We start from the raw sequence: 121,896 nt of genomic DNA on the forward strand, positions 1-121,896 counted from the left end.
TTGCACTCTTTAAAAATTAGATACTGGGAATGGCAGGGAGTGTCAGGAAATAAGTGGTCATTGCTCCATCCACAGTTACAGTTAAAGATGCAGCTCCTTTGCAGTTCCTCAGATGCCATCAGAAATGCTTCTTTCCAACATTTAAGATGCTCTGATGATGGTAAATCTTTACTCGTTCCTGCAAGGTCTAGACCTCAGGTGTCCTGTGTGTTTCTCATTTTGTGACACAAGCCAGTCAGCCACAGTCAGAAGCAGACACTTAGAGAAAAAGCAGCAGGAACTGGAGGTGGAGAGGAGAAAACTATGATGATAATTTAACTCATTGTTCTCCAGCAGCCTTCATGCTGAAAGATATGCTCCTACTCAATTTGACAGCCAAGCATGAAAAATATCATGCCAAAGAGAATCCCACTAGCTGAATTTTTCATAACAATAAAGGATGCCCTCTCAGATCCTATGAAACGGATAAGCTACTTGAAAATGATCAAGGAATGGCCAGCTACACACAGCACAATCTGTGCATACATTACACCCACATCACAGGAACTACGACTCCAAAATGGTTGAGGTCAGGAAGGCAATCAAGAAAACCCTCAGGCAAAGCAGATTTCTTGGAGAATCAGCTGACTACATTACAAAGCAATCACCAACCAACAAAAAAACCAAAGCATAAATATTTTAAAATGATCATGCATTCAGCCCTGTGTCTTCTGGGTTGAATTTAAAAGAAATGTACAGAAGCTATATTAGTTTTACGTTCATATGTGTCCAGCTTTTTTGATTGATTTGTTTCCTCACTTTTCACAAGTTAAAAGTTTCTCTTTTTTTATGCTTATTTCTCTATGCTTATTAAAGACTATAAAGCAAAGGAAGAAGAGTATCTACCTCTTTGCAACCCTTCTTTAAATCTCCTCTGGTTCTGGTGTTTAGACTGAGTAGGAATTTCTAAGCCCCATCGAGTTTCAGAGTTACACAGCTCCAAAGAAACTAAAACATGCTGGTCTACCTTACCATCCAATGTTATTCCCTGATTCATCTGGGCATCACTTACAAAACACTTCAAACTTCATCTGCAAAGAAGCACGTCTGCCTTCAAAGTCATTACATCTTAAAAATCAGAGGAAAGTTCTTCCAAGTGTGTTTGTTTAATCCAAAACATTAACATGCTGACAGCTGTTGAGCTGCTTCATTTAGCTGTCACAACAGACCATAAAGCACCATAGCGAAATGGACACTTCTGTGTATGACATCTGCCACTCTTCTATTAACTGCTGCTTCACCACAAACATTTTACCGAATAATTAATTTGGCTAGGTGTATGCAACAGAGTATTTTTTTTAATGCATTAAAACATCTGGGTTTTCTCACTGCAAGGTTCTGCCTAATGTAATGAAGTCCAAATAGAAGATTTTAAACCCTCATTTTTGGCTATGACACAAAAAGGATTCCTGCAGAGAGATAACATGCCTCATCTACTCAGGCAAGCATACCTTCTGTAACATAAGTTGAAAAGCTTTACTAAAAATATGAACATTGTAAGCTTTAATAGAAATAAAAATTCTTAGGAAAGCTTCATCTCTACAGGGCTGTTCTTGAATCCAAAGTATCTGCACCTCAGTGGGAAACACAGGTTATATGAAAGCAATTTATAATGTGCTGCAGCAGAAGCAGAAAAGGGTAGCCCTAATATCAAGGGGAAAAGAAAGATCACAGTAGACACCTTTGCAAAATTTAATCCTGAGAAACACAGAGTACTCAGGACTCTCAGAAGAGTCTGTAAGAATGTCTGAGAACCAGCAGTTCTCAAAACCAGGTTGAAAGTCAGGAATTCTTCTACTCAAAAAAATCTAGAGTCTTGGTTTGGAACTGACTAAAGCTCAAATGATAAAGTCTCCCCGAATCAAACTTCCTGAAATTGCAAGCTAAATCACAGAATGCCACCAAGATACTCACAAGTAGTACCTGTAAACCATAAGACTGCATATCAAGAAACAACTTTTCTCTTTCACCTGAAGATGACAAAGAACTGGTTCTAGAATATGTATTTTCTCAGCTTTGTAGGAAGTATAATATTTGTCTCCCCAGATTTAATTGAGTATCTGAAACTATAGTGTTGCCTTTTAAAGACTAAAATAAAATAGGTTGAAGGAATACATTTAAAATCTAAGTTCTCTGTTATTGCCATCTGTCTGATCCAATGGACACACTTGAAGTATTGCTTTTGGCTTTTTCCAAATGCCTGTCATTGGTGTCCAAGATAACTACCTTGCTCGGAAACAGAAATGAAACACAGAAAACTTACAGCTCTGCTCTATACCTTTATACATTTTACAGAGATGTTTAAATCCAAAATGAAATTAAAAACACAACGAAAAGCATTCTTTCCCAAGAAAGCAAAACATTCTTCACTGGCAGTGCCTTTGGAGGTCATCCCTCAAACACTGCTACATGACACCCCAGAGGTGCACAGCTGAAACTACTGGAATTGTATCCTTTGGGAGTCTGCAATCAGCTCAGAGGGTAATTCCAAAATGGGAACTCAACAGAAGCTGATTTACTATCATAAGATGGAAAGAAAAAAGCGATAAAAAAAAATTAAGATTGGTATTGCTGCCTTCTACATCCCACACACAACAACTTTTCTGGGTCATTCTGATGATGTTCAACACTCCACTGGACCTGAGCATCTCATCTAACTTTGAAGTCAGTCCTGCTCTGGGCAGGATGTTAGGCTAGATGACCTCCAGAGCTCCCTTCGGGGGAGCATATCACAACAGGTACCAAAGATGGAGGTCTCCAAACAGGGAAGTCATTTTAGTTACAATAATTCCTAAGCCTTATCAAAGTGCTGCTTTTAGATCTAGAGTCACACATTCTTTTGAATCATTTAAGAGAAATATGCAAAGCAATACTGGCATCAGTGTACTCCTGCATATAAGCAGGTGGGACTAATTGCTTGATTACTAACAGCTTCCCATTACAATAAGATTCTTTTCACCCATTTTTAATAGGCTGAGATCATTGCCTATGTTTCCTCTAGTATCACTGGAGAAGAACAAGTACTTTCACAGGACAATTCATCAACATCCTAAGACAGATGGGATAACTTGCTTTTTCCAGTTGTCCCTTACTCTCTGATGACTACAGAAGGCAGAAATTACTACTTCAGTCTAGAAGCCTAGCTTTTAGACAGACTAAATTCCATGACAGAAATCCTATTATAGTTACTGGCCAGGGAGGAACCAGTAGCTTCTCACCGGAATAAGGTTCTCCATCCCTCCCATTTACACAGCTCTGAAGGTGGCAGAGAAACATAAACACCATCTAAGAGCCACATGTAGTATCTTCATTATTCAGAGGTAGAAGGAAGAAACATGGCTGTTGTGTCTTTAATTCCTGAAGTGTTAACAATGAGCACACTATAAGGCCAAACTATTCCTAACTACAATACGCACATCTTCCTTGTCTACCCTGAAAATAATTTTCAGGGTTAAACTCACCAATGATACAAGTAGAAGCAACCCCAAGTGCACCCTTAAAATCTCCTTTGACTATTAGTCCTTGTTATTACTTAATTTCAGTTTTCCTCAGTGGAATTACAGCAGGGATATGTTTGGTGCATTATGCCTATCAACTATATTATTACTGAAATACTTTATGCTAACAATTTAATGGAAAACTGAATGATAGTGACTTAGAATGTACTTTGAAAATGCTCCTAAGCAATTTATAGGGTGAAGCTCCACGAAAAAAAATATTTTGGTTAGGCTTGTTTCTAAATTTACTTTGGTGCTTTTGAAAAAACGACAAAGGCAGTGCAGGTGTTGCACAAATGTCTGCATCTACCAATCTAAGTGAAGACCTTATTTTGGCATACTTATACCCTCTGCTTTACCACAGTCTTGCCACACTGGTTACTGCCACTGAGGGACAGATACAGCCCCAGTTTAAAGGGATAGTGCCAGGCTGTCTGATGCTAATTGTACAGCGTAGCCTTCTTAGTCCTCCTCTTCCCCATAAATCCATGCCTATTTCAATGAACAAAAGCACTATTTCACTTGCATTGATGCAAACTGTTCAACAGTCATCACAGAAGTAATTCTAGGTTTATACTGGCACACAGTAGAGTAGAATCTGCTCCAATGTTTTTCAATGAAGATCGACAGGGCTGAAGCTCTGCATTCATACATCTTCAAGGCTCTTGCTAGAGCGTGGGCTTTCAGCAGCTGCACAGTGCTGCAAGTTGGCATAAGCTCTTGTTATACTGCCACGGGCTAAATTCAAAATCCTGGTTTAACATTGATGGCAAACTACAATTAGTACTGTTCCTACACTAAAGAAAATAATCCATGAAATCCATCATTTTCATAGCCACATAAAAATCTACCATGAAAATGTTCAGCCTTGTTGACTTCTGTTCACTCCTGCCAATTTCTTTCTTTGGATTTCATATGAATGGCTATTGTTTATGAAAGGAAAAAAAACAGCCAGAAAACCAACTTTGTGTAAAATTTTAGACTGGGACAAAACTTCTGTGATTTCCAATTCCTCTACAGATTTGTGAAAATATCAACCAAAATATACAGACTGTCATTCCAGATGATAACTAACATTCATCTAATTAAATATTCTTGTTTGAACACAAGCTAGCATCAGACATTCAGAGGAGGAGACAACAAACCTATACGTTGCAAACATATGTTTTAGTTGTTTGTGTCATGGTTTAACCCCAGTCAGCAACTAAGCACCACACAGCCGCTTGCTCACCCTCCTCCTCCTGGTGGAATGGGGGAGAGAATCGGAAAAAAAATAAAACCCCTAGGCTGAGATAAAGGCAGTTTAATAGGACAGAAAAGGAAGAAAAAGTAATGATAATAATAATAATGATAAAAGAATATACAAAACAAGTGATGCACAATGCAATTGCTCACCACCCACTGACTGATGCCCAGCCCGTCCCCAAGCAGCAATCGCTGCCCCCTGGCCCACTCCCCCCAGTTTATATACTGGGCATGACGTCATATGGTATGGAATAGCCCTTTGGCCAGTTTGGGCCAGCTGTCCTAGCTGTGCCCCCTCCCAGCTTCTTGTGCTACTGGCAGAGCATGAGAAGCTGAAAAAGTCCTTGACTAGTGTAAGCACTACTTAGCAACAGCTAAACCATCAGTGTGTTATCAGCATTATTGGCATACTAAATCCAAACCACAGCACTATACCAGCTACTAGGAAGAAAATGAACTCTATCGCAGCTGAATCCAGGACATCCTGACACAAGAAAAGGAATTTATCCAGTGCAAATGTTCCCATTATTCCTACAACAACATAATACGCTTTTGACCCCTGCTTCAATATCTTCCTGCAATGAGTTACACCACTAATATAAATATTTTTAAAAAAAAAAAATCACAGCAGTAGAATATTTTATCTTATTTTTCCAAATTTGCCTCTGATTATCTTGAGTACTCTCTAAAATCCTTGATAATTTACCAAATAATCTTGCACTCCTTCACAACAGTGAAGCCAAACTGTTTTCAACAAGGAAAGAGTTTGTACAGTAAAAGCCTTTTAAGTGTTGCTGTTGCTTGAGTGTCTTGTAATAGATAATTGAGGTAAAGTTCCTTATCATATAATCCAGTTCTAGGTCTAAATACGTTCTCCTAGGCCTAGCAGTTCTCTTCCAAGATTATAAATGACTATTCAGAACATAATAGTCTAATTATACGTAATTTTAAATAGGAGTCTTCTCTTCTATGTCCTTCACGAATACAGTCGGATCTCATCTTCTATTCCACTTTCTTTCTTCTTGAAAATACAAACAGGTAGGGTTCACTATAAAAGGGCTGTGTATTTAGAGATAGAGAAGATGGGAAATTCACTAGTTTGCAACTAACACTAACTTACTACTTCTTTCCATAGCTGGATCTATTTTTGCAATAAATAGAAGAAATTCCTGAGGGGATATAAAGAGCAGTCAGTAAAGGTTCTAATACACAGAAGACCAACGAGGACAAACAGTACCTCCATAGCCACCTGTTTGTTCTGTGTCTACCTGCAGCTGTGAGCCATGCCCAGTTAGGAATCTGAATACCTTGGCCATAGTTCTGAACTGTACCTGACAGAAGAGACACCTACATTTGTGTTCCACCAAACGCTGGGAAGGAGATGTCTGATTCAATGATGCCTGCCAGTATAAACTTTTAGGAAGCAAGTAGGAGAGCTAAAAGATATGGTCAGAGATACATCTGTGATCAGGACGATGCCAAAAGATAGAAAGGTCACTATAACAGACCACTTGGACAGCTATACAGAACAGGAGCCAGGAGTAAAGAATAACCTGGCAAATGCACAGGGAAGAAGCTAGTTGCTAGTATTACCTAAGGGCACACAATGTTGCAACCAGAAGCCATGAGATTAAGAGGAAATACTCTATTCTTGAGAAAGTTGGGACTGAACCCTATGGATGTATCTCACCTTTCGTCCTTGAAATCATGCATTACTGCCATTCTCAATGCACAAAAAAACAGTAAAACAGAGTTGGCTGCACGGGAGAGAACTAAGGGAGGACACAAATTCTGCCCATCTCCATGTAAAAGGACAGAAATGTTGTAAGAGACTAGCCTTACTAAAACATGACTTCCTCATTGACCTCAAATGCAGGAAAGAAGCTTACCAACTAGGTCAGATGACTAAAGAAGAGCATAGAAGAATGGCAGAAACAGCTGGAGCACAAGCAAAAAGGTCAAGACACAAAACATGACCATAAGAAACAAAGAAACCCTATGATCACAGCTGAGCAGAGACTAGGTCAGGCACACTTCTGACGTGGATCTGCCCATAACCTGCCCTTAAAGTGAGTGCTCCAAAAAACCAAAGTGTTTGCAATATCTAAACATGAAGTAGAACAATGTAATTTTTTTAAATAGGAAAGTCTCAGACTAGTCAAATAAGAAAGATATAAAAAGCTTCGAAAATGAAGCTCCTTTCTCCCTACCACATCCTCACAGACAGTTTTTCCTCTTCAGTCTTGCTTTAATCCAGCAGCCACTATGCCCTTCCTAGGTGTATAAATACTCCAGCCTCCTCCTGGCCCCTGTGTGCCTGTTACCTGCCTGCCTCATAAGTCTCTCGCTCTCCTCGTTTGTTCTGTTTCAAAGCCTAGCTGCCACAGTCTACCTTCCAGAAATGTGTCCCTCCTGACCATGCTCTCAGGAAAGGAGCAATCTCTGTCTCCAGAGATTTCCAAACAATTCCAAATTCAGTCAGCCACAAGAAGGGAACCATGCAAGCTATTAAACACAACATAAAGTATCTATGCAGTAAGCTGTAAACAAATATATAAAGAGATAACAGCCTTTACAACTAGAAAGACTACATTAGCCAACTATTCAGAGAGAATGTAGAGATGAAGCAGAGAAAGCCAGAGGGTTTAATGACTTTTTGCATTAGTCTTCATGAAGGACATCTATTGGTGTCAAGCAGAATTAACAGCAATAACAGTCAGAGCTCAACTGAGAACAGAGATTATCAATTACATTTTTCAAATTTAGTTGGACTGACAAATATCAGTGAATGTATATAAAAAAACAGTTGAACCGACATGAGAACTGATAGGAGCTCTGTGATGTCTCATGGAAGATGGGTGAAAGGGCAAGCGTATTGCCTGTGCTTCAAACAGGAAGAAAGAGGAGCGGAGAAACCACAGACAACTCAAGCTGAACTTCAGATTCAAGAACATTTCTGGATAAAGCAAACCATTGTGTGCAGCTATATGATTACATAGACATAAGTAGCAATCAATATAGATTTGTTAAGAACAAACTGACAGAACAATCCAATTTCTTCCTGTGTGTGGCTAATAGGTCTTTTTAGTAGGAGTAATTGTCACACACCTTGACTTCAGTAAGTTGTGATGAAATTTGAAAACAGAAATTAGATAACTGTACCAATGAAGAACCAGTGTTTCACTGTCAAACAGAAAGGTGTATTGAGTGGTTCTTCAAAGGGTCTGTCCATGGTCCAGTCCTTTTTAACATTTCTCCTAACAACCTAGATGGTAGATAAAAGAAAATATTCCTGACAGTAAGAGGGATTGCAAGTATGTTGGAGGACTGGAAAAGGATTCAAATAGGTTTTAACAAGCTGGAGAAACAGTGATTACTCAATCACAAATACAAGATAAGGAAAAGCTAGTTAGTAACAGTTCTGTTAAAAAAAATTAAAAAAAAAAAAAAAAAAAGGAGGAGGGGTTGTCACCTGAGGGCTATTTCCAATCTATGAATCACAAGCATAACACTGCACAATGATTTTGGATATTCAAGAAAGATGTGAACAAACAGGGGACATTCAAAAAAAGAGCAACAAGAACTATCAGAGCTGGAAAACCTGAGCCACAAAACAGGAAAAAAAGGAAGAAAATAATCTGTTCTCTATGTCAGTGATGGAGAGAATAAGTAGTAATGGGCTCGCTCAAATGCCAACCAGAAAGATCCAGGATAGACTTTAGGAAAACCACTCCATTGAGAATAATAATGAAGCACTGGAATAGATTGTCAAGGGAAGCTATGGGTTTTCCATCACTGATGATCTACAAAATAGAAATGACAATCTGATCCTACTTAGGGCACAACAATGGCTTCTCCAAGTCTCTTCCAAGGCAGTATTCCAAAACAATAAACTGCCTCCTCTCTTAAGGGCTTCCTTACATGTACATTTCCGCTGTATAAACAAAACCTGCTGTACAATGGACATTGATTTACCATTTTTTATTCTAAAAGAGTGGGTTTATGGATGTGGTAGTCCCAAATACCAGCAAACACTGTTTTCATCTTTGAAAGCCAAAGTGTGTGTGTGGGAAACCCACTCAAAAATCTGAATATAGAGAAGAGAGACACATTTCAATTTTGCCCTTTTAGCAGAATGAAACTTATGCCCCATTCCTTTTTTCCCTTTCTAATAACGCATTTTCTAGTAAGGGTTTGGTTCTAATGGCTAAGTATGAATCTCCAATTCAGAGTTTCCAGCCTTAAGATGGGAATCATTAGTAGACTTTACCCCAGAATTTTCCCTGATGATGACCTGTTGCTATGGAAGTCAACCTCCAGAGCATAACTGGAAGGAAGAAGTACTATACCATTAATCACATCATTAATACAGCCCTAGTAAGCTGAGGTTCATAACCCCTGGATGCTGATGAATTGGAGTCAGATGAACCTGCTCTGCCCAATGTTTTAATCAACTGCAATGTTTGCTGAAGGCCATGGTAGCATAGCTTATAAATATATAGATGCTTATTCACTTTACAAGTAAAAACACAAACTAAGAACTGAACAGACTCAACAGAGAAACTGTTAACTTCAATCCTTGGAATGTATCAAAGCCAAAGGAGTTTGCAGACAAAGATAAGATGCTCCAGCAAAGCTTTCTCATTTCATTAAAATTGTTCTGAAATAATTTCCAAGTATCAGGGAGATACAATACCATTCTTTGTTAAGCCTCAAGACTTCTGTCCCCAAAAATTCGAGGTAGATGTCCAATTAAATTAATTTGGTTGAGATTTGGCACACCGTTCTGTACTGTGGCATCCATACTGAGTACATCACAAGCAAGCAATACCATGGCAGCTCAAATTAACGTGAGATAAGAAGAGAAAGGAAAGGAGAAAATGAGTTACAGAGAAGACATGACAGGTGGAGTCTAACCTCCAGACAGAGGTTCCCAAAATAATTACACTCAATTATTCACCCATCACCAAAAGTTACTACTGAATAGCATGAGAGTCCTAAGGTAAAAGAATTGCTACTCGACATTTTCTTTATGTATCAGACTAGAACATGCTCTCACAAACGCACAGACATTCTCATACTAGTTTTTATCTCTCACCACTGGTCTGAGTAGCAAGATGCCTTCTGAAAACCACATCATTAGGCACCAAGTTTTTTTGCTTTATATTTTGCTGATGACAACTGAATTCTCTCTGGTTAGTCTCCATTTTGGTTTAAAACAGAGGACAACTGGGCTTTCATACGTAGTCAAAGTCATAATTAAAAACCCTCTTATTCAATTTATTTAAATAGAGAAGTGGTTATAACACATCTTTGGTCCCAAAAACCATTTAATTCACAACAACTGTCAGCTTCAGTGAATGTCATGTATTATTGACAATCCTGAAAACTCTTAAGATACAGTTTTGCTCCAGCAAACAACTACAAAAAAAACCCCAAAACCTCATCCAACAGGCTACATTTTCATACCGCAAGATTTCTTTCTCAATTATCCCTAGCCCCACAAAGTAATCTGGAAATCAGCCTTTGATACAGATGTGTTAGGAATAACAAAGATGATGTGATCATAGAGTGGTTTATAAACAGTTAATAAATGACCATGAAACTATTTCTCCTAGTCATTTTCCAGAGTAAAATTGCCATTTAATTGCTACCAGAATTGTAATGAAACAAAAACATACATTAGAAAGAGTCCAGCTCTTTCCCATAGCTATATAAATCTAGCACAATTGAAAATGGCATAAAAAACCCGCTATTGAGCTAAACAAGCGTAAGCCTAGACACACAACAAACAAAAGGAACAAGTCTAGAAACAGAGCTGTATGAGGCCTCTTTGAACAAGAGGTGTACTCTAAAACGTTGAGTAATTCCAAAATGTAGCTATACAGCTTTTCCATAATACTTTTTGTTTATTAAGCGTGCCTGTTTACAGAACTAGAGATTTTCTTTTAAATCCCTCTCTCCTATTTGAATCTATTTTTGGACTTAGATGCTGTTAATTGAAATTCCTAACACTGAAAGCAATAGAGGTCTTCTATGAGCCTCCCTCTGAGACCAAGGAATGGATGTCTTTAAGTTCAGTTGATTTACTGGATTCTGATCATAGGACAGAGGTAACCTCAGTTCCTCAACTATCCTGTCTGGTAAAAAACAGGGCCAAGAGGGAAAGATGTTATATATTCACATTGGCAAATCTCCCCACATTTACTCCTACTAATATCCCTGGCTGCATTTAGGGTCAGAAGGAGGAAGCAAACTAAAGATGTCAAGTGTTGTAGCTCTAACCCCCAAGCAGCCAAGGAGAACTTTGCTGTGCTGAATATACTCTCTCCAGGTCTTGCAGCAATATTAAACTGATCAAAGAGCACAAGCAGTCTAACTATTCAACTTATTTTGTATTCAGGGTACACTCTCCTAATTGTTTCCAATTACTGTGCTTTTTTTCTGCAAACAGATAGTGCTTGTCTGTACTTGGAACCTATTAACATTGCTGCCTCAGTCACTGGAAAGATAGTGGCTACATTCTGTGCATGTATCTGTGGATGCAAGACCTGATTGCATTGAAAATGTGCTTGACTTGCCTGAAACTTGCAGTTTCACTCCCCTCAATGAACGGACCCGGCTCATTTTTCCAAACAATGAAGAATCACCCTCTCCCACTCTCCAATAGCATCATGCAGCTTTTCTCAAAAGAAGCTGGTGGATTTTTTGAGTTTGCTAATCAAGTCTTTTCTATCTAGCCAAATATTTTTATGTGCTCGTGACAGTGGCATCTAAGTGCATTTTCCAGATGTTAGTTACTTACATATTCATCATTCTCCTAAAACAGTTATTCCTACTCTGCGTGTTAAAACATACCTGTGGAATAAGTAACTTAAATCAACACAGTATGAGAAGAATATGGGTTCGGTCTTCAAACTACTGTCTATAACTTCACTCATCATCATTCAGAGATGTGATTAGGAGATGTGATATTATGCTTATGTTTATATTATTTATGTCATATTTATATGATGGTATACCTTTCTTAGTTGGATGTATTGGAATGATCTTTTGAGTATATTGTGCTGCTCAGTAGAGAAAGATTGTTTATTCAGTTTAGAAGATCTGATTGATGCCTTAAAGTGGGTATTAGAGATACCTGGTTATAAAAAGTTTCTCTCATTTTGTTCATTTTGTATTTGCTCATTTTGTATCTGTTGGGTAAACTCAGTCAAGGTCTGCTTGGGACTTCTGGAGAAACCTTTACTCCCACATATGGCTTTGATTCCCTTAAGTTTGTCCGTATAAACAACACAAATTTGCTAAGCAAAAGAAGCCTGCACAATTCTGACAACAGATAATGGGTTTATTTTTTCTACAGTTAAATTTTCACAATATATTATCTCTTTGAAAGAACTGTATCTCAACTGACAAAGAGCACTGTCTCACAGGCAAATTTTAATATATTTGCATAAAAAGGAGACCACCAATATTAGACAACCCTTCACGAGGGGATGAAATTACTTTATAGAGTACTTTAAGAACCTCTGTGAGGAAAAGCATCACTTACATGAAGATAACTAGTAACTTAAACACACATTTGATTTTGTATGTAAGTACATTTATCAAAACCTTTCCTCTAATGTAAAGAGCAGAATCTACCAAATTCTTTTCTGAACAGATTTCCAAAAGCATATCCAGTGGCTAATGTAACACAATGTCCTAGTTTCGGCTGGGGTAGAGTTAATTTTCTTCCTAGTAGCTGGCATAGTGCTGTGGTTTGGATTTAGTATGAGAATAATGCTGATAACACACTGATGGTTTAGTTGTTGCCAAGTAGTGCTTACACTAGTCAAGGACTTTTCAGCTTCTCATGCTCTACTGACTGAGAAGGGTGGAGGTGCACAAGAAGCCGGGAGGGGGCACAGCCAGGACAGCCAACCCAAACTGGCCAAAGGGATATTCCATACCATATGATGTCATGCCTAGCACATAAATGAGGGGAAAGCTGCCCGTGGGGGCTGCTGCTTGGGGACTGGCTGGATATCAGTCAGTTGGTGGTGAGAAATTGTTTTTCATTTGAATCACTTGTCTTGAGTTTTATTTCTCTCTTTTTTTTTTTTGTTATTTTCCTTTTCATTGCTTTATTATATTTTATTTCAATTATTAAACTGTTCTTATCTCAACCCACAAGTTTTCTCACTTCTACTCTTCCAATTCCGTCCCCCATCCCGCTGTGGCGGGGAGCAAGCAGCTGGGTGGTGCTTAGTTACTGACTGGGGTTAAACAACAACAGCCATTTTTGGTGCCCAGCATGGGGGACGAAGGGTTGAGATAACGACAGATGTGACCAGCGCATGTTAAAACAAAATTATCATAAGCATTTATTATATTAGTTTAATAGTCACTGGTCACAATGTTGATTTATTTGCTCTCAGAGTTGTTGTGCTTGTTCTCAGAGCTGTGCTATGTAACACCTTACTTGCTATAGGCACTCCCTATGGTGCTGTTTATCACCTCTGGGAGTTGGATTAAAGTTATTGCTTTGCTGTACTGTGTAACACTGGCTTATGGTATGATAAAATTATTGGTCATTAGACTGTACTCAGCACTGCTGTCATCCCCGTACTTTGGGAGCCATCTCTCGGAAACTATTAATAACGACACTTTTTACCTCTTCTCCTTGGAGAGCTAATCTATGAGGGAGACACCTTCCTTCACCTTCCCATTCTCCTCCAGGCTAGTTGCAACAGCTCTTAAGAATTTTGAATATCCTTGGGATGTTCAAACCAGCATAATCCTATTGCTATGCCTCCTGAATGTGGTTCAGGTCTTGTTTAGGGTTAAACTACTATTTCAGAATACCATCTAGAGATCTACCCTGGCAACAGGCACTGTGGTTGAACCAGAGAACTGACCCGTGCCAGTATTGGTCACCACCATACACAAGAATAAATCTTGGAAGCTAAAGTCAGCTCGTTCAGAAAGGGATGAAGAAGCTCCTCCTAAGAGGGAGTAGGAGGAAGAAGCATACTGCTCTGCCAGTGAGGAGGCAGACTACTCTAAAGCAGGACCATCACGAGAACAGGAGAAGGAAGAATGTCCTGCTTCCCCCCAAGGAAGAACTCAGCAGGAGAGTTCCTTCTCTTCTTTGGAGGGAGAGAACAACTCATAAACGAGACAGTAACCACCTGATCTCTACCCCTGAGTGAGCTGCAATATATGTGAAAGGATTTCAGCCATCATCCGGGTGAGCACATTGTCACCTGGCTGCTCTGATGCTGGGATAATGGGGTCAGTAGCCTGGAACTAGAGGGTAGGGAAGCCAAGCAGCTGGGATCCCTTTCTAGGGAAGGGGGCATTGACAAAGCAATTGGAAAAGGGGCACAAGCCCTCAGCCTCTAGAAGCGACTCCTGTTCATGTGTGAAGTAAAGTATCCCTTCAAGGAAGATGTTATATGTCACCCAGGCAAGTGGCCCACTATGGAGAGAGGTATCCAGTACCTGAGGGAATTACCCATGCTGGAGGTGATCTATGACGACCTCGACAACAAGCAGTTATCCAAAGATCCAGATGAAGTCAAGCGCACGTGACCCATATGGCGGAAGTTTGTACAGAGTGCGCCATTGTCATAAACCAACTCATTGGCAGTAATGACCTGGAAAGACGGAGAGGGACAAATGGTGGGTGAATTGGGTGGCCAACTCCAGCAATACAAAGAAAGTCTCTTAATGAAGGGACTTTCAATTCACGTTTACAAGAAGTGAGTAACTAATACTGTGAGCAGGATTAGAGGGGCCCTGCCTCCAGCCAGGTGGAGGAAAGGGACAATCGGGTTTACTGGACTGTGTGGATTCGATGGCCTGGCACATCAGACCCACAGGAGTATAAGGCTCTAGTGGACACTGGTGCACAGTGTACCCTAATGCCATCAGGCTATACAGGGGCAGAACCCATCTGTATTTCTGGAGTGACAGAGGGATCCCAACAGCTCACTGTACTGGAGGCCGACGTGAGCCTAACTGGGAATGAGTGGCAGAAGCACCCCACTGTGACTAGCCCAGAGGGTCCGTGCATCCTTGGCATAGATTACCTCAGGAGAGGATATTTTAAGGACCCAAAAGGGTACCAGTGAGCTTTTGGTATAGCTGCCTGTCAGATGGAGGAAAATTAACAGTTGTCCACCTTGCCCGGTCTCTTGGAGGACTTCTCTGTTGTGGGGCTGCTGAGGGTTGAAGAACAACAGGTGCCAATCACTACCACAACAGTGCACCGATGGCAATGTTGCACCAACTGAGACTCCCTGATTCCCATCCATAAGCCGATTCATCAATGAGAGAGCCAAGGAGTGATCAGCGAGACTTGCTCACCCTTTAACAGTCCCATATGGCCAGTGCAAAAGTCAAATGGAGAGTGGAGACTAACAGTGGACTATCGTGGCCTGAACAAAGCCATGCCACTACTGAGTGCTGCCATGCTGGACATGCTAGAACTTCAAAACAAATGAAGCCAGAGTGCCTGCTTAGGCCACTAGCATCAGGGGAGATCATTCTGAATTCAATATGAATTGGAGTCAAAGGCAGCTAAGTGGTATGCCAAAACTGATATCGCTAATGCGTTCTTCTCAATCCCTTTGGCAGAAGAGTGCAGGCCACAGTTTGCTTTCACTTGGAGGGGTATCCAGTACACCTGGAATTGACACCCCAGGGGTGGAAACACAGCCCTACCATTTGCCACGGACTGATCCACACTGCACGGGAACAGGGTGAAGCTCCTGAACACCTGCAATACACTGATGACATCATCATAGGGGGCAACAGAGCAGAAGAAGTTTTTGAGAAAGGGAAGAAAATAGTCCAAAACCTGCTGAAGGCCGGTTTTGCCATAAACCAAAGTAAGGCCAAGGGACCTGCACAGGAGATGCACTTTTTAGGAATAAAATGGCAAGATGGACATCATCAGATTCCAACAGATGTGATCATCAAAATACCAGGTGTGTCCCCACCAACTAGCAAAAAGGAAACCCAAGCTTTCTTGGGCACTGTGGGTTTTTGGAGAATGCATATTCTAAGCCTGAGCTGAGCCTGAGCACCTCTCCTACGAGGACATACTGAGAGAGTTAGGGTTGTTCAGCCTGGAGAAGAGAAGGCTGCAGGGAGACCTTATTGCGGCCTTCCAGTACTTAAAGGGGGCCTACAGGAAGGATGGGGGCAATCTCTTTAGCAAGGCCTGTTGTGACAGGACAAGGGGTAATGGTTTTAAGCTAAAGGAGGGTAGATTTAGACTGGATGTAAGGAAGAAATTTTTTTACAATGAGGGTGGTGAAGCACTGGAACAGGTTGCCCAGAGAGGCAGTGGAGGCCCCATCCCTAGAAACATTCAAGGTCAGGTTGGACGGGGCTCTGAGCAACCTGATCTAGTTAAAGTGTCCCTGCTCACTGCAGGGGGGTTGGGCTAGATGATCTCTAAAGGTCCCTTCAGACTCAAAGCATTCTATGATACTCCAAATTATAGTCTGATTGTAAGCCCTCCCTTATCAAGTGACTTGGAAGAAGAACTATTTGAAATGGGGCCCTGAGCAACAACAAGCCTTTGAACAAATTAAACAGGAAACAGTTCATGCAGTAGTCCTTGGGCCAGTCCAGGCAGGACAAGATGTAGAAAGCGTGCTCTACACTGCAGCTGAGGAGAATGGCCCTACCTGGAGCCTCTGGCGGAAAGCACCAGGGGAACCTCAAGTTGACCCCTAGGGTTTTGGAGTTGGGGATACAGAGGATCCGAGGCCCACTATACTCCAAAAGAGAGAGAGATGTTGGCAGCATATGAAGGGGTTTGAGCTGCTTTGGAAGTGGCTGGTACTGAAGCACAGCTCCTGCTGGCACCCCGACTGCTGGTGCTGGGCTGGCTGTTCAAAGGGAGGGTCCCCGCTACACACCATGCAACTGATGCTACGTGGAGTAAGTGGGTTGTGCTGATCACACAACAGGCTTGAATAGGAAACCCCAGTCGCCCAGGAATCTTGGAAGCGATCATGGAATGGCCAGAAGGCAAAGATTTTGGAATATAACCAGAGGAGGAGGTGGTGAAGAGGCCCCACTGTATAATAAACTACCAGAAAATGAGTTGGACAAACAGGACTCATTTCCGAAACAACCTCATAGACCCCTGGGCCAAAGAGCACGGCATTGAGTGGGTATATCACATCCCCTGTCATGCACCAGACTCTGGGAAAACCGAGCGATACAATGGGCTGTTAAAGACAACCCTGAGAGCAATGGGTGCTGGGATGTTTAAACATTGGGATACTCTTTTAGCAAAAGCCACCTGGTTAGTCAACACTAGGAGATCTGCCAATCGAGCTGGCCCTGCCCAGTCAAAACTTTTATGTACTGTAGAAGGGGATAAAGTCCCTGTAGTGCATGTAAATAATATGCTGGGGAAGGCAGTCTGGGCTATTCCTGCCTCGGGCAAAGGCAAACCCATTTGTGGGACTGCTTTTGCTCAAGGACCTGGGTGCACTTGGTGGGTAATGCAAAAGGATGGGGAAGTCCGATGTGTAGCTCAAGGGGATTTGATTTTGGGTGAGAATAGCCACTGAATTAAACTGTATTATGTTAATTGCTATATAATACTGTATGTCATCATTACTCTGGTCACTATACGCCATATCAACGGTATTACAGTAAAAATCACCCAGATTAATGAAGAATGAATTTTGATGAAAACCGAGAAAAATGCAGCAATGATAGGACCAGACAAGTGCAGCAGTGATGGAATCAGAACTGGCTTCAGCATGCAACAATCCAACACCACATACCATCTGTCCTGCTATTTTTTTTTATCCTCACAGTTAATTTATGTAGGGGAAAAAAGGATAATTTGAGACATTTAAAACTGCTGACCTTCTTCAAAGCAGGAGGACAGTAGTTCAAGTATACTGTTTTAATGTTATTACTTGCGAATATTGCTGATTTCTGTAAGACATCAGCCTAGAACTACTTGTGTACAAGTAACTAAAATCCCTTTTTCCTAAGAAAGAGGATTGTCTTATAACTAGAGTCAGCCAACTGAATCTGACTTTTGATTAATACTACTCACTGTTAGTACAAAACACTGAGCTGTACTATTTTGTTCCATTTTCTCTGATTAGCACTTTTTAAGAAATAAAAAGTTCTCTTTTTTAGTGTCTTCTGATGAGAACTTCAGGTATGTACCTTCCTATGAAAAGCTGTAGTCTTTAGCAAAATGTACTGCTTGCTAAGAGATCTGGATGCATCAACAAAGAATTGTGACCAGTGCCTTGCTTTCCCATCTAAAACTGATGCATCTATATTAAACAACTCATTTTAGCATCAAGACCGATTTATGGTGATTTAAAACAGAAGTTAAAAATATTTTAAAATTAATTTCAAGACATTTAAAACAATAATAAAAAAAGAATGCCTCATCAATATTCCTGGTTTAACATGCCTCAGATGATTAAGTACAGGGGCTAAACTCACTATACAGAAGCCATAAAAAAATGCCACTTGTAAACCACAAGACCTTTGGCTTCTCCTGCACTGTCAGACATGCCAGGTAGCTTTCACATACATATGCTGCAGCAAGGTTGAAAAATAGATTACGATGACGGAGTAGTACAAATCACCATAGAGCAGCACAGTGGTCAGAACAGTAATAAATGTGCAATTGCTTCCACTGTAACTTTGATCGCCAAGAGAGCAGAGGCTGGGGAAGGAAAAGGGGAAAAGTCTCTATTATCTAGCTGAAGACAGGCTCAGCTTGCTAAACAAGGAAATGTTACTTCTTTGTCTTGCTTTGCCCAGTGTGGTACCTCAATATATTCTTACACCTTCACTAAAAAAACCCAAATGAAGCCAGAGTGCCTGCTTAGACAACTAGCATCAGGGGAGCTCATTCTGAATTCCCACACTTTCTAATGTATAAATTCAGCATCTACTCATTTACTACTGAGAATTATATATTGACAAACAAGCAACCAGTGCTCTGAAGCCTGAGTGCTGTCTAATGGGCAGGGAGCTCTGTGCCTCAGTAACGCAGCATGTGCCAATATGCCATACAATCCACTCTTTACTACTACTGTTCTTTCACCGTCTCTGGCAAATAGTTGCACTTTAACACTAGCAGGAGTCACTGCCTCACAGAGGCAAGACACAGCTGCTCAGCAGATTTCTGAAAAAACAGCAGCTCCCACACCTCACGTCCCTGTCCAGGAGGAGCAGCTGCCTCATATAGAAGAGAGCTAGGACATTGTTTTTGCATGAGAAAGTATCTCCTCAATGTGACACCACAGCTCTTTCTTTTCCACCTCTTCAGCACTGGTTCCATCTTTATCATGTACTAGATCACACATTGACTTCTGCAGGAGCAAAACCAACATACTGAACAGAATATGAAGTTCTTATTCCAGTGAGTTTCTGTTTATAAGCTTTTATTACTCAAAATGCATGGCTTCCTGCTCATCTGACCCCAGTTCACAATGAAAACCACTACAGTTATCCATGGGCTGCCACTTCTTCGAGATATTCTCCAGATTCTTCTCAGAATGTCTTAGAATCATAGAATGCTTTGGGTTGGAAGGGACCTTTAGAGGTCATCTAGCCCAACCCCCCTGCAGTGAGCAGGGACAGCTTTAACTAGAGCAGGTTGCTCAGAGCCCCGTCCAACCTGACCTTGAATGTTTCTGGGGATGGGGCCTCCACTGCCTCTCTGGGCAACCTGTTCCAATGCTTCACCACCCTCATTGTAAAAAATTTCTTCCTTATATCCAGTCTAAATCTACCCTCCTTTAGCTTAAAACCATTACCCCTTGTCCTGTCACAACAGGCCTTGCTAAAGAGATTGCCCCCATCCTTCCTGTAGGCCCCCTTTAAGTACTGGAAGGCCGCAATAAGGTCTCCCTGCAGCCTTCTCTTCTCCAGGCTGAACAACCCCAACTCTCTCAGTATGTCCTCGTAGGAGAGGTGCTCCAGCCCTCAGATCATTTTTGTGGCCCTCCTCTGGACCCCCTCCAACAGGTCCATGTCCTTCTTGTCCTTCTTCTGTACTCTTTACCTCCCACTTTCACAGCTGGATAGTTCACATCCCAGGCAAGACCTTAGAAAGATTCCTCACTTAAATTTCTTAGTTTCATATTACATCTTAGGTACATATTAAAGACTTCTTCAAACACAGTGTTCTTCATTTATTGGTGCTGGCAGTTTAAGTGGGGCAGAGTTTTATTTCCAACATATGGCCAAGTGCTTCTATATTCCAAAAGAGTGCTTATCATATTTAGGTGATATTCTGTCTCTCCTGTGTTAACTGTTAGTATTTTCTTTAATTGTTTAGTATATACAACTAAAAGAAAACAACGGCTATTCCTCATTGCATGAGAATTTACCTAGCTGCACATAACACTGTTACTGTACAATCACTGCTCACACAACTTTATATTCCTCAAGTAATGTCAGCTGGGGCAAAAAACTAAATATGAAAATACAATGGTAACATTATTTATCTAATCAAAGTAAGAAAGTTTTTATGGGCATCCAAAGAAAAAGGTCTTCTACTGATACATCCATATTTTACCACACAGCCTGGATTCCACATCAAACCAACTGTTAAAATTGCATCTTCTCTTGAAATATAAAACTACTATCTACAGCAAAAGTACTCCCTAGTAATTCTCCCAGTCTCCAAAGACAGACTTTTTTGTGCATTCTAAAGTAATAGGAAAACCAATGATAGCCCCCAGAACTGGGAATTGTACAAGGAGAAATCCTAACAGAAATTCAACCCCTTGACATGAGGAATGCATATATAAGACAATGTAAACTCTTAAATGAGGGTTATATTTTTTTAATGGAGGTACAATATGCAGAAAAATATAAGCCAGATTGTTTTTACATACTGGCATGATGGAAATTGACCTGTGTTGTTTTAACAAATACAGGTTTGAGGTTTGATTTCAACTCTTTCATTCCATTTTGAAAGTTCTAAACTTTAGGTTTTACAGAAAACCTGAAAAATGAAACCACTTGCTTTCATTGACCAAAATTTTTTAGTTCAGCACAGTATTATGGAAAAAATATTAGTATGATGATATGGATCAGAATTTTCCCACATGCTCTTTTGCAAAGTAGAGGCAAGATTGAAACAATCTTACAAAGAAATCAAATTTAAGCAGCCCTTTTTTAACAGAAAACTTTCCTATGCATTGTCTCATAAGCAAATTCACAGCTGGTGAGTAAACCTCTCCTTTAAGACCAAGAGCTGTTGGCTTGGTACATCCCAGTTTGACCTGGATGATCTGGGCTTCAGCTTGTTTGCTGGGTATTGGAACCAGAATTACTCACACCATTAAATGTTCAGGCATGTAACATAACTCACATCTAAGATGGGACATGTCAGCCTGTTTTGTATTTCCATCCCTAGTTGGTGTCCTTTTGAACCTGTTTGGGAAATGGTACTCCCTTGCTGTAGACTTGGCTCTGCCTCCCACAGCAACACCTTCACAGCAGGAGTAGACTGGGGCAGAGCAGGACCAATACTGCAAATGCAGGGCAGTGAGTACGCGGATCAGGGTAAATCAGGAATCTGCAGAGGTCACCAGTGTAGGAAGAACAGAGTTCTGCCTCCCAAGCCTGAGGTGCTGGTTACTGATGGCTTCTGCTGTGAGGAAAGAAGGAGGGGAGAATGAAGAGCTAACTGCAAAGAGGACCGAAAGCCCTAAAGAGTCAGGCTTGTTGCTCTGCTTCCCACTGGAAGGAGGAGGGGTGCAGGCCAATGACTCTACTTTGGGCAACATCAGCCTCTCTCCTCTTACTGATAACAGCCTTGCCTCAACTCAGCTTCTGCTACCGAGAGGAGATACACAGCAAATCTGGCTTTCTGGGACCCTGGACTACACAAAGCTGTCAGCCCCCCTAAGCTGTTTTTCCACCTGCAGCAAACATCTGTCCCAGACATGGCCTCAACACCTAACGTGCCTAGAGCCAAGCCTCAGGTCAGGGTCTCAGGGAAGTGCCAGAGTTCAGATTTCAGCAGCCGCATGCTGGAAGACCAAACAAAAGGCTACATCCAAAAGGATTACCTCGCAGTAGTCAGCTACAGCCTCCATGAACTTTTAAAGCTGGAACTGGAAGAGTGTCTAATGTGAGCTAGCGTGAATCCTTCATCCCAGCTATGGTATAATTATATCATTCTGCTTGACAATGTGACATAGAGGGGGCAATAAAATATCCATTTCACAGTGAGGCTGGTATGACATGGCTACTATGGATGGTTAGGCTACTTAATTTATGTTTCAGAACTCATCTGAATTCATTAAGCATTTCCTACTATATTCAGCCTTGCTATAGATAGCTGCTTATAAAGGTTATAAGAAATAAACACTTTAGGCATGGGAAATTTATTTCTTCCTTCAACCTGACTATCTTTTGTGAAATTGTGTGCTATAGAGCAATAACTACAATATCTAATTTATAGAAAGCATGAAAACTGAAGACTTCAAACTGTTGCAGAATGGTAGAGACTTGCAAATATGCTAGAGGAAGAATGAAAACAAACAAACAAACAAAAAGAAAATGCTTATGGCACCAAAGATGCCCCAAACAGTGAAGATTAATGTTTTACATTGTTTATATATTTTTTAAGAATGCTTTCAAGAAAGCCACTTACCACTTTCTGTGCTTTTTGCATTTGAAAAATAATTAACCACGGGGTAGGATTTTTAAAGAAGACAACAAGGCAAATATTTCCTGAATTCTTACAAAGCAAGAAGGTAAATATGTGGACTCGACTAGAACAAAATGGAATCCCTCAACTCCGAGCGCATTGTTTGCTGTCGTTTAAAAACAGGCTAACCCAGTGTGCAGTTCATTAGTATTCTAATTGTCAAGTAGTGCTCAGTGGTTGTCTCAGGCTGTCTGATTAAAAATTAAACAAAATTAATTTTTTTTCCATTGCCAGATGCATTGAAGTTTTTTGTTGGGTTTTTTTTAATTAAACTCCCTTCGCAACACTTAAGATCACATGCCATCATAGCGGAGCAGCAACTGACCATCTTTGTAAGAGTAGATCGTGAAAGACTATTTCATTCTGAATTACAGTGCAGAGGTTTTATTCTTACAATGCATTGCTGTTCTTATGTTCATTTCAGCTGATCTTTGCGTTCTCCAAGGGTGAAAGAAAAACTGATGGGACTGTGATCATAGAGCATGGCAAACAGCTCCATGACCTACAAGCAGCTATCGAGCACACAAGACAGCTTGTTTCCATCTCTAAATAGACATTGTGCTTTGGTAAGGATGTTCTTGTGGACATGATCTTGGCTGCTGAACTGAGTCAGACATTTAAAAGTAACATCTGGGCACTAACCATCTAACTACTCTCTTCCAATTATACATTTATCTAACATAAAACTGTACCAACAGGTGTTTCCCTGAATCATGATGCTATTAATAAATATCAATGGAATGTAATGTTCCTATAATGCTTAAAAGGATGACCTAAAACATGAATTTCTGGACAGAATCTCAAGACCCCAGGGTACATTTTCAGGCACATCCACAGACATCTTCTGTTCGATTTACCTGAGCAAATCACTTAAACCACCTTGTGCCTTTGTTTCCTGTTATTACAATGGGGATCCTTCTTTCTCTGTTACACTTGCATATTATGCAAATAAAATTAATCATGTTATGTGTACAAACACTGTAGTTGTAGAGGACAAAACAGAGTCTATATTCAGAATACCAAGATTAACAGGACCCAGAGCATTCCCAAGATACAAGAAAAATATACAATTATCATTTTAAGCCACGGCCAACTAGAATAACATGCCAATCAGTTTGATCAAGGACAAGAGAAGAGTCATGTTAGACTCTGGGTTTGCTGAAGATTAGACCATGCCCTCTTGTTTTATTTGTGTTAAGTATGCTGTCAGTGACACTAACTATGGCATTTGTAAAACAATCTTAAAAGATAGCAGCAAAAGGAAAAGTAGTGAACATGCTAAGGTTGCATTAACAAAAACGTCAGAAAAAATACTGAATGAACCTATACCAGTCTCTAGCAAGACAGAACTACTCTTCTGTTTGTAACCAGGCTCTCTCATGCTGGGAACAACGTACAAAGGCAAATACAAACTACGCCAATAACGTGACTGAGGTAGTTCTTTTTACATTTTGGAATTGTCATGGTTAAAAATGATTGGTGGCAGCAAACCAGAGCTGAAGAATCACAGAAATTTTTTAATACAAATCAGTTTATGCTTTCCTCCAGAAATTTTTGAGAGTTGTCAAGTACTGCTATGATATTCAACTTTCTTGCAATATTTCCATGTGGCTTCTTCACTCTCTTAAGCAGTTGCAGGTACACAGCCAGAGACACTAGAGTTGAGTTCACTATAATTTTTTGGGCGAGACTCAACTGAATTCTTCTTACCCCATGGAAATGTTGGTCTCATTTGCAAGATTATGCGTAAAAAAGACAAAGACTAGGAAATTAAATTAAACCCCAAATTTGTTCCCTTGGAACAGAGGCCATATTTTTATGAGAAGTGAACATGTTATCTGCAGTGGTGGACTGGAGCACATGGAAGGGAAAGCAAGAGAAAGAATTAAAAAAGACAGGGCATCTCATTGAAAGTCATTGAATCTATACATATTTACATCAGATGGGGCCATGAGCCTGGGTTAGCATGTATTTTCTCAAAACCAATTTATTATCCTTTTAAAGCTGATCTGAAAACTGTCAGACCTTTCATATTTTATACTTGATTGTCAGAGTCCTTCCTGTTTTAACACAGAAAGCGTTCAATGCTCAAACGCTTCAATGATAGCCCACACAATCTAGAAAAGAACAGGACCAATAATATGATGTGGTAATAAAAGTTTCTCCCACTTTAGACTAGAAAAGAATAACACTAATAATGCTGTTGCTGATTAGTAAAAAAAAGCTTCTTCCCTCTTCCCCTGCTCCCACCCCAAGTGTGAACAATCTTGGTTGAGCTGGTTTTGAATTCAGAGTAATGGAATCTCGTGGCTCTGCACCAAAAGGAGTACTTGTAGCTCCCATGCTGTAGAAGTTTCCTGCTTTATACTAAAAAAATTAAAAAGTAATTTTAAAAAAAAAATCTTAAACCAAGTTCAGATTTTTTTTTTAACAGAAGTCAACAAAGAAATTGAATACTGAGAAAGACTGCCTTTTGGAGTGTGGGATATTTAAGAATAATTTTCTAAATTTTGGCAAGATGCAACGTTAATATTTTTGTTACGAAACATGCAGAAATACAGGAAAAAATTAAGTACTCTCTCTCTTGCTATTAATATTTGGTTAGGTATTCTTTTTATTTAAACAGGCAATGCTAATGATGATTCTCCAAAGACTTAAACACAAGCCTACCTAGTTTCATGGATTCATCGACTCGACAAGTGCAAAGCTCAGCTCAGCTTGTACTCCTTGGTAGAAGAGACATAACTATTTCACAAATATTGTAACTAACCTAACAACTACTGCAGCCACAGCAAAGGTTTTGTCATCATCAATGAGCTTTGTATCAGGCTCACCTTCCCCTGGTTGTACTTAAAAAGTGATGGTAGTTTTCATACGTGCCCCAGACAGGATTATATAGTGTCATGATCCAAATGCACACACATTTAATAAGTCTATCAAAAAATATTATCTAAAATGTGGAGAAGATCATAACTCTAAGTAAGGAAATGGTTATTTATGGAGGTCAGATTGCAATCCTAGGGAAGACAGAGAATTGCCGCACTACATCATATCAAAGCCATCTAACCCGTACCCTACCTCCACGACAGGCCAGTAGAAATGCTTCAAGAGCATGAAAGAACACGGCCAGTTCAGCAGCATCACCTGTTCAGTTCCCAGCAATCCAGAGTACAGGCTTTAGAGGCAAAAGTTGCGCCAGGACTAGCTGCTATGATAGCCACCCTTGAAACTATTGTCCATGAACATGCCTAAGCCTTTTTTAATTCCTTTTTTCCTTTAGTTTTCACTCCACCAGTGGTAAGTTCCACCATGAAAATTATCTGCTATGAGAAAAAGTATTTTTTGTTTTAAACATGCTACCTTGTATTTTCACTGGACACCTTGTGAGAAACAGAGAAAGGTTCCTTCCTGTTCATTTTACTCCTCAGCATTTATTTCTCTTAGAATAATTCTATTTTATGAGCTGCATCTCACAGTTGCAGAGAAAGTTAATATACATCTGGTGATATTGCTAAGGTTGAAAAAGTTTTCTGTGTGTAGAGAGGATTAAAGTTTGTCTTATCTGTTCATCCATCTACTCCACCTTCTCCCAAATTTTCAAATTCTTCTCAAAAATTACAATAATTTGGAAACAAGAATCTACAAACACCACCAATCCGCGACCTAAATTACAATTTTTAGCAATTAAAAAAATCTGACTGAAATGTTCTGCCTCCTGTTCAAGTGTGGATGCCTCAGGTGAGCCATGATTGGAATATAAACCATGAAGAGTTTAACACAGCAGCTGTGGACTTCAGAAGTGATTCAGTGACCATGGATGCTTGCGGATCAGGTGCTTACAAGGCCTGATGGGTAAGTGCCCACACATTTTTTAAAGATTGCCATCTGAGATCCTTTAGTAGCATTTAAATAGGTGATGTATCAGGCTCAAAGTCGATATAGTATTTAAACATAATTGAAAGGGATCTTATTATGGAACTATTAACAGCAATTCACACAGGATATTTAGTGGCAGTTAATACTTGTACTCTTACAAAATGTCTTAAGTATGAATAGTTGTACTAAGGTAAATGTCTTAGTGTTTGGAGCTAAACTTAGCTCTACGAGTTTTCATGTCTAAATGTAAAGTATCTGCTATGACAAAAATATTGCGTTTTTTAAACTAAAAGCATTCTTTTCTGGAATGAAATAATCTTGGCACCTTAAAAAAATAAATTCAGCAGCTTTAAACTTCCCCAATATCACCTACTATGCTTAAAATTGTATAATCAACAGCTGAGTAATCCAAAAAAGCAGAATCCAACCATGCCAAAACCTAAAACTTCACCCAGCTGTGACTTCATTCCCCAGGCTGTGACTTTGCAAATTCTTTTTCAGGAGGTGAACTAAAGCGAACAGTGCTGGATTTGTAGTAAAGGGCACCTCTCTAGCATTACCATTTTTCACCAGAAACACCTACAGCTTCCCATCCCACCTATAAAGGAAACTGCCTACACTGCGGAGGAAGAACCAAGAAATATTGGCCTGCCCTGATGTTAAATCATTATGGCTACGACAGGCATTCCTACACATGATGCATGTGCAGCTGCAAGTAAGGTCACCGTGTTGTTCTCCTTGGCAGTTAACACTATGTGCTGAACATCTCTGCTTCCATTTTAAATTTACACTAGCTTCACTCCCTTAAAAATTAGATGAAAAATTTGCAAAGTAATTAGATTTCTATGTCTAATTAGCAAAGACTTAATTCACTACTGATATATTTCACCTTTCTGTGAGCTACTTTAGCAATGACTTTCACATATTCAGAGCTTTTCCGTACCGCTGAGCTCCAAACTAATTTCCAGACTTTGGATATTATTATGTACCGTGACAGTAAATAATAGAATCCCCAGATTTAGAGGTATGTTAGATCCAGGCTTCCCTTAAAACATCCACAACATTTTCAGATAAAAATCAGAGCTACTGGGCTTACCACAGTCACGGTGTATGCTCAAACCACGTCAACACTGTATGTGCAGTCAGTCCCATGCACATGGGCTGCATCAACAGCCTGGCACAGATAATGTCCAAGTGCTTCCTAGCCATTATAATTACCGTGAAAGCACAGAACACCTGGCAATGTATACACACACATTTCTGTCATCAGTTAGAGTACATCAGTATGGCACTGATAAAAGTCAATAGCAATGAGCTTATTTAAAACAGATAGGGACCTGGTCTTGAAGAACCTACCTCTGCCAATGACATGAATTCATTTTAGCAAAGCAGTGCTGTACTTTCTAAAAGAATCTTGTTAGTACTAGCTTAGCATTAGCTTGGCTACATTTCGAAAATCAGAATTCAATTCACTTGCTATTGCAGCAGTATGGCCTAGCAAAGACAGGATTCACTAAGAAGCACTGTTGAAGACAGCTTAGTGAGAATGTACTGATAAAAAATATTATTTAAATAATCTCACTACAAGACAGCATCTCTCATCATGGATGCTGGCCAAGTGCTTTGAATATTTTGTGAGTTAGTGCAGCCAGAGGCAAAAACAAACCCAACAGCCACCAGAAGGATTTGTGGGGCTTCCCCTGGTAGCTTCCCATCCAAGTACAATGCGTGCTTTGTGAGATCTGATACTACATGTGGCAGGGCTGCTGCTGAGAGGGTCACCATGGGATTATTTTAATGTTCACTGAAATGGAAGCAATTTATTACATACTGCAGTAGCATCGCTTTCATTCCAATTATAAGAGGTTGCAAGTAGCCTTTTAAATCTGCTTTGCCTTTCCCTCCAGTACCAGCTTACCTTCAAGCTTCTTGGAAAGATGATGCTCTATGAAGCAGAGGTTATACTAAGAACAGAGCACTCAGTAAGTACCCTGTTGACCTCCCAGAGCGTGCAGGGTTGGAAACATACATCTGCATGTGTAAATTGGGTTTCCCCAATGGCCTAAGACTGGGATGCATCTGCGGAACAAGTTTTGCACTTACTTGAATATTATCATAAAACATTTACATGATTTAATTAGATTATGTAAATGCTTTACTCCAATTTGAAGCTTTGAAAATCATAATGTCATGCTCTAAATTATGCAAGTATTGAAAATGCTTTTCACAGCAGTAGAAGCAAAAACACAAGTGAGACAGTCCTGCCACATACCCTTCTGCTGTTCTCTACTCACCAAAGACCACACAGAATGCATTACTATAACTGACTTTTTCTATTAACATTTTCTGCACAGAGTGTGGTTATTTTGTGCCCTAATTTTATGCTAAGCCCCAATCCAAATTTGATTCGGAAAACGTTTTGTGGTTTACATCCACATCCTGACTAAGCAGCAGATTTTTCACAACGTCCTCCCCACCATTCCCTGACACAGTGTGCACTTCATGGCAAGGGGATCTCAGCAAGGAGATTCAGTAAGAGTTATTCATGGAAGCATCTTCCTAACTGCTGAGTAGTGAAAAAGGAAAGTAGGTAAAACCTTAGCAAAGGTTTTTCTCTTAACTTACTGCTGCTATACTTCTGGATAGGATAGTGCTGCCACAGTACTGAGCACATGTCACTAAGATCCTGCACCCCATAGGACGTTCTTTAAACTAGCATATACGATCTACTGAAATAAGTTACAGCAGGCAGGGATGGTACCAAATTATCTGGAGATAAAAGGAGCTACCATTAGAGACAAAAGAACCATCATGAATTAATTCCAGGAATTAACACATACTCATGGAAAAGTCACCAAACTTGGGTAGCTGAATTTTAGCAGGACTTCGTTATTCAGAGTATCACTTATTTTCCAATACAAACTGAGTGCACCAGCATCTTCAATACAGCTGCTCTATGTGTCTGAAACTCCTAAGTCTGATCTACTCCACCAAAAAGACTGCCATAATGGGCTCTAAAGAACGTACCACTCTATATTAGGGTCACAAATCTTTCTATGCAGTCAGAATACCTCACCCTCAAATCCTACTGGTTCCCCCATATTCTGACCCCACTCCCTCAACCTGAAGATCATAGGCAGAATAAAAAAAAATAAACTTTAAGTTTATGAAAAGTCCTAAAATGCTTAAGTTCCAACGCAAGGAAACTTTGAGAATAACCACTCAGATATTTTTTTCGTCCTGTGCAAGCGTAGGGCTGTTCTTTACCACATGAGGAAAGGACCTACCCCATAGCCCTTCAGCCATGGGTGACCAGAGAATAGTTCATATGCAGTCCAGGTCATGTCATATGATCATTGGTATATCTGTGGTGATACAAACCATCTGGGCTAATGCATATTTCTAGTGGCAGCCTATATTCCTGGCTCACCATAGCCTAATCTTACACAGATTGGGACTCTCGGGAAAGCTACTCTCTCAGCAACCCTTTCCCATCTGTGGCATGCTGCCCAGCTTTGGTTATGACTTCTGAGAAAGCTGATGAGTTGTGAGAAAAGGCTGTATGAAAGTCTATGGGGAAAGGCCACACATGATAAACATGCAAATGCAGACAGAGGTAATACTTTTGTGGTGGGAAACATTAGCAGCTCAAGGATTCAACAGGGAAAAGACACCAAACCGCAAAGGTATAAAATCCTAAAGGGATAAATGGAGATGGAAGATGGCAACTCTACAACAGGGGATCTGTTCCAAGCAGTACAGAGGACAACCCTTCCACAGTCTACTGACACCTTCCTGGCCAGCAAAATTCACTTCAGGTGTCTTACTAGACATAGGGAATACACTAGTGCTAGACCCAGTAGCTTGTTAAATTTTCACCTGTATCCCGCCTGCAGAGTCTCTTTGCACATTTCAAAAGATACCTGAACTGACTAACACAGACAGAAGCCATTGCCTTTCCCCACATACCCTCCCCTGCTTGCAGCTCTCATTATTATAAATATCTTGTTCGTGACAACAGGAAAATATTTGTCTGCAACACACTTGCTCCTTAGTTCTGCTTGCTAGGCTTTCCCATTCTCTACTCACCTCAGCCAGTCATCATAACACTGTAACCCGCTCACCTTCCCGTTTGAAGCGCCCTTTACATTCAGTACTCTTTCTAGGACTATCCACCCACATTGTCATTCTTTTCTGGCTGCACAGAAAAGTTACAGCAGACAAATCATGAACTCATAGGGACAAATTTATTTTTAAAAGTTTCATATACCACTCTTCAGGAATGCATAGGAGCTCCTTTTGCTGTAAGGACAGAATTGATGCTGATCGCCACTCCAGAAAAATTCACAAAACCCAGAAGTGAAATATTCATAAAACTTGTCATCTGAAAATAATTTGCTACAAACAAATGTAAAGAACAATGCCCCCCCCAACTGAACAGTAAAGTGGTTTTCAAACACTAAATAGCAAAACTCTCACTATCCTTCCCAGCAGACATTATCCCACAATGCATAAACCAGGACTGACTCAGCCTCTGTCACAGGCAATACCAGCAGAGTTCGAGGCACTTACTCTCTAGTTCTGATGGGTCTTAAGTCAGCTCATAAGGCTGTCATATAGGCCTGGCAGCAAAATTAAGTTGCTCTTATTCCAGGTTCCACAATGTTTTACCTGTGATAGGAATCCTTGAGATGAAGCTCCCAATCCAAAATTGCACCCTCCTGTGGTTATTGGAGAAAATAAATGGAGCACAGCTGACTGAAATTATTCTGATTCAATTATTTCATGAACACTTCAACTAACCACATTGATCAGCCTCCTAAACTCATAAATCATATCAATCTGTTGGGAAATTCAAAATTGATGTGTTCCCGCCTGAATCAGAGAAAGCAGTAGGCATCTGACAGCCTTGAGGAGCAGCCTTGTGTGAGTTGATTGGAATTTCTAGCAGTATTAATCTTAATAACCTCAGGTAGCTTCCTCCCCACAGCCTATGTCTTTCTGTGCAAGCAGCAAGGGAGGGAGCACTGCAACAATTACTCCCTCGCTCTCTCCAGCTGACTCTGTTTTCTGATGAATATGAACACGTCAGTTATGCTCAGCCTTCATCCACAGCTCTTCTCAGCCCTCAGCAATGACCAGTCCAAAACCTGTAGAATTTAAATTGTGATTTGAGCCTTGAGGTATAGGACACAGGAATAGAAACCAGAACACCTCCTGATACAGCAGGATGAAGAGACTTAAAACAAAAGCAGTTCTTCCCTCTGTCATACAAGAAGTGCCTCTGAAGTGCAACAGAAAATTGTACAGCATTTATTCCAGTCATTCAAACAATAGATTGAAGATATTCAAACAGCATTAACACTGAAAATAGATTATTAAAACACAGATCAGAAATACCCATCTATCTAGGAAACTGAATCCAAGTAGCTGTCACTCACATCTGACAGGATGGTCAGAACGGTTGTTGAAGCTCTCTGGTATTTGCTTTGTGAAGGACTGAACAGCTCCCATTGTGATGAAGCTTTCATTTGTGCTTTTCCTAACAGACTATCCAATAATAATAATAATATATCTACCAGATTTCTCCCATTTTACCCAGATTGACTTATAGAAAAAAAAGCAACAGCATCAAAATATCTATGGCTCCATCTACCTACCAGCTGCTATCAGCAAACATGTACGCATCCAAACCTAACTCTTTTGTAGTTGCAAATAATGTGTTATGCAGCCACTCTCCTAAGGATAAGGAAACATTTTTAATTTTAAGAAGATGCTTTCCTGTTTGTGCTGGTATATCACTATCCTGAGTAGCATAATCCTTTTCTGAAAGCAGTTTTAGATAGGTAACCTCTGATTAAAATACTGATATGTGTATACTGAGACACAGATGAAAGTACTCAAGCGAGTGTTTTACACCACCAGCTGCATGCTGGAAAACAGACCATTCTTGTTCACAACCTCTGCAAAGTCAAGTTCCAGGTATTCTCTCTCCCTGCCACCCCCCTGCCCCAATTTCCAGGCACAGAGTCAAAGGATGGTTCATTACTTACTTTAGCAGAAACTCCTGTTATAAGAAACTAAGAGAGTATATTTGTTTGTTCATTTCAAATGTATGTTTGAAGAGAAGTTAAATTTACCATTATATGCTATGTTCCACCCATCCTCTTTGGAAAACAGAGAGGTGTAAGGGAAATCATACAAACACTCAGGTTATAATTCTGGCTATTCTGTGTAATGCAATGGATAATCCACACTTTGTTGCATGGATGTGATCACAACATTTCTGACATTTGCTAGTATTTTCACTGGTGTTTATAAAAAGAAAATCTAAGTAAAAAAAAAAAATCCATAATTTGGCTAAAATTTCCTTCCTTTGAAACATGTTTCCTTATCCAACTCCGGGCACTGCTGTTCCACATAGCTCCAAATATCAATACCATTTCTACAACTTTCCAGTCTTTCTTGTCTTCTCAGCCCTCTGCAAATTTTTAGAAACTGGCATCGGTTCAGAGAATTTGTCTGCCAAGTCTATTACCACCCCAGGATTCAGCTCATCTAGAGTTGCTGATTAGTACGTGGTAAATTTGGGTTTTCCAACATTTCCCATACTCTTCTAAATTCGTTCTGTTTAAAAGATTTTCCATAGTTTGTCCTGCCAAAATGCTGAAGCTGGGGCAGCGTCAAAATAAATGGACAATTTGCTGAGAAGGTACATTAGAGGTCCTCCCTGCTCAGCCCAGCTGCTTGGCAGCTGTTGCTATAGCTCCAGGGCAACAGCAACCCACATATTTGCCATGCATCTCCACACAGGGAGTGTGACTCCTGGATTTAGCAAGACTCATTCATTTCTTTCTCCCCAAAGCGATCTTCTGTGCTGGAGCACTAAAACCCCTTTAAGAAGTTGGGGCTGCTGTAGCACCAAAAGCTGTAGCATCAAAACAGGAGGATTTAGTCAAGAACAGCTCAAAATTCTTTTGCTGCAAGGTAAGTCAGTGTGGAAGGGAGGATGTGTTCAGATACTTTATTAATCACATCTGATCTCTTCACTTGTTCTCACTAGGACACTCCCCTGAAGTCATAAACAGGGGTATAAACAGTGTCTGTCATAAACAGATGCTTTTGCAGACCTAAGTAGTGTGACTCAAGAAACAGCCCACTTGAAATTTTATTCCTGCCTTTCAGGGCACTGCTCCCTTGGGTTGATTACCCAATCTGAAAACTTTGCACTGAAACAGACTACAACAGCTCACATCTGCAGTTGCAACCTGGTCTCTGAAAAGAATGACAACCAACTGAAAATCCTAACCCCTTAAAACCTATGAGTTAGGACTAGTAACTTACGGTTCAACAAGAACGTGTTTCTTTATGCCAAACTTGACAGCAGCTATCCGGCATGAACCATCTCCAATATCAGAACTAAAATGCTGCAATATAAACCAGCAATTCTCTAGCACTTAAAGCAGTTAACACAGGGAGAGTAACATGGAAGATTTTAAGGACCTTTAGTATCATAGCTAAAACAAGCAATCAAAAATTCTGGTTTTTACTCCGCATCCTTCTATCTTTCTCTTTACTTCATTTACTGTCAATTTCTTCTGTCTCTCCTATTTCTGTTTTCCAAACTGATCTTTCCCTGATTTTGTCACCTTCAATTCACTTTTCACTCTGTATTTGTCAGTATTCCTTTTACTTTTTCCTGCTCTTTTTTTTTCCTTTGTCTTTTTCCCCAAATCTCTGTGTGTCATTTTATTCGCACTTTGCTAGTTCCTCACTGACCAAAGTGGCAGGTGGAATGAGCAGGAGCAATGTGCAAATTGTTCTGGAGAGTATGCACGGCTTCACACCCAGTAGCTCCCTTTATGGGAAGGCCAGGCTCCTCTAAAAAAAGATTTGCACTTGTCTCTCAGTCACTTCACTTGCTATTCCAGAAATCATAGGCTTTCTGCAGCCTCAGGATGGCATTCATACCACAGGCTCCAAAACAAAGTTTTAAGCAGTTTCTTCGTATCCCCTAGAAAAAGGGGGAAAAAAAAAAACAAAACCCCAAGCCTCGATATCCTCTGTGAAGCCAAACAGCAGGTCTATAGCATTATGAGCTTGTATCCAGATACTGATCTTCACAGTTATCATTACCTACTTTTCATTGCTTCAGTTATGTCAAAGGCATATCTAGCTCATGGTGTTTTACCATGTCTATGTACTATAGTCACATGATACTGTTGAAGTCCATAATAAACAAGCTGCACAATTTCAGTCTCAAATATTGCAAGAGGTACCAGGTTGTATGATTTGGGAATTACAAATGAAGAGGCAAATACAGAACTAATGGTTTCTGTTGTCAGTTGGAAAACACAATGGTCAGGCAGCTTAATTCTTTACAAAGCACTACTTTCAACTAATTTTAGTGTTGAGCATAATACAGATCACATGGCTTCTTATTTCCATTCACATTGTGAAATGAAAACGTATGAGGTAAGGAGAATTGGTCTAGAGCAAATGTCAAGTCTACCCATGCCATCCAATACATGTTCTTCATTAGTTCTAATGTTGACGAGCAGTTGACTAACTTCATGGGCTTCAGTACAGGTCAGGCTAATTTTAGTGCTGACACCACAGACAAAGTCCAGGTCAGTACTGAGGGGTTTTGCTTTTTGGTGTTTGGTGGGTTGTTTGTTTGTTTGTTTTTTTTTTAATTTGAAGTTAGCACCATTTTTACTTCAAGTGAAATAGATTGTTATTTCAAGCTTCTCATTAAATGGCCAAGACTTGTATTGACTTTGGTCAGTTTCACTTAGATCATGCTCAAAACCTTTTTAAAAGTATTATCAATCCCTTTCTCCTTCAATAATTCACTTCCTGTGGAATAAAAATACCGCATCTCAAGCATTTTCGTAATTCCATACCAGACACATTTATTAGATTGGTGACAAAGAAAATATTTTCAGAACCAGATCTGGAACAAAACAAGTTTTTAGATGGCAATGTTGACAATCGGACATTTTTAAGGAATACCACTTTTTCAAAACCAAAAACCTATTAAAGCTTCTTACCTGGACACAGTCTGCAAAGAAAGAAAAAACGTTTAAGAGGTGTTTGTTTGAAAACACAACAATTATGTGCTTACCAATGCTGATATGTGACTGTATAAACCATGATTTGAATTTCTGAAGTGGTGATGGACTCCTTGCTGTACAGAAATCAGCCTGCCTCCACAGTCTTACTGCCAAGGAGTGTTTTGCAACAACGTAGTTTCCCCAAAATAATACTGAGATTCTGTAAGAAAATTATCTGAAACATGAGTGTTTTCTGAAATCCCTTAAACCACAATTTACGACCAAAGTAAACAGTTGTGAGAGAGAAACATGCAGGAGCAACGTGCTGTCTCAGCACTTGAGACAAAGCTTTAGAGAATAAGCTACTATTTTTAACTTCTATTTCCTACCTTTACTGGCAAATAGCACATGTCCAGGGAGGTAAGTAAAGCCTGGACAAGCCCACAGGGATTCTCTGCCAGTACTCTTTGTAGTGTCCAGCGATTCATGGTTCAAAAGGATTTTCTAAGCTAGAGATGCTGCCTTTATATTTAGCAGCCTTTAATGGATTAATCTTTCAAGTACTGGTTCAGTTACTTTTGAGTCATGCAAACTTTAATGTTAATGAGATTGTTTGTTTGTTTCTTTGTATGGTTTGGGGTTGGTTTTTTTTTTGTTTTTTGTTTGTTTTTTGTTTGGGTTTTTTTTGTGGTAGAAGACATTATTAAAGAGGAGTGCCATAGCTTACCTACACACCCGTGGAGACCACCTCAATTTGTATGCTTTGAGCCACCACCTGCAGATTCCATTTAATAACCTCTAGTTCTGGTATCAGGAGAGACAGTGAACAATCACTCCCTATTCATCCTCTCCCTCTACCATTTGTGATTTTATGGACTTTTATCATTCCCTCTCAACCATCTGCCTTTCAGTCTATTTAGTTATCCTCATACAGGTGTTGCATGCTATTCATCATTCCTGTCACCCTCCTCTAAAATCTTTCCCAGTTTTACTACGTTTGGTTTGAGATGGAAGAAACCAGAACTACACACAGTATTCAAGATGCACATACACCACAGATTTATAAATATCTATTATTTAATGGATTTAAAATGCTTTACTTCTTTCTCTATTTGTTTTCTAGTAATTCCCAACATTTCAATTAAAATTTTAACCTCTATTAAGCTGACACTTTTAAAGATCCAAAAAAACCCTAAGACCTTACTTCCAAGTAGTAATAGCCATACACCGGTGGTCCCCAGTAGTTATGTAAAATGACTGTTTTCTCCCCTATCTGTTACCTCACATTTCCTGCACTGAATTTCATCTACCATTTCATCATCCAGCCACTCTGTGAGGTAAGGCCTTTCCACAATTCTTCAGTCTTACTACTTACAGTCTTACTACTCTGAACAGCATCTGAAGACTTTGGCATATTTCTATGCAGCCCTTTTTCCAAAAAGGTCACGAGTATACTGGAAAGCACAGGCCTAGGCACAGATCCTTGCTAGACTTCATTGGTAATTTCTTTTTGCCATGAAACATGATGATTTATTCCTCCTCCCTATTTCCTGTGTTTTAATCAGTTATTTAACCATCTTTGAACCCTTCCTCTTCTCCTACACCAGCTTGCTTTCTCTAACAGCCTGGGATGAAACCTTGTCAAAAACCTTCCCTTTCTGAAGGTCATTTCCATATTGCTGCCAGTGCTGTACGTGTAGCTCAGATCCCACTTTACAGACAGCTGAAAATGATTAAAACTTGACCCTTCCTGCTCTCTTGATTCTATTGTAACGTTTCATTCAAATTCGACCTGCTACTCCCTTCCTTCCCAGTGTTCATCCCCTCTCTTCTTCCCTATGGAGTGATATTATACACATTTAACAAAACTAAAACAAAAGAAAATATTTCTTGATATTGCTTGTTTACAGAGCTTTCCAGCCTGTATAAGCTTACAATATTAAAGGAAATACAGCCACATCAAAATTAGTCTGAAATCTGTCCTGCATTTATTACATATTAAAAATCAAATCAAATCCCACATACTGTTACGTAATTTCCCATCACCTTCACACTGCAAGCCATACACATTAACACATTAATTAAGTTTCATTAGACCTTTATTGCTAATGTGAAGAAAGTTTTAAAGAGTTCTGCTGCATACTAAAGATATACTGCAGTTTGGGTTTTTTTCGGGGGGGGTGGCGGGTGGGGGGGGTGGGGGGGTGTGGAGGAACAGGGCTAACAAGGTTTTGTGTCTGAAAATTGAAAACTCCACATATAAAGCTGCAGCCCAACCAAGGATTTTGATATTCAGACAACTGAAGCACTACTGATTTGGAAATGTAATTTTTCTTACAGTATACAGGTGAATAGCTCATGCCTAATTACAGATTGAGGCAATTTGAAATAGCACAAGTTTAAAATCTTAACGCAGAAAATCAGACCATCAGAATTTCCAACAAAGCATTCACTCTGGAGCAGACAGGCAACATCGTAACACAAATACAACACTAGTACAGATGATTTAATTAGATTACTTCACTCCTATGAATTCTTCCAAACAAGCTCTTTAAGCAAGCCAGAAACTGAATTCGACGTTCATCTTTTCTAGATGTTTTGGCCTACAGCATTCACACTCTCAAAGCATGTTCTCACAGAAGCAGCTGTGTATACACAACAAATCACATTTGGACATGTTTCGATCCAAGAGTGGGTAAGGACAAGCAGAGGTGAGCAGCAGGCTGTCCCTCAACACTAACACCAACAGTTGCCATAGCAACGGGAGGACTCACGGGAAGAGGCTGGTATTGATCTTTCCATCCCATGTTCTTGCCATTTCTTCAGAGTGGTCTTATACAAATACTACCACAACCAACACCATCGCACATACCCAGGTTCTGAATTTAATGGGAAATAACAGCAATGAAGTCAACAGGGAGTAATTACTGCTGCAGTTAGTCTGAGCACACAAAGAACAGCAGCAGAATTTTCCTAGCAATGAGCTATGCAAGGGGAAGGGGGGTATCAGTATGTACAGGCATGTTTCACCATGCCTTCCATCTACACCTCAAGTTTTCTGTGCATTCTCCTGCAGGGCAGCATCTGCCTGTTCTCACCATTTGTAACAAGAGAGTCACCAACGCCTAGGTCAGGTATTGCAAAGACTAGGATATAGCAAAGGATGTTTTGTGCTTAGTTGAAAGCCTGCTACATCATGTCAGCATACTGCAGAATGGCACAGAGCCAGAAGGATAAGAAAGAGAGACTACTTACAAATATTAAAGAGTTTTTTCAGGTTAACAATGGCATAGCTCCAGAGTCCCTCAAAATATACTACAGCACAGCTAAGTTCTATAAACATGGGATAATACATTACATGAGAATATAAGCGATTTCAGTAAAGACTAATATTGTTTCCAATAACAACACATAACTCAAAATTGCATTTAGTTTGCAAGTTAAAGGATGGTACTTTGTTGATACTACCATAAGGCTTAAATGAAAAGTATGTTTTGAAGGTTTCACCTTCACGATTAACATTTCTTCTTAGGATATGCAAAATGGGAAAAAGACTGTTTAAAGTATTAGACTGAATTAAGAAAGCCTTTTAAGACCATTCCCAACTGTATCTATAAACACTGAAGAATGACCAGAATAGTTCGCAGAATGTGGCCCTAGCTAAGAGCAGAAGGCTGCTTATATCAGAAAGACAAAATATTATTCTTGTAAACGAGTAGGTCACTTCTGCTACTTGCACTCTACATTGTCAGTTTTATATCAGCATAATAACACCTCCGTAATCCACTATATTTGCATAAAGCTGAAGTAATAAAGCAACAGAATAGGAAGCACCCAATATCTCCAGAAACTTTAGAATTCACAAAGTGATTAGTCCCTCAAAACAAAAAAACAAAAAACAAACAAACAAAATCTAACTAGCACAGCCTTCAAAAAATGCACTGCAGTTTTCCAAGGCAAATACAAAACGCAGAAGGTGTCTATACTAGTACACATTCTTAACAAAATTTTAACATTTATACTTAATAGAAATAGAACCTGAAAAAAACCTAAAGAATACCTACCAATTGTGTACATCAAGATAACAACTCCACCATAATCCAAACAAATCATAACAGTATGTGATATTTAAGAGCTCTGGGAACCCTGTTAATAACAAGTCTCCCATCATAACTTAAAGAGGCAAATAGCCACGGGTCTGCCGAGGACCATTCAACTGCATATACACTATCTTCATGTTCTTCATAGGTAGCTATTACACTGTCCTGAAGGGGCTCTTTAATCCTAAAATTGAAGAAAAAGAAAGAAAAAAAAAAAAAAAGAAAATAGTAAGGATCTGTGAACACACCTGATTTAAAAGGCAATATTAAGTGTCACTAACATCTAGAGACGCAGCCTTCCATTTAAAGTACAGGAATGCAGCAGTAAACTCTAAGGAAATATTTTATACTGGATATCTGCATGTACCTGTTTTAGTAACACAGCAGAGTCAAGTCAAAGACCCCCAAAGACAAAGACAAAGTACCTGTTATTCTCAACTTCAGTGTATTTCCAAGTCTCTCAGAACCTGCACTAAGCATCTCTCTCTAAAGAAAGTCAAACTAGAGGGTACGATCTAAATGCACTTAAACTCACGTTTTTATCAACACCTTTTCTGTCACCATGCTCATCCCTTCCTTTCCCCCTTTGTTGTTAATTGAATTCTTAAAATAATATATAGTCTTATTAGAGATGAGTAGGTAGGTAAAAAGTTGCAGTCTTTAACATTGTAATTTCTCCTGTGCTGCGATGCTGGACCCATTCTCTCCAGAGTAATGGAAGGGAGATGGAAGCACCACTCTGAACACTTTAATTTTTATCTCCCATTCCTAGAGTTACAACACCACTGGATTCTCATCTATTATTATATACCTCGTCTCTCACTGCAATACACAAGCTCCTGGTCACCTACATCGTGAGACAGACAGATTCTCTTTTACACTGCAAATATTTAACCACAGATTTAGGCAATTCTCTGAAGTCCAAACCACCCAAGAGTCATCGATTGTGCTCTGCAAGCTAACAGCCCTTCTTCCCTCCACTCACAGAGCCAATCCCTCCTCTTACAGCAAAACCACAGCACATTATTCTGTAGCTACAGGGTAGGTGAGTTTTCAGAGGATGACCTTAGAGCTCCTTCACCCACAGAGGATCACCTCTGACAGGAATCACTCAGCCTTTCAGCAGCATCCCCCTGTCTGCCAGAAACAGCCTTGTATTACAGCTGCAATCCTCCTAACAGAAAGCAAAGCCAAAGAGCCTTGTGAATGCCACTCAATCATTTAAACAGATGCTGCTGCTACAGAAGTGAAGTGTTGTTATTGGCTGTCTTTGCCCTTTACCGCTGCTCTCTGAAAGCACGCGTCTCTACGATCACAAAGTGTATATGGTATCACATTTGAATCACTTGCAGGATATTGCTGCTCCACCTAGGCAGCCTAACCAGCTGTGAATCTAACATCGCAATTAAAATTCAATTGAATTTAATGAACAAACCAAAAGCAGTCTGATACTGCAGAACAGCTTTGGGTATTCAGTTTCAAGGACTTTTATCATTTACTTATGCTACATTTAAGGTCACCCCCCCAAAAAAAAAGGTCATAGCACAAACAACGTGCAGCCCCTGGTTAATTGCAAAGAGCAGGCTTGTTTTGCAGTTCTCCTGAATATGTACTTTGATACAAACCATCTAACAGCAGAGAGCTAATAAACACAGACACACACAGACACTTCATCTCCTGCAATGTGTTTTTCTAACTTCCTGTTAACTGACATGCCTGGTTAAGTGAAAGTTGGTCATGTCCCCAGATGGCAATGTGCTTCACGCGGTGCTCACCCACTTACCCACAACTCCATTATTCTGAAGGTTTCAAATGTCTCTCCAGATAAGCAGGGGAGTAATGCACGGTGCACATGGCTGTCAGGGGACACGACCGACTTTCAGTTAACCAGGAGTCTCAGTTAACCAAAGGTTGGATAAACAAGGGCAAATAAGCTTCTAGATTATACTATTTCCAGTATACTCACAGTTGTTTCAGTGTTTCATTTAAATAACACAGTTCATCTAATTTAATTTACAGAAGTCACAGGGGAATGAGTGTTGAGGAAAGAAGCCTGTAGATGAACTTCTGTTTGGCATTTCCATTTATAACTACAATTTTTAAATGTCTTTTATTATTGTCTATACACTGAATTTCTTCTTGGGTATGAAAGTAATTTTGTGCCTTCCCAGAAAAAGAAAGCATGCTATTCCATGTGGTTCTTCAGGCCACATGAGTTCAGTTTTCAGTGTTTGTTTTAAATAGAGTAGATCCATGATAACAGTATGTATAGACTACTTGCGTATAAGAATGGCATAGCCTTGAGACAGTTATTGAGAATCTGAGAAAACCCTTAGCGATCACTTGGTATAAAAGATCTAGATACTATACAACATAACCAGGATGAAAAAAAAAAAATCATCTCAGATTGACATGGGTCTCAGGAACAATACAGAAGATCCAGAGGAAACTGTCCATGAGCATCCTTTACAAACACTATGAAAGAAAACAGATTAGCCTTTCAATTATGTAATGGGTAATGAGCCCAGAAGGATTCTGCTAGTGGAATTAAGAACATAATTTACTTCATGTATGTTAAAGATTGTTCAAAATAATTAAAAAAACCCAGAAAGAGCAAGGCTGTTTGTGTTGGGTTTTTTTCCCCTCACACAAGGAATCTCTTGAAGACAGATCACTTTACCCCATACTAAGAGACTTCCAAGAAAACACCTCAGATTTGTCTGCATTTTGGCTATATGCATGGGCTTTTTTGGTAATCCAAGAATAGGCTGAGGATACTATTTCTGAATCTATGTGAATTTAGGATATTTACAATTGTTCAATTTCTGAGTCCTGCAACAGTCTATTTACTCACAATGAATTTTTACACAGCTTTTACACATTTTTGTTTATTAAAGAATCAGCTCAGACTCTCCCAACTCCCCAGATATTAAATATAATTTGGTTAATGCAAGAAGTTACAGACTTAACAGCTATGACACTGACACTTATTCAAGCAAGGTAACAAATACCTTTAAAAAAATATATATATATATATATAAAAACAGTCTACGAAAAAAGATTATTTTGGTCACAGCACATAATAGTGGAACACATACAAAACAACTTGTATTTATTTTAAGACGGTTTTGCCTATTTAGATATTTTAATTATCCTTCTGTTTTTATCAGTTGCTACAATTTTATTTCTCTTTAACATATAGTAGGTAGTTTCAGAGCCTAACATATCATAGCACCGACTGTGTATGTTTTCTAATACTTTGTTCATAATGTAGCAATGATTAAATGAATACTGCTATACTTTCATGTGCGTTATTCTTCTCTCAGAAACTTCCCATTTCATAGTTACCAACTCTTGATCACAATGCCCAGGTTATTTGCCGCCTTAGGTTAGATGCATAACACCAGGCACAGAAGAGGAGGGCATTCAAAGTGGACTGGATACTGGGATAAAGTCAGCAGATCTTTGGCAGGTTTTAGAACAGAGAGGAGAGTTCAGGACCTTAGATTTCTTCCTGTTTCTGAACTTCTCTAACTGGGAAGAGTACCTGTACAGAGGTGGATATGAAGTAAACTTTCGTCTATGCTACTTTAATACGTATAATTCAGGTTGCCGCCAAAACCCAGAGATTTCTGTCTTTTACATAAAAGCTGCAGGTTGTGGGTGTAAAAACGCAGTTGCTATGTTATAGCTAGCTTAGTGTACTACAGGTGCCTGGCCTATTGATCCCTTGATAGAGCAGTCTGAGTAGACTATATTTGATAAACATACTTGGTAATCAGTCGTTATGCCTGGCAAGCTTAGTAAGCTATTTTCTTCCTTGTCTTAAATCTCCCTGCCCCTTAAAAAGTTCCTTTAGATCCTCATTTTCCTGTACTATTTTAAAGACTTTTTCTGGCCAGACTAAAATACTTTTCTCTCCTTATATATGTTCTTGCATTGCATCAACTGACAAGGCATCAAACTCTTATGTCATCAAGAACTCACAGTAAGAAATGTGTAATCTCTACCTACATCCTGCATAAATTTAAGACCTGTGCCACACAGAGCTGAAACTGGACTGCTTTCTCTTTGTAGTCTTATTCACATAGCATGACCCCTACCAGCTTCTCCTATGAAAGGAGACGAGCTTTCATTTTACTAGATAACTTTGAGGTTAATTGTGTTACAGACTTGAGAGAGAAGCCTGTTAAGCCTTGGATAATTGTTTTCATGTAGAGAGCTGTTATTTCCAATTACTTCTCATGCTAACAACCACTTAAGTTTGCAGCACTTGCAATTCTGTTTTGTCACCACAATGTTCAATAAAATATGTTTTTCAGAGTCACCAAAAAGCATTAATTCTATATCAGAGTCAAAATGAAATCCTCTTTAATCCAAAAATTACTATGAAATAGATGTGATTCAATAGAGCAGCAACATTTACTGCAGCATCCAAAATGAATCCTGAAAAGCATGCCATTGGATTCTAGAACATGGCCCATGGATGCCCTTTCCCTTTAACTGCAGGAGAAAACTAAGTAACTGTTAAGGTTTTGTTTCTCATAAGCTTAGACAACACATTACTTCCTTTTTCATTCTGTTAAGGAAGACAGAATTCAAGGATGTTTATACAGGAACACAATTTTTATATATAGTAATTGGCTAGTCATACTATTGTAAGCATTATCACTTTTTTTACTCAAAAAACCAGCCTTCTGAACTGCTTCTACAGGAAAATGGCATCTTTAAAAACAGGAAATGCATATTTTAATATAACAGGTTTCATAGTTGTCCTAACATGCAAAATAAATTAAGGAGGGTATATCTGCTGATGAAGGTTAAAGAAATAGCACAGAAAAAACATGTTTTTAAAGCAAAATAGTCTAGGAATTGGTAAGTGCTGCTGCACTAGATTTGGCCCAGCTTCTTACACATCCAACTGAGTAAAGTACTGAATACTGGCATTCCCTAAAACAGAAACTATTTAAACTGTTTTAATTGAGTCTCTTGGTTGATTCTATAGCATAATCCTATGATTTCTAGATTTCTCCAAGACATAAATACCACAAGCAAAATGTCATCAAAATTAACACTATTGGCAGCTGTGTGAAAATACCCTGAAAGCCTGCCTTATCATGAATGTTTGGCAAGTACTTTTCAAAATATCAGTGCTGACAATTCACTCTCCTGAAGTCATGGATGTGTATACAAAGGTGTTATGTTAGATCACACAGTTCATATGTATTATTGTGAAACCACATGATTTACTATTCAAAAGGCTCCAAACCACATTTCTATCACAAAAAATAGAAACCACAACTGACGGACATCTTCAGAAGCTCTGGAATTAAGGCAAGTTCAGTGTTACAGGGAGGAAGTCCTTGCAACACCAGAGTGCAAAACCATTAAAGAAAGAAAGGCCAGGGAGAAGCCTGTCTTAATCATTTGCATCCATAGGTGTGGAATGACCCATGTTTTAAATGCTTTGTTCAAACTGAGGCGTTCAAAGCACTCCCTATGTTCTTATCCAGGCACACCAGCTTTGTTGTGGGGACGCAAGCTAAATGCACCCCAAATACTCACCTCATCTGTTCAGTTTTCATTTGTTTCATATACTTTTTTCCACCTCTGGATCAAGGTGCTAGAAATTAAGCTAGAAGTACAGCGTTTCATTCCCCATTTCTCAGCTTATTTTTTTTGCCATATTTGAACTGCGCATTAAATTATCCAGACTAGGGACTTGACCAGAATACATCATAGCTTTCCTCTGGCCACATGCCTATACTTCCTGTCTGTGGACAGGTCCATCCTCTTTTTAGACTACCTACTTTCAACAGAGGCTTTGGGCTTCCCAAACAGAAAGCCTTTCCTTATTCAGTGCAAGAAAACAAACACAGCTGGCATATTTCTCCTAGACACATTTCACAAAGGCAGTGCATGCACAGCTAGCATGTTTTGGAACAAACAGAAACACAGTGAGAAGAGATAAACTCAAGAGTATGGCTCATGGCAAAATCCCAAAGGAAAGAATCAGAAGTCTCCAAAGATGATTCAGAAGGCAGTAAAGGTTCCTGAGCTGCAAACAGTCAGGGGCTAGAAGCATACCCAGGGGAAATATCATCTCCTTTTCCTGTTTTTATAATCTTTTCTCTTAGCCACTATCAGAGACATGATACAGGCTAGGGAGACCTTTGATATGATACATGGAGGCTGCTCTTATATTTTTATGATTGATGAGAGAAACAACAACAATAGCAGTTAAAAAGTAGGGAATAGACAGCAAACTAGTTATTCTCATCTGAATCAGCAGTTAAGAGGAACTGAAGGTCACTCGACTGTGACAAGAGACAGATCCTCATGCAAATAGTCCTAGTTATATTGCTTAGGCAAGTGTGTTCTGGTCTCCAAGACAGGAGCATATATACTCCCAAGATGTCAACACATATATGGACAAACACCCAAAGGAGAAACCTCAAAGAATAACTCCTTAGTAAGAACAGAATACAGCAACTTTTGGTTTGTTGTCTGTGTACCCATTACTCAGTGAACCTGTATTCTTTTCTTTAAAAAAAAGTTAACTCCAAATAACTTTTTCAGTTGTGAACCTTAAAAACTAGGCATTTACTACAGAAAATCTGGCAAGAATAAATGAGTGGGTAGACTCATGCATAGTTCTACATGGTTGAACAATGAAGGGTTAAACTGAGTTTACTTGGTTTTGCCTCCAGCTAAGAAATACAATAAAAATCCAAAAGCTTACTCAAAAATATACTAAAAATTAACATGAGCCTTAAAAATCTCAGAATTCTTAGCTGTGTAGAATAGTATTACAAGTCAACATTTTTTAAATATGGGGATTTTTGCAAAGTAGGAAAAAATTTGAAGATACAACTGGTACACGCTCTTCATTTTTAATCTAACGAGTATTTTTACAAGTTATTTTGTTCAGAATATGAAAAATAGGTAGCCCATGAGGAAAGAGCCTTTTTTCTTCTTTCCACTTAATATTTCAACCTTCTTTTGAGAGAGATTTGGTCACTCAGTCTGAACGTGACTGACTGGAGATACTAGTTGTACAGACACCTGCTCTTCCTGGTGTATTTCAAGATGCACCCAAAAAAGACACTTTCTTTTTCAAGATTTGTGTGCTAGTTAATAGCAAACAAGATGTCCTCCAAAACAGGATAAACATGAACCCCATGAGAATATAACACTTTCTTGAAAGTCTAGAACGTACCCAAGTAAAAAAACCACGCACTGGCCCCCACCCAACCAAACCATACAATAAAACCCGTGTTTTACAGAAGAGACCGTACCCATGGAATGGTGCAACAGACTCTTCAAAGAGGTCTCCTGGAGGGAAACAGGTACTAAAGCCTAAACACTTGGTACTAGTGGTTAACTGACAAGTATTCCCAACAGCTCTTATGCCCTGCTTCATTAATGTGCTCAGAGCTAAACAGACATTCATCTGGCAACAGTTCAAGGCTGGTGAGCACCTTGCAAACATCCTTCCAGCTCGACTCATAACAAGGAAGGGGCGGGGGGAACAAAACAGGACTCTCACAGTACCGAGCAAACGTTACAAAAACTAATGTGCTTTCCCAGGTTTTATACAGAACAGATTAGCAACTGAAAAGCATGCATTTAAAAAGCAAAGGCAGTAGTGATACTCTTGTAGCCGCTGGGAACAGCTAAGGGCTCTACATCATTACTATACAAGTTATTCATGATGTGGTGTACATCCATTCCATAGCCAAAGGAAAAGGTGTCTTATATTTGTTGTATTGCTTTGCATATTCTTGGTTTCAAAAAATTCCTATTCTAGAAAACAGTCACTTGTGTTTTAATGAGGTAACCTACACTGTCTACAATCAACAGAAACTCAGCACTCCAGATAACCTACCATACAACATCTGTCAGAACACTATTTTTACTTGCAATGTTATTTATATTAATATATTCCCACTATATACACACAGGAAACTGTAGTCTCTTTCTCACTTCCGTTAATGCTATCTTTCATCCAGAACAGAATGAATTGCAATCCCCAGCCAAAGCTAAGGAACCAGAAGGTACGCCATATTTAAAATGCTGTAGTTTAGTTACATTCTAGAAAGTAAGTATGTACTGTTGATGTGAGCAACCTTCTAGGTACTTAATTTGATACCTTGATTTTCCAGGCATTTACATCACCTATTGCTTCTAGAAACATTTTGTATATTTAAAATTAACCATTTCTATCTACGGAATAGCTTCCTTATTTAATATAAAAAAAATGGTTTCCAAGCCTTTTATGTGAAGCCAAAATGGCAAAACTATTTGGAGCAAAACTACATCTTTATTAATAAAATAAAGGTTCAAGAGCAACCTTAAAAATGTAACTAGAGAAGTAACTTAAACTTTATTTTAAATTTTAACTGAAACATCTAACAAACACAGCTGAGTAACTGGGGGATCTTTTTTGTAATTTCCTTGTTTCTTATCCCATCTGACTATTCTTCATTTAAAAAGATAGTTCAGGAGGTAATCTGCCTATTTCATTGCAGAGAGCTTTGCATATTAAAATAAATTAACAAACGCAACAAAAAAACTGCTCAGTGTAGACATGTAGAACATGGATATTCACAGTTGCAAAGAATATAAAAATATAGACTAAAGCCTGTTGGTCTCAAAATATTTTAAATGAGTTTCAGTATCATTATCTTAATTTTGTAAAGGAAGAGTTTGCTGAAGAACACCATGTAAGCTCATCACAAAATTAGAAAGCCTCAGCCCACACTAGATCTACAGAATTCCCTATATACATATATATATTCCTAAAGAAGTACAGAGAGGAAAACAAGCGTCATATATTGCACAATGAAAAAGTTGAAAGCAGACAAAAATGGAGGATGAAAAACTATTATTTTGGCATTTCAGTTAACTCTTTAGTAAAAACTCATCCCTCCAAATTTCACATGCAAAATACGTGATTCCTCACACACCCAAGTGGAATGGTTTTTACAAATGCTTGCAATAACATGCAGTATTCTCTACCAAGAGTCAAAAACTAACTTCTGTTTTGCTTGAAGTAGGTCTAATGAGTTACTGGTTTCTAGAGCAGTCAGCAATATTAAGTGAAATTTACAAATATTAATGTATTTATACTTCCTTTCTTCCGCCTGTGCAGAAGCTCACCATTAGACTGCTAACGTCTCCTACAGATTAGAACACACAGAAAATGCAAAAAGCAGATTTTCAAATCTCACTTAACCCAGATTATTGTATGTGCTTGACTTGATCCAGAGCTCCCTTAAAGTGAATCTTTTCACTGATCCAGTGGACTTTAGGACTGGTCCTCAGCATCACCATTCCCTTCCTACCAGTAAGCATACAGTGACCATGCCAATCAGATTTTTTAAAGAGTGGATTCCACCCAAGACTGAGTAAAGAAGAATGAAGTAGGAATTAGAACTACTTACCTGAAAGGTCCGTATACAAAAATCCTAGTCAGCAAAAAAATAGCATGTTAACCATTACAATGAAAAGACAAACTATAAGCATCTGCATAAAACTCAGGAAACTTCATACTTCTCTTCTTGATGCTGGTCCTCTTGGTCACTTAGTTCATCATCATCTACCATATGCCCAAATGGTTCAGAAGAAATTGATACCATATTAGACAGGATAACTCTGCTATCACTGCTTCCTGTAAGGATCAGCTGATCATGAGAATGATTGTATCTGACATTCCAGACCCTAAAAATTGAAATCAGAAAGAACAAGAGGCTATTCTGGGCAGGTAGTGCACCAATGTTAAATGATATTTTTTTTTTTTTAAACACAGCACTAAAAATTGGTATTTGATTTAACTGTTGTAAGTATGCATAGAAGTGACATGCCTCATTCCAAAGACTGTTTTTTGTCATTTTCATTTAGCTTTTAAGCTTCCATGTCATCTGTTTTCTATGAGGTGTCTTTAAAATTCAACAAAAAAGTTTTGGAAAAAAAATCCAAAGAACAAAACACACCATTCAGTGGTATCATTCCTTGAGGGTACATGCCAATTCATTGTTTAGTAAGTCAGATAAATATTTAAGGTCTAAAGATAAAAATTTCCCCAAAGCAAAATACAGATTAGAAATAACCTGTTAAACAAAAATCTCACAATATTCTTACAGCAAAGTTTAAAATAGACCCTAAAACAAAAGTAGGATTGTATTTCTCTTCAATTTTTAAATTTTATGTATCAAGTTAATACCAAATGTCTTACAGTTCTTGTCTTATTCTTTTTCTTTTAATCTTCTGGAAAAAAAGTATAAATGCTGCTTCTGTTAATTCACATCTTAATTCCCCTCAAAGTAGCTTCAGGGTCCAGATTTATTTTGCAAGAATTACTCCGACCCAAATTTTATAAAATATGAACCGCTCATCTTTTCTTAACCACTGAAGTCTGCAAACGTCCGACAAGATTCTCTCCTTGCTCCAGCCACAGGCCAGAGTGGGAGATACAGCCTCTAAATATTATCTCAGAGAATAAAATGACTGACTTGCATATTCTGGCTTAAGGGCTGCAAAGAGCATGAAAAAAGTGGGGCTGAATTATTGAGCATTTCCACCATTCAGCAACAGAAGGATAGATGGCAGCTGCTGTAACCAAAACAGCTCAAGGGCTTTTCTGCATGTCAGGTGCAGCAGATCAGGCTCAATTTGGGAAGGCACACCTGTGTCCCAGCTGGCCCCTTCAAGCCAAGTTCTGTGCTGTGCTGTGCTTCTCAAAGGTGCACCCTATCTCCCAACAATGTTAACAACAGTTTCTTGCCAATTAGACTAACATTGTCTAAACTCTTAATTTACAATCACAGAAGGAACATTCACATGTTGAAACCTTTCCTCCATGCAGAAAAATGGTTATTCACAATTGCACAAACATAGTTTGCATTGTTCCTAAACAGTAAAATAATTAGCTGAATAAATTACATAAGCCATCCACCCACAAAACAGCATGCAGATAATTTGTTCTACCAGTGGGAATGCTCCTCTAGCGTCTTCACTGGTTCAGCAACATTTCTTGTGTCCCAGAATTTCACCTTGCAGTCATCTCCACAGCTAGCCAGGTAGTACTGTTTATTGGGATTAAAGTCTAGGTCTCGTACCAGCTGTCCGTGTGCATTTTCTATGCAATATATCTGTCTGTAAAACACATTAAAAAAATTAAATGGTCTATAAAAAGCTAACTGCACTCCACTGACAGGAATCCGTTTCCCTGGAAACTTGCATAATCCCCTTAGCACCCGCAGACCTAGAGTTCCCATTGCTAGTGCATAGTTTAGGGAAATCCCAGCTGCTAACAACAGTGACTTGTATAGATTTCTCAGCTTGCATTGAAGCTTTGCTCTTTTCTTGTTTGCATTAGGATCATCTGGAGCTAAAAGGAAACAGTGGTTCCAGATGATCCTAGCACAGCTCTCTAACAACTGTTATGAAATGTCTGCTGCCAAACCACAATATTTTTAGAAAAGAGCTTCTCCATCCCCGAGCAGTTATACCAATATTCTGTATTTATGACATCTAGTTCTCCCTATATGAAAAGCTGAGATGCAAGGTAGACAACAGATACGAACAACAGCTTTTTATTATTGCTCTATTTTGAACTTACCTTCTTAATTTAACTGTGGCCCTTAAACTACTCAGCCATGCTCATACTCATGCATGTGGACCACTTCAGAAAACATTTGTAGTACTGCCAATAACCTAGCATCTTTATTCAAAACATCACGTTCCATCAGTCTGTCTCCATTCCTCGCCTCTTAAACTTAGGGTTGGTTTTCTGATTGTTTCCCCTATTGCATTACCAGTTTTATGAAAAGGCTGTACCTGTTCCCATGTCCATTCTCAAAGCCACCATCTACCAAAATACTGCTTAGATATGAGTCTCCTACAATCTTCACTAGAACTTGTCAACACTTCATGAGCTTTTTTTCTTTTTTTAAATGAAAAATGTTTCTCTTCAGAAAACATAGGCTGACCAAAACTTTGTATTTCCTGTGCTGTATATATGCTCTCCTCTGAAGATCAGGTAGAGAAGTCTCTTGCTGTTAACACCTAACTACTAATACAAAGCAAAGTAGCTCCATAAAGAGAGATCCTTGCAGCCACGGCAGTCACCTGGTATAGAAATCACCTAGACGCCCAACTTCAACACTCTCCTCAGAGTTTGAGAGGTTAAGGGTATCACACAAGTATGCCTTTCTACCAGGTATTCTGGGATCTGACTTCAACATTTCCTCTTAATTTCTTGAAACATCTTTATGGGAAAATTTTAAAATCTCAAGCATGCTTCAAAACACTTCTTTCCTCCTTTATTGCACATTTCACTTCTTGCACTTGTTGCATTGCTTTTGGAGATGTGTGTAAGGGCTTAAAAAGAAATACCACAGTCCACTGTACATTCAGTAGTGCTTACCATGAAAGCCTTTAGCCCAACTTAAGTATTATTCTGACCACTTGATCCCCTTCCTTCCCAAATATGAATATTCTTTTCTTTTCACTCTATCATCCTACCTACAGCAATAATACCTACATCGAATTTCCCACTTACATCATAAGATTAAGGCCAGACCACATGAACATTTTCTCCAGCTACTGGCTCCACCTGCTCATATTTTTTTTTCTTCCATAGTCTTTAGAATTTATTCTTGGAGTCTGAATTTTCCTGATACAATTCTCTCTCTAAATCCATTCAGCCTAGTGTCTGTCTCCTCTGCTTCAGAAGCTCTTCTCTGATTAAGATTGCTTCCTAGTCTATTCTAGGAGTCTTCCCACCAACCTCTTTTGTCTCCCCTCTTCTTTGTTTGCTACGTCCAAAATCATTCACTCCCTCTATGTTACAGCTATCATAATCGCACTCCGCAGAAGTAGCTATTCTAGCTACTTCTTTAGTATCTCTCCTCTCTTATTCTTTGCTGGTATAGCAGTTTTCTGTCCTTGATATGTTTTTCGTCCCCTCTCATTTTTTGCTTCTTATACTGCCACAGTTTATACTGTCCTGACTTTAAATGCCTACCTCTAGCCTAAGCAGTCGGTTATCAAATATTCACATAATTCTAGACATATTACAGTATAATTGCAGATGAGACTTAGTCTTTCACATATTTTTCAAGTACCTTGCAAAAAGCTCTTTGGCATAGCCTAGTACTTGTAAATTGGTTCAAGGACTATCTAATCTGAGCTTCACTTCAAGTAATTAGAATTGTGGGGTTTGCTTTTGTTAACCAAGCTATGCTTTCATTGAGGATCCTGTTAATATCTGGACTATCCATCTTTCCTAAAAGTTACTCAGAGTATTCACTTAATGCAAGATAGAGATGCTTTTTCTAATGAGACAGAGCATGAAGCAGACTTCACAGTATTTAACATTTTCTACTTAGAAACACAGGCTTTAATCTTAAGGTATTCACACTATATGTTAAGAATAGGATGATTACAAAAACATCACAAAAAAGCAACTAAATAATAAAACCACCTTTCTACTTTGACCTTTCGTTCTTCTCTTGTATGCTTCATTTAAAAGTCTTCATAAATGAAAGTATACACGTATATATGAAGTTAGATTTTTATATATCTTTTTACAGGGCAAAGAACAGGACTTTCAAACCTGATGACAAGCGTACAGGAAGTGACTTAATTATTATATTTGTGTTTTTAGCTTTTGTTTATTAAATTAAATAAACCTTTCTGGCAAAAACACACAAGGCTGGCAAACATGGGGATTTATTGCTACACCCCTGAGCTGGCAGAAACCACAGAACTAAATTTAAAGTCATCCCCCTTTAAGGCAACAAAAGTTATTACAAGACATCGGTCTTCTTGGTTTAGTGATAAATTACTATGTGCTAAGGGGATAAAGCATATCTTAAAAAAGCTTGCACAGGCTTTAGTAGTCATGGCAACAGATGTGCACAACATCACTCCTTTGCTTATCAAAATCACAGCTGAGCAGGGGGGAAAACACCTTATTAGGTATATTCAAAGCCTTAGTTGATTTGGTTATGATTTTGCTAGATTCAGTAGTTTCACATAACTAGCATGCTACAATCATTAATATAGTATAGTATACTTTGGGTTAAAATCAGAAAAGTGAAGAGTGGCCTTACCCTGTGAATTACCTTCAGAGATTAAAGTTACCTTTAAATAGTATGCTATGAAGACAGTTCATAGTATAGTCAGGACTGATGTTAAATCATTTTCAGGTTGAATTACAGAACAGCTTCATTCAAGTAATGCCTATGTATTGCACAAATCATCTTGAGACTAGTACATAGTTCAGTAAAACTCAAAATACAAGTTAGAATTGAAGCTGAGGGGAAAAAACAGAGAAACCCCTTTACTAAATTGTGAATATATCAGCTATGTAAGCCAAACCATTCCTTTTATAAGTGACAGCTTTGCCACATTTCTAATCTTTAAAAAAAACCCAAACAAACAAACAAAAAAAAACAAACAAAAAAATTTGTTAGGAGCATCTCCAAAGGAGACTGTATTTTTCAGAGAATAAGACTGCAATTTCTTATTACCTCATGCTTCGTGTATCCCATCCTCGAACAGTGGTATCATTGGCTGTTGCAATCTGTGTACAATTGTGGTGAGGACTCCATCTTCCAGAAGTAAATTTTAATTGTCCTTTCCCTTCCAAGGCTGCAGAACTAGAGAGCTAAAATAATGAAAGAAAGCTGGCAATATTTCTAAATCTAAAGCTAAAGTGCAATTAGTTCCACTGAAGAAAAAACCTGCACAATAGCCTACTGTTCCAAGTGTAACAGACTACCAAAATCCTAGGATAAAAACCAGAAAAAATTAAAAGCTAGAGCTTATTTTGTAGCTCAAAAAGTAATGTTTACAAAGGCTTATGCAGCGTAATGTATTCAGAAATATCAGAAGTACTGAACTACTTTATAAACTAAAATAAACAGTTTCAGATAGTTTGTTGAAACGGTAGATAGACAATAAGGGCACACTGCACAAATTCATAGCTGCCTCAAACAGACAAATAAACACACCCATTTAGTTTCATGAACAGCCTTACAAGACTGTTTTTCCATGTCAAAATGCCACATTTTATCTGCAAAAACAGAATTATAGTATCAAAGACTCTTTGATAAATGTATAGTAGCTTTTAAAAATAAAAATGAAAAAAAAAGTCAAGGCCCAGGTGCCCATGCCATCACATACATGCCTATTAAAATAACAGGAGGTTCTAGATCACTGATCTACAATCCGTGAGAATTAAAGGTTTCAGTTCCATGGTTTGCATGCCATTGAGCAGACATCTCTGCAACTCCATAGTTAATGAAAAGAAGGCACAAAGCAATCAGCTTTCTCTTTGAAGTTGTACAGCAAGTTATCATCCAATTCCACGTGAACATGGGGAAAAATGAAGCTGCAGACACTGCAAATTACTTCTAATCACTTACTGAAACTGACTGTTTAATATCCAAAGGTGGTGGTGGTGGTGGGAACAACCCAAAATACTTGCATTTTAATCAGATATAAAATTTATACAAATTCCAAGCGGCTAGGCAGGCAGCAGACTTATTTGGTCATCTTGCACTTGATGTTCACAGTTCAAAATATTTCATTAAGATGGATTTCACAAAAGCAGATTATTGTGCTGGATCTTGCTGGATCACTTTTCTCCTTTACCTAAATCCTAACACATCATAAAATATTCTATTAAATAGAAGATTTCTCAGCAGAAATATTACACTTTGATGGATGAAAAAGACTAAAACATACATACTGCTTACATAAAGTTTAACTGACATCTACAGAAAATTATGCTGTCAATACAAGACTGCTTAAATCTATTTGTATGATAGCAATGTTCATTCTGGTATTTTGCTATCTTTTTACTATTACAGTTCCACCAAGAATACCCTATTTATTTTAGCATTCAGATTAACGATCTAGAAATTACAACTCTTCCACTACTGAAGTCTATGCTACCTAAGATGTGTTGTCTTCCACAAATTTTTCAGATTTTTCTTTTTTTAAGAATGTAGAATTCCCAGCATGCAAGGCTATATTTTGCTCATGTGTTGAGTGGTATTACACTGTGGCCAAACCTACTTCTCTAGAACTGTTCTTCCTCAAGTACAAATACAAGCTGAAAGCCTGTCTACAACTTGCAGGTTCTTAATATAAAGAAAACCACTGCATAGGTCACTGGACACAGGATAATAAACTGCATTGTTTATTTTTTGACACATACTAGATTCCAGGCACAAGAGAATATGCAGAGCTTTAGTGGGTCATTTCACAAATTAAACTAAGTTTCTTTAGTAAGCAGTCTTGGCCAAATACAGCTCAGACTAGGGGGAGCAAAGAGAAGCAAATGTTAACACTGACAGTAAGAGAATACCAACACAGAGAGTATCTCTTATCAGGTATTTCCAAAATCTGTTCTTGAGACAGATAGCATCACATATCCAAAATAAGACTCAGGGCAGAAGGCCTTTATCAGCAGTAGATACTACTTTCTCTCCAGCATTCCAGCCTTTTTTTTTTTTTTTTTTTTAAGTCTTTATTTCAACTTTTATCATGTAAACTATTATGAAAAGATCAAAACTTTTTTCTTTTCAGCCCAAAGTTTAGGGGTTAGGCCAGCACACACATCCTGTGCTATTTCTTAACAAGACATATGAAAAAATCACATACATGTTAGATTGGCCAAGTCATCCTTGCCTTCCCCAAGCAATTCTTAAGTACTCGCAGGAATTAAATTACATCTTTCCTCATATGGATCTCCAACTATGTATACAGCCAAGTTCCAAATCAACTCACGGTAGACTTCTGTTAATAAAATGAAATCCCAGAAGTTATTCAGTAAGTTTTTGTTCAATGTTCTTTTGCATGTCGTCTATGAGCCTGAAAGGATCTCCATGGATTTAAAAGAGAGCTAAGAGGTAAGGGAGGGAAATATTCATACATAAGAAGGAATCCTTATGTAACAGAAGGAGGTCTGCAAGTCTCCTTCCTGGAAATCCAAGAAACGAGCTTAAAGGAAACAAAGCTGGTAGTTCAGAATTACAAATGCAGGTTCAAAAAAACCTTAGCTTTAGTTTTAATTCATACCTCAGTATACAGACAGGTAGGCAAGCTTTCTTTTTACCCTGAACTCCTACCTCCACTTCTTTAAAGGCAGAAAAGTTGACTACAGAAGGAAAGGAAAACACAACAAAGGCATATTTTAAAACACTAATCTCACATGAGGATTTGCATTTGTGCTGCCCAGAAGATAAAGACATACAGCTCTGAGGGCCTCACTGGATACTGAAGGAAAACAATTCATGGCAATATTTTATAAACACAAAATGTGACTTACAGTAAAGAAAAAAAAAAAGGAAGGAAGACCTGTTGACTTTTAGACAACAGAATTAGCTATTGTTCTTGCATTGTGCAAGGATCACACATGACTTTAGAAAAAAGTCTGGACAAAATGAAATCTTGAACAGTGTAAAATGGTTATCAGAATATGGATGGATTTAACACTATTTATAAGTGCTTAAGTGGATCAGTGCCTAAAGCTGGTGACATAAGAACAATAATAAAACAGCAGTATGATATTATACTATAATTGCATGAGAGCAAAGATTTGAAATCAAAATAAAAGGTTCTGAAAAAAAATTAAGCAATGCAATATGATCAGAATAGAACTGTATATGTTATCCTCAATGAAGGAAGGAGTTTTACAAAAGCAAAGTATCTGAATATGAAAAAAGTCTATCCTAGCTTTGAAAGACTGATTTCCATGTATTCAAATGAAAACATCAATTACTCCAACTTATTTTTATCAAAACATCAGCAAGGACTGAGATGCCTCTTCTGCTTCAAATTTTGATCTCATAAGGACTGATTAGGAAAGAGGAAAGGATAGCCAGTATCCTTAAAAAAACCAAACCCCAACATATATTAACCTCTAGAGGGTAGAGAAATTATCTAGCAAAATCACAAGCAGCATGGAGACAGTGAACCAATTCTTCATGCCCTCTTCCAAAAAAAAGAGCTATGGGCCATGGAATGAAGACTGTAGAAGTCAGATTCAAGAGTAAGCAAGAAAGTGGTTCTCCACGCAGTGGACTCCTTGACAAAAGATACTTCAAAACTGAATAAAGCTTACTTATGTCCAAGAACAGAATAGGAGAGTACTTGGAAGAAAGGTCTATTGAGGGTTACACTAAGCAGACAAACCTAACCAGGCTCAGAAAAATCCTTGGATTGAAAACACTAGAAGACTGTCTGAGTATTAAGGGCAAAGTATCCAATACATTCGCTCCACTGAACTTTTCCTTGGAGTCTGCTATGGCTACTGTTTCAAGCAGAATACTGGCGGGCTACATGGACTCAGGTATGGATCAGCGTAACCTTTCTTAGAACTGAGCAGCATGAAGCAGACGCAGATGAATGGCAGAATTTATCAACTTTTCTTCTGAGGGGGCTATAATTTTCTTCTCTCACAACATATTATGAAAAACAATCCGAGAGGACCAGTTCTAAAGTTCTATAAACTTTTGGACAAAATGGTAACTGGAAACATGCAGTTCTGTTCCCTCACTACGCTATCTTCATCTAATAAATATGTTTTTATAGGCACAACTTGGGTTTTCTTTTTTTGTTAGGTAGAATGACTAAAAATTAATAATTACGTCATGCATTTGGAAGGTCAGCTGTTTCCCTCAAACCAACTTCGACACAAACCATTAGAAAACATCTCCAAAACCAAAATATTTAGAAAATAGAGAACATTCTAATGCTCTGATTTGATTAATTTAGAAATTCATATAACATCTTTCTGGATAACAAAAAAAAGTACCAAATTAAAGTAAACGCTACATTTCTTAGTATGTTTAAATGGTTACCACTGACACTCAAGCAATGTTCTTATAAGAAAATAAAGGCTAGCATAAAAATGTTAAAAATATGAAATTTTCTTTTCTGTTAATTAAAATCAATCCACTTGGTAGAGTGTGTAATATTAGCACACAGATTAGTATCTTAGTTTCAGAATTTTCTCATTTGAAAAAATAGGATTATCAGTCATTATATAGGGAGGGCAAAAGATGCAAATTCCTACGTAAAGACTTAACAATTGCATCAATCTACTAAATATTTATCAATACATCGATATCCTGCATTTTTATTAATGAAATGACTTTGTTTTCCTTTCTTGACAAAAACAGCCACTACAATTTGAGGTACGTAAAATAGATCATGGTTTGTTTTTTTTTTCTAAACACTTAGAAATTCTTTGAAAGATAAAAGACCAGAAATTTTCTACTTAATAAATGACAAAACATGCCTTTTGACTTCTGAATGCTTTTTTTTAAAAAAAAAAAAAAAGTTTATTTAATAACTTTAGTTCTTACCCCTACAGCAGCAGCTGTGTTTTAATAAGAATAAATCACAAAAAAACTCACAAAAAAGTGAACAGTAAGGAACTCTCACTTCTTACCTGAAAGGCTGTAAGACTAAAAATCTGCTGGATGTTCAAGTGCATTCTAGACAAGACCACTAAAGAAGCCATTATTCCATTTATGAAATATTCATAGGCTTATGCTGCACATGCTTATTTGATCTTGACTGCCTCTTCAGTGAAGACAGGGTAGCGAAAACTTCTTAAACAATTAAGTCCATAAATATTTAGAATTTCTAGAGTATCAACTGAAAGAAGTTAACTCATGGTAGTGATTACTAAACTCATTGAGATAAATCACACACAATGTTACTTTTTTTGCTTTTTAGTCATACCCTCATCGACTGGAAATGGGCCAGAATTCTGTGCATGCTGGAGGTTGTGTGGAGATCAAGACAGCCTGAAGGACACATCCTTGTAATAAACCACAGTAACAAAGCTATTGAAAGACTATTTTGAGATTCACATTAAGAAGGGATGAGTGTTGTTCTGGCTTGTTATTGACAGAAACAGAAATATTGATGAGGACTTTAAATTCATTGAGTTAAATTCCTCCCATTGCAGGCACCCACACCACATAGTCCTTTCATGACTGTTCTTTTCTCCTAAACCATCTTACAGTCATTTGCCTTTTTCAAACAGCCTCATCATACTGGCAGCTCAGAGTCATTCTCAGAATAGCTAAGTAACAGAATCTACATATTTTTAAGTGCTGAGTTTCTACCTCTCATCAAGAAAATATTTTTATTCCTTAAATTCAAGTTTTCTGCTTTATACTACAAAAATTAAACTAATCATCATGAGCAGCTAGTTCGTCCTCTGAAATATATTGTTACTCCTATATATTGATGATGCATTCCAAGTTTCTGTCATCAGCAACTTTCATCATTTCAGTCTCACTTTTATGCTATTGTTAAGGAGACCATTAAACAAAATTGATCCCAACACCAACTCTTTAAGAACTGGTCTTCTATCCTCTTTCTGATCCAGTAATTTCTCTTTCATTTTTCTGCAGACAGATTTTTGTCATCCTTTAATTAATCTATGTTTATTCTAGTTGCAGTAATTATGGGGCACTCTACAAAGTTCTCCACTGAAGTCCACAATGTATCTCCTGCCTTGAGGAACATCGGCCAACTTGTCAGGAAAGCATCTCATGCTTATTCCTAACATCCTCCTATATTTGGATAAATTTCATTTATCCAGATAGACTGTGAAATCTTCCCCACAAGATCTTCCTTCTTGCCTGGAATGCCACTACCAAATATTTTCTGTTGTTCTGAATTAAGATCATTAAGATCTGAATTAACCTATATGTTAAATACTACTAAAGAATCCAGAAGGGACAGGAAATCTAAAAGGAATCTAATTAATCATTTGGATAAAAATGATCAAAACCACACCTCTCCTCCTCCCCTTTGTGAAAACATAAGGCAAACAGAAAAATATCTATAGTTTAACATCTCCATTTCATTCTGTTGCACTCATCTGCCATTCCAAACATACTGCATTTACCCAAGGAAGAGTTCTAGTGATTTGGTGACATCTGACCTAAAGTCTGTATACAGAAATATTAACTGTCATCTTTTCAGCAGAATCTACCCAGACGTTGTGGATTGGTTGGGCTTCTCCTGGGTTCAGCTAATGATTATAAATGGCAAAGAATAGCTAATTTAATTGCAAAAGGTAATGATGCAGTGAGCATAAGATTAGTTTCACCCCAGAAGGTAATGTCCTCAAAACAATAATGAAGGGAGTGATCAAGAGGACAGGAGAAGCTTGTCTTAATGCAAATACAGGCAAATATTTCTGTATTAAATACTGTAATGAAGAAACAAGTTAGCAAAAAAAACATTGAAAGGGGGGAAAAAAACCCCCAAACCCACAGAATGGTAGAGCAAGTTATGGCTAGTGAATGTTTCCTATGACAGGTTGACCAGATAATTCAGAGAATGAACACACCAGTAATTTTATTACAAAGAAGCTCTGAAAATATCAGGAACCCTAAAATTCTTCAGGATAATTCTAATTAAACACTGCAACTTGTAACTCCCAGGCAGATAGAGGAGGTGCACCCAATAAAAGACTCTAAAGTTTTGATCGGTGTAGGCAAGCAGAAATTTTGGCCTATGCAAAATCTTGAAGACACATGTATTTTCATTTTTTCACCAATACTACACCTGAGTTTTAGATGAACATTTTACAAACATGAAAACTCCGTGAAGAGTAGCACTGGGTTTACCTCTTGCCATTAAAATTAATATTGCCTATAATGCATACCTCTCCAAAAAGGAAGCAATTGAAATGTGTTCTTAAAAGAGGAAAAGCAGTGCTGCACCAGTGCAATGAATACCTCCTTACTTCTATTAACTGATACAGATAGAATGGACCAGATCCTACTTTTAGTTAATGATGATGGTGTCATTCAACTTGAACACCGTCACGTTTTTGACAAAAAGGGAAAAAATTCAAACACACTGGCATTTTTGTTATCTTAATCCTAGGCTATTGATTTATTCAGTTAAAATAATGTGTACACACACGCGCGTACGTACATGGTCTATAGCAACGGGAATACTTTGTAAAGACTTTTTCACCTCAATAGTCCCTACAGAATATGTAAGTTTACTAGCTACTTACTGCTTTGTCACCATCTGCTAGAACCAAACATCATGTTAGGTGATAAGACATCAGGCGGCTAAGACGTACCAAAAATTGACAACCTTTTATGCTAATGAACAATAACACCATGTTTCTTACCCTTCAAAAAATCAGCCCGTGTATCTGCATACAAAGCAAATATGGACTTCCTGGCAAGAATTTTCTACACAGCACCAACTGACGTCTTGTATAATCACCTATAACCTCCAAAGAAACTGTGAATGGTTACCATGGTCTCTCTTCAGAAAACCTTTGTGGGGTTTTTTTGTTTTTAAAAATACATGTCCCCTTTTTAATGCTGGTGAGAGTTAATTTTTTTTGCTGTAGGCTGTTCTGTACCTGTTTTCAAGGCCAAAAAAAGCTCTTTTTATTAGTATCCCAGAAAAGTATGTTTTTACATTCTGACCAAAAAGCATTAAAATACAAATAATGTGCTTTTTAGGTTTACAACATATTTTGCATTCAACAATCTCTTATAAACAGGATATACACAGAAAGAAATCACTATTTCACCAACAGCTTATTGACCTACAAACACTCCTTGTACATGGTGATAACCAAATGGAAAACATATTTATTGCTTACACCTACCAATGTTATCTGTCTTCTAACCAACTTGTTCTCACAAATTTCTCTCTCACATTCTAAATACTACAGCAGCAAAGGATGGGGCGGAGTGTTAATTTTTTTGTTTGTTTTTGCTTGGTTTTTTCAACAGAAAGCCATCTCAGTAACGAAACATTTCTTATTTTTACTAATTGCTCCCTGTAACTGTCAGTCCTACTTAATTTTTTGTAAATATAAAGTTGTTACAGAATAAGTTATTGGTTTTCAGCCTTCTATAGATTCTAACAGGGAGTTAATCTCTTCGGAAGGATGTAACCTTCAAAGATTTCAGAAATGCACAGCAGTTGATTCTAGGCCTGAAAAAGCCTATGGACTCTAGGATGTCATAATTTTAATTACTACAAAGTCTACGGTAGGCATTTTAAAGAGATGCTCATGCTTTCCTCAGAGTCTTGTTCAGCTGGACTCTGGTTAACTCGGGAACCCACGGACATGTTTGAGACAAATTTGTTGCAGAGAAAAATTCAACAGGAATGCAACAATACCAGTCATCTTAGAAGAGATTCACCTGGCTTAAAATTTAGATGCCTGGAGATATGCTTCCTAAGACCCAAGTTTCCATGGACTCTCACTATTCAACTTCGCTTTAAAAGTGGTCACTAACTCACTGAAGAAGCAAATATCGTCTAAGAGTAACTCAAAATTGCTGGGGCAGAAGACTGATAACAGTAAAGTTATTTCCAGGTAAAACTTTAATCATAAGCAATTCTAATTTACAGTGCACTCACATGTGATACTAGATTATTTTAGACAGAATTCTACATCAGGTCTCCTGAGAGCCTGACTGTAAAATCTAAACGACACTCCTAAGTTCTGCAAAGTAAGGTTTTGAACAGACATTTCAAAATGCTCCTAGCTGAAGATATCAGTCAAGGGTTGATATATCTACTTTCATAGTCTTAGCTTAGATGAAGCAGATTTTCTGATGCAGAATTTAACTTTTGTTTTTTCTCATTTCCTTTTATCAATTATAAGCATATAACAAATGTCACAGGTTAAATCCCTTCAGTTCCTTTATCGCTTACTTTCCCTTCTGGAGTCCTTATTTTGCCGTAAACATTTGATGCAGTACAGGCATTTTTTTAAAAGTAACAGAATAAAATATATTCTAGGTAAGGAACACTAATTGAAATACTGAAGGGATCAGCAAGCTGAATATTTCTTTGAGGACAGAAATACTGATTTCCAAAATCACACTGAAATTACATAGCTTGGTGAAAAATCTAGTCCTCTCCAAAATGACGCGGATCCCAGTTCTAGCAATGGAAGGAAAAGAAAATGGAAATCATAGTTACATTCACAAATATTTGTGTGACAGAGTGAGGAGGTCAGTTTCGAGGAAAGGAACAGTAAAAGGAAGACACAACATGCAAAAATTTAGTAAATAAATCCCAAGCAAAATAAAATGAGGAAAGAAAAAAAATTTAAAAAGAATTTGGCATTCATTACAAGATTCCCACACATACTTATAGAGAGACTGGTAGCACACTAGACAGCATCCCGGGGGAAATTGTATTTCAGAGAGATTAGGATTAGGAAGAAATTTGAGACAGTTATGAGCAAGTGGTTGGGACAGTGAAAAAACTAATTAACATTCAAAAGAACTTTAGCAAGAGAGGACGGAGCTGTCCAAAGAAAGCATTTTCTGTTTCTCCATTCTAAGTAGTCTAGCAGTCCCAGCACTTCAAAGAGACATGAAGAGCTGTAGCACAGAAGCAGCACCACCCCCAAAAGTAGTTTTTCAACAGGTTTAAAGAAAGCATTCCAAAAAAGCTTGTGTGTTATGCACACATTAGAAAAGAAATACTGACTAATGTAGGAGTAATGCAAATCCAGTGGATACAATGCTACAGACAAGCTCCTGGAGGTTAGCCTTCAGAAACTCTCAACATCAATTCGATAAAAACAAACACTACATCAAAGAAGCATTTAAAGGTAATGTAACACTGAAGTTCCAGGTGAAAAAAAAAGATGAAGTTTCCTCTTCTAGTGAAGGAACCCAAAGGGCTTAATTATGAACCTAAAGGATTAAACTATATTACATTACATTGATACTATGCAAAATCTAGCAAAATAATAACAACTCAAGACTTCACCTGTTTGCACACAGTCAGATGGTACAACAAGGAAGAGTTTATGGACACATCTTCACTGTTTAAGCAACTGCCAGTTGAAAAAATCTGATTCTGTAGCATCCAACAAAAGAAACTAACCCTGAACAAATCAAACTGAGGAGTTAATTCAAGTAGTGACAACAGATCAACTGAATAACAATAATGTCATCAACATAATAATTTTCCATTTTTAAGGACAGACACTGACCTAAATGACTCTATACAGAAACAGTCAAAGTTTTCTGTATGCAATCTATGTCATTATACATAAATAAGCAGACTTTTTTGTTTACCTGTAAGAGGTGGCATAATCAGACAGAAATCTATGCTAATGACACCTTTTCATATACATTCCTGAATAAGATGCTTTTAACAATGAGTGAAATAATCTGAATAGACAGTATGGTACTAGATTAAATTAATACTGAGATATCAAAAAAGTGCACAGGAAATACAGGAATTTATATTATGCTTATACATACAACAAGGGTTGTAAATTAAATAGAGGGCTGCATGGTATTATCCAACATGAGTTAATACACTATTATCTGAATTCAATAACCTTTGGCTTTACCGATCACCAATATTTTTCTCATACACATTCAGCATTTAGCATTGCTTTATTTTAGATTATTCCCTGTAAAACCAGTAAGAAAGTAAGGGCAACTCTAGAAAAAGGAAAATATTTAACCTTTAGCAACAGATACAAAAATACCAAGTTGCCTACTCTTAAACACTCGTATTCAAGACAACTGATAGAGTATTCATTTCCCCCACCCACATTAAAGGCAACAAGATATTTCTGAGTAGTTAAAAGATTAGCATATTCCAGGCTAGGGAATGTTGATGTTTGTACTATAGTCAAGTATATAATGATTTGTTAAAAAAGAATTCTTACCACAGCTTTGGCCGAGCTTTCCTGCAAATCCCACAATAATATGTTATTATCAGCCAGCGAAATAATCTTTTTACCATCTCCCATTGGTTCCCACATAACACTGTAAAACAGAAACAGAAAACGAAAAAACCAACCTAACATTAAAACCAATCAGAATTTGCACTAGCAAGCCATTTTAACTCTGTGGATCTAATCTATTCCGAAACATATTAAAACATATTCCTTATGGTTTCCTTCAGCTGAAGTCAGTCGCATATTTTAAGTGCCAAATCTGCCATTAACTAGCAATCTTGCAATTTTTACACATACTAGATGAACATGATTGTTGCATCAGTTACTTAAAAGCTTTGTGATACCAATCTTAGGCTTGCTTATGGAATCTTTTAGTCAGTACTAATGTACATATCCTCTTCTTTTTCTTTTGAGTTCCCTTTTGACATCCTGCCCAAATCTGTCAAAAAAAGGAATGCCATCCAGCTTCCCTAGATGCTAGCCTAACTGTAAAAGAGAGCTTCTCCAAATCCTTCTTCCCTTATGTAGACAAAAACTTAAGTTATTCAAAGGTATTTGATATGCTGTTCTCATCCTGATGAAGAAGTACCTCTTGAGGTTTGACAAGAGTCCATCACTAGATCTAAGTTTTCTAGTCTGTTTAGCTTTTTGCATGAATCAATTCAGTATCCAGATTGAAGAGATAAAAGAGGGTTGCATGAGTAGATGCAGCCTTGGGCAAGTGAGCCCAACATCAGGCAGCCACTAGCTACCTTCCTAACTTGGTGCTGCACACTATGCCTGCTCCTATTTTATCCCCAATTTTGCATTACTCCTACCTTCCTAGAACAGTGGGTATGACCTGGCTGTCCCAGATCTAAGCCATGGAACTCCATCTAATCTGATGGTATAAAACACAATAAAAAGAAAATAGGAAATTGCAGGTAACAGAAAGAAGTGACACAGTGGCATTTTTTCATACCGTAAGTGAAACACAACCTCAATTATTCTCAGCTGATACCTTCCTCTCAAAATCTTCTTGCTTCTTCCATGAACAGTTTCATTGCTTTTTACTCTGCACTTTCAGTAAAACAAGCATTAGACATACAGGCAGATGACTGCACTTGTTTGCTATTATGGCGAAGCCAGACTATGCAGACAAAATAGAACTGCGCCAAAAAAGAAAAATAACACCAAGTAGATGATAAAGCTTGAACTGTAATTCAAAGGGTGTGTTCGCTGACTCCTCAAACACTAAACTTTCCCCTAAGGCAACAGAGCAGATCAAAGAAAGGACTAGCTTCGGCATATATCTTCTGCTAGATCATGACCTGCATCCTTATTATACTGTCAGTCCATGGAAATTAAGTACTTATAAAAGTTCACTTGTAATGAGCTCTCTTGTATTAGGACAAAATCACTTAATTTAGTACATTAACATACCATCATGTTTTTAAATGTGTTTTAACAAGAACATGGAACTAGAATAATTCCATGATTTCCTTTAAATTAGGCTGTTTTGTCTGTAGTATTGTCAATCTTATTTTCAAAAGTGTTTCTTGTTAAAGGTGCATGGTACAACTTGGAAAAACTTATAAGCAACTGAAAATAAGTGTTGATAATAAAAATTATGAAGCGGTTTCAATTACACGTTCAACCATCATTTTGTCCATAATAATGAGAAGTAACCAACTACCACTGGCATGGGTATTTCAGAATTTCATATAGTTCTGCTGCACAGATAGAATCATAGAATCATAGAATGCTTTGGGTTGGAAGGGACCTTTAGAGGCCATCTAGCCCAACCCCCCTGCAGTGAACAGAGACAGCTTTAACCAGATCAGGTTGCTCAGAGCCCTAGCCAACCTGACCTTGAGTGTTGCCAGGGATGGGGCCTCCACCACCTCTCTGGGAAACCTGTTCCAGTGCTTCACCACCCTCACTGTAAAAAACTTCTTCCTTATGTCTAGTCTAAATCTGTTCTTCTTTAATTTAAATCCATTATTCCTTGTCCTGTCACAACAGGTCTTGCTAAAAAGATTCTCCCCATCTTTCCTGTAGGTCCCCTTTAAGTATTGGAAGGTTGCAATAAGGTCTCCTCGCAGCCTTCTCTTCTCCAGGCTGAACAACCCCAACTCCCTCAGCCTAGTCTCACAGGAGAGGTGTTCCAGCCCTTGCATCATTTTGGTGGCCCTCTTCTGGACCCGCTCCAACAGGTCCATGTCCTTCTTGTGCTGAAGGCCCCACAGCTCCCACAGGACGCAGTACTCCAGGTGAGGTCTCACCAGAGCAGAGTAGAGGGGCAGAATCACCTCCCTTGACCTGCTGGCCACGCTTCTTTTGATGCAGCCCAGGATTCGGTTGGCTTTCTGGGCTGCAAGCGCACATTGCTGGTTCATGTCCAGCTTTTCATCTACCAGTACCCCCAAGTCCTTCTCCGCAGGGCTGCTCTCAATCCCTTCATCCCCCAACCTGTACTGATACCGGGGGTTGCCCCGTCCCAGGTGCAGGACCTTGCATTTGGCCTTGTTGAATGTCATGAGGTTCACACAGGCCCACCTCTCCAGCTTGTCCAGGTCCCTCTGCATGACATCTCGTCCTCCTGGTGTGTCAACAGCACCACTCAGCTTGGTGTCATCTGCAAACTTGCTGAGGGTGCACTCGATCCCACTGTCTGTGTCATTGATGAAGATGTTAAATAGCACCAGTCCCAGTACGGACCCCTGAGGGACCCCACTTGTCACCGGTCTCCGTGTGGACATGGAACCATTGACCACGACCCTCTGGATGCGACCATCCAACCAATTCCTTATCCATCAAACAGTCCACCCATCAAACCCGTATCTCTCCAATTTAGAGAGAAGGATGTTGTGGGGGACTCTGTCGAACGCTTTACAAAAATCCAAGTAGATGACATCCATTGCTTTTCCCTTGTCCACTGAGGCATCACTCCTTCAGAGAAAGCCACTAGGTTGGTCAGGCAGGACTTGCCCTTGGTGAAGCCGTGCTGGCTGTCTCGAATCACCTCCCTGTCCTCCATGTGCCTGAGCATAGCTTCTAGGAGGATCTGCTCCATGATCTTCCCAGGCACAGAGGTGAGGCTGACAGGTCAATAGTTCCCAGGGTCCTCCTTTCTTCCCTTTTTAAAAATGGGAACAACATTCCCCTTTTTCCGGTCAGCAGGGACTTCATCTGACTGCCATGACTTTTCAAATATCATGGAGAGTGGCTTGGCAACTACATCAGCCAATTCCCTCAGGACTCTGGGGTGCATCTCATCAGGTCCCGTAGACTTGTGTACTTTGAGGTTCTTCAGGTGGTCTCAAACCTGATCTTCCCTTACAGTGGGAGGGGCTTTACCCCCCTGGTCCCCCTCTTGTGGTCCATCGATTTGGGAGGGGTGAGGAGAGAGTTTGCCGGTGAAGAGTGAGGCAAAGAAGTTGTTGAGTACCTCAGCCTTCTCCTCGTCCGTTGATACACGTTCGCCTTTCTTGTTCATCAGGGGGGTATGTTTTCTTTAACCTTCCTTTTCTGGTTGACATACCTGTAGAAGCCCTTCTTACATATCAATTATATATAAATCAAGCCCTTCTTATATTCCAATTAGATCCTTCAAAGAGATGAAAACATTTCATGACCACAAAAAACAGGATGAAAAAAATTAATGCACTATACGCTGCATATGATCACAGCTAACGTTCCACAACCCAGTTTTCCATAGTGAAATTAAAAGACATCAGGATAATCACACAACTGAATGGGTAACTAAGAAATCTTCAAGATGATTCTGATCACATTTATTTAAAGTCCAAAATTTTTCTTAGATATTGCTGAAAGTATACCTGGCATCTGGTGTTGACATATGTAGATATATTTTTAATTATAGACAATGAAATCTGGTTTGACCAATTAACTCTTTAAGAGTTCTTGCAGCCAGAGATCAATATTCTTTATGCCTGCTGAGGTATTTGCCCTTTTCCTGCACTAATCACTGAACTTCCAATTGTAAAAGCTAGAATGGAAGTACTTTCTTTGATGTTTTCAAAGGTAGGAAGAAATTTCACATCTTTGAGTGTCACTGAGCTTCAAGGTAAAGAATTTTTATAGCTGAATACATTGTGCTAATTAGAGCCAATTATAACCCAGCTGACATACCTTGGAATGAAAAGGTCTCTCCACATTCACTCTGTCCTTGTGAGATGCCCATTTTCCTTCTATTTAATTTGTCTTTTATGAAAGTTCATTGTTTTATGGGTGTGGTTGTAGTGATCATTCAGATTTTATAATCTAAGTGAAGGTTACTCAAATCACTCTTTGTAACATATTCAGCTGTATTCTGTAGTCATGAAAATGTTAAACATGAAATATCATGCAGAAAGGGGAAAACACTGTTGAGTGAAAAAAACCCCTGGCTTTCAACGATACAAATTTTAGAAAAACTGAAGTTTTCATTTAGAACAATTTTCAGACACAGCAGAGGTGGTGGTAATCTTTAAAAAGCAAAAACAGATAAACCAGGCAATACCATTTTCCTGAGTTTGCCAACAGTTGCTGATGCTTACAGTTTTCAGAAATGGACAAGGTAATTGTCAATTCACAGCTGCCACTCAGAAACTGAGTGTCAACTTCACGGCTGCTCTTTAGATAATCTATAAACAGCAGACAAGCAATTATGTTTGTTGCCTTTTACCCTATTTTGTTATCATCTGACTCCTGATGCTTCAAATTAGCCTCTAGCTAGTAGTTTTTGGTAAAAAAATTAAATCCTACAGAGAATGTTTTCCTAGCAAAGAAAAAAAGAGAATTTAAAATATTCACTCAAATGCACACATGAAAGGACTCTATTATCTGTGTTTTATGCTGAAAAGATAGTTAACACCATCATTTATTAACGCACTGAGCATTTACAAATGAACAATTCAAAGTTCTCCATTATAGACTAAATAAGAATAAAGCAACATGCAAACACTTTCATAGATGTTAACTGCAGTCAGCCACAATGTGTTGGACAAAGCAAGCATTAAGTACTACTTCACCATAATTATAGAAGCAACAACCATTTATATCTATAAGCAGGAACATTTTGCTAGACTAAAAATTCTCATGCACTGCAAAATGGAAAATACACACAAACATTTGGTAACTCAGCAGAACATCCTGCAACCTCAATGTAGCCCATCAGCAAAATTCATGTGTTACGAACCCAAGTATCCTGCCTTCTTTGCAGTAGAATGATTCAAATTTAAAAGTGACTCTGCTAATCTAGTGATTAGGACATTATTCTAAGAGTAAGGAGATCACGCTGAGGACAGCCCGGAACCCACGCTTCTTACCCCTTACCCAAGTGCTCTATAGAGTGGCCACACTTCTGAATGAAAACACTTCTGGCTATTTTGTGGTGTATTGAAGTCCATGCTGCTGGAAGCACATGAAAGTTATGTTGTGTCTCAAAATTCTCAGCCATTGAGATATATTTTGGTGTCCAACTCCTCAAGACACAGTAAAACAAGAACCATAGCTTCCTACAAAACCTGAAAGTTAAGATAAGGTGCACTTATTTTAGATGCCTTTTTGGCTAAGAGGCTGCTGAGAAGAACGAGAAATGAAGTTAAAGATTATTTTGGACAAGAACCCCAGAGACACCTAGGCTTTACTCTGGCTCTTAAATTATTTTTACATTCAGAAAAATAACTGTTGTACAAACGAATACAAGAGTATACCAACAAAGAAGTGACACAGAAAAAGTACTTGCCTCTAAAATATTTTCAATTTTTTTCCTTAAATTATCATACTACAGTGTTGGCAACCTCAAAGTCTTTTTGAAAAGATCATATAAAGCAGAATGCAAAGTAATAAAGGGTCATCCTTCAACACTGAAGTAAATACATACTTCACTGTATCTCCTTGTCTACTACAACTGCAATTCAACAAGTTTATAGCAAGAAAGAACTGTGATTCTTGCTTTATGGGCCTAATCAATTTAATCATTGAAAAGGTATTTATGTACATACCAAACATAACAAAGACAGTCTGAATCCTAGGAGTTCACAATCTAACAGAAAGCATGCTACTGAATTTGTTACATGAAAGCAAGATATAGGACTCATTGATTTTGAGGAGCTCCTAAATATCCATTTTGTAGAAACAACTATTACATTCCTGTTGAACAATTCATGATTTAAAGTGATGACCAACAGGTGAACACCTCCATAGTTCATTAACAAATCTCAGACTTCTGCCTGGTTGGCCACGGCCTTACATATTAATAATGCTTAAAACAGCAAAGCAAAACCATGCAAATGGATTATACAGACTCTACATATGAACTAAAGTGACAAAAACTGTCACTAGTACCATTTCAAGTCATGAATCATTATAGATGGGAATCAACATCTCTAGTCTGTAGTTCAACCAACTTACTACATTCTGCACATACCTGCAGCACAATAAGAGTAATTACTGGTGGATGCAAAGCATGAACAAGCTATGCAACCAAATGAGTGAAACAGTAAGTAGCAAGACCTACTTTATAGGAAGGAGGCTGTGATGAACCATTTTCAGACTTAAGACATCAGTCAACCATGCTCTACTGTGTCTATTTTTGAAGCAAGAAAACACACAAGTTCCGTACACGGACAGTTCTTGTAGAGCACATGGTGAGAGTTTTAACAAGTGTAACCTACAGATCTTCAGATTGCAGTAACCTAAGAAATCCTAAATTCCTTCCCATCAATTTGTGGGTGAAGCAGATTCTTTCTTCTGTATTCAGAGAGATAGTCCATATGAAAATCCCACAGAACAAAAACCCCATGGGTAGCACTAACTGGAATCCACACTACAAAGTAGTTTTGTAGCATGGTATTATCAAGGTCTTGGGGGCTCTCCAAGTTCATTTGGTATTGGAGACAAGTCCTTACAGTTTATTAACGATGTTATGAGGCTAATTTGCCCATTTGTTGTCACATGTATTTATTCCAGAGAGACAAGGAATATTAATTCATCTTTCGAGAAAAAGTTCTGCTTTAAAGGTAAAAAAAGGTATACTAGATTTTTTTAGGACACTGCCTTCTCCTCTAAGGTCTGCCTCTTCGTAGGATACCCAGCATATTACTAGATATCCTGGATTTTTGCTCAACTTCATGCTTGTTGGGATAGACTGTTCTTCAGCCTGGAGGAGGTGAACCTTGAATATTAAACAGCTTTCTTGGACCCCTCTTCCCTCTAGGGCCCTATCATGTGGGACTTACTCAAGCAGATCCCCACAGAGGCCAAAGTCTGCTCTCCTGAAGTCAAGGGTTGTGAGCTTGGTTTTTGCCCTGCTCCCTCCTCTCAGGATCCTGAACTCCACCATCTCATGGCCACTTTAGCCAAGACTGCCTTTGACCTTCCCATCCACAACCAGCTCTTCCTTCTTTATAAATATGAGGTCCAGCAGAGCATCTCTCCTCATTGGCTTCTCTGTCACTCAGGTCACGAAGTTGTCATCAATGCTCTCCAGGAACTCCCCAGATTGCTTATACCCTACTGTGTTGTCCCTCCAGCATATACCAGCGTGATTAAAGTCCCCCACAAGGACCAGGATCTTCAAATATAAGGCTACTTCTAGCTGTCTGTAGAAGGCCTCATGTGACAAGGAGTCACACGGAAAAGACGAGGGGTAAGGGGTACAAGTTACTCCTGGGGAGATTCTGATTGGACACAAACAGGAACATTTTTCACAATGAGAACAATCAGCCATTGGAATAATCTCCCCAGGGAACTGGTGGATTCTGCAACATTGGACACTTTTAAGATTCAGCTGGACAAAATGCTGGTCCATCTTGTCTAGACTGTGCTTTTGCTAAGAAAGGTTGGACCAGGTGATCCTTGTGGTCCCTTCCAACCTGGTATTCTATGAATTCTATGATTCTATGATCTAATTGTTCTTACTGATGAGGTAGCCTACAGCAGACACCCATTACTGTGTTACCCATAGTGGTCTGCTCTTTAGTCCTTACTCACAAGCTCTCATTTGGCTCAAAATCCATCCTCAGACAGAGCTCCATGAACACCAGCAGCTGTCTCACAGAGAGGACAACTCTCCTTCTCATCATCCCAGCCTGTCCTTCCTAAAAAGTGTGAGTAGTCTTCTCAGTTTCGTCTGCAGCTATTTTGTCTATCCAACCTGGGTAACTGACAAATGAATTATCACGTGCAGAGGACGCATGTCCTAGTCTTTTAAGTGCTGTTAAATACAGTTATAACAGCATCAGGGTACATGACCTCTGGCTCCCCCTGTTCTGGTCATTTCTATTAGGCTGGAAGTTATAGCACTGGTTTGGTTTGACCATAGTAGTACTGTAAAAGACCAATATGTCTTCAGTTTATTGAGATAAAAAAGGCACTGTCACAGGATATTTTCGTAACATCTCTACTATATAAAAGACAGCTTACCAACAAATCTCCCAGTATTTTTTTGTTTGTTTCTGGGTGGGGTTTTTTTGTTTGGTTGGTTTTGGGTTTTTTTGTTCTTGGGTATTTTGGTTTGTGGTTTGGTTTTTTTTTTCCCCCAATGAAACCTGGGAGGCTGTTTTATTCTCCTTTACTCTCTTTTGGAGGAGAGAGGGAAGAGCTTTTCTAGGGGTGGGTTTAATTAAAAAAGTTACGCATTGTTTCTGACATTCTATGAAACATCAAATACAGTCTAAAGAATACAACCAATTAAGAAAGTCAGTATTTCCTCAAAGTAATTAATATTGGATTATTTAGAATATTTAAATATTATGGCAGAAACACTCAAAAATAATACTTTGAAGCAAATATGCAAAACCCTTTAAAATTCATTATGTTTCATCCATGCCCTCCCATATTGCTCAAGTGTCTACACTCAAGCTGTCTACATATAGGACAGCTCTTGCAAAAGTTTTGTTAAGTTTCTGTGACACTACCACGATGAATATTTGACGGTAGTATTTTAATTATCGTACTGTTACTGATGGCTGAAATATCTGAGGACTCAATGGCTATTTTAAAACATTTTGGAAGTTCTTTTAGTCTTTTTGCAAGTGTTTTAGAACAAGTCCATGTGAGACGTGATGAGACAGCAGAATGCATTATAGCTGTAGGGTTTTTTGGTGACATATCTACAATAACAAAAGGTCTAGAGTACATGCAGTTAAATTACTGTAGGAATGCAGTGTTTTGGCAACACAGTTTACGGTGCCTGTTGCACTCTATACCCCATGCCCGAAAAAGCACTTTACTAAGCATAAAGCTGTGTCTCTGCTTGGAGGATTTGCAGATACTATTACACAGACAAATAATTTTACAATTTTAGGAACAACTCACTGAGGAGCTGAAACCTATTTATTAATATGAAACAGGATCGACTAACAACATGCTTTGGACAAGAAACATGGCCAAAGAGTTGAATAAGAACTGTTTGAAAAAGTATGTACAGTTTAAAGACCTACATAACTATTAAAAGTTGTTTTCACCTTCTTTCTTAACAGCAGCAGGAAAAAAAGCTTCAGAGTAAGGAGGAATAACATATTTCACACAAGCAGACACTGACGATAGATTACTGTCACCCAGAGTTAACTGCTATATACAATGAACAGTACATGTAGAAGAACAGAACACGCCAGCACATATATGAGTTTCTTAATGAAATTGCGTGGGGCACGGGGAATCTGTGTGTAAAGCTAGGATTCATTTCCGAAGCAGATGGACAGAAGTCACATAACCTCTATCATTCTAGGAGCAGCTGCTGCCATGGACAGCATTTCCATTCTGTTGCTTGATCAGGGCTTAAAAAAACCCCCAAATTAATATTATGGATATGTGACGTCATGAAAGCAACATATAACCAGCTTGTCTGTCAAAGATCAGCAAGGTGGTCAAGCTAGGAAAAGCTTTTTAGTAGTATGAATGCCTGGCAGGAAAGCATGTAGGGAGCTGTCAGGTAAAAGTCCTGCCCAGCCTCTGGAGGCCACACAATGCCAATAGTTTTTTCCATGTACTAATGTAAAGATTAAGGGCTGAAACAAGCTTATTTGTGAAACAGCTGGAGTGGGCAAAACCAATCTCTGCAGACTCATTTTAGAGGAAACACACATCTAGTTTCGGGGCGGGACAGAATTTGAGTATTTTCATATGGGATTTTTCAAATGACGGCAACACAGATATAGCATAGCCTTGCTAATTTATTAGTATTTGTAACAGGCCATCTGCATGGTTGGGGGGGGGGGGGGGGGGGAGGGAACCCCAACAAAATAGAATATTCATCCCAGTACATTTCTCCAATGATTTGAAACATGTGCCTAAGAAGAAAACTATGACTGCCTAGGATCTGCATTGATAGTTGAGAAAAATCACCACTCCTGTTCAAAAGAACAGCAAAACCAAGAATGATAAAGGTTTGCACAGACCCGGCGCAAATGTACCCTCTAACACCCCTAATCCAGTGACTGTAGATACTGGGGGAATTTGAGGTGAATAGACTGCAAGAAGTGCTGGGACTCTAGCTAGTGTGTTGTCACTAAATAACCTTTCCGTCACCATAGCCTGAGACAGAACACTGGGCTGGATGGACTGTTTGAGGCTTCAGGAAACCCCTTAAATTCTCACATACATTTTACCTAATAGATACACTTAATTACAAATGTACAAGGATCAATTTTTTTCATGCAATACACATTCAAGACATTTTAAAGCCCTGAATTTTTAACTACTGTTTAAGCAAGTGTCAGCATTTCATCTATAATCTTCCCAAAATATTGTGCTAGGAAAGAATTGTACTCTGAGGAACAAATATTCTAAATAGTAAATGCCTAATGGGCTTTTGGAGAGCAAACTGGAGTCTGAGACCAAGAAAACAGGGACACCTGTTCAAAGCTAGTTCCTTGTGAACATTTAAGATTCTCCTGCATAACTGATTTTTTCCACAGTTCTGCAACATCATTTTTTTTTAACATTTCTCACCAACCTTTTAAGCAATTCAATAAAAAACTGAAAATAAAACCAGCTGTTATCTATTTAACCTGCAAAATCAGTTGGGGAAGACTGCAACCCTAATTTTTTTAGTGCTAAGAATAGCTAAAGTGGCATCATAAATAGGAAAAAAAAATCTTTTAAAAATAGCTCAGCTTTCTTTCAGTGGGGAAAAATCTCAACTAATTTGGCAGTAAAATTAGGGAATATGACAACACAGTGAGATCTGAAGCGAAAAAATACTTTCAAGTTGGGAACGAGAAGTGAAATAGTACTCTACAAACCCATCATTTTTTACTTGTAGAGTAACACAATTTCTGTACTACTTTCTGTGTCATGATTTACAAAGCCAAGATAAACACAAACAACTGCAAAGACTTCAACAAAACTAGTTTTCATTTTAAGCATATGAAATCTATTGAAATTATCAGAAGTGGTTGTAACTTAACTGAATACATAGAGCAAGTTCACATATATGACATACAGCGCATTTTTCCCGCAGTATTGCTTTCAATGTCAAAATATTTTACTTTCATTAAGTTTCCCACAGCTTTACAAGACTAGAGTCAAATAAATTCTGATCAAAAATTAACATAATAAACTGGGCATATAACACAATGCTTTATTATTTCACTATCTAATTAAATGAATCACAATTATTCCCTAGTATATGTGATTACATTGAATAGCTTAAAGTTTTAAACTTGCACAATACTAACCACTCAAAATTACCAAAAACATTCAAGGAAATGAAAAAGAGACATGAGTGTTATAAATTACTCTACTGGTTCCGGACACATTTTAGAGGATGACAAAAGGGGAAAATGAGAGAGAAAATGTGAGAGACAACAAATGGTTGAACATTTGGATTTACATATAATACATGGATTTATTTACAATAAAGGACAGTCAAAGATTCAAAAGAGCAAAATCCTGTAAAGAATTCAGGCTATTACACAGAATTAAGGAAGAAGGGAGAGGGGAGAGAATTAGAACCTAAAATAACATTAAAATTTTTACCATTTTAGAAAGGTTCAGAACACAAAGCGGAGAATGACAATACTGAAAACCAGCTGTAAGTTACATTCCCAGTGAAAACACTTGTCATACAGTAAGTTTTTCCAAAAAACTTTCTCTATACTTCATCTTTGTAATATCAGAAGTGGCTGATGGAAAAATGTAAATGCATGGAACAAACCAGGTGTGGAAAAATTATTCTTAAATGCTGATAATTTTTTGATTCTGTCTGTAATTAATCAGCTTCACCAGCACGTGTCTCCTGATAGCTCTGAAATTTTGTGCATTATGTGAAGAAATTGAAAGGCCTATGACACAAACAATTAGTATCAGCTGGGCAGCTGTTACAAAAAAAACCCCTAAAAACTCCTGGACTTCAGTTTTTTCCTGTCCTGATTTCGGCTGGGATAGAGTTAATTTTCTTCCTAGTAGCAGGCATAGTGCTGTGTTTTGGATTTAGTAGGAGAAGAATGTTGATAGCACACTGAGGGTTTAGTTGTTGCTAAGCACTGCTTATGCTAGTCAAGGACTTTGCAGCTTCCCATGCTCTGCCAGGTGCACAAGAAACTGGGAGGGGGCACAGCCAGGATAGTTGATCCAAACTGGCCAAAGGGCTATTCCATACCATATGATGTCATGCTCAGTATAGAAACTGGGGGAGTTGGCCGGGGGGCAGCGATCGCTGCTTGGGGACAGGCTGGGCATCAGTCAGCGGGTGGTGAGCAGTTGCATCACCTGGGTTCTTTTTCCCTGGGTGTTTTTTTTCACTCTCTTGTTGCTCTCCTTTTCATTACAATTTTTATTACTATTATTATTTTATTTCAATTATTAAACTGTTCTTATCTCAACTTACGAGTTTTCTTACTTTTGCCCTTCCGATTCTCTCCCCCATCCCACCAGAGGGGAAGTGTGAGTGAGTGGCTGTGCAGTGCTTGGTTGCCAATGGGGGCAAAACTACAACATATCGAAAAAGTTATGATTGCATTTATTATATACCTTTGCTGTAAAGCATATATAACTGTTAATATACTGTATATTCAAGACCTTATGATCCTCCTAAAAGAAATGTTACTTTCAGGTTTAAATTCATTAGATATAGACCATTAAATTGATTTGGATTTTTTTTTTTTTTTAAATGAAACACTAAGGCAGAATTGTAACATGTACATCCTGATGCCTAACAGGGGGGTACTATAGAAGAATTAATGCTAGCAACATCATGACAGGAAATGAATGTGTTACCTGAATGCAATGTGAAAGGGTCACAGCTATTAAAAACACCATTTTCACTTCTGAGTTTCAGATTCTCTTACTTCTTGGCTTTTTACCTTGAGACAATGTTTTCGTGTGGTTTGTTTGTTTTTTGTTTGTTTTTTTTTTTTAAATACTATTTTAAAGGCCAAAAAGAATAAGTAAAACACTTCTGGACCTCACTTCTGGATTGCACTTACCTGTCTTGAGGGCATCAGTTACAAACGTGCTTAACTTTCATCAGGTGACTGTGTTCATTAATGCAATGACATGATGAAATTGAAGCAGTAATATGTTATGTATATCAAGTTGAAAGGACTGTTATAGCAAATTTGTACTTTTGTAGAAAGCAGACCCTAATGAGGTTGCTCCATACTGTGTAATCACACAGCCAAAGAAGAGATGACTTGTTAGTACTCTATTTGGAGACCTTGGATGAAATACCAAATAAAATGTAAGTACTTTAAAAAAAAACAAGTCTGTGGGAATAGGTCATTTATAGTAACCTTGTGAATCCAAAATTCTAGTTTAATATTTTAGTTATAAACATCCCCAAGTTCTTGAAGCATCTGTGACACTTAAAAAAATTATAATTTGTCTTCCTCTCCAATCTCTCTCAGATGCAGTAATATTTGCAAGTCCATATTTAGGATTGATTGAGTGGGATACACGAAAAGAACTCAACTTCAGCAAGCAGAGAAGCTTAATGAAGTAATCTATCATTATTCCTAACATATTCATTCCTTTCCAAGTTTTTTTAGCAGCTGACTATTGTTTTCTATATAAAATGGGAATTCTTCATTCCTCACCTTTCAGGCCTCCCACAACTGAACTCCCACTTTTCTTGTCTGTGTAATCTCCATTCATTTTCCCCTTACAGTTTTACCTATGTTGTCCATCTAATACTTTCCCCCTATTTATTTTCGTTTTATCTTATTTCAAATTTACTCCATGGACCACCATCCAACTTAGTTCACTTGTTCTGCCTCTCTTTTGAAGCACATACCTTACTACTGAGCAGCATCTACCCTATATCTGCCAAATTTGGAAAGTGAAAAGTAGGATGTTAGAGCATATATATGCTCTAACAGGCAAGCCTGCTTCCAGCAGATGTCAGATGAGAAACTCCAGCTTTGCATCTTTACTTCTGGAGAAAAAAAGTCCCCGCTGAGTTCTGAATTCAAGATCTCACAGGTTACCCTTTCTCTCATGGCCTGTAGTATCCTCCTTCTCTGAGGACTATCCTGTCAAGTCTACTATCAAAAACTCTGTAGGAAAATTGAGAAAGAAGTAGAACAGTAGGTTACTCCTAAAACATAACACTTCAGGATTCTAACGGATACATTTTTAGGGATTCCTCCAAGCTGCACTCAGAGGAGTAATCAAAAATCTCATTAACTGCTGTCCTGTTTCCTTGGCATCTCCTATCCAGACTCTACCTTGGACTACTTCTTGCAAGATATCCAATGGCAAGTTCCTTTAATTACTGAATCATAAAACATCGCATAGAGCAACATACCTATAGTTATGTACGTGTACACTGTCTGAATACATGGATTTATCTATAAAATGAATTTATGGGAAAGGCTTTTTTTTTTTAAAATGCACAAATCCCCATGCATCTTGAGTTTTTCACTCTGGAATTAATTCACTTGGGAATTTTGCACTTGAAATCTTTGCATTTTGGCTCACATGAGGAACAGTAGCTAGAGGATGAAAAAAAGTCTAGGCTTAAACCAAACAGAACAATTAATAAGCCTACTTGTTCGCCTAATTTAAGCATCTGCTTAATTTTCTCAATTCTGTGCGATACAAGAGATTGAGTAAAAATTCTGATGGGTTCCAGATTCAAAGCTTAGAGGCAGTAAACAATCTCAGTAACTGAAAGCAAATAGAATAGTTATGCTTAATTTTTAAACATAGTTAACTCATGCAATCCAGATAAAATAGAACTGTAGAAAAGCACATTTCTTTTTCACTTGCCTATAATATCTTGGAAATCAGATTTTTGTCAAAGGTTTTGTCAAGACTAGAAAATTACTTCAGAAGATCTTGAGCAGGAGGGGCACAGTGTTCAGACATATGTGAGGAAAGTTTAAGATGTTAGTCACAATCGATTGGAAATGCTCTTTTGGTCTTGGTTAACAGAAGAGAACGGGTATTAAATATGTCCCTGCTAGTTTTTAGTAAGAAATTTCAGAGACATTTGAGCATTCCATAAAGGATCCCATAAAGGAGAATTCCATAAAGGAGATGAGATAAAGGTAAGGAAACACAAGATTAGTTGAGCAAAACCAATACCTGACACACCAGACCTGGAAAAAAAATTCCCCCTTGCATTCCATAGTACATGATACCAGAAACAGAAAAATCTGTGAGGTAATTTTTAAACTATAAAGCTCTCTTAATGGAAAAGAAAAACAAGGCAAGAAGATAAACCTTAATGAAAAGAAGTTAAGAAATAAAGCAGAGCAGGGAAAATATGAACAGAAGTATGAGCAAGTAAAGCCCTGAGGCAGGCAGTGATGTCAGAGTACAGAACTAGTTGCATTTTCAAGACAGTTTTGCTTTTTTTCCTTTTAATTACAGCCAAATCTCAATTACTTATGTTCTGTAACCCAGATCCATGCATGGACGCCAAGACACACAAAATACCTTCCTGTGAGCTACTATCTGTAATCACAGGAGTTCACACGAAGTGCCATAAAGGCTGAGAACGACATTACGCCCTGTATCTCTAAACCCTACTGTCAACTACTGCACTTTCTCCGCCCAGCACATGAAGATGTGATGAAAGCCCAGTTAATGTTTTTAGTTTTTTTTTTTTAATTTTAAGCATGCATTCTGACTAATCATTTTCAAAATTAACTTTAGAAAATTAAGTCTTTATCAAATCTAAAATGTATAATTTCAAAAGCTATCATGATTTAAAAACTTTTCCACCCTTAACGAGGGTAGTGCTCTACTGTGCTCTGTGGATTAAAAAACAATCACAGTGAACCCCTGGGTCCAGTGTTCAGCTTGTGTTTTGTGAGTAAATGTACAAGAGTATGCTCTAATGGCAAGGCAAATGACAGAGCCAGAATATGCATCATTGCCCTTCTTACTGTGAGTGTATGATTCCAGACCACTGTTGATCTCATACAAAGCGATTATGTACACCAGAATGTTGGTCTTACACTGAAGTTTGAAAAGTATTTACACTTAGCATTGAGGAAAATTGTTTTTCTGATTTATGGTTGGTTCTAACAGCAATTGTACTGTAAGCATCTCAAGTAGTTTCGTATTTTTCTAAATGTCTGAAATGTGTAACAGAAAAGGGTATTTAAGTTGCTATTCATAGTCAACACACCACTCAGTGGGACATGGCCTGTTAAGTGACACACATTTGGCATAAAACGTTTATTTTACTCATTTCTGCAAGCTGTTTCTACTATGATTGAGGCAGAAATAGAAAAGCCTGCTCTAGAACAAGATCCTCTAACTCAGCTGTGCTTGCCTGAGATGATGTGACGGATACTAATACCAAGTATTCCGTTTACACCTTTTATCTCTCTGTAACACAGGACATTTTCAAATCTTTTATGTGTATATATACACACATATATAGACAATGGGCATTAAATGGTAGCAGATATTTGTGAGCAGTAGTACTGAACAAAGTCAGATGACAGAGGACAGAAAATTGCACATGAACTTGCTACAAGCTATATTAGAGGAAAAAACTCATTTTTGGCATTCACATAAATTCACATCGTGACATAAAGCAGTGATATGCCCCCTATTCCTCCACTGGTGATCAGGCCACCACACAGAGTTCTGGCATCCCAGCATGAAATAGAAACAGATTATGGAAAAATCAGAGACAAAAAGTACAAATCTTAAGGGGTAAAAGGTGGAGATTAAAACAAACAAAAAAAGTAATATTCCCAACTGCATTGGAAACTAATTATCAAAAGGTTTCAACAATAAAAAGGGAATTGTTTAATATAATCAAAGAGTTATAAAGAGAAGTATTCATATGGAAATGAGTAGCAAAGAATTAAAAGATACTACCATGAAGAAATTTAACCTTCAGGAAACTGAGATTTTAGAAAAATAGCCTAGACAACACACTTTAGAATACACTGATATGTCCAATCTTGTCCAAGAACCACCTAATAAATATTATCTCTATTACTTTTTCTTTTTTAGTTGAAATTTAATCTACAAGGCTCACACTAGAAATCAGTGGCTAGAAATAGATGCTTAAAACTTACGGTACTATCTATGACATAATTAAAAATCAAATGAATTAACTATCATTTCTAAAGTCTGCTTTTTTTTTTTTTTACTCGCTAGCTAACAAATAGAAATTTTTATGCGTCCAGATTTTGAAAAGGAACTGACACTGATTTGAAGTATTGTTGCCTTTTGATATAATTTAAAATTACCCCTACTAGAATATATTTAAGTATAATGAGATTATGATGGATACCTTACACAGCAGGTGTCTGAATACAGAAACCAAAAGAGGCCCTTTCCACTCTCATGTAAGACACAGCAATATCCAACATGGATGTTGCATTATCCTTTTTCAGTTTCAGTTCAGATTTGTCAACTTTCATTTACAAAAACCTGCTGTGTTATTTCACATTTTTTTCTTTAAATTCTCCGATAATTATGAAAGGGACTGTACAACTTGCATGATCACCTCCAATTCTGTAATCCTTCTGACAGACAGACATTCCTGGGACTACAGCAGACCATATTCTTACGGTTTCAACTTTTGCTGCCAGTGGAAGATGGTCAGGTGGTCCCAAAATTATGTCAAACAACATTTGGTTTGTTGGTAAAATATAGACTGAGTGTATTAACATTTCTTTGCCCTGCATCTGTTCAGGAAGCAGTTGGAACATATCATGTACATACCTATAAAGCAAAGAACTTGCAAATACACAAAGGTCAAATTTAACTTTCTTTTAAATAACAGAAAGGAAAGGGAAACAAACCTCTGTAATACCCTATGTAGTACTGCAGCTCTCCTTGTCTTTTCTTAGGCAACAGAAAAGAGTAGTTAAATAGGCACCATATAATATAATGAATTCTTATCCTTAACAAACAATAAATTACTTGCACTTATGCCAAATCAGTTGAGCGAAGACTGAAAAACAAAAACCGAAAGTGCAACATCAAATTTATATTCCATAAAAAAGACTGAAATGCTAAGTATTATACCTTTGCGCAACAAAGGTTTTAGATGGGGGCAGGTGGGGAGAAACACATTAAAACAGTACGCAGGCTGTTACTCCATATGTGTTTGCAGGACTATAATAAATGTTTTTAATCTATGAAACATCTGGGACTAAAAATCCAATTTGTACCTTTTTTTTTTTTATAAAGATGGAATGGTTTTAAAGTGTATAGCATAGCTTCTACAATATAAATCTGTACAAAACTAACAGCACGGGTCTATCCTTTAAGGCTTTTTCTAGGAGTATAAAATATGCAGAATCCTACCAGGCCATATTGCCATGGGCTGTGTTGTCAAGGTGACAGAGTAGCTCCAGGGTTTGAGTGTTGCTTGATGAATCATCAGGGGATTCATGACTGCCTGATTCCAATTCCTTCGGCATCCTCCAAACAGCAGCACATGTCATGACTTTACTGTCTGAAGCTAAGCAACAGAGAATAATGTCAACAGATCATTGTATGGGAGACATATTTTGTATACAGTGCATCAACATTTACACAAATCTATAAGCAATGCACATCTGGTGTTTAAAATATTTAAAAATATTATACCAAGATGAATTCAAAGAATGCAGAACGTGGATACAGACAGAGACCTCAAGTTAGCAGTCAAGGTGCTGCAAAAGTCGTAATTAGTGTGCATTTAATGTGCTTCTCCCTGTTTAAAGGCAGAATTCAGTGCTCATGAAAACATAACTCTTTGGGAGGCAAGTTTTCCAAGCTTCACCCCCCATACTGATGTTAATGAAAACAACGTACAAGCTACATTGCTCAGTTCCTTAACAATAAGGATTTAGACATCGTTTTCACATTTTCCTTTTAAGGGCTATCTTCAGTTGAATCTGTAGCATTATGTCATATCCTTTACTACCAATTTTTATTTATTTTATTGCAATAGTTTATTACAAAACTAAGTTTTCCATGTAAGTACATTCCTCTAATTCTAGCAAATAAAAACAGCTTCCAGAAGACAAACTGAACTTAAGACACATATAGCCGAATTTTACAATGCGTGATGAACAAGCCAACTGTAGATTGAGGAGAAAATACCATATGGTCTATGCACATATGGCATTGCCCGTCACCCAGTATAGCAATTTGTAGCAGTGCAAAATGGGAGGAGACCAGAGCAGCATTGCATATGTTCATGTTGTTCCAGACGCTGGTCCAGGGTTCACAGAAGACGAATAGGTCAGTATGATCCACTACAGCAGGAACAAAGAAACCAGCCACAGCGATGTTAGGCAAAAGCAGGGGGAGCGACTACCTGCTGGAGGATGTGTTAAATGAGAAGTCCAGAGGATAAGCAGCAATGAAGCAATGAATGTTTTCTGTTCTGAGGTCATTTTGCATGCCTCTTTCTCACAGTTCTGTCTCCAAGTACATTTTAGCAGATTTAAGTGCAGAATGCCTGATTACAGAGCCATGAGCAGACATGACCAACTTACATCAGTGGACTAGAAAAGAGGAACAATTGTAACGAGAGTGTTTTCAAGAGGGAGGATGGTAACGCTGAAAAAGGCCTTCTTAGGCTAAAATGACATTAATGAGGTGGGGAAAACCTCTATTATAGAGGTTGCCAATCTGGATATTCTATATGCAAAAAAGGCACGCAAACAACAGAGAAGAGGACAAAAAGCAATTCATACATAGTGATACACAGTAAATAAGCCCAAAATGCAGGAATGCAGATGTTTTTAAAAAGTAGCCATGTGAAGAAAGCCATAGGTAGTTAGGTCAAACCAGTAAGAGAAAAAGGCCATTTCCATGAGAAGGGGACAGGGGTAGGAAGAGGACTTTAAAGTCAAGCACAGAATTCAGAACACACAAACACTGGGTATTTGATAGATTGTACTGAATATAAAACATATGTATGATGCACGTAACTGTTCTACAGTAATTTGGCACACATAAGTTGAATATAGTATCAAAAGACCATACACCTAAAGAAGATGGTTAATCCCTTATTTACTAAGACCTAATTGAACTTTTACTAATTGTAGTGCATGCTAACCGAAAAGCTATTTCCAAATCATTTGAGGCAAATCCTTTACTCGAAATCCGCATGCCACTGAACGAATAGGAGCAAGCTGCAGCAGATGGCTACCTTTCTTCAGCAAAGGGCAAGTCAACGCACAGCATGCATTGTACAGCATAGAAATAATAAATAACCTAACTGAAAGTGCAATATAGTTCAAGAAGGTGAGATTTATCGAATGTTTCACCTTGATACTCAATAGGCGACAGAACATTAAAGAACACCACAGAGAGGTTTCTGGTAGATTATAATTACTGAAAGGTCTGTACCATGCATATAAAGCGCTAGCTTTTCCACTATCTTCAAGATCTATGCAGAAAACCACAAAAGCAAATCATGGAAAACAAACTACACGTTTCTCAACCACTCTTCCTCTCAGCACAGCACCACGAGTCTTAAGATAGCCTTGAAATGCCATTTTAACTTCTTAAAACTAGAAGATTTTGAAATTCTGATTGTGTGTTCCTATGAGTAAGTTTTTAAAAGGGATTTAGTTTCTTGCACAATCAGATTTCCAGATTGAAAACCCTAAAACAACTAAACAAGCACTGGTTTGAAGACTGAGGGAGGCTGAAGAAAACATATACATATACACACACGCGCACATATGTACATATAAATGCCCCTGAAACCCAATGTGACCGAGGCTCCTCTAACACTTTGGTATGTTGAAAATTGTCAGAAGCCACCAATGAAATGAAACTGCTTCAATTTTTAATGTGTACACCAATTCTACATAGATTTTATATTTGTTTTCAAATTATTCCTACAGATGCTGCTAAGGAGCAAGACTGAAATGTACCTTGATACTCCAGGCAGAAGAGATTTCCTTGAGTAGTGAAAACAAGTTTATCAGATTTCCACATTTTATAGACCTATCTATGCCCTTCCCTGGAGCCCAGCATACAGTGTCCTCTCTGGAAAGCTGTTCAGCTGCTCTGATGATATGACGTGTCTCAGATGCCATTTGCTCTTCCAGAACGCAAGAAAAGCTTATCTTTTTGAAATGTAATTTGACCACAGCAGATTTTTGTATTAATGGCTGTTATGTGGTATGTTAGGCAATTATTTTTTTAAATATTAAATTTTTATCATTAAAAAAATTACTCTAAGTCTTGTATATTAGCACATATCTTTAAAATACAATTCTAAAATTAAGGATACCTATCAAACTTACTAGGGTTCCCAACAGCACAGTAGTCATTTTCTTTCTCAAATAGTGGAACTAGTTGTTGTTTTCTTCTGCCAATGTTGACAGAAATAGAAATAAGAGAAAAAAAAAATCTATTTTTAATTAACATTAAGGAAGTCTCAGTGAGGTAGCTGTCACTTCTTTTCACTATAAATAAAAAAAATTCACTTCCTTCTCGTGACTTCGTTAATTACATTTTGGTATTTACTACAAGTTTCTTGTCACGTTACCATCATGCACGTATAAAATAAGCTTATTACCTCCACTTCCTCTTATAACATAGATATTCCTGTAAAAAACTGGTAACAGTAAGAGAGTCTGAAGTGCAGGTTGACGCAGAATTTCACATGCAGAATTCTGTGCCATTCCATGCCTGTTTCACTTCACTGGGACTAGTGGTGAAGGATAAAAAAATTCATTGAGCATCAGAAAGGGACAACACTAAAAGCCAACACACACAAAACCCCTCAACAGTCAGCACGGACATTATTCTCTGCTTTCAGCCAGGTTTGAAGATGCTCATGGAAAATGACAGATCGCTTTCCTGCTGTTAAATGACCATCCATCATGAACAACTGTATGCGCACTGCAAATCTTCAGATTCTAATTTTAAACTTTGCACAAATTCTGGAAGTAGATACATGGATGAAATCTGTAAAGCAGAGACTTGATTCAGAGTACTATTAATTTCTCCTTGCACTTTTTATGTACTTATCTACAGTTCTGACACTTTATTAATTCCCAGATGTGTGAAAACAAAATGGAATTGCTATGGCCTCCCACAGAAGTAATTTTAGATATGGCTGGCCTTAAGCAAGGCTTAATTTCCCTTTATATAAGGAAGTTTAAAAAAGATACAATTTTCTCCCTGCTAAAAGAGAGGGCAAACGCCAGTGCTGAGTGAAAGTGTCATTCCATTATGACAGATGAAACAGAGCTTTTCTGTGGGTCATGATTGCTCTTAATCAAATTATCACTAGCAACAAACCTACATGAACCCATAGACATAAGATAACTCTCATTTCATAGAAATCCAAGTCCCACAACAAGCTTCTCATGGCTGTTATGACAAGCTCGCTAGCAGTACACAGCATTTGTGGAATTACCCATATGGCCTTATTTCCCAAGTGATCATATTAAAATTTAAAAACCCAGTATTACTAAGTAATTTCACTACCACCTCTGTAGTGCCACTGCTTACCTAGAATACCTACAGGCAAAGAGAAACTCCAGATTTTACCTTCTTTTACTAGCTTCATATCACCCTACTGCACACATACATAAAAAATGACAGTTTTTATCTACCACCTCTCATATTTTCTTAAAAACGTTAAGACCAATATGAATGTAATATTTAAATGACAATGCCAGTTACTCTGTAAAAGAAAGAAAAACAAGCAAGACACATAAAGTCTATTTAAGTCATGCTTCTACACCTTCCTTCAAGCTATTCACATAGTTGGAAACCACTTTTCCATCCCTACCTCATATTGAAACTAGAAATTTTTTTTATGTCACAGCACCAATTCAGAAGAGAATGGATAAGGTTAAGTTAGTTTCTGTTGTAGTGCTATCACTAAGCATATTAAGAAAAATGTTAGTGGGTTTAACTAAGTACTACTGAACCTGTCTTATGAACCTGAAAGTTACACTTTCATAGGGAATAAGTGAAAGGTTTGCAGAAGGGAGTCCCACAGTATTCATAAAGCATTGTTCACATAAAGTGATCCAGGAATGGGACAATGAACTGTTTAATCTTTGTCACATTTGTTCCTCCTCATTCAAGAGAAATCCCTTGTCTAATTCATCGTACATCTTCAGTATACCTTTCGCTAGGTATAGCTAAGGATGGAGCTAGATGTACTGTTCCAACTTCAACAACCCCCTGTTAAGCCCTGTATCCCCAAGTTCATCAATACTATCTCCCGGGCAGAGGATACCATCTGCTAGAGCGACTGTACACAGTTTCATCTACCAGCTTCTGTTGAAATGATCCAGGCTTAGAAACAAGCAAACCAGAATTCAAAGGAATAAGCAAATAATTCCACATTTTGACAGCACTGAGTTAGGAAGCAACTACACATGATGCTGGCAGCAGTGAGGGTGCAGTCACCAACTGCAGAAAACTTTGGCAAGTTTGGCCAAAGCCTAAGAGTAATCATCGCTACAGAGCATGAGGCTCTCTTTAGATGTCTACTTTACAAGTTGAGCAAGTGAGAAAACTCTCTGCATGCAGACCATGCAATTTGCAAAGGGTCACAACTTGGTCAAATCAATACCAATTTTCACTGCAGCACTCAAAAGGACTTCTCAATGAGGGCTATTTCCATGACAGTTTTCAGCTTTCCACTACTAGCTGTTTCAACACAGGAAAAAAAAGAAGTAAAAGTTGTAGACAGGTGAAGCATCCCGTTTATCTTCCTCCAAACACTGTTCTCCTTGGAGAGTTGCTCCAACTTGCAGTAATAGCCTCTGAGAAAGAAATAAGCCTAGGAAAAAAAAAAATCTGCCTGAAAGGTAAACATAACAGGAAGTTATTAATGAGAGTTTGAAAAGAAACATGTATGTAACATCCACTACAAGTACTCGTTACTCCTTTATAGAGTTATGTCACACACAACAGATCAATTCACTGTACTGTTGCTGCTGGATGGCAGTAGCCAGCAGACATTTCTTAACAACTACACAATCATTCTAGAATTAGATGCAAAAAGAAAAATGTGGATATAAGAACACAGACTGCTGATTCCAGATGCAATACATTTGCTCAGGACACTGAAAGTCATTCCTGCCCTTGTGGAAAATTACAATTTTTAATGAATTTGCAGATTTTTAAGCTAGAAGAGTTTGTCTGTGCGCTTCACACAACCCTTGATTTTGCTTCAGCAATTCTTAAAGACTTACATAATGAAAGAAGTGAGCTCTGTCGTGCCTCCAGATTTAGAAAGAACCACCTAAAATTTTAAGTCATTCAGAATTATTATAAAGAATCCTTCAGAAAATGCCACAGACTGCAAAACTACGAAGAATTCAACCGAACACCAGGTGACATAAAAATCTGTTTATATGGACCTCTTGAAAGATACAGTATTCTCTTTAATAAATAACAGCTTTGAAAAGGACATAACACGCAACCCCAATAAAACGTACTAAGAAACCAATTGGTATCCGGATGACTGATGCAATAAATCAGAATAGATGCACAAGAAAGCTGCAGTCTAGTTTGTCACTGTAGAGAGTAAGTGTTCTCACTTAGACCTCTGTTTGGTTTTATGTTATTGAGAACAAAACCCCATACTTGTTAGGTTGGAGCTGTAAGTGATTTTCCAGTTGAAAAAAACCCGTAATTTCACTGTTTTCTCACACTGAATCCCTTTACTGAAGTTCACCCTCCCCAAATACGGTTTTTGGAAGGAAGCTACAGAAAGAAACTGTTCTACTTAGAAGTTTGATGGTTGAGTTTTAACAAAAAAATGAAAACCCAAAACCAAAACCACCTGAAACTACTTTGGAGACTATTCCATCAGTCAACTATTACCAAAACAATATGAAATAGAAAAATAAAATGAATATATGGAATACAAAAAACAAATCCTCATCAGAAGTGTGGATGCTAATCAATACTTTGCAGTTTCAGCAAAGAGGTCTGAGTATGTGCAGAAACCCACCAGCTCCATTTGCCTTCCTCTTCCAGGTGTGGATTGAGGCACACCCAGAACTTGATAAAAGTCAGTAAGTACTATTGCTTATCCATATTCTGCCTGCCACCAGTTCACCTGCTAGAGTAATTTCTCCACAAGTGAAGTTAGTATCTTTTACAGGCTGTAAATAGAGACATTAGAAAAAATAAAGGAGAAACTTATTTTAAGAGGAGTAATTAAAAACAACATCAATCTTTATTATTTGACAACAAAGTTTAAAACAGGATTTTAAGAAGTTAACCACCCTCTTAAGTGAAGTGTTAAGTAAGTGTTGCCATAATATAAAGGGAAAAGTGTAAGAATAGAGGTAAATGGACACACAAGAAATACTATCACCTGCCCCTCCCAACCCCCATCCAACAGACTCAAGTGGATTCTGACCCCAATTATACAGGTCCACATCAGCCAACATTACAGTTCACTGCTGTTCAATCATCTACCTTTCATTCTTCTGGCACCACTTGCTGAATAAAGCCTACCATGCCACTGTAGTGCAGTGGCACACATACAACTGCAGTCTTGACTTGTCAGAAGCTTACAGCAGTCACCCAAAGCAGACCAGATCCAGCTCTGCTCAGTCCTCCCTAATTATATAATTTCACAAAGCATTTTAATCTTTGTGTTCAATCATTCTTTATGGTCTTTCTTAACTAAACACATATGATAAATCACCCTTGACTGTTTTTCATTCTCCCAAAAGAATATATTCCAGCCAGTTATTGCTAGTCTCCTGTTCTCTTTTTGAATCATTTCAAAACACATCTTACAGGTATGTACTTGGTATTTAAAAATTAGTTTTCTATAATCAATAGCTACACACATCAGATGGTAGTATCTACAGGAAGGATGTTTTCATTTTACTTTCCGCTGTCATTCGACTTCATTCCCCTGTGTTTAACCTTGAAACCCGAATGACAATGCTTCCTACATCACCGCCTGCAGACATTCACACTGAAGCTGGAGGAGCTGAAGTATCAGTGCCTGACAGGGTTTGCTCTTTGATCAGCTCAGGTGGTGCAAAGCCAGCTGGCTGCAGTTATTCTGTTGCCCAGGGAACAACAACTGAAGTGTGTACTTCCTAAATCTGCACAGGAGGCCCTTCTGCAGCATTGCCACAGCAGCTCTTGCTGTGCAAGGCTGAAGTGGTGAAGCTGCTATAGCTACAGCCCAGCTGGTGCCCATTAATGCTCTCGGTATGACAGGAACAAGCAGGTAGTGTTCAGAAACCTCCTTCTTACCACTGACAAACAGTTAGCACTCTTCCTTATTAATGAATGTAAACATCCTTCTCCTAGTTTAATAAAATGAAGAAATAAACCCCAAAATGATTCAAGTATGCACCTTTTTTTAAAAGAATAACCTTGTAGCCTTTTTAGTCAATTCATAAAAAGATAAACCACATCCCCTTTATTTGACAACATGTCCTTCACAGGCAAAAGGAGAGGGGGGAAAAACAACACACCACTCTTTTTTCTGGGTTAAGAATTTAACCTTTTGTGCTAAAAGCCTGTGTAGTCTTTCATTTTATATATTTCTGAAATACATGGGGTGAGATATATGTAGGAATAAAGAGTTGCAGGCAGTTTAATTTTTCCTTCCGTCACTCGGATGCACTTTTTAGCTACCAAAAGATAGCCTTTGATTTTTGAAAAATATAAACACAAAAACAGGGCAGAAACACAACACAGCAGCTCACTCCGTACCCTAACAGAAGTATGTTTTCAAGTGAAGCTGAAAGTAGAAATAATTAGTAGAAAAACAGTAACATGCAACAGTCCAGACATATTCGTACACAGGACATCTTCCATACTTAGCTGTTGTCTCATTACTCCAACGTGTACAAAGCACTGCATAAACAGCAGCCTTCTTGTTAGCATGCAGATCACAGGTGACCATAAATTCACATTTACTGCACACCAACACAACACAGATACAGCTTAGGTCCCTAGACAACAGGCTGCTATGTTTGCATAGTATACACACATGTCTAAGGAGGTTTTAGAAACCTCACATGCTGAACAGTAACGCAGAGACAATGATCTAAGAGTGTGTGAAGGCATGGGGTATGACAGGGAGAGACAGGTAAACCCATCACGTTGTATGGAAACAGGAGACAGAACCCGCAGAAAGCAGGCAGTCAGCAGGCTGAAAAATTTGAGAAGACATAAATTGCACTTTTTTATAGTCTGATGTTTCTTACGCTATCCAGAGATGATTTGAGACAATGTTCCAGCACATACCTTTTTTGGAGGGATATGATCTGCAGGTATATATCTATTTGAGGGAGCTCAAAATTTACTGACTGCATGTCTGGAACTCTGCCATATGGGGACAGCCCAAGTGAAGAACTGCAACCATTGCTATATTGATGAGCTGAACTTTGCCCTTCAGGCAGAATTTGGCTACAACACTGTAAAAGCTGCTCAGCAGCACAAATAGTGCATGCTTTCTTTCTGACACTTCATGTGACCAGGTCTCATAAGTCACAACAATGACTTGTGGCTTGTTTGATACCTCAGATACATCTCTCTAAGTATTTTAAGAGTAGAAAAGAATGGAGAAACTAGCACTAGCTACGTGCTTTTGTTTGTTTGCGATAATCTTCCTCCTATTGTTGCCACCAGCACACCATAACTGCAAGAGTGGGAGCCATACAAGAAGCAAGGTATCAGCTGGGCACATAAAAAACACTGTGAGATTTAACCCTGTGCTGAGGAGGGCGGCACAATACACAAATAGAAGTCAGTGAAGCATATTTACATGTTGGCTTCCATCGTCACTAAGGCTAGTGAAGCTGAACACCATTATCAACACTGAGACTTCTACACACAAAAAACAGGCAAAGCAAAAGCAGGAGTCTCATGGAGGCACTCATGTCTACCACCAACAAAGCCACAGCAGCTGTCATTTAAGCAGGGCTAGATGACAGCAATGCACTCAGGTTCCCACCTGATGTTTCAATGAGGTATTAAAACACTACACTATACTTGGGAGCTGCAAACCAATTATCCCACAATCAAATCAGGCACCTCAAGACAGTTGCACATTCAGTGTTCTATTTAAATAACCTTTAGTTTTCCCATTCTATTCCATAGGAGTTCCAAAGACAAATAATAACTTGATAGTTCATGGAAATCTACTTCAAACAGGACAAATGTCACTATATCCAATGTGAGCAGCTTATGTGGCTGCCCCAGGCTTGCTGGATCAAGTTCTAACCACTAGCTTGATTTGAAAAGGTGGGTTCACTACCCCTTATACCAGCCTTTCGCAGTCTCCACTTCGTACTTTACCTCAACAGACACACAGATGTGCGGCCACTCTATTGACACACACAACGTTCTTCCAGCAATGGCTTGTGATTCAGAACTTAGATCCGATTCATAAGCTGCTTAAATCTTCACATTATCTGTCCAATTTGGGTAGCTAACTTTCAGACGTGCTCACAGATCAAGCACAAATAGTTAATGGAAACAAATAATAATTAGAAACAATTAGTAGTTAGATACAGTATCGCTAGATGTTCTGTTTGCGAAGTCAGTTGCAAACGCTAGGATAAGAAAGCTGGTTTTACTAATACAAGAAACGTAAGTTACTCGTGGGGGTGTTTTAAGCTGAATTCCACTTACCTGACACCTCGAGATATCAACAGCTAGTACCTCCAGAAAGGCCAGAGAAAGAAAAAGAATAAATATTGCCCTATGCTAGTCACCAGTTTTCTCAACTTGGGGCATTCAAACAATATATGTTGTTTGCAGTTGGCTGCTAATGACTAATTCAGTTCTCCTCATTTGTTTACAGCTCAGAAGTGCTCATAGGACAGAAACCCCACCATAAATTTTTTTATTGAACTAGACTGGTGAAAAACATATAGCTCTTCCGTAAAAGCTTATAATCTAAACAGAAAAAACATGAAAATACAGCTAAATAGAAACAAACCCATAAAAGCCTTGGCGGGTTTTTTTAAGCCCTAAGCAATCCCACGGTGAAATCTTCTGCTCAGAGATACTTTGCTAGTATCGACTAAATATGCCTTATGTTTATTCCAAATGCACACTCTTATTGGGATGTACAATCTCACTGGGGTCAGAGAGGCATGGATGAACACAGGCTATTCAGGAAGGACAGAATAGGAAGGTGAAAGGGAAGAGTTGCCTTTATGAACAACAGTGACTGAAATGTCTGGAGCTCTGTGGAGGGATAGGTAAGAGCCAACTGAGAGTTTATGGTTTAGGATTAGAAGGTAGACCAATGTGGCAACATTGCAGTGGGTGTCTGCTACAGGAAGGATGAAGTAAAAGAGAAGACGACCTTCAGACAACAAGAAGGAGCTTCATATTCATTGGGCCTGGTCCTTGTGTGGGACTTTAACCACCTCAATGTCTACTGAAAGGAAACACAGCAGGATACAGTAAGTTTCTGCAATGCATTGATAATAACTGTCTAACACTGGTCATCAATGAGACAACAATGGGAAGGTGTTCCCCCGGACCTCACAGTTACAGATATCAAAGAAGTGGTCAGAGAGATGAAAGTTGGGGGAAACCTGGGCTACAAAGATCATGAGACGGAGGAGTTCATCTTATTCCCTGACATGAAGGAACAAGGCAAATAGCAGAATCACACATCACCCTGGGCTTAAGGAGAGCAGACTTTGGCCTTGTCAGGGATCGGCTTTGAAGAATCTCATGGAAGACAGTCCTGGAGAGAAAAGGGATCCAGGGGAGTGGGTTGATTTCCAAGGTTTACCTCCTCCAAGCTCAAGAATGGCCCATCCAGGTAAGTAGGAAGTGAAACAGAAGTGGCAGGAGACTTGCATAGGTGAACAAAGAGCTCCTGACTAAATTCAAACATAAAAAGAAAGTGTACAAGAGGTGAAAGAACGGACAGGTGATTTGGGAAGAATATAGAAACAGTATCGCATCACACAAGAATGCGGTGAGGAAGCCAAAGCTCATCTGGAGTTTAATCTGGCAAGAGACAAAGGTCAACAAGAAGGGCTTCTACAGATATACCAGCAGGAAAGGAAAGACCAGAGAAAACATAGGTCCATTGCTGAATGGGGCAGAGAATGACAGAGAATACAGAAAAGTCCAAAGTACTGAATGTTTTCTGCCCCCTGGATTTTACTACCTTTGGGATTCAGGGATCCCAGGTCCCCAAGATCAGTCAGTGGGAAAGTCTGGAGCAATAAAGACTCACCCTCCATAGAGAAGCATCAAATTAGGGAGTATTTAAATAAAGGGGACCTGAGTGGATGCATCCACAAGAGCTGAAGAAGCTGGCCAACATAATTATGAGGCCACTTTCAATTATCTTTGAAAGGTCATAGTGATGAGGAGAGGTTCCTGAGGACTTTAGGAAAGTAAACATCATTCCTATATTTAAGATGGACAAGAAGGAGGATCTACAGCCTCAACTCGGTCCCTAAGAAGCTGACAGATTAAGTGAACCTGGAAAACATTTTCAAACATAAGGTGACTGGGAGTACTCAGCAAAGATTTATGAAGGGGATATCATGCCTGACCAATATGATAGCATTCTGCAATGAAAATTAAATTGAAGATACAGGTTCGGTAAACAAGGGGAGAGTACTTGATATTATTTATCTTCACTTTAACAAGCCTTTGGTGCAGTTTCCCATAACATCCTCACAGAGGAGCTGATGAAGTGTACTTGTACATGCTACATGTAAGCGGACAACGTGGCGGGTTGAAAAGTGGCTGAACTGCCATTCTCAAAGGGTTGTGATCAGTGGCATGAGGCATATCCCAGGGACTGACAGTGGGGCCAGTACTGTTTGGCATCTTAATTAATGACCTCAGGGAACCTCAGATGGACTGCAACATGCTGGAGAAATGGACTAACACGAACCTCATGAAGTTCAACAAAGTGAAACGCAAGGCCTTGCACCTGGGGAGGAATAACCTCATGCTGCAGTACACACAGGGAGCTGACCAGCTGGAGAACGGTTTCCTTTTAAAAAACACTCACGCCAAGAGAATTAAGGTTTTAAACTAGCACCTAAAAATTAGGGGAAAAACCCTCAAATTATAATAGTCTTGAAAAACTTGAAACATGTGATGAATCCTAGTTTTTACTTTCATTAAAAAATAATCCAGCCACCAAGCCAGGAAACATGAAATTGCTACTCTACCCTTAATTGGTTTAGTGGAAGACTTGGTAATGTTAGGTTAATGATTGGACTGGATGATCTTAAAGGTCTTTTCCAACCTAAACGATTCTATGATTCTATGTTCTCACATAAGCACGGTAGAGAATACACTACAGATTTAGTGTTATCAGATGACTAGACTGAACTTTAGATTTGCTACTTTATCAAAAAATTATCAATTGGTTAAATATTTAAGACATGGTTAGAACTTGAATTGTGGTGTTGATACAAGTCAATAGGAGAAGAAAAAAAAATTTAAAAAATCTTTAGTGTTCTCTTAAGAGTCTATGAAGAAAATGACTCTCCTTCAGCCCCTCCAGCTTTCCAAGAAAGATGGGATATGGGGAAGCTAAAGCAAGCTATCTTTCCATGGCAGAAAGAGGGCCATAGAAAACGGAATGCGAAAAAGGTGAAGTCGCAAAATGTCTTGATGTTTACTGGAAAGAACTTGCACATTACACTTGGTCTCACCTGCATGATTTGTTAATAACTCTGAAGTCTAATATAAACCAGAGAAAAGGAAGCTTCTAAATTTCACTTATTTAACAAGCTAGTTGGACAAGAATGCCTAAACATGTACTATAAGACCTTAACATTTCGCAGATACATGTTTACTGCAACAATAGCATTGATTGGAGATGGAGAAAGAACACATTTTCTTTCAGTTTATTATACTAGTTCAGTTCAATATTTGAAATTTTTTAGTTAAAAAGCTATTTGAAATTGGAGAAGAAAAAAATGTTTTTCTTGTTCTAATCTAAAAAAAAAAGGGGGGGTGTAGAAAAATGAAACCTTCTAATGCTGAAGGATAGAGCAGTCTGATAATTCAACAGATTCTCTTCCAGTGACAGTTCTAATTCAGAAGCATTTTATCCACTTTCTGTATTTTAGAAGCACTCTTTTCAATATCATGACCATCCTATAATACTTCAATTTCAGTCACTCTCCTCCCTCTTCTTTCTGACGTTAGTTCTATTTTGCTTTATAGCACAAATGTTACAATTATCCTGATAACAGTTGTCAAAAAAAGATTAAATCCTAAATCAAGGGATAACAAGCATCTGTGCTTCAAGTTTATTATATATGCTCTGCCAGTTCTTACACTTTTCCCTATGTATCTGCTCTTACACACTGGCTAGGACACTACTGAGCTTGACTCCTACAGCAGTCTTACATATGAGTAAGACTGTAGCACAGACAGATAACACAGCTATGTTACTTGTCACGTGGACCGAACTCAATATACATCTACACAGAGAGGCCTTCAAAATTGAAAAGCAATTAACATAGAACAATTTCTCAAGCCCTTCACTTCTGTTGTGGTTTTCCATCATATGGATCATAGTCAATCATTTCACTTAAAACCTTATTGAAGAGTACTCAGAAAGGAACACTACAGGTTACATATAACAGCTAGAATTTCTAGAAAAACAACAGGTACAAGCTACAAAGAACACTAGGAGAACACCAATCACATTTACTTCTTCCCTCAACCTATGGGAATAAACTTTCTTCTGTACATCCTGCCAGTACTGCTGAGAAGAGCACTAGGGAATACTTAAGAGAGATGCATTCAACTTTCCTCCCCATTTTAATGACTGTAGCATATCACATGGCTGTGCCAATGATTTCCCTACATGGACTGTTTTCACTACAGCACAGGAAAGTGAAACCAGTGAAGTCAGTGTCACCTGCTGTCTTCAACACTAAGCAGTTGAGAGCATCACCAGCAGCGTTATTTCCAATACCCTTACTGATGAATTTTCTCTGCAGGAAGTTTTTTTTAATACACAAGTTTACTGTGCGATAAGTGCAATGCACCAGACAGCCATAACTCATAGCAGATTTAGTGTTTTAAATTAATGGATTTCAAATGCAAACTTTATTTTCCTTTTCATCAAAACTAAACAGCAGTTTTGTGTTTGTATGTCTGTATGTTCTGGATCTACAAACCCAAGCTATTTATATTGGGTCTTCATAACCACTGCATAGTGGCACCTATCTTGTTTGGAAAAGGAAAACAGAAAAACAAGATGTGCGTTTGTACACATGCCAGCCTGCATGTGTAAAGTTGCAGACAACGGCCTTCTGCACTTTCTTTTGCCCTCTGGTGGCTTTGTACATCCCTACATGTAACGGAAGTGCAGAACCTGTTTTTGTAGGAATTGAAAAACACATTTGCACTGAGAAAATAAATAGGTTTCCATATATATTTCAATGGATTTGAATAAGAAATTGAATTCTTAAGAGAAGCAAGGGCAAGCAAACACACAGAAGATGACAGCAACATAAAAAATTATTTTTCAAGTATTTAATTTCAAAATGGCCTGGGAAAGGTTTTCAACCAACTTTAAGAGTGCTGCTTTTGTTAGTCACCCACTTTACACATAGAATCTATTTTTGTTGCAGTCGTAACAACCTAACTTAAAAAAAAAAAAAGAATCTCAATATTGTTATGCTTGATAAAGATTTTGCTTTTAAATTTTATTTTTCCTCTTCCTAGCGAGAGGAATTCATCTAGCTTTATCCCATGGATTTAACCCAAGGATTTATCTCAAAGGCTAAAGTTAAAAAAAGAAGAGGCATTCCACCGTGAGCTCCCCAAATAGCGTTATTAGTGTCACAGTGTCAACTCCTACTCTTACAGGAGTTGACCCTTGTGGGTAATTCCACGCCATGCCAAAGCTGAGAATAACTGAAGGACCGCAGAAAACTTGGTGGTCAAAAAGGTGACAGATGAGCTTCTCTGTATACAAAAGTTAGTTAGTACATGTGGAGAAAAATAATTTAAGCCATCCTGATGTGATGCTGCACTCAGAACTGGTAGTTACAACTCAGAAAAGCTCTCTGTCAAGACTGACAGTTCTCTTGACCTAATGTGCAGCAGTAGCTACGGAAGCCAGCAAAACATTGGGCATCCTTACAAAGGGCACCGAGAATAAAATAAAGGATTGTTTCACAGCCCCATAAAAACTCGATATGCCCTTATCTCAAACGGAGAGTGCAATTCTGGTGTTTGCATCAAAACAAGGGCATAGCAGAGTTGGGGAAGGGCAACATAAATGAAGATGATGGAACAACTGTCTTATTAGATGTTCAACAGATTGGAAATATTTCCTTTGGAAGGAAAATACCTTGGGAAGAACATGACCCAAGTTTACAGAAACAGAAAAGCAGTGGCAAGGTGAAAGAATTGCTATTACAGGCCAAATCTTGCAATCTTAGAACGAAGTGGCACTCACTGAAACAGCACAAGAAGTTTAAAAAGAAAGGGTGGGGAGTTTGGCCAGTGAGTAGTAGACTGAAAATTGATGTTACAAAAGTTTGTGGCAGATGGCAGTCTCAACTAGTTCAAAAAGGGATTAGAGACCTGTCTATAAACCTGTCTACGCTGTTCTACATAGAATCTCCTGTTGCGGCCATAGGAGTCATGATATTGGTACAGATGAACGAATAATTGGTCTGATAACAGGTTGGCATTATTCCATGGGGAAGGAAAAAATAAAGGTAGTTCTTATATACTTAAGGTTAACTTTCACAGAAACAGCAGCATGAAGGTAAAATGCCTTGCTGCATCTCACCGATCCACTCCATACCAAAAAATAGTTCACACTAACAAACAGAAGACGGTTCTGTCACTCCTTCCTCCCTGCCCCACCCCCCCCCCCCCAATAGGTTTTCCACCAGAACCAATAGTTATGTCCAAGAAAATTTTTAATTCTTTACAGGGAAAGATTATCCTGAAAAATCAAATCAGGATAACTACATTCCTTTTCCTCCTGATCTATTCTGGAGATAAGTAGAAATGGTATCTCAGCAGCTCTCCATCTGCTCCTCTCAACCCCCAATGCATAAATGGACAGGAATTAGTACTATGTTTTGTGATAACCAATTCTTAAACGAGCCACATTTCAAAACAAAAGGAAGGCACAGACAAGGAATGAAACACACACATGGATTAATTTACAGCACCAAAGACATTCTTACTTTTCCCAACAGTTCAAGTAATCTTATTACTACATTCAGGTGAACTGCAAATAATCCCATTATTATGGAGGAGCATGAGATGGAGAATATTGCCCATATATTGTAAACTGCAAATTTTTATGGAAAACTGTACTTTATTTAAAATTGCTCAAAGTTTTTCTTAGTCACTGAAGCTAAATAGCTGCTCAGTAAAAATGGAAGTCTGAAAACAGACTGATCAATAGCCTTTCCTTCATCAGCACACACATCCTTGGATGCTAGCTTCACTGGTTATCTAGTCATCAAGACAAGGAGATCTGATTTAAGGGGGGAAATGTTGAAAGGATATGAGCAAAAAATAGGATTTGGTTTGCTTGCTTTTATGAAGGGAATGGAAGAAAAAAAACCCAACAAAACAATGATCCTCTTTCCTTTCACAAACTCATTTTCAAAATTTTTGCATTTATAAATATACAAGAGAGACCTTCACTGACAGCTGTTTTAGATTTTAAACAGTTCTGCAATTGACTGCAATCACATTTCCCTCCTTTGAAAGAAATCTCTAGTTTCATTAGCAACAAATACGAGTCAGAACAGATACAATGGCATATACTGATGCCATCAGCACAATAGATGCTTATTAATCGTAGAATCATAGAATCATGTAACAAGTCTGCCTAAGAATCTGCAATAGTATGTAATAAATTTTCATTAACATAAGCATGTATACCACTCAAAGTACAAATGAATTAAAAATGATCATATGGTGTGCCTACTTCATATTTTTTAAAAATTTCAAAATCTCTGAAGTAATTTGCTTCACATCTGTGAAACTGGAATATAACCAAGATGCACCAAGTCTGAAGGAACCCTTATTCGCAGTGTTGAATTTATCAAAACCCTAGGCCTTAGAGCATCAGGGCTTATGCCTTCTTGGGGACCCATTTTCTTTGTTGTAAGAAATTTTATTTCACATGTCAGAAAATGGAATTTAAAAATCACTAATGCTTTTTGGTTGTTTCAACTGCTAAAACTGGTAATGAGAGTTTAACAAATGAAAATGTTAATGCATTTCTAGAGCTCCATTTGCTGATCTTATGCAAATTCAGAAATGTTTCAAAAGGTATTACCTTTTATCAGTAAATTGTAACAAATACAGCTAGAACAAACATTACAAGTGCAAGACAGGGAAAGCTAGGAATAGAAGTCCTAAGTCAAATGCTTGGTAAGACATGTTGATACACCACTAAGATAAAATAACTTTAAATTTGTCTGTACACTGCCACCACACAATTATGTTAGTCGTGTTAGTACAGCAATAAGTGTAGTTTGAGGTAGAACATGCAAGTTAAACTATTTAAATGTTCATTTTGCCTTCACCTGATGGTGTATTTCCAGCAGCAGTTGAGAGTAATCAGATATTAATGGGCATTTAAACATTTTAGGGCTGATTTTCCTGCTAATACTTTTCTTTATACATGATTTAAGAATTTCCTTCATGAACTAGTACATAAGACACCCAAAGAACAAGGTGACAAGTATTCTTCCTAATGTTTTAAAGATCTGTGACTATCAGCTTAAAAAACCCCAAATCTATCGAGAATACACATTCACATCTTTCTTTTTGTCCCTGCATTTCCATGTGTACTCGTATATAACGTGTCGTTCACCCCCTGTTCCCACAGGAATTTTTAAGAAGAAAACTCTAAGAGGAGTAACCGATGAGTATTATTCTCCAAGCAGCACGCGATAAAGCATTCTGTGAAAAACTGCTTTCCTTCAAAACAGCTGTCATTTTTTAATTGTCATTGATGAGACCAAGTTCACACACTTCAAGGATGACAGAAGTACCAGACAGCACATGACACCAGCATCTTTCCTCAGGACTGCCTATGGTCTCAATGTCATCAAGAACAAGATATGTCAGCTGTTTTTTTTAAAAAAAAACAAACAAAAAAAACACCAAAAAACCCACAAACAGTTTCTCTCAAAGTTCTGCTGAAGATCATTCAATTATGAAAAGTGTGGGTAAAAGAGAATCACAAGCAACTCCTAAAACAATTCTTCAGTACATTCTATATAATTTATTGGCATTTATATTTAAGAGTTCAAATTATTCCCTTTTAATTAGCCAAGGCATGAACATTTAAACCTCAGAGTACTCAGAACCTTTCTATAAACTCAGAAATGACCACGCTGGCAAAGAGCTCTGGCCCACCACCTAATTCAGAATTTGGCATCTGAAAGCAGCTAGAAAAAAAGTACCCTTTTCAGAAACAAGAGCTCCAAGATAAATTAGATAATTATCATTGTTAGTCAAATATCTTGCCTCAGTGAATGTATGCACCTAATACCCAGTAATTAAACACTCATTTCAAATTGAGAAGTGTGAAGCTTTCTTTTTAATTCATCAGCATTCTTTAAGACATACCTACACAATGCCTAGCAATCCTAATCATAACATGACCACCTCATACCACTAGACACTGTATAAATGCTATACAAAAAGGATAACTCTGTTCCAAAATACCCTCTTCTCTAGAAGGACCAAATTATCTTTAAAATTATTTCTCTCAATTTTGTGGAATAAGCTGCGACCATACCATTGCAATCAGCCAAACAGCAATTCTTGACCATTATCTTCATACCTTAATTTATTTCATATATATCTTTATCATGACTATTGTCCAATTTATGGAGTACTTGCATGTTTCCCTGCAACCCAGTCTCCAAAACCAACAGTTTGTGTATTTTATAACAACCTGCAACAGAGAACCATAACAGCTATTTTACTTTTTGGCAACTCACTTAAAATAAAGGCAGGTACAGTTCCCTAGCCCTGAGGCTAGCTAGCACAGTTAAGCTCCATGTTTTTTTAACAGGGTAAGCTGAAAGGAGGCAGCCACACTCAAACTGGTCATGAGGTTCTTGGACTACCTCTGGGCATCATTGCCTGAAAGTGCTAGGTGGCCCACACCACAACTGCACAGAAAGCATCCTAACAGTTCAACAGTATGCACTACTGCAAGTCAGTCCCTAGGTCAATGCCACGGCTATGTTCAAGTTACTGGAATACATATATAACCTTAAAAAATCTCAGTCTAATATCCTGAGACTATTTATTTTACTCTATGGGTTACGGTTTCCAGCAAAAATTATCATTATAGCAATACTGATGCAATCAGTAAAACAAGAGCAGACAACTGTCTGATACCAAAACCTGATTATTCAATGCTAAGATTCTTACAGTCAGCAGGCTTTATCCTTCAGAAGCTAGCAGGTAAGCGTTGTTTTGTTCTTAAATAATCTTCAGTGTTGATATAGCTCACACACATATACTTTCCACACCTGCTCCCACCCTGCTTGACATCATTAAAGTAAATCATTCCAAACATCAGACTTTAATGCTGTTATTTTTTGTGGCCCATTATGTCACATTCTAATTCTCAAGTTTTCAATTACATAAAGGTACTCTCGTGACTGAGAAAATACTCTTGCAACCCAGTTCACAGTTGCATAAACAACCAGCATAAACATCTTGTTTAGTTTGCCAGCACAGTTTGAAACAGTAAAAGAAGAAGTTGAAGTCTCCAGGCCGCTGTTCATCTTACAGCAAGATCAAAGCTAAAAGTTAGACTCAACAATTTCAGAATCAACAAATTATTTCACTGATCATTTCAGTAGGTAGCATGGAAAGGAGGAAGAACATAAGGTCTCAGGAAAGTAGGGGGATTTGCAATAGGTGAAGAGGAAAGAAAATGCAAAAAAGAAACCACTGATCACAAAAAATAGAACAGGCATTTAGTCACAATAATAGATTTTTCCACTGACACACACTAAATGGTACAGAAACACCTACAAAATGCTAACACCTAAGGGCCATATCTTACTTCATTAACATTTCTACAGCCTTCCACAGAACTGATTGCCCAAAGGCTGCGTACCACTTTGTACCTTCTTGCTTTCTCACAAATCATAGAATCATAGAATCGTTTAGGTTGGAAAAGACCTTTAAGATCATCCAGTCCAACCATTAACCTACACTACCAAGTCCACACTAAACCAATTAAGGGTAGACTAGACTAAACCATGTCCCCAGGTGCCACATTTACCCGTTTTTTGAACACTTCCAGGGATGGTGACTCCACCACCTCTCTGGGCAGCCTCTTCCAATGCTTGACCACTCTTTCCATGAAGAAATTTTTCCTAATTTCCAGTCTAAACCTCCCCTGGCACAGCTTGAGCCCATTTCCTCTCATCCTATCGCTAACTACATGGGAGAAGAGACCAACACCCACCTCACTATAACCTCCTTTCAGGGAGTTGTAGAGAGCGATAAGGTGTCCCCTCAGCCTCCTCTTCTCCAGACTAAACAACTCCAGTTCCCTCAGCCGCTCCTCATAAGGCCTGTGCTCCAGACCCTTCACCAGCCTTGTTGGTTGCAGCCATACACCTGTCTGTTAAGTGATATATCCCTTATTTACTTTTGAGATCTCCTTCCTTCAGGATTTCCTTATTTCTCCAGTTTTACTATTTCCTTCACTCCCTCACCTTGTCTTTCAGCAAGCATTTTCCTATCAGATGTGTGACAGTTAACAGTACATTGGCATTGCCTACAGTTATGCTCATGAGATATGGTCATCTACTTTCATCCCCCAAAATATATCCTTCACCTGCATGCAGCAGAAACACCAAAATAGCTGCTTTTAATCACTTCCTAAAGACTCACCTTTACAGTAATGGAGATAGCTACCTAGATCCAATTAGAGGTTCAACCAACAAACTATATTTTCCACCAATGCAGACTTCTTGGTCTGGATCATTTCTCTATTTCCTCCCCTGTGTCTTCCCATCACTTCATGTAAACCCACCAGTTTGCCTTACCCCCTTGACTTCTCAAACATTTTTACTATCTCTTCTAAGCATCTGTAGAACATGTATGAGAATGCAGTAACTACCCGAGTAACTAGCTATTACATAGTATCAAAATTTAAACAAACTACTAGTTTCTCACAGACATTCTAAATAGATGAGAGCACAGCAATGCATAAATCTGAGTTTTTATTCTAGCTTATAGGATATAACTAAAGTTTATTCTTTGCAAAACCTGAATACAAGTAGAAACTATTGGACTAAAAGTTCCCTTTATATTTATCAAAATGATTATTTTAGAATTACAGTTTTCCCCAAACACACCATCATGAGCATTCACCCCTTTTACCAAATACTCTGCTGTGCAGATGACATTCAAGGCATTCAGGAAGGAGCCATCCATTGCTGGCAAAACTGACATGGCTGCAAAACCCCTCAAATGGCCTACAGAAAAAGCCCTCTGCATTCCCTTTTCCTTTAACGATGTAACTGAAATTTACTTTCTACAGCACTTTCTAAGTCTTTAGGAAATAGTCCACCTCCATTTTAACAGTATCCTAAAGTGGCAGGTGAGGGAAGGGGAGGGATGTATAAACAGGAGAGCAGAATAAAATGAAGTTCTACATGAAATAAAGCATACACAAGACACACACATACAGCCTGTGCCCATCCCTGCGCATCCACCCAATTAGTAAATTTTTCAAACACACGATGATAGCTTATTATAAACTAGACTGACAAAGAGGGCATCATTCAGGAATTGACGTATTTCCAAGTATTCCCTTGGTTAAGATGAAGTTAACTTCATCTTAACCTGGGGATCCCACTTTTTTCAGCCAACCCTAGATCTGAGGCTTCCATCACCTACTTTACATACAAAAATGATATTAGATACACTCTAGTCTGTTGGTATTTCTCCCTGCCTCAGAAGTAATTTCAAATGGCTTTCCTATTTCCCGTCCTGTAGTCTGAAACTTCAGCAATACCAAGACCGTATATGGAACATATTCCAGCGGAGTCTAGGGCTTTGTCAGGTTTTCATTGTTCTGGTTCCCAAATAACTGCGCTCTAGCGTGATCTATGGGTCTTTAGCGTTTCACCTCATCACAATGAAACATTTATCCTCGTGTAGGCTGAGATGCTCTTTTGAAGAGTGAAACAAGGCTTCTTTCAAACTTTAAGTAGTGATAAACACATGAAATGACTTTTCCCTTAGCAGGTGAATAGAGCTCTTGGATGGCTACCATTTTCTTGCACATCTGAAGACTAATTTATCTTCATTTTTAAACTTCTTATTACATTTAGTGTACCATTATTGTCATTGGTTTATATCTTTATTTGGAGGGTACATTCTTGACCCTCACCCCACTCCATCATTATTATTTTCTGATATTTAAAAGTGCATTTCTACTAAGATGCTATAATCTCCTTAATTACTGTCACCTTTCTTATTCACATTTTTAAAAGCATCATTCCTGTCACATTTTAAAGAGAGTAAAAAATGAATAGTCAACTGACTACAGCTAGTCAGAATAGCAAAAAAGAAGGAAGGTGTAAAGCGCCTAGAATTGTTCTGATGGGATTTTCCACTAAATACACCATTCCCCCTTTTACTTCTGGGCCACTGTGAAGCAAATTATTTGATTTCTGCTTTGTTGAATATAACTTCAAGATATTAATAAATATCAGAAGCAAATAAGCCCATGTAACTTTTCAGAGATTAAGCATTAACCAATTAAAATGCAACTGTAACACTCTAGCTTATTGCCACCTTTATTACCACCACCCAAAACCCTCTGAGCATTGTACCCTTCTCTCAACAATCCTTTTTTTTTTTAATCTGTATCATAGTGAACTTTAACAACCTAATTTAACTTCTAAAGCTAGAAGACTACCATACTAATTTTTCCCCTTAATTCTTACCTATTTTAAAGCTGCCAGCAGCAATCTTATCCTATCCAATAAAAAAAACCCACGCCCTATTTTAATTCAGTTGACTTGCCGCAATAGAGGGGAAAAATGATGCATCAAAATGTCACAAAACTGCGTAACAATGCATAAATTCATCTAGATACTTCAAGTATTAATTTTACAAAGCCTTCTTCCACCATCCCCAAGATATTCATATTTTAATCCTTTTTTTCCCCTCTTATACCTAGCTTCTTTCACACACTTACACACTTTTCTCCCTTCAGTTAAGGAATTTGGGATAAAACATAGCATTCCTAATTCCTTCAATGCTCACAATATCAAATAGCTGCCAAACACATTTACAAAAAAAAAAAGTTACCTCTCAGTGTAATGACTGCCTAAAATAGGTAGCTCATGTATCAGGGATTTTATTTTAAACCATGGATCTGAAGGATTCGATTATATTTCTAAAACACAGGAAAGCCACTAGTTTCACAGATTGCTACGCTGGTATCTCCCCTTCCACCACCATATAGTTTGTTTACAAACCCTAGGAAATCATATTCATTTATTAAAACAGAGATACAAAAATTAAGCTGACTAAACATTACCTGTTACTAAGCAGGTTTTAATGTTTTATCATCCTTTGGCTGTATCCGGACTACAATTTGAATGAGACAAGCAATTTTTAATGGCAAAGGTGGCAAATGACAAAAAGCAGAAAAACAACATCACCTCTGATCAATTACTAGATCTACCAACTACACATCTTTTTTATTAGCAATGTGAGTTGCACAGGAATGGGCTTAATACATTTCTAGCATATAATATCACTGAGTACATTAGAAATGTGTAGCATAGGCAAGTACTATGCCTCCAGCATAATAAACTTCTGATCTTTGCTGAAAGTTAGGCAAGACTACACATAACTAGTAAACCTATCACTTCATAATAAAATCATCTTCCTATAGCATCAGTAGTAATACTATAAAATTCCCTAAGTGATATATCCATCTTTGGTGGGAGGGAGGACCACTATAATCGAGACAGGAACTGAGTAGAGTAAGTTTTCCCTTTGCAATTATGTAGTTTTTCTAAATTAGTATTTTTAATGTGTGTGCATGGGGAGGGGTGGAGAGATAGTTGCACAGTTTTGTCTTTATATCAAGACAAAATGGCCTAGAAAAGGGACTTTCTGGTTAATATCCAAAGATGTATTTGTTCCAATGCTATTGGAACCAGTATTATCCTAGTTAATATCACCATCCAGAATGAAAAGAAACAAGGCTTTATTAATGATGCAACGTCAAAATTAGAAATCAAAGCAGTAAATACTGATGCTAACAGGAAAATGAGTTTTCCTGGGTTTTGACTTAAGAGAAAGGAAGGTTTTTTCCCTTTTTAAAACCTACTTATATAACAATACCCTAGTAAAGTATCTTGAACAAAACAATACAGAGCAGCATTTAAATTAACTTTATTCATTGTTGAGAGAACACAGTTCTCAAACTGTACATACAGCAATGATTTAAATTTCTCTGTGACTTCTTCAGAACAAGTCTAAGCCACCTTATTTTACTTTTAAGGGAAGTTACTTTTCTTGAAAGCATAAGAATTTATATAGATTGTAGAATCAATATGCCAGTAAATAGTAAATATTCTGACAGGCTTTATGTAAAAGAGCAGTAAGTCTTATTTGACCTGTTTGCCAAAAATAAGAGTGGAGAGTCTGCCTCCAATTGTTGAAATAAGCTGTATTTGGCATTTGTGACAGATCTTGCCTTGAGTTTATAAAAAATAAAAGCTCATCTCAGAATGATGACTGAATTGTGGTCACTTGGAAGCTTAGCTATTTATAGGAAAAAAAACATTAATTTATCACAAGTCAGCACTTAAAAAGTCTAGTGGACAACAAGGAAATTAATTTTCACTGACATCGAATCCTAGCTATTATGTTAAGGTTTTTCACATAACTTTGCTCTTCAGTAGGTGTACCAATAATAGTAATAATAATAATAATATACATTTGAAGTTCTACCTCTTTATGCCTTTTTTACTTATATGTGTCACAGACACGTAAAAAGATTTCACACATCCATGAAGCAGGGGGGAAAAAAAAAAAAATTGCAAATCCCCCAGAGAGTGACAGGGACATTAGTATCACCCCTTTTGAAGGAGGTCTCCCACTTTGCCCTGGTTTCGGCTGGGATAGAGTTGATTTTCTTCCTAGTAGCTAGCATAGTGCTGTGTTTTGGATTTAGTATGAGAATAATGCTGATAACACACTGATGTTTTTAATTGTTGCTAAGTACTGCTTATGCTAGTCAAGGACTTTTCAGCTTCCCATGCTCTGCCAGGCGCACAAGAAGCTGGGAGGGGGCACAGCCAGAATAGATGATCCAAACTGCCCCAAGGGCTATTCCATACCATATGACGTCATGCTCAGTATATAAACTGGGGGGGGTTGGCCGGGGAGCAGCGATCGCTGCTCAGGAACTGTCTGGGTATCGGTCGGCGGGTGGTGAGCAATTGCATTGTGCATCACTTGCTTTGTATATTGTTATTATTATTATCATTATTATACCATTATTATTTTTTACCTTATTTCAATTATTAAACTGTTCTTATCTCAACTGAGTGGTTTTTTTCACTCTTACTCCTCTGATTCTCTCCCCCATCCCATCGGGGTAGGGGGAGTGAGTGAGAGGCTGTGTGGTGCTTGATGGCTGGCTGGGGCTAAACCACAACACACTTGTATGATTCAGGGAAAAAAAAGCCTCATAACTATGACTTTGGAAGCAGATGCTGTATATACACCAGGGGAGAAAAAACCTTACATATATACATATCCACACACACACAAAAAAACCCCTTCAGATCTGTAAAATCCCACACCACCATGCTTAGAAGCAGCTAAAACGCCTTCTTTGATAGGAAAAAAAAAAAAAAAAACAAACCAAAAAACCGCAAACATAGGAACTTCCGCATCAAGAAGATCTTTCAACTTTTTATTAAGAGCCCCGCTACATCAATTCAAGGCCTCTGTCAACCAAAACAGTAAAAACTTCTGAGCATTATTATACGAGATCCTTCTCAAACACACACAGAGGGCTTACAACTTCGCATTTGATTCTTGACCCCACAAATAACCCACCATTACCAGCTGAGTACAAGTATTGGTTTCTCTTATGCAATTCTTCGTACTCAGCAGAAATTAATAAAAAGCTTTGCATATTACATTATTTTGCTAAGTTTTATCCCTGCAAGAGAAAAGATAAGTAAATAACATCAGATCCCTTGTATTTCAAAACATACAGCAAGACTGCTGGTGTAGTCTTTGACTTTTTGAGACAGCAGTATTAACTGTCAAGTAGTTAAGTAAAAAAAAAAAAAAAAAAAAAAAAGAGTTTGAACGTCTCAATAATTTTACAGGGGATGATAATGCAATACTGCGGAAGTATTTTTCACTGCATTTTAAAAATATGGTATGATTTAAAAAAGGAAGAGTAGCTAAAATCTGGGGAAAGATGTTTAAAAAGAAATCTTGCATAAGTCATCTCTAAAAAAAAGAATTAATCTGTGGTCTGATAAACAGCAAGTCCAGATGACTGAAACACCAAAACAAACAAACAAACAAATTATCCAGAAATCAATATTTTTCTGTATCACTAGCTGCAAAATGCTTTTTAAAAGTTAATCAAGACTCAAAATCTCTCTTCAAAGTAGGTACACAGTATTACTCTTTCAGTTCAACCATTATTATATTCCCCCAAACCTCCTATATGAAAGGCATACTTCTCCTTTGAGACAAAAAACAAAGAACAGGAAAGCTGTAAAAAAAGTGGCCTTCTGTTTGCACCTACTACATCTTTTTTTCATTAATTAACATAAGACCTTATTCATACCTTGGTTATGCTAACTATCTATAAGTGTGAGAAAGTAAAAGAAAACTCAGTATCTCTCCTAATATAAATGAGGAAATTTCAAAGTTTTTTCATGAGTGCTTCACCCTATTCCATTAGCCTATTTCAACGAGCCATGAAATGCAAAGTGGACATGATTCCACTCTTCCTCAATGCCACATTTCACCACTTATTTAAGCAACTTAAATAATAGCTATTAATAATGGACACACATCCCATTTCCTCAATCTCCCAGTTTCAACAACAGTCAAGATATGCCAGAAATACAGGGCTCAGGCACAAGAGATGGTCACAATACCTACGACTCTTGTTGACAGCATCATCTCATTTGACCGGTACTTCAATGAGGAAAATAGTTAAGAGTCCTCTTAAAATAACAAAACAAATGCAATACATAAAGTGTTTTAAAGGTTTCGATTGCTTAATTTGGTTGCATTACTTCTTGAAATAAGCTGTCTGCTAAACTCAGTACTCATTATTAAAACCCCATGCTGTGTGCTTTCTGTTCTGTACGTTGCTATTTAGAGTCATCAATAATCATTTAAGAATCACATCTTGTTTTCTGCAGAAAGTTTATGCCTGATGATTCTAAATGGAGATGCATGAAGTACAAACAATAAAGCTTAATGTTCAGAAACTAGGTAAAGTAAACTAAATCCAGAACACAAAGAAGCTAGAATAGAAAACATGCATATGAATTAATAGGTCCAATAACAGAAATCAGAAATCTCACAGAAATTTAGAGCGTTCGGATAGAAGCTCAATTCTAGCAAGCTCGATAAGCTCTCTTCCAAAGAGGATTTTCAATTAATATAAATATTGCTATAACGTGCTATAAGGAACATCAAACTCAAATACAGGCCTTTTTGAGAAAAGAGTACAAATTTTTTTTTTCCCTCCATACTTTCTAGAACAATACTTGAGCTTAAAAATAGATACAAATTGAATAAATTAAGACTGGTTAACATTAAATAGTACATTACATACTTGAAATACTGACTTGATAAGCTATTTCGTATCACCTTGCTGTTCAGTTATGTAGGGAAAAAGAGGTAAATTCTTTAAAATGTTGCACACTATTGCATGCAGCACAATATTCTTTAAGGAAAAAAAAATGCAGTCAACTCAGAAAGGCTAGAGAAAGAAACTTAGAAACTCATTTTGGTTTTCTTTAAAGGAGACTTCAGACAACCTTCTCAGATCCTCCTCTGAAACTAGCCAGAAAATTACTAAGATGACCTTAGAATTTCAGGCCCAGTGACTGCTTTCTCATTTTCGCCATGGATCACTGGCAAAGTGAGGAAGTTATCCAGTAAGTCAACCAGAGAGTAAAAAGTAATCAAAAACCAGGCCAATACCACTTCAGTGTTCTCTTAGTCAAAATACCCATAGCTCTTTATTACTCTACTTATGTGAATCTTTTAAAGACAATTATAGAGGATAAGAATGGTGAAAGGAACTTTAGCACTTTCTTTTCAATGAAAAGAACTAGGAGAACCGAGCAATCCTGGCACCTTCTTCTCTAACATAGCCACAAGGTTGAGCAGCAGGAACTCACATCTCTACAGCTGTCCACAGATGCACAACGTCTGAAACTCACCAGCTTATTCTCGTATTCTTGGACTGTATTTCCATGAAAGAATGGACTAATACTTACTAGAAGAAATAATATTTATTCCAATTGACAGCACACATTTCTTGGTTGTCAGAGAGAAAAAGTACTCCCTTCCCCAAGTGATGCAAGTGAATTTTTCAAGCCTCATAACAGAAAATCTTCACACCTGCCTCACCTAAGAAATGCACGAAGGTCCTTAATCTCAATGGTTGTGCACTTAGGTTGCACATGGAGCATTCCTACTGTTTCTGATGAGATATTTAGATAAGAATTTATAGTTCTCTGTAAGTATATCTGCATTAAACATATGACAAATAACATTATATACAAACTTCACCTGCAAATTTAAAGAAAACTTGAAGCTGGCATGATGTTGTTTTGAAAGACATTTACTTCCCCTTTCAAAAGCAAACATATAAGCCAATAAAAAGAATGAACCCTAAAATAACAGGAATATATTTTATTTACCATGCTTTGCATTAATCAGGCAAACAATACTTTTATTTTGCTGCTTTCCTTGGCATGAATGCAAAAGTAGACTTCTAACCAGGATGACGTAAGGATACGAGACAAACGAGGTAAAGGTACAGCAGATGTTCTGAAAAATGCTTGTGTTGATAACTCCACTTTAAAGTGTTTACACATAGCTAATGTTCAATCTTTGCACATGCAAAAATATCAAAACACTTAAACAAGTTTAACATGGTTACAAAGGACTTACTTTTATTGTAGCAGGTTGCTAGTACACCTTTATCTGCAGGACTAGTACTAATGTGCCAAATTTCACCCACTTGATGAAGGAGAACATTTTTGTTTATAATGTTATTTTCATCATCAAAATCTATGATGTGAATCTGCAAATACAATAAAAGAGAACATTAGGATTTTAAATGTTTTCCTGTGGGTCTTAATTATACACGATGACTGCACAGAACAATTTAATGAGAATTTTATAACCGATATCTACTTTAATTAATTGTTATACTAGCAGTTTAGTATATCATTGATTTCATGCAGGATATAGTTTTCTCGAAAAACACCATTTCCCTGTTTTGAGGAAATACCATGTTTATTCGTCTCAATTTTGCAACTTAAAGCTTGAAGGTGATTTTTCATTTTATGGCTAATAGTAAATACGCCACTCGTATTGCAGTTCAACACTTCTTATAGCAATAAACAGAAATAACAACATTACAATCCTTAGTCTAAATGTCTGCACCAATTCTGTATCCAAAAGTTCTTGAACTCAAACATCCTGCAAAGAAAGAAGGGGAGAGAGGAAAAGAACTCTCATTTGAAACAAATACTGTAAACTCAGTAAGAGACTTTTAGAGTTCACTTCAGCAATCACATATCTGCACCAATACACAAATCTGTAATACTTTTTACACTATATGGAAAAATAAAATGTTGAACTGAAAGATGAAGAAAAACAATTAATGCTTAAATATATAGATAAGATTTTTAAAAGACATACAGCTAGGTTTACTTTTTGTGATTTTGATTTTTGTTTGTTGCTGTTTTTTTTTGTTTGAGTTTTTTTGTTTGGTTGGGGGAGTTTTTTGTTGGTTTTGTTGGTTTTTTTTTTTAAATAGGTCTATGTTGCTCTCATTTTTCCTCCCTATTTTTAGTTAGTTGTTTTTCTGTATTTGCCTTATAAATAGAAGAAATTGAGAAAGATTCTAGCCTGGCACAACATACACAAGTAACTTTACTCATGGGACTAATTCCACTAAGCCCAACAGTGAACAAATAAATTGTAGAAGACCCACAATTTTTAAAAGAACGGTATCCTCATTAAAAATTCATTAACAAAGTTGGGTGAACAATGAAGAGAAAAAAACCAAGGGACATCCTATTATAATGACTGAATTCAGTCTATTGAATTAACCACTGAATCACTGCAAAAGTCTTAGCTACCCAGTATTACAGAAAATTTTCTTAAAATACAGAAGCTGCTAAATAATTCTCAACTTAATCTAAATTGCTAATATTATACATTTTATTTTTTTAAAGGGCTGAGTTTACATGTTACCTTTTTCTTTCTCTTCCAAACTGTCATCAGCAGCTCCTCCTTCAAATATAATGCTCATCACCTGGTATTGTTCTTCCCCTCTGTCATCCAAGGTATATAAGAACCTCTGCAGCTGATCAGCAAGCTGTCTTTTCAGACTTCATTTCTTGCCCTGAACCTAGAAATCTACCCAGGAATCAGGACACTATCCATCTACCCCACCAACCACATAACCGTCTTCCTGTCCAACTTGACTGACCATGACTGACCCTCATGCCTTTCAAAACTCTCCAGAGTAACATCACTTAGATTTACCTATTGTTTCACTTTATTCTGGCTTTCCATACATCCCCTCTCTGATCTATCCCCTGTATCCCAATTCAAGGGCTTCTGTCTATACAGATAGCTCTTGCTCATTTTGTCATTAAAGATCAGTTTAACCTCAACCCTTATTTTTTGTTGGTTTTTTTTTTAAATAAAAATTGAAAGACATCATCTCTTCAGTCTTCTATGCTGCTCTAATCAGATACACTTTGATGTTCTGAATAAACCTACAACGCAAACTGTTGACAAGTCAAACAGCTACTTTACAAGCACAGAACTGGAAGGTAAAGAATAGCAACATATTCACAATTCTAAGGTAAAACACTTTCAACAGACTCATGGCAAGAAGAGTAACTCCTGTTGTTATTTTTACACAGCAAAATACTGATAATTGACTTTAGCGTAACAGAGAGAAGGGGATCTACAATGAGGGTGGTGAAGCACTGGAACAGGTTGCCCAGAGAGGCAGTGGAGGCCCCATCCCTGGCAACATTCAAGGTCAGGTTGGCTGGGGCTCTGAGCAACCTGATCTGGTTAAAGCTGTCCCTGCTCACTGCAGGGGGTTGGGCTAGATGGCCTCTAAAGGTCCCTTCCAACCCAAAGCATTCTATGATATGATTTACTGAATCAGATATTTAACAAACTGTGAAATAGGTGAAGATCTGTTGTAGTTTAAAAATTAAAAGTTATCTTAGTTTCCCATGTAAGGCAGTCAGCTGAAAACAAGCACATTTAGCAGATCTATCTCAAACAAAAAAAAAGATAAGAAAAACAAAATAAAAAAAAAAAAAAAAAAAAGAAAAGTGGGGGAAGGCAACCTTCCATTGGAGTCACTGGAGTCTCCTTTGGCAGCTCAACCCAAGTCCCTGAAGGTGAACCACAAATCTAAATCCCATTTACTACAGTCACACACATTCTCTACCCACGCTAACCAGGTTAAGAGGGTCACTCAGCACATAAGCTAACAGAGTGCTCTTTACCCCATCTGAAGCCATTTGAAGGCACAAATAACCAATTTCTCCGCTGCTGTTATGTTTCTGCTTCAGCTGACATCGTGGATAGCTAGAAACTCTGCTGGAACATACAGTTAACCAATTAAAGGTCCAGACTGAGACTTTTAGGAAATATGAAATTTAATTCTTAAGCAAGGGTATTGTTTATACCCTTTGAGTCAAAAAATGACATCTTTCACAGCTATGCCAAGCAACACAGTCTACCAGAAAAAGCTGATCAGCTTAACAGGAAGAACTGAAAAAGTTCCCCCAATGTTTTTCTTCTAATGATCTTCTTAATCATGTTGATTTGAATACAAGATAAATTGCAGTTATCAAATGGAATAGTGACTTTGCTAAATACTAAGGACAAAAGAATTTTCATAGAAAATGTACTAGTACCAAATACTGTACCAGAGTGGTGCCATGAAGACAAATATTTGCAGAAAGAAATATTCACCTATAATAACTGCTGACAGAACTGGAGAAACTTCTATGGGGTTCTATGTTCTAAGTTCTATGGGGTGTTATCCTTCAGTTCTCAAGTCATGATCTTTCTAACTTTTCTTGATGGAATGTAGAATTGAGCTTTACCATGGATTAGTTAGTGCAGCATATGGACACATATAGGTGAGGAAATAGAAAACGGTAAGTAAGCTAAGTCCACACAGAGAACTTTCTCAACATGACCACAGTGTAATGGTTAATAATATGTGTATTCATAGCTGTTGTGGAACAGGATCCTTGTGGGAAACACCTCTTAGAAGTGACTGGTTTTATTACCAGTCATTTACTACACAAATGAGTTACTAATCTGCTCTAATTACACTGGGAAAAATTCCCACTGAACACAACTCTAAGTATCGAGGAAAAGGTAGTGAGATTTGAACGAGAAAAATAACTATTTAGTTCAAAATCTGGAAGAATTACTAATTGCTCAGGAAATTACTAAGGCAGTGAGATGAAAACTAACTAATTTCAACACAAAATCTCTTTTTCTTCAATTATGCAATCTCCATAATTGATTTTCGTTCATCAGGCACTCACAGGCAGCACAGCCTGGAGAACTGTTTCAGTTCGGCCAAAGCTCTGCTTCGTGATTACATAATGCCATGCATTAAGGTAACCTATGAAAATAAGTATTTTAGGTTCTAATACACAAGACTGAAAATAACTTGGAGAGTTCTGAGAATGAGAGAGACCAGGAAAGAATAAGTGATGTATACTTCCTTTATATGCTTCCAAAGCACACAGTAAATGCATCAAACTAAGAACAGTACAAAAAGCCACAGTTTAGCAACAATGAAAGCACTGAGGACAGAAGTTCTAGAACTACACTGTGTAGAACACAGATCTTGCATCAAAAAGAAACCACTTAAACAATTTCCAGCAAGCTATGAGGACCAAATGCCAAGTATTACACAGTTAATATCTCAAATACTGACAGAATACAAAATCTTATAAACATGTTCCTTTGCTTTGAAATCCCAGTGTTAATAGCAAAACATTTTTACCAGATCTCTTACAAATGCCTAAATTGCTTCATACAGCAATAAACCTCAATGAGGCAAAAGTTACCATGCCAGCTATACAACTACTGCTTTTATTTGCACAACACCTGTCCATGACCAGAAGGGAAGAAATATTCTGCACATGATGGCGCTGCATGAGAAACCTCTTACTGTGCAGCACTTGGTCAAGCACTAGTGGCTGCAAGCCAGCTCATAAGTTAGGTTAGGTAACTAAAAAAGTTTTTAAGCAAATCTAGAGAACCTAGTGCTGAATTAAGCAATAATGACTTGAGGCCTAGGGCACTTCTCAGGGATTAGCAACTAGCTGAGAGGAGCTGATGGCCTGAGGCACAGCTAAAGGCCAATAACCCCCAAACATTTGTTAATACCCTAGGAAGCATCCTGCATTTCCATTATTAATGTTATTCATTGGAAAAAGAAAAGTATACTCAATAAAGTTGAAATATGCGTATATAGAGATATTTCTAAAATACATGGTATATACCCAATAAACTTACCTAAATCAGAACATTTAAATTATTGAAGATCTGCTGGATATCAACTGATAAGTGAGAATCGTTCTCCAACTACAATTTTTTATCAGGATTTAATTAGTTGAACCAAGAAGTAAAAAAAAAAAAAAAAAAAAAAAAGTAGAAACCACAGCAGAAAACCACATTATAACCAAATGTCTGAAGACTATCTGAGACAGCACAATCAAAAATATAATTCTGTGTATTTATTTTTAACTAAGCTTGCCCTGCCACTTCTTTTGTTATTGGTCTCACAAGTATTACCTGAAATGTAAAAGAAACTGAATACTCCATCCCCCTTATGCCTTTGAATATTTTTTCCTTGAGCCTCATCCAGTATTATCATTGACTAACAAACTCAAAACCTCACTGGGAATTCAGAGGTCCCAGAGCTATGGTTCCAAGTTAGTTCTGTACAGTCCACTACAGACCAGTTTTTTCAGAAGAGTCGGTGACTGTCTCCATTCTAGAAGCTTCTATGGTAGGTGTCAGCCTTGGCTAACAGCCAGACTCCCACCCAGCCACTTGCTCCCCACAAGCAGGACGGGGAGAAAATAGAAGAACAGGAATGACAATGGGCCAAGCTAAAGACAGGGAGATCACTTACCAATTATTGTTGTGGGCAAAACAGACTTGACTTGGGTAAATTAATTAATTTATTGCCAATTAAAATGAAAATGTAATTACTAATTTGGGCAGTGGGAAAGAAAAAGAGAAACCTTAAACCAGCAGCTTCTCTCCCCTCCTTCCCAGGCTTAACTTCTCTCCAGACTCCTTTAACCCCTTTTAAGCAGCACAGGGACATGAGGGGCAGTGGTGGCTGTGGTCAGTACATAGCGTTTTCTCTCTGATGCACTTTCCATCTCACTCTTTTCCTCTCTTTCAGCATGGGGTCTTCGTGTGTCATGGTTCCTGCAGGAACATCCACCTGCTCCAGTGCAGGTGCTCCACAGGCTACAGTGGATACCTGCTCCACTATGGAGCACCTTCCGTTCTTCCTGACTTTGGTCTTACCTCTGCCGTTTCCTCCGCTGTTTCTCAGTCTTTGTTCCCTCCTCCTCTTTCCATCCAGCATTTTCTCCCCTTTCTTAAATGTTTTCACAGAGGTGCCACCAGGCACCTCAGCTGTGTCCTGCAGCTGGTTCACTGGAACCAGCCATGTCTGGCACAGGCAACCCCTGCCCTCTTCTCAGAGAGGCCACCACTGCAGCTCCCGGGCTGCCAAAGCCTTACCACCTGCGCTCAGTACAGCTTGCTAATTCTTCTGGCCTCACGATCTTCTTTCAGTATGAAGGCATTTACTGAAATTTAGTCACAAAAATTAAAATTGCTGTACAATTGGAAGTATTGTACTTCTAACTGCAGAAGAAACAGCTCACTAGAAATTGAGCCATGAGAGTAACTCAAATTTTAGTTTAAATTGTTGTTAAGCTTATGATCAGGAAGGATATAGCTGATTGCCAGTAATTAATAATGAAAAATCCAGTTTATGAAGCTTCACATACACAGAACTGCGCACATACCAGGAGTCTCGTTAGAGGCAATCAAGGCTTAAAGACTTTTGTTTTACTTTGCATCTCTTCTGTGGTTTCAAGATAGCTCCAGAGAATCTATATATTTAAATTAACAAAAATATGGCAGTTCCTTTACTAAAACAATCTGATTTAGTCATACAATTTAGAAGAGTAATTTCATTTTCAGAAAATACACACGGCTTTCATTCACCTACATTTCTTACCAATATCTTCACATTCTACTCACAGAGGTCTTCAACTTGACTATCACTTAACATTGAAATTCAGAGGGGAGAGAGGAGGAGTGATAGTGGAACAACATTTAAAAAAAAAAAACACAAACCCAAAGAGAAAAAAAAATTACAACTGACATTTGACAGAAAAATTACCTGATTATCATATCTAAGAGACTGTGTTCCAACCAAAAATCTTATTGCATCTGTTTCTGCTGTCTGAGGTGTTAAAGCTCGTGCCTAGGGAAGAAGAAAGCGATTAGAAAAGTCCAATTAATACAATACATTAATTTCAGCAAAAATCCTGACACTTACAGATCAATTATCATTTTAAGCATTACATTCTTACAATCTGCAGACTTTCCTACCCTTTATGTCTGTTTTGGTCAGTACATTTTTTGTGCAGTTTCTCACACTTGTGAGGTACGTGGAACATACGTTATCTGGCCTTCATTATAACAGTGATAATATTCAATATTATAGCAGTTTTTCCAACTGAAAAAGCTCCATAGAACAATGGACAATTCTTAAATATGTTAGCTACCATATCCAAGAAAGAGGCTGTTCTCACACAAGTTTTCAAACCATTCAGACTGAAGATGCCTGCATAAAATTTAAGTCTTTTTCTCACCGTTAACCACCAAGTTTAGAAGAAAGTTAAAAACCAAACCCCTTCTTTTCCACTCCAGGCCACTAGAGATAAGAATTGTCTGAATGATAGGAGAAATAATTTGTTATTTACCTATTGAAAATTTGTCATAATCTTATTATTTTGTTGTATTATTGTTAATGAGAATGCAAGACACTCTGCCTTGCTTCTTTAACTTGCACCAACCACAGTCTTGGAAGAAGCAAAACAACACAGTTAAGGGCCATGGGAGACATTGAAAAATAAAGTATAGCTTGAACTAAAACTACAACTGTTAGTTTGCCCTAGTCAGTAGAGAGTCTTTTAGGTAATTTTGAGTAAATGGGAGATAAAGTAACACACAAAGGCACTTTTGGCAACCATAAGTAAACTGTGAGGAATATCCACTACTTCCCATGCAAAAGATACCCTAATAATATTTTTCAGTAGGAATTCTTTGTTGAAACTGAAAAACAAACTTTTACAATACACATCCTATTTGGCATAAAATAATTTACATCTCTTCAGACACTAACGCCTGTATTGCAAGCAAATACTTCAGAAGGATTCAGGTGAACTGTTGAATGGCCCTTCCTACGGCCATCCCCTTGTGCAGCTAGCTAATGATTACACTCTGGATTCAGGAAAATTTAGCTTCAATATAGTCCTGTTTAAAACTTATTTCTAAATTAATATCAGAAAGATGCTTAGAAACTTGGAAAGGAATATTTGAAATTATATCACAATACATAAATTTAGAACAATTTAATTCTAGAATAGCAACTTGAAGAGATTTGATTTTTCTTAAATAAACGAAAGCAATCCAAACCCTTGTCTGGCAGTAACAATAAGAACCAACTCATTTTTCAGAATAAGCTCTGAACTCCTACAGGGCAGATACTTCTTATCTTGCATCTGAAATGTGTGATTTAGACAATGTAATACTTTGCTTAGATTGAGCGTAAAAAGTTAAAAAATGCAATGAGCTTACTAAGTATAGGCTAGTAGCATAACATTTGTAT

General features: G+C 38.0%; 1 protein-coding gene across 1 annotated transcript; it reads right to left on the reverse strand.

Moving 5' to 3' along the window:
• Positions 1 to 37,629: 37,629 nt before the first annotated feature.
• EIPR1 (EARP complex and GARP complex interacting protein 1) lies at positions 37,630 to 113,875 on the reverse strand. Its single transcript, XM_075707020.1, has 7 exons — positions 113,847 to 113,875; positions 84,000 to 84,156; positions 65,271 to 65,370; positions 54,076 to 54,212; positions 50,525 to 50,692; positions 49,091 to 49,258; positions 37,630 to 39,719 (listed from the first exon to the last, which is right to left on the reverse strand). Exons 2-7 carry the CDS (start codon positions 84,137 to 84,139, stop codon positions 39,545 to 39,547), a joined length of 888 nt encoding a protein of 295 aa, XP_075563135.1. The 5' UTR covers positions 84,140 to 84,156; positions 113,847 to 113,875; the 3' UTR covers positions 37,630 to 39,544.
• Between the last annotated feature and the right edge of the window lie 8,021 nt (positions 113,876 to 121,896).

This window comes from Pelecanus crispus, chromosome 3, assembly GCF_030463565.1.
Source record: "Pelecanus crispus isolate bPelCri1 chromosome 3, bPelCri1.pri, whole genome shotgun sequence".
Taxonomy (NCBI): domain Eukaryota; kingdom Metazoa; phylum Chordata; class Aves; order Pelecaniformes; family Pelecanidae; genus Pelecanus; species Pelecanus crispus.

What these genes read in the sequence shown, in the direction of transcription:
- EIPR1 (XM_075707020.1), bottom strand. Translation starts at nt 84,139, where the DNA reads ATGACATGTGCTGCTGTTTGGAGGATGCCGAAGGAATTGGAATCAGGC. An exon ending in CTAGAGGAGCATTCCCACTG is followed by an intron (nt 49,259 to 50,524) that starts GTAGAACAAATT and finishes TTCAATTTTTAG; the next exon opens with GGTCTGGAATGTCAGATACA. An exon ending in GACCAGCATCAAGAAGAGAA is followed by an intron (nt 39,720 to 49,090) that starts GTATGAAGTTTC and finishes CTTCAATTTTAG; the next exon opens with GATTAAAGAGCCCCTTCAGG.